The sequence below is a fragment of the Rhea pennata genome, chromosome 15 (assembly GCF_028389875.1).
Source record: "Rhea pennata isolate bPtePen1 chromosome 15, bPtePen1.pri, whole genome shotgun sequence".
NCBI lineage: Eukaryota > Metazoa > Chordata > Aves > Rheiformes > Rheidae > Rhea > Rhea pennata.
The window spans coordinates 12,121,488-12,265,666 of NC_084677.1; the positions used below are offsets into that span (position 1 = coordinate 12,121,488).

At 37.8% G+C, this 144,179-nt stretch overlaps 2 protein-coding genes across 4 annotated transcripts; one reads left to right on the plus strand and one right to left on the minus strand.

The window, feature by feature from the left end:
* Positions 1-3,328: 3,328 nt before the first annotated feature.
* Positions 3,329-15,752, minus strand: TMEM130 (transmembrane protein 130). The gene is made up of 8 exons (XM_062588145.1): positions 15,643-15,752; positions 13,304-13,594; positions 11,204-11,372; positions 9,124-9,293; positions 8,353-8,437; positions 6,020-6,222; positions 5,170-5,282; positions 3,329-4,442 (listed from the first exon to the last, which is right to left on the minus strand). Exons 1-8 carry the CDS (start codon positions 15,728-15,730, stop codon positions 4,266-4,268), a joined length of 1,296 nt encoding a protein of 431 aa, XP_062444129.1. The 5' UTR covers positions 15,731-15,752; the 3' UTR covers positions 3,329-4,265.
* A 237-nt stretch (positions 15,753-15,989) lies between these two features.
* TRRAP (transformation/transcription domain associated protein) lies at positions 15,990-116,496 on the plus strand. 3 transcript variants are annotated; one of them, XM_062587882.1, is made up of 71 exons: positions 15,990-16,115; positions 16,348-16,498; positions 16,803-16,852; positions 20,329-20,439; positions 20,965-21,069; positions 21,847-21,930; positions 22,616-22,672; positions 23,380-23,505; positions 23,835-23,912; positions 24,164-24,252; positions 25,184-25,280; positions 25,657-25,795; positions 28,828-28,906; positions 29,688-29,922; positions 31,335-31,662; positions 31,783-31,880; positions 32,529-32,723; positions 33,298-33,489; positions 35,204-35,369; positions 36,622-36,878; positions 37,751-37,951; positions 39,941-40,119; positions 41,230-41,429; positions 42,175-42,392; positions 42,542-42,739; positions 43,412-43,672; positions 44,655-44,816; positions 46,080-46,176; positions 46,612-46,733; positions 48,071-48,241; positions 49,367-49,435; positions 53,325-53,444; positions 53,791-53,910; positions 54,263-54,427; positions 54,868-55,049; positions 55,311-55,509; positions 55,915-56,043; positions 56,603-56,869; positions 57,514-57,720; positions 59,309-59,467; positions 59,552-59,686; positions 59,889-59,999; positions 61,258-61,404; positions 63,759-63,972; positions 64,693-64,818; positions 66,704-66,850; positions 67,945-68,147; positions 68,871-68,992; positions 69,845-70,058; positions 71,058-71,237; positions 71,623-71,769; positions 72,852-72,971; positions 73,269-73,556; positions 74,152-74,289; positions 74,684-74,796; positions 75,335-75,470; positions 82,221-82,412; positions 87,139-87,367; positions 87,604-87,869; positions 88,603-88,703; positions 91,944-92,145; positions 93,644-93,808; positions 96,290-96,380; positions 98,029-98,228; positions 98,956-99,217; positions 106,444-106,669; positions 107,240-107,457; positions 110,048-110,232; positions 112,392-112,595; positions 113,757-113,951; positions 115,293-116,496. In XM_062587882.1, exons 2-71 carry the CDS (start codon positions 16,399-16,401, stop codon positions 115,575-115,577), a joined length of 11,574 nt encoding a protein of 3,857 aa, XP_062443866.1. In that variant the 5' UTR covers positions 15,990-16,115; positions 16,348-16,398; the 3' UTR covers positions 115,578-116,496. The 3 variants fall into 3 exon arrangements, with proteins under 3 accessions (XP_062443866.1, XP_062443867.1, XP_062443868.1); XM_062587883.1 differs by having other exon boundaries at positions 39,941-40,092; XM_062587884.1 differs by having other exon boundaries at positions 39,941-40,092; positions 87,139-87,334.
* Positions 116,497-144,179: the final 27,683 nt, after the last annotated feature.

Here is a 144,179-nt window from a genome sequence, read left to right on the forward strand (position 1 = left end):
GTACATGTTGTCGATTTGATCGAGAGAGATTTGGTTGCTGTCATCTGTTCTCATTTTGTGTCTAAACTGTGGCTGAAAAGACGACAAAAAGTCCCGATTTACGGGACTCGGAAGGACCAGGGCGGCCGTTCGGGGGAACGGGCCCCATCCTGCCAACGCGCACGGCGCTTGCGCTGCGGACGTCGGGGCCTGCAGCACGGCTGCTCTCGTGGCACGGGCGCCGCACGAGCCCCGGGGCGCTGCCGGGAGCTTGCTGCCCTCCCGCTCGCTCAGGCTGGCCCCACGCGCCGTGGGCGAGCCCGGCTGCGTGCCGTGCCTGCCGCCGACCCGTTTCTCGTCGCCGCTTGGGGCGGCTCCCAGAACGGCAATATTCGCCGGCCGCCGCGGCGCGAGGGACGGGCCCGCGTTGCCGTGCCGTGGGGGACACCTGCTGCGCAGCTCGCTGACTGCAGCTTCGCGCTGCCCGCGCTGGGCCCACGTCCGGGCCGGCGGCCGCAAGAGGCAGTGGGCCGCACGGCGCTACCCTCGCGCCGGCGGCTGTGGGAAGGGCCAGGGTCTGGCAGAAGGCCTGAGCTATTCCCTCGTCTCAAGCCTCGAGTTTTGTGCAGGCATCTGTGTCTGCCTCACTCGCCACTCGGAATCAGGCTCTGTATTTCCCCACGGCTCCGATTTGCCTCCTGTGGAGGGAGATAGTATCGCTTCCCTGGCTCCCAGGACCGCAGTACGTAGACGTGTAAGACGCTGCTTTGGTGGGGTAGTGGTGGGGCCACGGAGCTCCTTCCCCCCATGCTCCAGTACGATTTGCTCTTAGCTGTTACTTGCTGCACAATAGTTTGTGCGCAAAACGCTGTGTATTTGCAATCATCCTGCTTACGCGTGCTGCCGCGGGAATTACAGGCGCTGACAGCGAGCAGCCCCGGGTCTGAAAGACGAGGCCCAAGAAGCTTCTCGAACTTGTGCGTTCCCCACGTCAGCGGCTGCAATTGCAAACTCCGAGTCTCCAGCGCTCGGCGAGCTGTCAGAGCCGAGATCCGCAGGGTTCAAACATTTCAGTGACAGCTGCAGGGTGTCGCTCCTGTTTCCCGGGAAACTGGCTCTCCAAAATCAAGGTAAAGTGTTGGCTGATTATCTAATAATAATGCTGAGCATTTCAATATGAAGTTCTTCACCTTCCTCCGCCTGAGACAGTTTCCATTCCTACAGCATCCAGAAAATGCTATAGAGGCCCTGTTAATTCAATCTGCTGTTGCAGCTTGGGCTGTGCAACCTGCTTGCAGAGGGGAAAGACGGATTTCAGCCCTGACCCTTTCAGTCACTGCATCTTATGCTGTGCTGTTAAGGTAAAGGGCTGATTTATCTTAGCAGCACCCCATATCTCCTGTACAAGCTGGTACCATTGTTTATATGAGAAATTGGAGAATAACAGCAGAGCTTTTTGCTTTACCTTGTCCTTCCAGAACATTTTTGTCCCTAGACTGCTTTCCTTGAAATAATCCTAAGTTGCACAAACTTCTTATCTGCTCCCACTCCTGCTTATCATCTGAATTTAATTGCTCTTTGGCTTTGCACTCCCTGAACTCCTGTTTTGAATCAGTGACTTTCATCGTTCTGCTGAACATTCCTTTTTCCAGGTCGCTGAATTCTGAGGTTAACAAAATGAATCCTCCCGCTGGTCCTCGTTACGTTCCGCTACTCTCCTTGCTATATCCTGAGCCGCTCAATTACCTTTTGACTTCAACTTCAGAGGCATTTATCGAACCCACAGATCAGCCCTTTGTGCAGGAAGCAGTTTCATACTGGATTCAGGAACATGTTTGTGTGATTTTTTCTTGTACTTATCCCTCAATTTGTTAAGGTTGTTTAAATTTTCTTAGATGATTTGCTTCTTGACATGCTTTTTAAGTGAAGTTCTCCTAGTGCCTATTTTTGCAAGAGATGTTTCCCTTTCTAACCTCTGTTCTTGAACAGTGTCTTTCACTATTTGATAGCTTTGCCTTTCTACTTTGCTGCTATTTACCTTTTCTACTCTCCTGAATTATTTGGCTCCTTTGCCATGTCTTGTTCATTTTAGGAAGAGAATGAGGACCAAATTTCTTCTGAAAGGATTTTGCTCTGCTTCCCTCAATATGATTTTCTTAGGCTGGTCTTTCACCCTCTGATATCCCTAATTGCGTGTTCCCCTCTCCTTGACTGGGGGAGGACATCCACTTTCACCAGGTTTGGCACGGTCAGCCTTATCAGCTCAGACATACCAGGGAGGCACCATGCCAAAGGAATAATACTCCTGGCCTAACAGCACGTGGCACCCTTTGAATCCCTTACTATTAAAGAGGGGGCAGAACGTGGACCTTAATCTGCTGATACGATCTTTGCCCAACCCAAATAATCCTTGCTTCAAGGTACCTATAACTTGTTCTCTCACAGTTGTTACTGCCATTGGGAGGACAATGTGGAGAAGGAAGGACATTTTACACCTTCATTAGCATGCCACTGGCCAAAACCAATAATGTCTTTAGGTATATTATCCTGGGAAGGGTCACTTATCTGTATCAAGCTTAAGACTAAGCCCAAATTAAACTTCTGGCTATGGAGAGCCACTGAGTTGTATTTGTAGGGCCACCATCGCTCAGAACTGTGTTTTTCACATTGGAAATCTGGCATTTCCAGTGCCCCAGGATCATGTATAAGCATATACAGAGCATAGGGGCATCCTGGAGCTAGTCACATACCTTTGACAGCTGCTCATGTGGCTGATATCTCAGGAACAAGCAATAAATGTGCAGCTTCTGAGAACAACAGCTTCTTTGCTAGAGTAAGGAGAGGCACATCGTAAACATGACTGAAGATAAGGGCTTGACACCAGGGCAGTGAGAGGGAATATAAAGGACACCACCACTAATCAACAAGCTCACTTATAAGAGCAACATTACTTTATAGACAATCAAAACTGAAAGAATTTCTGCCTCGGAAAGCTGTTTTTGACAAAAGCTTGGATTTACTGGATCATTTGTTACTTTAGGTGATCCTAACGCATTTTGAATGTATCAAATTAATTAAACACAGAACCGAGCCCCTCTGAGGTAATGTCATTTCATTCCCAGGTAGAGGGATGGAGGTTCTGGCCTCTCTAAGGAAGCGTAGCAAGCAAGTACCCTGAAATCCCTATGGTAATTCCTTCACGTGCAGACAAGCATCTCCCATTCAGCGTATCTGTGAAATGGCGTTATACATGAGACACCTCAAACCCCCAATATCCATAGGGTTTACATCAGAGGTGAGGAAGGTGTCAGTGTCAAATTCAAGAAAAGAAATGGCACCCAAAGCAGTCTTGTGTAAAAGCCTTTAAGGTGTTGTGGAAAGCTACATAGCAGGAAGCAAGACTGGCCAAGCAGTGAGCGGACAGTAGAGGACAGTGTGCAAGGGGCAAGGCGTTTCTACAGCCTTGAATACTGAAAGCTGTTTTACTGAGCAGCTTTAAGCTACACAAAGAGAAAGCTTTGGTGACTCAATGGATAGTAATATAGGAAAGAGATAGGAGGAATATATAGCATGGAAAAAATGCTACTCATAGAGTGTGGCTTACTATTGCAAGGAAGTATCGGGGCTGTGCAGGCATCCACAGTGGATGCTGCTACTCCACAAAGCTCCCATGAGCAGCTGGGTTGCCATCAGCAGCTCATCAGCTGTTATACTCTCACAGAATCCCATTAACTTAAAAAATAAGTCTTTTAAGACAAGGGAAAAAACACAACATATTTTGATAGTTTGGTTCATTGGAAGCATGTAGGCTAAAGCTCTTCTCAACCTGGAAAAGTCAAATCCTTTTGGGAAAAAAAATATACATTCAACAGTATTTTGGCTCACTTGTATTTCCAGTAATATTGTTGCAACATAAGAAAGAGAGGTATGTTTGTCTTAAGCATTTTCTTCTTTGAAATAAACAGCAGAAGGACCAAGTAAATTACAAAGGTAGTGAGTTTTGAAAACCTGCGCATAAAATAATCTTTCATAAGAATAAAATGCTGCATTTACAGCTGTAAATGTATACACCCATATAATTTAAAAATATGAAGATACTTTACTGTGTTTCAGGTTCTTTCTTTCTCAGATCACACAATGAAACATTCACGTGCTCGACGTAGTAAAGTGGTTAACCTCATTGCATTGGCAAAAATAAACCATCCATACAGCCCTGAGCTTTTAACTCATCATAAGTGGGAAAGTTAAACTCAGCAGTTAGTGCAACCAAAGTGCAATTGTGTTCTTCACACTGTGTAAGTTTTGACTGGCTTGTAAAATGAAAGTAGAAGTTCATGGCTCTCCATGGCAGTTTCTTGAGGTGATTGAAGACAACATGATCTGCAACATATTTGGCCGTAGCCTGACTCCGAAGGAGAAGACAGGTTTTTGTCAGACAGTGGAGAAAAGTCAAAGTCAGCTACCTGGAAAAGGAACGTCAAAAAGATCAGTTTGAAGTCTAAGCTTAGTCTGGCTTAAGTGAGAGACCAGGTAGATACTTTGGGCCAGAAAGGGAATCTGGTCCTCAACCAGTCCTAGTCAATCACTGACTTCAAATAGACTTCTGATGTGAACCATCTGCACACAGAGCTTACAGGTAGTCTCTCTATATTATTCATACTGTGGTGCAATTTAAAGTGCATTAGGCACTTTTAAAAGATTCAAGAACATCTTTACTTTAGGAGCTCATGATTATTTTAAATATGATAATGCAACAAGTGAAAGCTACACCAGGAAGATAGGAGGGAGCTGTGTAGATAAAATTTGCATGGTAAAGTTGGGTGATAACTTAGTGTCACTTCCTTACTATCCAGCATACCTTCCTACTATCCAGTTTCTTTCTTCCAGGAAAGCGCTCTGAGGTAGAACACCTGGAAGGCACACTTCAATGCAAGCACATGCATGGGAACACTACCTAACTGCCCTGGCAACTTGAATTAGAGATACCTGCCTCCCACGAGGAGCCAGAAGTAGGCATGCTACTTAAAGCACTTACCTCTGCTGTTTAGGTTTTCATGCGGAATAGATCAGTCAGAGAGATACCAGGGGAACACCCCTACCTCCCCCACACATGCCTGAGGATTAGAGACGGGACAAGGCTGAAAGGTATCCAGGCACTAATTCCATCTCCAAGCAAGAGTAAACAGGTACCTCCACGAGATCTTTATGTTGTGTGTTACTTCGGAAGGTCGTGTACAGCACCAGTCCTAGCACCACTGAAACCAGAGCGATGCAGAGCAAGATAAAGAAAGCTGGCTGGATCCCTGAGGAAAAAGCACAAGGGGACACTCCTGAAGCAGTACAATGCACTCAGAAGAGGTAATGCTGAGAATGAAATGATGTTTTAGGAGAATCTTTCACACTTTTTAGAACAAAAGGCCTGTGTGCAATAGGAAACAAAAGTTTTCAGCCCAGACCACTTCAGGTCTTTCTCAATGTACAGAAGTGGGCACATGGGGTTGGGGCACTGGGTGGTTGTAAGATGTTTCAGAGACCCCAGAAGGGCATGTGTGAACATGCATGGAGGAGCCAACAGAGATTGCTGGCTGGAGGGACAAGAAAAGAAACTCAGGCCTAGAAAAATCTACCCTTTACAAAAAAGAAAAAGGGGGGGGGGAGAGAGAGAGAGGTTGCTTGACTGCTTAATTAAGGGAGTGTGAAAGATGCACATGTTTTCCTAGTTATCCACTCTTACTACAAGAGCAAGGGGCTTTTTAAGCTGATAAATATTTATGTTAACTCAGTCTTCCCATGAAACTCACTAGTTCCAAGACACTTTTGAGTGTAAGAGTTCAGCAGTATATAGGAAGCTGAGAGCAATTACAGGAGGTATGTGACAGCCTTTTCTTTCGGTTCACATTTCCTATGTTTTTGAGGATCTATACTTTTTCAAAAACCTTATCTCCAGGCTAGTTATTCTATAACTATCCCTGATATTTTTGACTGTTGGATTCCCAGACCTGGAAGAACCTCTATGCTGCTCAGACTAGCTGCACCTCACCTGTTGGCCACACTTTTATTTCATGGTATGTCTGCAACATGGTCACGCCGTTCTCAACTCTCACGCTGAGACAGTACTGGCCTGCGGCGCGGAAGGTATGGCTCAGATTGTAGCAAGAACCGTTAATCACCACCAGATGGCATTTTTCACCTTCAAGTGGAATACACTCGGCCTTTATAAGCCAGCATAATGCCAGCGGTGGGCTGAAATGGAAAAAACCCCAACCTTTATATACAAACACACGTTATATATATATATAAAATTATGTGAAAACCTTGCAAAAGTTGTAGTTAAGAACTGATGAAGCATTTGGATAAAATAGCGTAATAATTCTGAGAATTGTTGAAGCTAATCCAAGTACAAATAGAGAAGTAATTAACTGCAAAGTCATTTGGTTTCTAGCATCTGATAGTTGAAAAGGACTTCATAATGCTTCTATAAAATAACTCTTTTAGTGGACAGTTGAATACCTGTATGGGTTATAGGCAGGCCATTGTGTGCATGAAAAAACAAAAAACCCTTAGCCTTTCTCTAACAAAGATAAAGGGAATCTTCTACGTTTTTTTCCAAGAGGGCATAGGTTGTTTTTTCTTTGCTGTTTTTGCACCATGGAGGTCAGTGTCTGTGTTGCTGAATTACACCCAACATTTTTCTGATAAAAAAGAACTAGAAGGAGTGCCAGATGAGCTCAGCACAATCATTTGGACTAAAAGCTTAGAAAGGTAAATAGCTTGCAAGAATCACAGGATTCCCCTACACTAATAGAAAGGCCTTTGTTTGCTACCAAGCAATCTAAGTGCAATCCACTTTATGGCCTTATGTCTTCTCACTGTGTTTAGTTGCTGTCTTTTATTTACATTTTCAGATCCTTGCTCCAAATGGTTCTGTGCAGGCTCATCTTCTGCACTACAGATTTTGATTCTGACAACATATAGAGCTTTTCTTTATCCCATCCTTGTAGTATTTTGTTCCTCATCTCCCCTGGATATTTTCAGCTAAAGCACGCAGCATCTTTATGTGTTTAGTTCGTTTTCAGCTTGGTTTTTGATAACAGACCTCTCAAACCTTTGGCATCGTTTTCGTATCATACGAACTCCCATCCCATCCATTCCAGCCTTGCTTCTAACAGTTAGATCTGATAAATGTTGTCCATTCTAAACCAAGCAGGCACTTATGAACCTAGAGTTTGCCTGTAATGGATTCTGGCTATTCATATTTACTTGTATGCCATCTCTGGTGCCCATTCTTACCAATATACCATTCACTCTTTGAATACAAACTGCTGTTCTGTGTATTGGAGTTAGCTATGTCTCAGCAAATGACTCGGTGTTGGGTGCTGCTGCTTTTGCCCTACATCTCTACCAACAGTCCTGAGCTTTTGAGATTCTTTTTGGGAAATCTACCATTAGGCCAAACAGCTTCCAAAAGCAAAATGCAAAGTGTCCCTCTTTTAGAGAACGAATGACTTCCACAGTCGTGAAGAACTGTTATGGTAAAGGTGCTTTTCCAAGTCATTCAATGGCATTTAATGACTTTCACGTGCCTCTGCTATATGAAAAGATCTCCTGTGTTCTTAGTATCGCAGCCTGAGAGGGCTTGTGCTAGGATCAAGGTGCTCATGACTCTTCTACATTCCTGTAACTATATATGAATATTCCCCCTCAAGTGATGCACTGGGCAAAAGCAAACATGAGCACAATAATATTTTCCTTTTCTCCTCATTCCCAGTCTTAGCTCTCTTCAGCAACTTTTTCTCCAGCCTTTTCCTTATCCAGACTACCTTTTAAAATTTCCTCTTCTGCTTAGAGCCTCCCTGCCCTATTCATCTTGTGGCGACCTTTACTTTGCGAAAGTAATTCCCTAAACCTACCTGGCACTCCCTGGTGCCAGTTGAGATGGCTGCTGTTCAGCACGATTCTGAGTACAGTTTAATTTAATGATGGGAAATCCGTCAAGGAAAGAAATCCAAAAGGGAGCTTTAAAATGTCATTTTTCACACTGTCTTTTTCTGGCTAGTTCTCTATTCATCTCTTCTTTATGAAGATACAAAAATAACATTTCCTTTATGTATAACGATTCTCTGAGGAGATATACGTTTGAATATTCTACATTTCCATAAAGATGTGGTCTCTTTCAGCCTGTTAGATTTCAAGGTATTTCTAGCCAATAACAGTTTATAGTCAACTGCATTTTGTTCATAAGAAAACTTCTTTTTTTAAGAAACAGTTCTACAGGGTGCACATGACAATATTTTAGGGAAACAGGGAAAAAACCTAAACCAAGCACATAACTGTCATATATGTCTTATAAAAAAGATTATGTTGGCTACTTACCTGCCATTGATATGAAGAGATAAACTCAAGTTTTCCATTACGTGAGTCTCTCTGGAGCCCACTACATTAATACTCTTAACAGCATCTGAGAGAAGAAAAAAGCGTATCACACTCAACATGTAAACTGAAATTCACTGTTTTTTTCAGTGAAGGTTTATTTTCAGGGACTTTGGTTTTAGCTGTATCACTGACATAAATAATAATACCATCTCCTCCCCAAAAAGAAAGCTATTCACAGAGTTGTTGTAAGATATCCAAATGTTTTATGATTTCTTTTTAATATACAGTTGACCATTTGTTAATCTTGTACATGTTTATGTACGTTTATTTACTCTTGAAACAGATAATGAGACTTTCCTAATGCCTTTTTTAACTGATCAAATTTATTTTTTCTGAGATAGTATAAATTAAATGAACAAAATAAGTTATTATAAACACTTTATTACAGATCTTAGGTCAGATTTTTGCAAAGGATCATCATGTTCTTGATAAATGAAAAATATCGATAACACTTAACAGAAGTTTTACATAAAAATAGACTTTTAATGAAAAGAATAGAGAAATAGAGAATTTTATATTTCCCTCCCTGTTTTTCCTGGACTAGAAAAGTGCAAAGTTCATTTTGCGATGGTAACACTTAACTCAAAAATATTGGACCAGTTCATGCATGTGAATGAATGCCTGAGTTGTATTTCCACGTTAAAGTCCTAGATTGTATTGCTTTGTATAGAGCAAGCTCTGTTTTGAATACGCAGAATGTTTTACGATTACCTAGCAGCTCCAGAGCAGTGGTAAAATCACCGGTTTTCTGCAGAGTTTCTCTTTCGTGTATGATGTTTCCAATCTGCTGCCATTCAGCTATCACTTTCAGATGGACTGTGCGGTTCCCCACGGCAGAATGGTTATAGTAGACAAAGGGCTCCTTGGTAATCTGATACATCCTAGGTACAACATTAAAAGGTTTATAATCAAAATCACCTCTTATCAAGTACTTGTATATTTCTGATGTAAAATTTAAAAAAGGATAAGCTCTAATATTTTTCTTTATAGACAGTGCTATAGTCAGCTGTGATTCTAATTCTACTTTATGTCCGTATCAATCAGGATTGATGATTGCGGCACTACATTGGTATAAAACCAATAAAGCTACAACCAGTATCAGGCCCAGAGAGTGTTTAACTTGATGCATTTTTGCTCAGGAAACAGGATATCGCTACAGTAATTCATGGAATGGAATAGGAAGAGATGGTAAAATATGAAAACTACCTTTATAGCGGGTGGGCTATAAGCTAACTGAAGCACTTGAAAGGGGGAAAAAAAAAGAAAAAAAAGAGAGAGAGAGAGAGAAAGAGAGAGAGAGAGAGAGAGAGAGGGAAGAGTTTAGTATTCAGGAACCTGACATTTCTACTCATGTACACACATTCCTGCTGGGTATATTTTTGCATTCAGAGAAGAAAACTAACTGAATGGCTTTTTCTCCTCTCTACTGCAGAGTTGTGTGAAGGCTAGCTACTACCCACAGTTTTATTTCTGACAGCTCAGAGCTATGTTGGATGGGTTGGTAATTTTTTTCATTTTGTTACTAGGTCAGCATTTGGTGTGTGTTAACCTACAGCTCTGTTATTTGAGAGACCTAGCAATCTTCAAAAGTTCACAGAATCAGTAAGGTTGGAAGGGACCTCTGGAGATCATCTAGTCCAACCTGCCTGCTCAAGCAGGGTCACCTTGAGCATGTTAGACAGGGTTGCGTCCAGGCGGGCCTTGAAGATCTCCACAGAAGGAGACTCCACAACCTCTCTGGGCAACCTGTTCCAGTGCTCGGCCACTCTCACAGTGAAGAAATGCCCCTTCACGTTCAGGCAGAACTTTCTGTGCTTCAGTTTCTGCCCATTGCCTCTTGTCCTGTCACATGGGACAACTGAAAAGAGTTTGTCCCCATCCCCTTGACACCCTCCCTTCAAGTACTTGTAGACATTGATAAGATCCCCCCTCAGTCTTCTCTTCCCCAGGCTGAAGAGGCCCAGCTCTCGCAGCCGTTCCTCATAGGGCAGGTACTCCAGCCCTCTAATTATCTCCGCAGCCCTGCGCTGGACTCTCTCCAGTAGCTCCATGTCTCTCTTGTCCTGGGAAGCCCAGAACTGGACACAGTACTCGAGATGAGGCCTCCCCAGGGTTGAGTAGAGGGGCAGGATCACCTCCCTTGACCTGCTGGCAGCGCTCTTCCCAATGCACCCCAGGAGACCATTGGCCTTCCTGGCCGCAAGGGCACATTGCTGGGTCATGGTCAACCTGTCATCCACCAGCACTCCTAGGTCTTTCTCTGCAGAGCTGCTCTCCAGAGGGTCATCCCTCTGCTTGTACTGGTGCCTAGGGTAAGTTCCTTGCCTAAGATGAGGTCTATTTATCAGCAGCTAACTGTAGTAAAAATTACTTACTGGCCAACCACAGGGAGGAATACTGTTTCCATTTTCCTAAATGGACACATTATGCACAAATTATTCTCACATTCAACAACCTGCTAGATATTCTGCAGGCACGGCGATAGTCTAAAGCAACAATCTACGCTAAGTAACTTTTTCAGTTATTTGTTCAGCTCACAGCACAGATTGTAATACACCTAAGTACCTGTTTGAACAAGAAATTTAGGTCTTTCAAACATCATCCTTCTGTGACTCTGCGGTACCTTCTGCCCCCAAGGTTTCATAATCCACCTGGACATTATGCTAAGAGTGCACTAACTGAAAAAGGCACATGCTTTGTGCTGTGATTTATCGGGATTTCTCCCTGCATGTGCATCTCAATCAGAGGCACCTTGAATATTCATCAAGGGAAAACAACTAACCATACTTACCCTTCCCCAAAGTTCCAGTTGTAGACAAATGATGCTGACTTGAAGTAATCACTTGGGTCATGAAGACAGAAGGAAATCCGGGTCACGGTGTCTGTGGATGAGCTTGAACCCTGCTTGATAAACGTGCTGCCTTCTATCTGGGCAATGGTAAGATTCCCTGTAATAAATTCTGGAGAATGGTAAGGCAGAGAAAGAATGACAGCATATATCACTTTCGTAGTGTGCGCTGCATGAATTTCAAAGCATTATTTAAAATGTACTGCTTAAGTTTTTCTGTGCCCCAGTGCAAGTGGTTAAATGTGTTGTATATTTATTATTCAGTGTTGTTATATATATTATTGAAGCACAGAGATTAAATGATTTACTCAAGGTTATACAATTGGTCATGATAAAGCCACTGATAGAACCAAGAGGGAAAAATCTTGGGCTGATTTAGGTCCATAACAACTTTTACTATTGATTTTAGAATAACTGAGATTTAACCCCAAGAGTATAGATGAAGGGATTCAGGATCAAGCTAGTACATACTCCCTTCATTTTCTTTTTTTAATTTTTAGCTACGTCCATGGAAATGACAAACTGACTACTATGAATAACAGGTGTGCTATACATTGTTAATAACAAAATTGTGAAATGTTGATTTTTCACGTCTGCCAGCAATTCTATGTTCATTTCTTTAGCTTATAAGTAAAAAGGTGTTCTAAGGATTAGCAGAAATTGAGCTTAAAACTTTCTAACCTATGAATAAAGAGGTATCGTGATGATAGGCTGATCAGCTCATTTTAAAATTAATATGATATAAGTTACCAGCAGGACTCTTACCCTGTTAAAAATTCATTAAATCTGGTTAACCGCTATCTTGATGAAGCACAAATAAAAGAATCACAATTGCTGCCGCAGAATAGGGTTGATAATGCAGATCTAACTGGAATTGTAATTCATATTTTTCATTGGCAACTACCTTTGTGCCCCTGTGTATTTTTGTTATTGGCAACTACTTTTGCACCCAGGGTAAGAGTCCTGCTGGCAACTTACATCCTATTAATTTTACAATGAGCTGATCAGTGTATCATCACGACACCTCTTTATTTATAGGTTAGAAAGTTTTTTAGATCACACTCTTGTTTGGGGAAGGCAGAAAGGCACAATGGGATCTTAATTTTCATAGCTATAAAAAGTTTCTATCCCTTTTGCTAGTAACACGAGAATATAAGTCAATGCAAAAAGAAAAAGGAATAAGGAGATATTCAGCAAGGCAGCAATTTTTAAGAGAGAGAAGATCTTATGTACACACTTATAAAGGTTCATCCAGTAAACTTGGTGTTTCTCAAAGAAAAATTGCAATAGCTATTCCCCAAAATGTCAGGTGTGCCCTATGGTTGGCTCTTTTGTCATTGCTCACGTCCTTTGCTGCTGCTGCAGAACGTGGGGTTGGTCTATTTTGGAATGCACAAGGAAAGCAGCTGGGATATGTGGCTGGAGGGACACAGCTGCCTGTCATTGCAGGAAGGGATTGCAGGAAGTCCTCAATGGATGCTTCATGTTGATCCCTGCTGCAGAGCCTAGGCTCACCACACTGCCTCATTGGTCAAGTTGACAAAAAATGCATATTTATGATTATGAATATTCACAGTAAGATGTAATTTTGCAGTGCAATATTTGAAAATGCAGCTGTGACTCCACATCTCATTTCAGGATGATCATTCTGAACTTTAAAAGAAAGCTTACGGCTCTGTTATGTACTTTCTATGTCACGTAAAAGGGAAAATTAGTAGATTGTGACTCCTTCCAGTCATCCTAACAGTAGGACTAGAAATGCCGTTCAGCAATAGAGGCAGCACTGCTTTACAAGTCTGGGTACCACCAAACAACACTGATGGTGAACTAAAGCTACTGGAACATCTAGCTTGGTTTCCCTAAGGATACTGGCAGCACCACGCTTGCTTCCTGGACACAGGGAGGCTGCGTGGTCTGGTTGGCACACTGCCTGCCCAAGATGGCCTTTGCTCATTCAGATGCTAGCAAAGGTAGCAACTGTTCTGATGTATCTTGAATCCCTGAAGAATTCAAGAAGTTGTAAAGAAGCTGTAAAGCTGTTACCTGTGACATGAAGTACAGTGACGTTTCTAGCAACAGGTCGACACAACCAGCAGTTCCTGTGAGTCACCCAGACAGATACAGGAAAAGTGCCAGGAAATTCACCAGTCACATTAATGAGGGAGTGAAACCCCTGCTCCAATTTATTAATGAGAATCAGAGGAGCATAAATCCAGTTAAAATGATACAAGTTTGAGGTGATACTGTTGTTCTTCATGCTTAGACTGGCACGAACAGTAGCTTGTGCTCCAGTTGTGATGGGACCGTTGTTGGTTATTTCTAGATCATATTCCTCTGTAAAAATCAGAAGAAAAAACTCTTTGTACTGCAATGCTTTTTTCCCATATTTTCACTAGTCAGCTGTAGTTCTGTGATTCACAGCGACACTAATGACAACTAAGACTTTACCACCTTCGTTACCATGTAAAAGCCTAGAACTGAAACTGTTATGCATGTATATATTTGAGTTCAAACAGGTAGCATTCAAGAATATGTTAGAATTGGTCCTAAAAATGTTAACAGTAAGGGGCAGCCTAAGCAAAAATGTTAATTAGAACATCCCCAAAGCTTTGATGAAGTTTTACAGCCAGAGCTGGGCTATAATCCAACACTATGATCATTAATGATCTAATACCATACTCACTAAACTTCTAGCCACTTGAAACACCTCAGATCAGATTCCAATCTAATCTGTGTTGTTTCAATTCTCACTTAAAACAGTAAGAAAGAGTCACACGGTAAAATGGATTTGTATGGCAGAGGAAGCTCCTTTGCAAAGAAAAAGGCAGGCCATGCCAGCCTTGCCTTAGCTAGGCTAAGATTCAGTATATGGGCATCTGCAGATGTAGACACATGTTCACTAGTGTTTTCAAAAATATTTTGGCACCTTATACTCATTTCCACTGTTTGGCATTTGGGTCCATTTTGAAAATTGCATTAAGCATGAAAATAACTTAAACACAATAAAATAAAAGCAGTTTGTGCAGTTCCACTTCTGTTTATTGTTATTATTAAAGCCAGAGCTATAGTGAGGAAGTCAAGGTGAGAACAGCAAAATTCCCTGCACTTACTGAAAGGGCAAATTACCAACTCGCCTTACAAAATCTCTCATTGCCTTAGACTAAAAACGATCTTTCAGACCCAGGTAGGATTTCATACAGTGGTTTCCTTTGTCAGCTCTGTTGACCCACAAGTCCCACCTTCTGCCTTAGTACAAAAGCTCAGCACTAGCTTCTTATCTACAATCTACAGTTAACTTCCCTTTCTAGAAAAGAACCAAAGATCTGAGTATAAATTAAACTTGTATGTTTGAAGTTGCAAGTGTTACTACATCCCAATGTTTGATCAGTTCAGTCCACAAGGGCAAAACAAGGGTTCTGGCTGCGTGGCTTTCACAGCTGGGACAGCGAGGAGCGAGCTGGTGCTGAGATCATGACCCTGGAAAACAGCCCTGCTGCTCTGCCTTGCCCCTCCTTATCTCCCCTGCTGCATTCACAGGAGCTAGTTAAGCTCTTACAACTACTAGTACAGGCAGAGTTAGGTGAGGTTTGGTTTTATGGAATGGATACCAAATGCAGCTTTTCCCCAGGTTTCAGTGCTGGGAAAGCACTCCTGTACATCTTCTGTAGGTTAAGGAACAGCAGCGCAAGGTTAAAGGACTTGCGTACACTAGAAAACAAAAATCCCCAATGCAGCAACCACTGAAAGCTGCGAGCTGGGGGAGAGCCGGGAACAGCCCGTTTTCGCCTCCCCCGCAGCGTACACAGCCTCCTCCGCCGGCGCCCGGCTAGCTACCGCCTCGCAGGGGCCCAGCGGGCCAACGCTGAGCGGGGCGCTCCGCTCCCGCCTCGGGGCTCCGCTCCCGCCCGCCCTCCTGCAGCAGCCGCAGAAGGCTGCAGGCCCCCGAGCGCAGCTGCCGAGCTCTCGCCCGCCTGCGGCCGCCGGGGCGGTTCCCGGGCGGGGGGGAGCCCTGGGGCTGGCCAGCCCCCGCGCTGCCCCTCGGCCAGAAAGGGACCCCAAACGTTTCGTTAAGCCCCTAATGTCATCGCACAGACCCCGGGCGCTAGGTAAGGCTGGATGCAGCAGGACAGCGAGGAACAACCGCAGGTTACGACCCGAGCGGGGCCGCCGCTCCCGCTCCTCGGCGCAGGCGGCCCCGCGCGCGGGCCGGGCGGCGAGGGCCGCCGCGGGGGCTGCGGGCCGCGCGGCCTGGCCCCGCAAACCGCGCGCGGGCCGCTCCGCCGGGCGCCGCGGCGAGGCCGGCTCGGGCGGCGGCTGCGGGCCGAGGCCCGGGCCGGGGCCGGGCGCGCGGGGCTGCTCCCGCTCCGGCCGCCGCCGCTTACCTGCCGCCGAGCCGAGCAGCAGCAGCAGCAGCAGCGGGAGCAGCAGCACCGGGCGGGTCGGGCGCAGGGGGCCGGCGGCGGCGGCCATGGGCGGGCTCCGCCGGGCCGCGCCGCTGCGGCTCCTCCGTCCGCGGGCAGCCCGCGCCGGCGGAGCAGCCCCGGCTGAGGCTGCCGGCAGCGCCGCCGCTTCCGAGCAGCGCGGGGCGGCGCCCGCGGCCCGGCCCGGCCCAGCCGCCCGGCCCGCGCCGCGGAGGCGCCGCCCGCCCGCTCCGCGCCCGCCTATTCGGGCGCTCGGCGGCGGCGCGGGCGGAGCCGCCCTCGCGGCGGCGGCGGCGGCGGCGGCCGGAACTGGGCTCGGGCGCTTCCGTTGCGCCCATGCGCCGCCGCCGGGCTCCGCTCCGGGAGCAACAAAGGAGGGAGCCGGGGCCGGGGCGAGGGGCGGCGGCGGGGCCTAGGCCCAGCCCAGGCCTGCGGTGAGGCGGGCGGCGGCGCGGGCCGGGGCCGGGGCGGCGGCGCTGCGGGCTGCGCGCGGGGCCGCCGGGGGCCGGGCCGGGCCTGGCGCGCAGCTCCCGCGGCGGTGGCGGCGCGGCGCGGGGCGGCGCGGGGCGGGGGTGCGCGCTGGCCGATGAGCGCGAACCGCCGCCGGCGCCGCGCCGGTGCTCTCTGCCTGCCGCGCGGCTCACGGGCCCGCCGCGTCCCTCGCAGGTGCGCTGGGCTTGACCTGCTGCGCCGAGAGCCGCCCCGCGCTCCGCCGAGATGGCGTTCGTCTCCGCGCAGGGGCCCACCGTGGTGGACCAGACCACGCTGATGAAGAAATACCTGCAGTTCGTGGCGGCGCTCACGGATGTCAACACGCGTAAGATGCTTTTGCCCTTGCGCTGCGGGCTGCGCCGCGCTGGCGGGGTGAAGGCGTGCTGGAGTCGCTTTGCATCTTGTTTGAGGTCTGGTTTTTGAAGAAGCAACGTGACGAGTTATGTTTGCGTGAGCCGGAGCGAGCGAGCTGCGTGCGTGGGCCGTCGTGTGACAGAGGGGTGTTGGCGAGACCGCCGGGCCGTACGGCTGGGCGGCGAGGTCTGAGTGCTGCTTTGATCGATGGAGCTGGCGATTTCTTACAACGCGGTTTTTCATTTAATTTCTCTTGCTTCAATTTCCATTTTCAGCTGATGAAACCAAATTGAAAATGATGCAAGAAGTCAGTGAGAATTTTGAGGTAATTAAAAAAAAAAAGTTGCTTCCTGGACGACAGCCCCACTTGTGCTTAATGTGTGTCACCTTAATTTCATATGTTACGTGGTTAAAAGCTTAATCTTAGTATCTTATGATTTATCTAGTCGTCAATGCTAGGTGTCTATTTATGTATGAAATCTCTATGTTTCTGTCTTGTTTGGAATTAGCAAGATCATTGAAGAATTATGACTTTTTGACCTAGAGAACTATTTCATTCTCTAATCTTTTCTTGGTAAATGCTTAAATAAAGGTGCTGTAATAGATTTTTTTTTTTTTTCCATTTTACTTGTCAGTCTGAAACCTATGTATTTGGAATTTTATTTAATTCGGTTGTATATTTAGTCCTTATGAAGTAGAGGACTAGATGGGCCTTCCATGATTTTTCTGAATAATTTTGTAGCACAGAAGCAAGGGGGGAGTTGTTTGATGCAGAAACTGACATTAGAAGTGGAGACAGCTCCAGTAACCTTTTTTGCTTTGAAATAAACCATCAAGTTTAGATGAGCAGCAGTGAAGATTGAGGCGCAAGTTAAACCAGCTATGCGTTAATAGAAATAATGTGTTTATTGAATACTGAGTTACTATGTGACTATTTTGAAGTTATGGAGAACTTGTTATTTTGTAGCGTAAGTTTAAGATCTCTGAATCACTGTAATTCTCTGTATCATCTAGTTAGTTACACCGCTTTGAAAATGTACTTGCAATAACAATGCCCTACTGTAATATACGCTGTCCTTATAAGCTTCGTTTGAAGTGATCTCTGTTAGTCTGAGATACTGAGACAGAAATACCTGTTCCAGTGCTGTTTAGTGTCTTCAGGTATTTTTCTGTAAGCTTTGCGTAAAGTTATGTCCAACAAGTTGTTGCATTCTGGCGCTGTTTGTGCAATGTTATACTAATTTTGGTTGTTCCTGTGCTATTAATGGAATTTCCTGTCCAGTGAATTGTTTGATTTAGTTCAGGTTAACCCAGAGGACTACAACTTGAGCTAGTCTAACTGTATGATAAAATTAAAAGGCTGAGTTCTTGCTTAGCTTGTATGAGCAAATAAGCAGTCATCTGTGGTCTGTGTCTGTTAGTGGTCCGAGTGGGCAGAGATTAACATTACCATGACTGTCTAAAATATCCTTTTGGAGTTTCAGTGTGTGTTTGTTTCAAAGATGACAGGCCAGCCTAATTTGATATCTAAGTAAAAGAATAGTTGTAATGGCTTAATCTGCTGATGTGCCTGGAGTCTGAAAGCTGATTCTCTTCGTTCTTGTCATCAGTGGAGAAGAACTTGTTCAGTGTTTGTTTTGATAATATTCAAGATAGAGCACTTTTCTTCTGTTGCTTGATTCTGTAGTGTGGGCCTGCATATAAAGATAATGATGACTTATGCTTGAATACAGTTTTGTTTATATGAAACTAGAAAGGAGCAAGAGGAACCACTGATGTAGTGGTCTTTTGCCCAGAAGTTATTGTTACATGTTGTTCTGCTAGCAATTAGATGGACTCCTTTCATCTTCTGTTTCCATAGCCTCTGTTTTAACTCTCTTCAGTCACCTACTTCAGTTTCTGATAACTATAAACTTTATTAGGTTTCCTTTTTTCTTTTTACTCCTTTAAACAAATATTTTTCACTTCTTAGCTGTTTGTTGGAAGTTAAGAGTGTTTGAAGTCTGTTGGTTGCATAATTGATCTTGATGCGTCTGTAGCCAGGGGTTGAACTGGGTGTGAATTGATGAGTATGGAGGGATTTGAAATGAGGTTTAAAACCGAGGTGCTTCACCGTAATGTTCTCCACTTGACGCTGCCAGTTTCCATGCTAGCTGCATAAGGATGTTCTTCTAGGACTAGTAGAGGATACTACTCTTTCATTCTACTTTCTGGATGGTAACATTTGATAATCTTGAATCTTGTTTCTCAGAAATGATCTAGTTTGGGAGAAGTTTTCCCTTTTCTCCATTTCTTCACAGAGAGTCTGGATTCTAAAAGGGGAGAGAGGAGAATCTTCACTGTATTTCCAGTCCCTGTTTTGGCATTTGCCTTCATTTAAAAGTTTACACAGTCAGCCTCTGTTACTGCTGTTTGGTTTCAGCAGTGTAATTCTGAACTTGATTAGAACAGTGGAACTTTTAGTTTCTTGTATGGCTCAGGACAGCAATTCACAGGTGGCAAAGAGTGGTATTAATTGTCTGCCCTTTGCAGTTTAGCATGGATGTTAGGAAGGTGTTTTCAGAAGTGTAAGCTGGGTTTATGAATGAGTTCACGAACCCCTTTCCAAGTGTGTGGCAGTACCTGTATGATTTCCTGTGTGAATCTTTCCTTCCTTTCTTCCTCCAAATGAGAATACAAGAGCAAAGTGGGATCCTTATGGCATAAAGTTGGGGAGGCTAGGAGGGAGCTGTGAAAATTGAAAGACTGTAGGGGGGATGAAGGAGGAGAAGATACAGACAGACACTCTTTGGAAGATCTTTGAGGTGAAGAGAAGATGAGGATAAATCTGCTGTTGATAATATCCTGTCTTACGTTTAAAATGTTTTTTGTGCCCTTCTTGTGCTATCTTTCTGCTTTCTTGAAAGTTCTTGAGATAAGAAACTGTTTGCACAGTACGTAGTGTAATAAGATTTGTGAATGCATGTTATGAAATCTCACTGCAAAGCAGAGAAAAATAGTAGAAACCTGTCAAAGGAGATGGCTCTGTGTAAATTTTATGTTATACAGACAGGGAATGATGCGAGTAAACCTCTAAAAATACTTATTTATGGCTTCAAAAGAAAACTCTGTTTTTGTCTATACCTTTCCTAAACGTTCCAGTATGCTTCTATATCACAGATACTTCAGGGAACTGCCCAATGGCACTTATGTGAACTATAGTCGAGTTTTCAATTACATCAAAGTGGCCAAGTTAGGTTTTTAAAGCAGATGCAGCATTTGCAGATGGAGGAAGCTTGCTCCTTTAATACTGTTTCTGGCTTCACAACAAGTGGAAAGGAGTGAGATCATTTTCACAAAGGGAAGAAGTACTCAGTTTAGGTGATGTATGTATGTACATATCTCTGCAGAAATAACTAAATTCTCAGTTTAACTGTGTCTGAGAAGTCATGAGTATCCTACTGCAATAAACTGTGAGTGTGTATTTAAGTCTTCTTGTCCAAGAACATATCAGATTTTTTGTATTTGAAATAGCTGTTTATTATTCAAATATGTTTTTTTCCTATGTGAGGTGAAGGTGTTAAAACAACAAAACAATCGTATTACTGTCTGTTGGGGTTGGAGGAAAGATAATTGCCATTCACTTCTGTTCGTTTCAGTAACGTCACTAACTCTGTAGTATGTCAGCAGATGCTTAATCACTAAATCCATTAGAAAACAACTAAAAATTTTTAATGCTGGTTTTGAATGTAGATTGAGGTAATCTGTATAATGCATATTACATTAGTCTCCTTTATTTATTTATTTATTTATTACGATTAGAATGTGACGTCGTCTCCTCAGTATTCTACCTTCCTGGAACACATCATCCCAAGATTCCTCACCTTTTTGCAGGATGGAGAAGTTCAGTTTTTGCAGGAGAAGCCAGCACAGGTAAACTGCACAAAGCATCTGCTACATTTTTGCAATGTGTGTAATAAGCTCTTCATTCATTGAAGTACTTCATTAGCCTAGTGAACTAATTTTTGCATAGACTTTGCAGTTAAAAATTGATCTGTCATTTGGAGTAGAATCAAAAAAGAGCATTTATAAATTATTTATAAACTTTGCAGATTTTTATTTCTGAGAACAATGAGGAAAAACAGACATGATAGTGTTGACTGTTTCACTGTAAAACTGTGAAATACTGACTTCATTGTGGAATGAAAGGCTAAAGTTGAATCTGTATCATTAAATATGACTTTTTTTTGTAGCTATAAATTTGTTAGATTTACCTTATTTTCTTTATTCCTCTCTGTGGGTACTAGGAAGTATTATATTCTCATATAAGTGTACGTCTGAGAAAAGTAAATGTTTTTTTTTCTTGGTGTTGAACTGAAAAAAATTGTTACAGTCAATTGTATTTTACAGGCTTTTAAAAAGTTCTAGCAGTTTTCAATTTTTTTCCTTTGTTTGCAGCAACTCCGAAAGTTAGTGCTTGAAATAATTCACAGAATACCAACAAATGAACATCTTCGTCTTCATACCAAAAATATTCTGTCTGTGATGTTTAGATTTCTAGAGGTACTGTTCTTTTCTTTTCTTTTCTTTTCTTTTTTTTTTTTTTTGTCTTAAAAACTCTTTTAGATTTCCATAAAGATTTTTCTCCTTATCTTCAAAAATTGCTAGGGGTATGATTTTAAATAGCAATGCTGGCTCTGCTTCCAGAGCAGGAGAGGAGGGTCATTCTGTTTAGTCTTCACCAGTATGAAGATAGCATCTTACTATCCACAGAATTTTTTGCAGTCTTCTTGCCCTTTAGAAACTTGGATTTTGTAAGTGCATGAAACTGTTCTGTATTCTAAACAAGATTTCTTTCATGAGTACTTTTCTAGCTTATGATCTGTAAGAACTTGCAGAACATAAGTGCAGATACCTTATTTTAAAAGCTTTTATAATGATTCGTATGTGGAATTGAAAGTGTTGCTATTTGAAGCCTACAGAAAATAATCTGATTTATGTGGAGGCATCTCTGTGCATAAGTAGTTCCATTAATGTCTGTCTATCTATAGGGTGTTGCAAACAGATCTGATGATAGAGAGCAACTGAAGCTTTTGGACTTTGTCCCATTAGGGATGAATTTAATTTTAGCCGTAGTCTGTGGTTGCAAGGTGAAGTTATGTCAAGTGAAAGACATCTTTCTTGCATATGTTTGTATTATCTCAGCAACTTAGAAGTGCTCTATTAAGTAAACCTTTAAAGGGTTTAAAATTAATCTTGGAGTAGTCAAAAAAATGCAGTAGTAGTCTCTCTCTCTCTCTCTCTATATATATATATATTAATATATATATTTTTTTTCAGACAGAGAATGAAGAAAATGTGCTGATTTGCTTAAGGATAATTATTGAATTGCACAAACAGTTCCGACCAGCAATCACTCAGGAAGTAAGTCAATCATTTTATTATGTGGCATAGAACTTGGCTGATATATTGTGGTGACCATATATTTAAAAAAAAGATTACCTTAAAGTAATGTTTGCAGAGGACTATGCAATTCTAGCACTCCTGGGACAAAGCTGTTAAAGCTTGGTTGGGTTTCTGTTAAGTGTCTGCAGGTAGTATTATTTGACTTAGGAGGATCTCCAAGAAGAACAAAATTTCCCAAGAAGGGAAGAGAATTGGTGCCTTTTTAGTTTGAGAAGGAAAAACCTGGAAAAGGGAATGTTATGATTCTTATGGGTTCTCCCACTGTTGTGTTACTCTTGTAACTTACAAAGGAGTATTTGAAAGTACGTGTGTTTGTTTTTTTCCTCCTTTTCTTGATTTTTCTCCTAAAAAGATTTAGTTCTCTTATGATAATCTTTTTTTTTTTAATGACGTCATATTGGAACAATGTTGAGATGATAGTTAAATTGGAGTTTTTCCAACTATGTTCAAGATAGTATTAATAGAACAGAAAGAAAATACTTTTCCAATTCCTTTCAAACATCATGAAAGTTGCACTTTAATGGTGATCGAAGATTTCAGGTGTAAAGATTTCATGTCAAGTTTTCAAGTGTACTTTTAATACAGAGATTCTAAAATAACAATTCTTTTTCTTTATGGCAAACTGACTCTCTTTGTTTCCTAGATCCACCATTTTTTGGATTTTGTGAAACAGATTTACAAGGAACTTCCAAAAGTAGTGGTGAGCTTTTTATTCCCTTAGTTGCCCTTGATATGGTCAGAAAACTCTTTTTTACTTCTTAATTTTACCTCAAAAAGATATGAACATAATTACTTTTACTTGGGCTGTGTGGTATGGAGTAAATACAATTGTAAAGAAAATGTTTAAATAACACAAAACACTTCTAAAAATAGAGAAATTCAGACTTTGAATTAGAAGACCTTCTGTTTGCAGCACAGTGTCACTGGTATCAACAAACTGAAGTACGGTTATGTAATAAAACATAAATATGTTGACCACAGTGCTATCAGTGCAGACAGTGGTGGGGTGGTTTTGTTTGTTTTTTTTTTTTTTTTTTTTTTTTTTTTTTTTTTGATGGAAGGGTTACATGACTTACTTCCCTGTAAACAGAGTTCTTCAAAATGCCTGATAATGTAGTATGCTTTTCTTCCTTATTGCTACAGAATATTTGTGTGACTGTTTTGCTTTAGCAAATAAAAAAAAATATTTGGGGATGCTTTTCTACTTCTTGCTTAGCGGGAGTGAAGTTAGTGATTACAGGATATGTGTGCAGTTGTGGTCCTGTTCTGTAAACATGATATGCAGAGAAGACAAATATCTGCAGTAAGATGTATTCCTAGTATATCTAGGAATTCTGGTGAGATAAATGACCTTGAGACTATTAGTAGCTTTATTATATTCTTTCTTCTGCTCTTTGTCTTCTTTAGAATCGGTATTTTGAGAATCCTCAAGTGATTCCAGAAAACACTGTTCCTTCTCCTGAAATGGTTGGCATGATTACAACAATTGTGGTGAAAGTAAACCCTGAACGAGAAGACAGTGAAACAAGAACAGTGAGTATTCTAACTGCTCTTTAACTACAAGATGGTTCACATCAGAATATCCTGAATTATGAAGGCAATTAAATAAAATAATCTTCCTTTTTGTTTGTTTTGCTTATCAAGATTTATTTGTAGAAGCCAATTCAGACTTTTCAGATATTTGCTATGCAACTCTAATTACAGTATTTTTACTTCATGTGGTACCAAGTGGTTTTGTGCTCCTTAAATATTAACTATGAATATAGTGTAATTAAAATAAGGAATTTATTTTAAAATGAATTTTACATGCCTTTTGAATTAATCATAAAAATATTTTAAAAATGTGTATTCTCTCTTTTCAGCATTCTATAATTCCCAGAGGATCTTTATCCCTGAAGGTCTTGGCTGAGCTACCTATAATTGTTGTTCTTATGTATCAGGTTAGTATAGTACATGTACTATTTTGCATGCAAATACTTTTTGTTACTGAATTACATGTGTCTGATGGCCTAGTATGTTGGTAAAAAAAAAAAAAAAAAAAAAAAGAATATTAACTTTTTTAAAAAAATGGAATAGGGTCTAGTAATAGTCCAGTGAGGTGCCTTTGTTTTTTCTGATAAGCTCTCAAGTAAGTTCGACTGCAAATGTGAGTTGTAAATTTCTTTAATATTTTTTTCTTCTTTTTTTTAAGCTCTACAAACTGAACATTCATAATGTGGTAGCTGAATTTGTGCCCTTGATTATGAACACTATTATAATTCAAGTGTCTGCTCAAGCGAGGTAACAGGATTTTAATAATATTTTCACAATATTTGGAATAAACTACCTAAACCTTATATTCAAGATTGCCTCAAATATTTTTGTCTTGCATTGAGTGCTTTGGCTTCTAGTGCTGTTACTTTTTAATCTCTAAAGTAGCAATGATTATTCGACTTAAAACTGTCCTGCATTAACATTTTTTAAAATTGAAATAATAAAAAATTTGAGTATTTCTATTATTTGTCACTGAGAAATTCATATTGTCCTGTTGATCCTAAGTTATTACTTGATGATGGATTTTGTTATTTTTAATGGAGTTTCTGTCAGAAATCCACATTACTGCAGAGAGTATGTGATGGAGCCCATGTTAGCGAGGACATTAAGGTTATTTAATCTTTATCAGGCCACAGATGATACAATGCTTCACCTAAACTAGAATTTGGAAGTGAAAAAAATGTAATATTGCAGATCTGGGCACTACTTTGCCCTCTTCAAAGAGGGATGTTTCTAACAAGCAGCAAGTGGTACTGAGAAGGGCAGCAGGAGTAAGACTTCTGTCTTTCCTGTTTTGCCAAGAAGACCTGAATGAGATAAGTGGTTAAAACTTGAGAGAGAAGTCTGTGTGAGAAAATGTTGCTTGGAGGGGAGAAATTGCCCAGCTAAGGGAACGGAGCCAGGTGTGTGATGCTGATGCATTGGCTTGGCTTTCTTTAGAAGCCAAAAATTGTATGGCAGCCTCACGTGTGTGTGTTTCTGCTTGGAGCCTGTAATGTTGAGAAACTGAATGGCAGAGAGCTTGATCTGATGCAAGTGAACTCTCCTAAGATGAGTTCATTCCCTTATGAGGCAAGAACCTCTATCTAAGCATGATTTGAACTGATTCTTTTATGAGCTTTCTGAACCAAGAGAAGAGGAGGAAAAATATAGTAACTACTGTACAATTTAATTTCAGGCAACATAAACTTTATAACAAGGAACTGTATGCTGATTTTATTGCTGCTCAAATTAAAACATTGTCATTCTTGGCTTACATTATAAGAATTTACCAGGTAGGTTGTGTTTTTGTTATTTTGTTACTATTCATGCAACAGATCTCTAGTTACTATATGTCAGGCTAGCAAAATGACTGAGGTGGGTCAGGGGGTTGGAGAGAAAAAGAGTATGTATACCAAGTCTGAAGGTACAGCTGTGCTTAGTTGTGGTTTCAAGAGTATTCTGATACGAACTCGCAGTAGATAAGCCCTTTACTTTTCTGTATGTTTTTCCCCAAAACACTTATGGAATAAGTGCGGTATTTTATTTTTACAGGTAGACTTTTTAAAGAGAGATCAGTGAATTTTAATTGGATGTTACTTTACAAATGTAGAGTAAAGCTTTAAAGTAGTCTGTTGTACTAATTGAATTCTTGTAATTTTTATTTTATAGGAGTTAGTGGCTAAATATTCTCAGCAAATGGTGAAAGGAATGTTGCAGCTACTGTCTAATTGTCCAGCAGAAACTGCACACCTCCGGAAAGAGCTTCTCATTGCTGCAAAGCACATCCTAACAACAGACTTGCGGAGCCGTATGTACTACTCTTTTTAAAATATATCTATGAACTCCAAAGATTCCAACTTTGTGTGCAAGAGCTACACCACTCTGTGTTTTGAGCTATATGTACTCCAGATTATTTGATTTTTCTTTTCTTTTAAAAAGCAAAAAGAGAACAAAACTCTCCCTTCCTTGATGGCTTCCTTTTGTCCCAGACTGGGAATCTTGTCCTGGATTACAGAATAAGAGAGTGAATTGAACAAATGGCTTTTCCAGCTTTCCAGATCTCTGTTATTCTAATTACTAGGCGATGATGCATGTTTGTGTTGGTTTGTAATTGTGCCTGCAGTTGCATGGGTACTAAAAAATATTAATCTGATAACCTGAGTGGAAGTAGCTCTGTGAAAACTGGTATTGTATGTTTGATTCAGCTACTAAAATTGTCTTTAGCAGAGGAAGGCTATTTTTGATCTGCCTGATTTAACTTTGACTTGGTGGTTATGATTTGTTTTGGCAGAATTGCAAATTTTGTGAAGTACGCTCCTCAAATATTAACTTCTGTCTTTTCATCTTTACTGTGTGGTCATTACCCTTCTTCCTTCTCCTATAAGAGTTATGGGGGTGAAAGGTATATATCTTACAGGTTTTACTAGCTCACCAAAGATGTTAGCATAAGTTTACTATTGCTTGATTTTAGTATTGTAATCACGTGGAAAGCTGGTTTTGGACAGGCGGATTTTTTTGCCTCATCTTCTAAGGAGATTAGCTTTAATTCCTCTATATTTCTCAACCTCTCCATAATAACTTCTGAACTTGACCAGTTTCAACAAAGATCAACAGAGGAAATTGATCTTAAAGAAACATTGTTGTGCATCCTTTGGGATCCTTGGCCTTTCGGTAGTGGAGAAAACCCAAGTTAGTTGTCCCCACTGGAGCAAAAAACCAGCAACGTGAGTTCAGCAGTTCGTTGACCTGGTAGCTGGCTGATGTTTTAGCATCCCTGTTGGCAGCACATCCCTCTAGTCCTGCACGTGGTACCTGATAACCCCAAAGGGAGCATAGAAATTTTGAGGGAAAACGAGAGCCTGGCACCGTAGCTGTGATAAGGAGTCTGAGGAGAAGCTGAGGCAGAAAATGTGTACGTCAGTTTATAGAAAACCAGGCTTCATTCATCCCACTTTTTCGGAGGAACTTATATGGAAAGATATTGTGATGGATTGTTTCATGTTTGTGGGGCGTAACATTGGTATCACAATACTTCTTAGTGGAAGACTTTCCAATTGAGTCTTTTGTTGATTGAGAGTTGACGAATAACAGCAGATGTCTTACTGTGGAGTATTTTGTCGTTGTGGAACTTTGTTTCTGGCCCTCAAAAGAGAGGGCGAGGGGGAAGTAGAGTCACGTTCTCCACTGTAATCACTGGAAAGATGGTCTCTGTCTAAGAATGCTTCATATCAGCAAAATGTGGTAGACACATGAATATTAGATATAGGTGTTCTAAAACCTGAACTAGAAGATAAACATTCAAAGGGAATTTAGAAACTTAACTTTTTTTCATCCCTATTAAGGGATGTCCATTTCAGAAGACTGTCCTGGTTTGGATGTTGCTTCTGAAATTGTCGCATTGTGAGTGTTTTGTAATTTCACCCTAAACTCTTATGTTTTGGAGAGAAAGCAGTAACAAGAGAGTCCCGTTAGTTGCTCAGTGTGAACAATATATAACTGTTTACTTTGTTTTAACTTCTGTTATTAGTTCCTATTAAGAATAATAGCATAATACTAGGATACTCATATTAAACATGTTTCATGCAAACTGAAAGACAGAAGCTTTTGTGCATTTCTTTACTTGCCTTCATTGTCAGATTTTGTGTCTTAATCTCTTTGCCCTGCTAACACTAGCACATCTAAGACAAGTGCATTTTCTGAGCCAGAGTGAGCTGAATGTTGTTCCAACCCTCTTTTTGAGTCAGATTTTCTCCTTGCAGTGTTGCCTGTCAACACTGACTGAGCTTTTTCTTGCACCCTGTCTGCTATAGTGGTTGCCTGTAAAATAATGAATTGTCTTTGCATCTGAAATCTTTATTCCTATTGTTTATTTGATTTCTTGTAGTCTTCTGGACTTCCAGAAACCCCCACTCCTCTCCAAAACAATGCTGATGCTCCTCTTTTCTTTTCCTACGTATTTCTGCAAGATATAACATTCTCTTATAAGCAAACACAGCCTACGTCATTGTCCCTTTTACTTAAGTAGACCTCACTGATTCCTTATCCAGTTCTGATTTTGTTCAAAAATGCTGATCTTATTCCAGAATATCATTTGGAAATTGATGAAGACCAAAGGTTGCTAGGTGCTCATTTTCCTCTTTACCTTTTGCTTATTTGTTAATACATTTTAACTTGTTGTGTTAGCTTATTTGTTAGTATGTTTTAACTTGTGGCAGTATTTGGAGGTAGGAACAATCAACTCTTTCTGCTGTTTCCATCTGTTGCCTTTAAGGTAGAGATGGCTAATCAATTCTGTGAACTTGTTGTATTCTGTATGTAAAAGGAAAAAGGAAATGCTTTGTTCTTGCTTCTTTGTTTGAATTTTTGCTAATAACTTCCCTTTATTACTTGGATCTCAACTTGTGTGTATTCTTCCTCATCTTCTCAGACAGATATTGTAAGATAGGTGTTAGGCAAAATTGTGTTGGACAGTGTTGTCCAAACTCATCCTTGCCAATAACTCATTAGTTATACAGCAAAGATCAAAATAATATTATAAGCATATTTTCCTTCCAGTTGTGACTGTTTCCAGTGTTGTGGTTTTGACTGTGTACTGTAGTGTTACTCAAGGGACAAGTGCCTGTAGAGTTCATAGTTACCAGAGATTAGTTGAAACTTTCCTTAGAAATGACACTGCCTTTTATAAGCTTCAGGAATGAATTTACAATAAACCCACTTTCTGACTGTGGTTAAAATACCTATGTCAGATGTTTTAATGCCTAACTGTTTTTTATTTCTCTTACCAACCATTATGTATAGCTTTTTCTTTTTCTTTTCTTTTTATTTATTTTTTTATTATAGAATTTATTCCGTGCATGGACAAGCTGTTTGATGAATCTATACTAATTGGCTCTGGATATACTGCTCGAGAGACCCTGAGGTATGAGAGAAAGGTTGAGATATCTGAGTGCTGGCCAGGGCTAGCTTCTTTCAAGGCCTACAGCTATTTACAGTAATATCTGTAGAGATTCACTGTCACGTTTCTAATATTTCTTGAGACTACCAAACTCTTAAATCCTACGTTCAGTGTAAAATCTGAATCAAATGTAAATTGTTTGGTCAGTGGTAGCTTAAAAGTTATTCACTTGCAATTGAAAAAATTAGGCAGAGTACTAACTAGCTGGATTTGACTTTGATACTTTATTAGGTTTTAGGTGCTTTTGCTAACCAAGTTAGCAAAGTTTCCCAAGGAGGAATTGTTTCTTCTCACTTACTTATCAGGAGTTCCTTATGTGAAGATAATTACTAGATACAGAAGTGTTCACTCTACTAGATTCTTAAACCTAGTATTTGAAAGAAATGAATTTTGAGGTTTATCAGTTTTCATAAAGACTTTAGAAATCATAAATCATCAAGGATTAATCATGAAAGAGCTTACTAGCTCTTTAAAAACATGTTTTAAACCTGCTAATTTGCTTCTAAATGTATGTAGATGAAGATGCATAGGGATGTTTAACAGTGGGAAGAAAATTGAAGAGGAAGTATTAGTTTTACTGGCGTGATTAATGTGTTTTTGGTGAAGTCAATAATAATTCCCTTGTGTAATTGAAAAAGTATTATGAATCTGCATTACTCTAGCCAGTAATTACGGGTTAAGTATAATTAACAACAATTATAATTGTCCTCAAAGTGCTTTCTTCATTTCTTGTTTTTACTGATAGACCACTTGCATATAGTACACTGGCAGACCTGGTGCATCATGTCCGTCAGCATTTGCCACTCAATGATCTCTCCCTTGCTGTCCAATTATTTGCCAAGAACATTGATGATGAGTCGTTGCCTAGCAGTATCCAGACCATGTCTTGCAAGCTTCTGCTAAATTTGGTAGACTGTATCCGGTCTAAAAGTGAACAGGAAAATGGAAATGGTAGAGATATTCTTATGAGAATGCTGGAGGTACCGATTTGTTTAAAATGTTTGATAATAAGTTAAATATTTTTTTTCTTTATACTGTATTGGTAGTCACATTTTGCTTTCTCATTTTTTCAGAAGCTGGAATATACAGAAACAGTGTGCTTACTGTGGTTCATTTTAGTACTTCAGAGAAGCATTTTTTTTAAAATGCTCTGGGATGATATCTTGAGTATAGAGGAGATGCTTGGCCAACTCAGCTTATTCACTCAGTGATTTGTTCCAAAGCAGGAAACGGAATGTCTGTGCTGCTAGGGGTAGCTTAACTCCTTTTTTTTCTTGAATTTTAGTTACAATCTACTTTTTCTTCCAATAGAGGAAACAAGAATGATACCTACTATTTTTTTTCCCCTTCTCTGAATGGTAAAATCTTGAAAGAGGATTATCTTGTAGGTCCTTGGCATAGATCAATGCAATCTGTAAGATGTGAAATATCCACACTTTCAAAAACTAAGGCTTCTTTACATGGAGGTGCTTTTGTTATTTTTAAAAATTGGACAAGCATGCTGAAAGCTCTCTGTCACTGTAATGCCAATTGAAGTGGGTCTTCTATTCCAGTTTTCTCAAACTGAAGTTGTTTTCTAATAGTTTGAAGATAGAGTTAATCTTAAAAATAAACTTTTACTTTTTATCTATTCCTGTTTGTTTTTACAACTGAAAAGTTATGTAGCACAAGTGTTTAGTCATCTGTTTGCTTATTAAATGAAAAATTATAATAATGTGCAAATCCAATGTCCAAAGGAGATGCATCTAGGGAAGAGAGGAACACACAGAACTGTATTAAGAGGATAAAAATTTCTGTGCCTCTCAGATTTTCAAGTCTAGATCTACTTGGCTTGATCAGATAATTTTAAACTAAGACCGTGTACAGCATGAGTCTTGTTTAGTATCAACCAAGGGACAGAAATATTGGGGACCACTATTCTACAGAATTATTACTTTCTAAATCTGATCTAATTTATAGATTATCAGTTTAAATTCTGTTTTTATGCATGTTTTTAAATGACAAATTCTAGACTTCTAAAACTAGTAATAAATATTTATAGCGTGAAATATTAAGTCTTTTTTTTAATATATGAGTTCAAATGCCAGGCAGCACTTTTCATTTTAAATTAAATAATCATAGAGAGATCTGTTTTTAGCTGATGATTTATTAGTTTTTAGCAAATATTTTACTTTTGGAATACGTTTAAAATAAACAGAATAGTTGGTTGATATATATATATCAAAGTTTGTGGTCATTTGAATGATTCCAGAAATACTTAGCTGCAATTTTTTTGATCTGAATGTTGACTTGAAGTATTAGTATTTTAAAATTTAGAATCATCTTTGAAAGAAGAAATTTATTTTTCTCCCCCCTCCCACTCTTCCATTTGCCTTTTCTCCTTGTGCCTTAGGTTTTTGTTCTGAAATTTCACACTATAGCACGATACCAGCTTTCTGTCATTTTTAAAAAATGCAAGCCACAGTCTGAACTTGGGGCCGCTGAAGCAGCGTTACCTGGAGTACCAACAGCAGCAAATGCAGCGCCTGTGCCTGTTCCATCTCCTGCCCCAGCTGCTCCCGTGGCCCCTGCACCAGTGCCGGTGTTTGAGAAACAAGGAGAGAAAGAAAAAGAAGATAAACAGACATTTCAGGTCACAGATTGCCGAAGCTTAGTAAAAACTTTGGTCTGTGGTGTCAAGACAATCACGTGGGGCATAACATCATGCAAAGCTCCTGGTGGTAAAACTGCATAATATTTAATTACATTGCTCTTTTGCAATTCTACTGTTAAAATTGTAGCATAAAAGCAAATGGTATTTTTAACAAGTAACTACTGTCCTGTTCTTTGTCGTCTTTCAGAAGCACAATTCATTCCTAATAAACAGTTGCAACCTAAAGAGACTCAAATCTATATAAAGCTGGTAAAATATGCAATGCAAGCCTTGGATATTTATCAGGTATGTAACTTGATCACATAACACTTCTCTTTATATAGTGTCTGTGTATTTCAGATCTTTTAATTGGGATTTCTTTATCAACTACAAAAACAATTTCAGGAGCAGTGTATTTTCATGAAGTTTTTAATGTCATGACCCCATCTAGCATGAAACTTTATCAGTTTAAAAGTATTTAAGGAGTTGCAAGAAACATTGTTTTCCTAACAACTATTATTGTTTGTGTTTATGTAAGTGGATCAGACCTTAAAAATCTACCTTTTTTCTTTCATTTAGTGACTTAAATAATTTCTTCCAAGAGTGTTTTTTAGCTTAGTAATTAATTGAAGCATTCACTTGGAATGTGTTTATCTTCTTTAGTTATAAAGTAATAGTGAAATGTGAATGTCACCATTTGGAATTGACTTAAGAAATACACTATGATATCTCCTTGTTGTGTTTTTCTACTCCTGACTTCATGGGTTTAAAGTCTGCACTGACCACACACTATTTTAATGCTTTCTGTTGCTGTTGGCTCTTCTACTTGTGCAGGGCTTGCACCAGAAACTTGCAAAATGTCATTTTTTTGTAAAAGGTACTTTAAGAATATTGTTATTCTGGGAAGATATTCAAGTTGTATAATGAATATGTGCATTTTCTAAACTGTTGTAGGTCCAAATAGCAGGAAATGGACAAACATATGTTCGAGTAGCAAATTGTCAGACAGTCAGAATGAAAGAGGAGAAGGAAGTTCTGGAACATTTTGCTGGTGTATTCACTATGATGAACCCTTTAACTTTTAAAGAAATCTTTCAAACTACTGTTCCATATATGGTGGAGAGAATCTCAAAAAACTATGCTCTTCAGGTATTATGATCCCCCCCCCCCCCAATTTATAATATTCAGCCTGTAGAAAATAACCTATGCCTTAAAGTACATCAGGCTAAAGAGGACTTGTAAATAGTAATGTTGAAATTAGCATGCAGGATTTGTAATCATTTAAAAAATACTTTGTAAAAATAGATTTTCAAAAACTTTTCAAACTTAATGCTGCAATACAAACATGAACATTTCAGACTAATAATTATGATGTATTTGGACTTTATTCTTGAAAAGTATTGAACGTTGTGGAGTTCCCATTTTGTTCAGAAGGTTGTCCTGTTACTGTTCTAATCTACTGTTTTAGAGAACACAATTCTAGTAAGTGTTTAAATTTAATTTTAAATATCATCAGGTTATATTCTCGGGCAGTTAAGGAAAAACTCTGATTTTTGTTGCCCAGCATGATTTGTTTCCCGTTGAGGATAACCTGAATCATTTGCCCAACAGTGGAGATAGAGGAAGAAATTGCTTCCTGTTTTTGTTTTAAATGGCTAGTGTGTTTGTACCTCTGGTCCTTTCCTTACAGAAAGAGTAATTCCCTTGTGGTTTCTTTTTATAGATTGTTGCCAATTCCTTCTTGGCAAACCCTACTACCTCTGCACTCTTTGCAACAATTTTGGTGGAGTACCTTCTAGATCGGCTGCCAGAAATGGGCTCTAATGTGGAACTCTCCAATCTGTATCTCAAGCTGTTCAAGTTAGTCTTTGGCTCAGTTTCACTATTTGCAGCTGAAAATGAACAAATGCTGAAGGTAAAGATCATCTTGTTCAAAAATAAAAAAAGTCTAGCTTTTAAAGTGTTCTTCAGGAGTTTGAGAAAACATACTGTTTTACTCTCTCTAACAGTTGATAATGTGTCCGTGTTAGAACTGCTACTAATACATCTCCATTATTCAAGCACTGAATACATTGCCTTACTTACAGGAGGTGGTTTCTGTGACTATGCACTTCGTATTTGGAACTGTGAAGTAGTGAGGAAGTCCTGAGTTTAAGTGACTGATTTGTGTTTGTGATCTGGTTAGGATTGCTATAAACCTAGTTACCTTCTTGCGTATTTCTTTTCTTTGTTGTGCTATTAACTTACCATATTTTTACCTCAACTGGAATCAGTATTTTTTATGTGATGAATCTTTTTTATTAATATTCAATTATATGAACCTCTTTGTTAGATGTATATTTTTGTCCTGTTAAGGACTAGATTGAGAAATGGTAGTTTTCTGTATTGACAACATATTATGTAATTATTCAAAGGAGCTATTTTTTTATGTTGTCAAGAGACCATCTCATTATTCAATGAGTTGAAAAATATGGTGTTCTGGACTTGAAGCAGGACAATACTTTTATGAAAAAGTAACAGCGTCCTCTGTATAGAGAAACTTGAAATATTAATGCAATACTGGTCCTTGTCTCACCATTTCTTTCCGTTCTTCATCTCCCCTACCTTGGAATAAATAAAATATCTAATACAGGTAACTGCATGTTAATGGTTTCTGTGCTTAAGTATTTGTTATAGCAGAGTTAGTTCAGTACTTGTTTCTGGGTAGAACAGAGTTGGAACTACTAATTTTCCTGATTCTTTGAAAGATGAAAGTAATGTAAAACAATGGTTAAATTCTTTTATCATCAAAATCAAGGTCATTTGTATTTTATAAACTGGAGATCCAATTCAAAGAGTGATTTACTACCTTAACAGTTTCATGCTTCTGTTATGGTTCTGTTTCAACAGGATTGATGATATGGGCCTTGGGTAGACAATTTAACTGAATGATGAAGGCCATCTGCAGCATTTGCATGGCAACATAGAGCGCTCTCAAATGTTAATAAAATCCAGAATTGTGTCACTGTTTGTACCTGATCTGGGAGAATCCTTGTATTTATCCGCTATTTTTAACGATTCCTGCAAACTGTGAATTCCTGCTTCTCTAAAAATGCCTCTGACAGTCTTAAATCTTTTAGTTCCGTAATTAGTTTTTCAGTTGTAAAAGTGGACTTTTAAGATGAATATTTAGTACTCTAAGATTGAATGATAAAGTTAGGTCTAGAGCAAATGAATGTTGTGAAGTGTCTTCTCTTTTCATTTACTTCTGACATTTCTACTACCCATCCTTAGGCGCTTTGGAGCAAATGCTTTTCATTATGTCAAATTTGCATTTTTTTTTTTTTTAATACAGTGACTGCTTGGAGTAGTGAGCTGACTCATTTGTCTAAGATGAAAGCTGTGTTTAATTTAAGAATGCTCTGGGCTATTGGTGCTTTTGGATAAATATTTGCTTTTTAACATTTCCTCAACAGCAGTGTTAAATTAGCATGGTGTCAATTATAGTAATTTGAATAGGTTGAAGTACTTAAAGGTTTTGATCTGAAAAACTTGTCTCATGCTGAACTCTTGTACGATGATGGTAATATTGATGTATTATTAATCATAAAGCTTTTTTTTCTTTCTTTTTTTTTTTTTTTTTTTAATAGCCACATTTACACAAGATTGTGAACAGCTCTATGGAACTTGCACAGACTGCCAAAGAGCCCTATAACTATTTCCTGCTGCTCAGAGCGCTGTTCAGATCTATTGGAGGAGGCAGTCACGATTTGTTGTATCAAGAATTCTTGCCACTGTTACCAAACTTACTGCAAGGTAGATAATACCTTCCTTCACCCTACCAGTTTCTGATTTAAATAAAAATAGCAATAAAGTTATGCTGTATAATTAAAAAAAAAATCCTAACTTTGATAAGTAGCTGCTGATTTTAAGTTTGGCAGTTATTTAATAACACGAATACGGCTTGCTTTTCATTTACTGTTTCAGGCTCTGTAGTTTTGGCTGCTTCACAATTTCTGTTCTTTGTGTTCTGCTTTTCATTTTTTTTATTAGTTGTTTGGATTTTATTTATTTATTTAGCTATTTGCTATGGATAGCTTTATTGGCATAAAGCACTGAGGTGTAAGAATAGTAGAAGCAGCAAAATTGCCAGGCAGTCACAGGTTTTGTGGGGAGAACTTCACAAAGAAGCTGTGGTGGCTCTGTGCCCTGCAACTGTGTGTACACCAGCCAATGCATGATGAATACAAATGCAAAGAGCATCAGTTCCCCCCTGCCCCGAATAGAAGAAGAGGGAGAGAAGTAATGAAATTAGTTTGATTAAATGAACATACATACTTGCAGGGACTATCTTGCAGAGATAATGAGGATGAGCAAGTGAATGTGGAGAACTACTTAAACCTATGAAAAAGCTAATCAGAGAAAAATCAGGAAAGTGAAATCCAGTTGTACCCTTCTTCAGCTGTAGGTGTAATTTTTACCGTAGTTAGCAAATATATACGTTATATATAAATCATTATGTAAAATACATGTCCATGTAGAGCTGCTAGCTAGGTTTATGGAATACATGAAATCTTGCTGGTGAAGAAAGTAAGTTAGGGATTATGTTTAGTCTGTACGGGACAGTGAATGTATTTGAACACGTTTGGGTTTTTTCTTCAGGAGACTAGCTATGTTAAAAACAACTTGCTCTGTGTATATTTGTTTTTACTGATATAAGATTGAGGTTTGGGACAAACTGTCTTTTCCTAGTTTTTATCCACTGAACTAAAGTGCTGTTTTTTTGTGTCTACTATTGAATTTTAGTGTATGCGTTTTCTTTTCATATATGCATGTACATGCATAAATAATCACTGCATAAAATACTTAAATGCACAATTTGAAATTATAAAAAGACCTAATGTAAATTATTTATAAATACATTATAATTTTAATCATCTTATTAATAGAGATACAGGCTTTACAGATTTTTAAAATCTGGTGTTATTCTGAATTTAGGAAATAGTTCTTAAGCATAAATTATTAATTGTTTTTCCTTCAAATGTATAACTTACCAATGATTTTTCAGGACTTAATATGCTGCAAAGTGGCCTTCATAAACAACACATGAAAGATCTGTTTGTAGAGCTGTGTCTCACTGTGCCGGTTCGTTTGAGCTCGTTGCTCCCTTATCTTCCAATGCTGATGGATCCATTGGTATCGGCTCTCAATGGATCCCAGACCCTGGTTAGCCAAGGCTTACGAACTCTTGAATTATGTGTGGATAACCTGCAACCAGACTTTTTGTATGATCATATTCAGCCAGTTCGAGCTGAGCTTATGCAGGTAAATACGTTTTTTCCTCTTAGACCACTAGAGGTCATTCATTCTCTAAATATTATTAGAGCTTAGTGTGCCACTTGGGATGTAAAAATGTGAAAAATCTGTCATGAGCCATTGCTGTCTAATTTGCATGCAGAAGGCTAGTGGTGTCTTGCTTTAAATTGAAAACTCTGAAAAATTAAAAATTGAATTAATCTTTTCTTCTTCCACTTGGAAAGTGAAGATGAGAGTCAGGAGCAGTGCTATTGCTGTTTAAGATGAGTTGATTCAGAAAATGATTAAATTTTGGTAACTGGGTGAAAACAAAGAGAAGGAAAACTAACTGCCTTCAGCATATCGTGATTGGGAGTATATAGACTATTGTATGTACAATGAAGATAATTTGAATGAAATTCTGCACAAAACTTATTAAATATAGCAATTCCTTCTAACGTAGTGCTTGCATATACCTTACCTATTACATTTAGCATTTACCTTTTTTTTTTTTTTTAATGTAGAAACTAACTTTTGAGGTGAATTTACTTCAGCATTAACTGGTCCAAATATGTTCTTTTTTGTCCCATCCTCTCCCCCCAATGCACAGTGTTGTATAGCCGTAACTATGAAGATGCATTTCTCTAGGCAAGGATTTTGTTACTGATCAAATTAATCTAAAACTGCGCTTAGGAAAAGCTTGTTACAGATCAGTTGAACTGCTAGGAAAAGAATTTGTTTTTATTCCAGCCAGGAGTGTATTTTCTGGAAGTTACACTGGGTCACATACCCAAATAGAAGAATAAGTGTTTACCTTGACCTTTTTTTTTTTTTTCCTTTAATAACTTGAACAAGTGTGAAATGAGAAAGCTCTGACCATCTCACATTTAAAATACCTCTAGGCTTTGTGGCGTACATTGCGCAATCCTGCAGACAGCATTTCTCATGTAGCTTATCGCGTACTTGGTAAATTTGGTGGAAGTAACAGGAAAATGTTAAAGGAATCACAGAAACTACAATATATAGTCACAGAAATTCAAGGACCCAGTATTACAATAGAATTTTCAGACTGTAAAGCATCTATTCAGCTCCCAATGGAAAAGGTAAGGGCTTAAGTTTTCTATTGCTTTTTTAAACTATGTAATATCAAATGAGAATCTCCTTATAAGACATGCTGACCTAATGAACTTCTTATTTAGTTTTGTCATGCAAAATTAGCTGAAGCTCATCAGCCTGTTTTTTTTTTTTTCCCTTCAAAAGCTAAATTGTCACAAGTAAATTTTCTCTGTTGCTGCTATTTTTTTTCCTCCTAACTTTTGCTGTGCTGGTTGTGTTGGGAGCTCTACTCTAAAACCTCCCTGCTTTCTTTGAAGTGTACCTGTAATTTGTTCTTTGATTATAGACATTCTCTAGTGGTTATTTGAGTGGTTATTCTAATCACTCAAACAGTTCGGCTTTATTTGTTATCTCTGGGCTGGGTATAGTACTTTCAATGCTTGTGAAAGCACTATATACTTGTGATACATTGAAATTGTTGTATGAAGTTGCAAGCGTTTAGTTCACACTAATTGCAGCAACCTGATCTGTGTTTATCTCTTGGGATCTGAGAGTCGAGCTGGATTCTGGGTAAATTTGACCTAAAGAGTTTTAATCTTTTCAATTACACTTCCATAGGTATGTGTGATCTGAATTAGTAACAATTTTCTTTACAGGCAGCTGACTCTCTTTGGCTCTATACAGCCAACAGGATTGAAAATAGCTTGGAAAAATGTTTCTTAAAATGCAGATAGCTTTACTTCTCTATACTAAAACTGATGTGAGTTGAATGTGTATAAATACTATAATTGCTGACATTTTTCTGTCCCACTGGGTTTAATTTGAACCAAGTTTTCTAAAGTATTTATGCAACTAACCTGTTTGTTTAATGACATGGAAGAATGTTCAGCTTTTTGGGTGTTGACCAAGAAACAATATTGTTCACTGCACACTTTATATTTGTAAAATAGAAATGTCAAATTAAAAAGAAAAAAAAGTAGAATAAATTGAAAATGAGAAATTCATCTTTTCTTTTTAGTACTTTTGTGGCATCTCTGGAACTCTCATTGTTCTTTTCATTGAGATATTAATAAGGTTATTCAAAAGATGATGTGAGGGCAGCTGGTTAAGTCAGATAGATGGGTCTCCTTTCAGAAAGGAAAACTACCCACTTCTTGGTAGCAGAGGCCTTGGAAGGTCACAGTTTCTGCTCAATCCTGTGTTAACTGTTAAATATGGATGATTAGATTTCATTTTACAATTGATCAGGCATTAAAATTGTTTATTTCATGCACCCATAATTAATTTTTACATGGGTTTTTATTTGATGTCTCTCTCTCTCACTTGGTTATAATTTGGGCCACCTAATTCAGTTAAATTTGGGGGAAGGATAGAGGGTAACTTTGTTATATATGTGTGAAAGTGAAAATTCTCCCCCCTAAAAAAAAAAAAAATCATCAACCTCAAGTCTTATGAGAAGATTGGAATGAACCTTAAATATATTAAAACTAATCTTCTCTTCCTTTGTGAGAAGACTTCTTTCCATTAAGCAATTGACATTTAGAAGTTGCTTACAAAGACATTTAATTCTTATTATGTAACTCTTGATTTATACAGAAAATATGAAAAAACAAATTTTAAGGTAGAGCATTTTTGTACTTGTATACACATACATACATGTATAAGTGCATTTATATATCCACAATATATAGGAATTGTGAACAGCAATTACTGCTGGAAGGAAGATGGAAGAAAATTTTCATGGGGGGAGAGAATGAAGGAATACATCATTCGTGATGCCAAATGCTTTCTGGCTATGGAAATAAATGTACCTGCCATGAAACTTTCCATTTATATTAAAGCAGAGCAAGTGCAATAAGAGTTTGAGCTCCACTCATTCTCTGTATTTCTTAACTCGAGCTGTACAAACTGCAAATGCTGTTTAAGTGATTTTAGAATACATTGAAGATATATTGTTCTCTTGATTAATTGCCTTAATAAAAATATTAAGAATAAGAAGTGTTCTGTTACTGTTTGTCATCTTCTTTTCATTGTAGGCAATTGAGACTGCCCTGGACTGTTTGAAGAGTGCTAACACCGAACCATATTATCGGAGGCAGGCTTGGGAAGTAATCAAGTGTTTCTTAGTAGCTATGATGAACCTTGATGATAATAAACATGCATTATACCAACTTCTTGCGCATCCCAAGTATGACAATTCTTTAAACATAAATGTGTATGTAACATTTATAGTGTCTTTAGCCTAAATTAGAGGCAATGGTTAGTCTGGGCAATGTATGGAATTTTTACCTGGTTTATCCTGCTTCTCTTTAAATTGATGTTGAACTTTCCTATTATTTGGAGAAAATTTTGGTATTTTCTCAGCATAGTATTCAGTACAAATGATATATTTTAATGTTTCGTACCTTAATTTTCTTCCTCTACTTGTAGTCCAATGGATGATCTGTTGTATGTGAAGAGATCAAATTTTAAATTATAATTATAGTTTAATATATTTAAATAGTTGGTGTATTCTGGTACTTAACTACATGTGAAAATTTACATTAGGCTGTGGTAAAAAGAAATTACAACAACACAAAGAAAATCAAAGTGAAAGAGACATAAAATTCAGTTTCATCTGATGACCAACCTGGAGAATTGTCACACATGTAGCCTATGTTTATACAGTGATCAGTTTAATATATGACTTGATGTTTATTTTAGAGTATGTGGGTTTTAAAAATTTTTATAGACATTTTAAAACTTTAGCCACTTATGCATTATATGTTTATTGCTTTTTGATAGCTTTTGACATCTTTACTCACTAAGTGTATGCTGACTTCTTGAGTCTTGCAGTGTTGTAAGTGTAGCTAAAAAATAAAGAAGCTTTTATAATTTGGATTTCTTAGACTTGACATAAATATAGCTTTGGAATGAATATGTTTTGTTGGGCAGAGGTTTGATAAATAATGTTTCAATCTTGAAAGATTAAAATCAAATGTCATTTTAAAATAGGGAAAAATGTCAAAATACTGAAAATTACATTCTGTAATTGAGTTGCAGTGTGATGCCCGTATACCTATTATTTATAATATATGTGGCTTCTTTTGAACCACTGGCTTCAAATGTTCGTGATGAAATTGAACTATCCATCATATTTGAGACCAGTGATTGCCAAAATTAATGTGGACTAAGTGAACTGGTCTAGGTCTATCAAAATGAGGGGAAAAGTGGAAAGAAGAGGAGTTAGAGAGAGCAAACTGTAAATTAAGTCCTTGATGATGTTCATGGTTGAGCTGCCAGTACTGCAGTTTAGGATTATAATGAATTTAATTTTGTCTTTCAGCTTTACTGAGAAATCTATACCCAGTGTAATTATTTCACATCGGTACAAAGCACAGGATACTCCAGCTCGTAAGACATTTGAACAGGCACTGACAGGGGCGTTCATGTCGGCAGTCATCAAAGACCTGAGACCTAGTGCTCTGCCTTTTGTAGCTAGCTTAATCCGCCATTACACCATGGTGGCAGTAGCTCAGCAGTGCGGTGAGTAGTGTGGATCATGGGAGGGGTGGAGAAGTTCATACTTTATGTAGTAGTCATTTGTTTTAAAAAAGTCACGATATTGCAATGGCTAATATGGGTATGGCTGATTTATGTTTCAATTCTTTAGAGCAGAGAAAAATTAAGCACACTTTCAAAAACATGAACTAACGATCGTTCTAAAATACCAAAAGCAGGTGGAAATAATGTTTGGAACAGTGTCTACTTTCAGAGCATTTGTATAATTTGATACACGTTTATTTTTATGTATAGTTTTTAATTGGGTTGTTTCCACTTACACTTTTGAAAGACAATCAGAGGAACTAAGTAAACATTGTAGAGCACTATGATGCCTTGTATCTATGAAGTAAATTGTTTGGAGTTGGACTGTATGACAAGTAATTTCGGAAAAGAAAAATACTATAAACATTTCACTCCTCATTGTTGCTTTAATGTAACTTGACTTTCACAGGATTCTTAGTTTAATTAAATCTCCTTAGCAGACCTCTGCAGTGCATAGTCACTGAGTGAGAGAGAGAGAAAAAAAAAAAACTCAAGTAGATGTAATCATTTTTCTTCTAAGACTGAAAAATGCCTTACAACTCATTTATATGCAAATAGGCACAGTGCTTACTGGGTTTGCCATCAGCTTATCAGAGGAGTAGTAAGAACTAATTGAAAGACTATTCATACTGAAATATCTATTGTTTTGTCTTTTTCCTTCCCCCTCCCCCAATATAAATTATAGGTCCTTTCTTGCTGCAGTGCTATCAGGTTGGAAGCCAGCCTAGCACGGCCATGTTTCATAGTGAAGAAAATGGGTCGAAAGGCATGGATCCCTTGGTGCTTATTGATGCCATCGCAATCTGTATGGCATATGAGGAGAAGGAACTCTGCAAAATAGGAGAGGTGGCTCTAGCGGTGATATTTGATGTCGCAAGCATTATCTTGGGTTCAAAGGAAAGGGTAATGTAGCTTCTTTTTTTTTTTTTTTTTTTTTTTAATTCATCCTGTTTCAGCCTCTTTAATTCTGCCTCCTTAATTCTGCTTCTGAACTTCTGAAGGCTGTCAATGGGTTGGAAAACTAAACCACTGATACAATTCTTTTTTTCCAGGCTTGTCAGCTTCCTTTGTTCTCATACATTGTGGAACGTTTATGTGCTTGCTGCTATGAACAAGCTTGGTATGCTAAGCTAGGAGGTGTGGTGTCAATTAAATTTCTCATGGAACGGTTGCCCCTAATTTGGGTCCTCCAGAACCAGCAGACTTTCCTGAAGGCACTTCTCTTTGTTATGATGGATCTAACTGGAGAGGTATTTAATTAATGGATTATGTTGACTAGTGTGGAGGAATTGTAACTTTTGTTTTTAAATTCACACAAATTGAACTCTTGCTAATTTTGATTTTACTTAACTAAAAAATGTATCACATCTGTAACAATTGTGAGTGAATTTTAGTTATTTTAACTCAAACCAAGTCCTGAGATAAGGGATTTGATCTGTTTTTTCCAAGTAACTTTGATAAAGTTGTTGGAATTACATTTTTTTTTTATTTCAGAGTAGGAAGTTCCATTCAGATCAGTGAAAGAACATAAGATTCACTTTAACTTGCACAAAAAATACTATTTTTGCTTCCTTCTGTGTTTGTTTAAAAGATGTTCATCTTATCAGAAAGCTGCTTATAGCTTTACTTGTAGGTACATACAGAATTGGCAGCTTGACCTCTTCTCAATTGTAAGTCATATAGTGACAGCATTGCTTAGATGTTCCAGCTCTTAAGAGTTCATTTATAAAGTTTTGTTCCATTGCAGCTCATAATTTTTGAATGATTCATGGGAATACTAGTTGGATATGCTAAACTTTACATATTTTTAGTCTTTTGCAGAGGATTCATCAAAATTGAATGCAGAGTTTATTGTTGAGTAGTACGTAGACTTGTGATCTTTGTATTCTGTATTTGAAAATAAAAATTCCATGATACCTTAGGTTTCCAATGGAGCAGTTGCTATGGCAAAGACAACATTAGAACAGCTTTTGATAAGATGTGCCACTCCCTTGAAAGATGAAGAAAAAGCAGAAGAAATTCTAGCAGCACAGGAAAAGTCTTTCCATCATGTGACACACGACCTGGTTCGAGAAGTAACATCTCCAAACTCTACTGTGAGAAAACAGGCCATGCATTCACTGCAGGTGCTTGCACAGGTCACTGGAAAAAGTGTCACTGTGATTATGGAGCCACATAAAGAGGTGAGAAGAAATAATTACTGAGACTCCAAGTGAATTTGAGATTGTTTACCAGTTGTGTTTGCTAAATGCTTTTCTGGTTGTATTTTTCCATATTAGTGAATCAAGTTCTTAGTGCTTTGATAGCATCTCTTTGTCATTTGCTAGGTTTCATTGTTCTAAATATAACTGTAGCTGGAATACTGTAGAGATTCATACAAATTGTGCCTGATTTTTTTTTTTTTTTTTTTAAGCCAGTATTGATAGTATCTTCTGTTCAAATTGATTTACTTCCTGAAATTATGGACTGCACATCCTCCCACCAGTCAGACATAGGCTAGTCCAGCTGGCTGCTGTATTTTGCACCATCATTTTGTGTCTCAAGAGTCCCTGCTGTGCCCTTCCCTATTAGTTTTTCCTAATCAGATTTTGTTGCGTACTCCTCAAATCTAATATAGCATCTATTCTCTTTAATATCTAGTGAAAATAAATAAGTCCTAGGGCTGCCACAGCATACAAAACTGTAGATGTTATTATTGTAATTTGCGCATTTACAGAGATGGCCTCTAGTTAAGATCTTTTGATTAGAGTGTTTATGGAGGAGAGTGAGAAATTGTTATAATGGAAAAACCTTACATGAATGTTTTCATTTTTCTGGTATTTTAGGAGCTTAGAATATGCTTGATTTCTGACTTCGATGTTCTTAAAGCTTAAGTGTACATTTTTTTTCTAATGCTATTTATACCATTATGTAAGGTTATTAAGTATCATATATCTGCTCACAGAGAATCTGTAATAATTACAGATACTGAGCTGATTCACTAACTAACTGTGCATTAAATTAGTTCAATGAAGTACTTTTCTTGCGTAGTGATTTCTGAAGAGACACTTCTGCAGCCACAGTGGCAGATGAATGAAAATACAGGGCTGTGGCTGATGTTGTTGCTAGGTCTGTGGGGTCATTTGAATAGGCCACTAATTCAGTAATTTAAATGGTATTGTGTAGGTCCTCCAAGACATGGTTCCTCCTAAAAAGCACTTACTTAGGCATCAACCTGCAAATGCCCAGATTGGGCTAATGGAAGGGAATACATTTTGCACAACCTTGCAACCTCGATTGTTTACCATGGATCTGAATGTTGTGGAACATAAGGTTTTCTACACAGAGGTATGTTCTTTCTCTAGTCTCATGTTTGAATGCAGATATTTAAGTAGTGCTTGTGTTAGAATTGTCGATGTTAAAAATACATATTTTTTTATGCATTTTAAACTTGCACTGCAATGTAAGAATTTACCTTTTGAAACATCAGCTGATAAAACTGTCTGCCTTTACCTGCAATTAAATACCTCTGGGCTGAGCAAAATGTTCTAATGCCTGTGAAACATGTTAAATGAACCTTGATGTGATAGTCTAATAGCCACAGCTTTCTTATTTAGGCCTTACTTTATGCACAGTATAAATATATTAAATCGTTGTGTCAAAACATAAATATTGCTTGCTAAGGTTTTTGAGTCTCTTACAGTTCACATAAAATCATATATAAAACTGGTGTGTAGTTTTAACTTAAGCTGTCTAGTTCCTTCATCTCCTGACTGTATGCCCCACATATAAGTTCAGAAGGACTTTGATACCAACAGTAATTGCAATTAAGGAGTAACTGCAGGTAGGGAGAGTGATTGTTAAGACAAAGGACCCTGTATTTTTTCCTCAAGACAAAGCCAAAGTGCTGTAGATCAAAGAAAAAGTCTGTAAAACTGAGAGTGATATATTGGTATTGTGAAGATCTGAACCTTAATAGGATTCTTTGATATAGATGCAATCTGGAAAGTGTTAGCTTGCATGATTTCTAACAAAAACATTCATGTATATTGAAAATACTCTGTCGCAAAGAAGAGAGCTCTGTAGGAAAAAATTGACCCTCTCAGCAGTGGCCCAGACCAAGAGAATTACTGAAGTCATTCTGAGCAGATTTTTCTCTTATTAATCTTCTACTCTTTTACCTCTTTCTTCTAAATCTTCAGTGTTGTCATTGCCATTTGGGAGCAATCTTTGCTGTAGTCCTATTCTTTCACAACCTGCATTGCATAAGCTGGGTGTTTGCGAATTGACCAGCTGGATGTTGGCAAACAAAATGCAAAATGGCTAATTTTTGCCTGACTTTCCTTCAGTGGCAGTGTTAATTGATTCTCTTGCCTCTGGCTTACCACCACATTTCATGGAAACTTGTACTTTTATTTCTAGTAAGGATTTTGCCCCTCTGTCAAATTTGGGATCAACTAGTGTAAGTGAACCCAGCTCTTTAGGGAAATCAGGCTAAAAGGGTAAAACTGTTTCTGATGAGACTGTTTCAAACATCATTCACAATGCTAGGCTAAAATGTTTTTGTTGTTGTTGTTGTTTTTGTGTCCTTTCCCCTCTGTCCCCCCTCAGTTGTTGAATTTGTGTGAGGCTGAAGATGCTGCCTTAATGAAGCTACCGTGTTACAAAAGTCTGCCATCGCTCGTACCTCTTCGTATTGCAGCCTTAAGTAAGTTCCTAAACAAAACTTGATGTAGGTAAGTGTTCTTGTGAGCAACAGGTAGTCTTCCTTCCTGGATCAGCTGAAAACTCAAGAGCATGAAAACTGGTGACTGTTCTCTAGAGGTCATAGTTTAATGGGAAAGTGTCCCTTATGTCTTAATGGATAGAACTTGATTCCTGAATTCTATAAGTATTTTTAGAATACTTATATAATATTGCACTAGGAAAACTTTAAAACGCTGTTATAATAGAATTTCTTTTTTTTTAAAAAAAATATTTTATGATGTCTATTGCTTTTGGCAAAGCATGTTGAACTGTAGCTGTTAGTAATTTAAGATGAAATAAGTTTAAGTTTGAAGAGAATAAATATAGAGTCAGGATTTTTTTTTTCTCTTTTGAAAATGAATTAACAAAGTGAACAAATTTACTTTGATTTTTGCAGATGCTCTAGCTGCCTGCAATTACTTGCCTCAGTCCAGAGAGAAGATCATTGCTGCACTCTTCAAGGCGCTTAACTCAACAAATAATGAACTGCAGGAGGCAGGAGAAGCATGCATGAGAAAGGTTGGTACATTTAAAACACTGCCTCGTAGAGGCTGTTGTTCTTTCTGCTTTACTTCCTTGTTACAAAGCTTCTTGGGAAATGTCTCTGTAGTTTCATTAGTGGCACCACTGTAATTAAGTTTGTCAGACGTGTTTTTTGAGGGATTTGAACTTGGACATAACAATTTAGTTCTGGTTGAAATTAACCTTATAAGCTCTTGCCTAAGTCTTTTTTTTTTTTTTAATGACAAATACATTTTCTCAATAAAAGTGTCAGTCTTTCCCAGCAGTCTGAAAAATATGCATATATGGCTTTATTTTAAAAGGTTTTGTTGTGCTTCTGTTCTTAAAAGAAGTGTGGTTTAGAGATGCTGTGGCTGGTTTTGGAGGTGGCAGCAGTGCAGCAGAGGCTCTGCCTTGCTGGAGGGCTGGTACCTTAGAGCACAAGGCTGCAGCTCTGCTTCTTGGGGTCCTCAACTGTGTCTATCCTGTGGGTGCAAGCTTATAGTGTAAAGCAGTTGGAGGGGCAGAGAAAAAGATGTACCCTCATCATGATCTGTTGTCTGATGGATATGCCCAATTCTAATTTGGCAAAATTTTAATACCTTTAGACAAAAAAAAATACTAATAACCTTTTTGTAAGGAGGTGTAGGTGAGGTGGCAAGACACAGGGAGTGTAATTATAGTAGTGCTGATGGTTTACATTTGTTTACACCACTGAGTGGTTTAGAAGTTGGGTATCTTTTCACTCTGGCTGTGAGAGGGAATGTGCTCACTGATTGTGGTTTGCTGACAGTACAGTCTGGGAGAGTACAAGAGAGCAACTAAGGACTGCTCTGATCTATGCCTGTGGTATAGATTGTTCTTGATTGTTCCCATCACCTTTTCCGGTGATAAATCTGTACTCACACAGCATTTGATTATAACAGCAAATATCGTGTCTGGTTGTTTGCAGCCAGATTCTCCTGACCTTTTGTGTTACTCGGGATGGATGCAGATTTTAACGGAGAAATTTGCTGTGTTGCCTTGAGCTAGATGCACAGCCAAATCTTAGTGAAGCGGTTTTGAAGTATTTTATACATAGTTTTATATTTTATTTATAATTATGGCAGTTTAAAAAATCCTTTTAATCCTTCAGTTCTGCTTAATTGTTTTACAGAATATCCTACTATGCATCAGGAATACTTAGGTACTTCCTGAATCCATCCTGTCGCCATATATGTTTCACAGTAATAAATGGCATTTTAGCTGTTGCATTCTGAAAGTACAAAATAAACCAGCGAAATTAGTTTTAGGTAATGTACTGACACAAAAATAGCCAGCATGTTCACCTCTATTTTAATTCTACTCTCTTGCAGTTTTTGGAAGGAGCTACAATAGAAGTCGATCAAATTCATACACACATGAGACCATTGCTTATGATGTTGGGGGACTATCGAAGCCTGACACTAAATGTTGTGAATCGTCTGACATCTGTCACTAGACTTTTTCCAAACTCTTTCAATGATAAATTCTGTGATCAGATGATGGTAAGCCTATTCATGTTCAAGAGGTTATTTTAGGTTTTATTTTTGTCGTTGTTTTTAATCTCTCCTAGAAAAATTTTTCTCTTAACTAATATTTGTACTATTGAAAAGTGATTTAATGTATATATTAAAATAGAAGTTTTTGTTTCATGATTAATAGGAAAAAACCCCAAATATCTTTAAATATTTGCATGGTTAAAATTTGAGGTAATTTCTGAAAACATATGAAAGCAAGAAGTTAGGAGATGTTTTCTTCAAGTGAAGCCATACCTAATTATGCTAAGGTCTGCTTTGACCAAACTGGTCTTTCAGCAATGTGCCAGCAGGATTGTATACGAAGGAAACCCTTGAAAACATATTTTTTTTTCTAGTAGGCTAAGTCTATTTTGGTGGGGTTTTTTGATGGAAGGTATTGCCTTTCTTACTTTATCTGGAATTTATAAAATAGGAGGAATTCTCTGTCCATTTGCACATTTTTTTAAATATGCAAATGAATACGTACCATGCAAAATGTTAAACAGGTATGAACCCATCACCATTACATATCAAACTTCAGTGTTTGTTATGCGTTCCGATCTGTGTATGTAGTTGCATATCCCTTGCTTTCTTGAATTGGGAAAGAACTCTTAGCTTCATCTGTTGACCTCTACAGTGTGCTTCAGTTGCAAGTAATAAAATTAGTTCAGTAGATGAAGGCTTCTTAAATCATGAAATGTCATTGTTGCTTGTTCTGTATAATGTCGTAGTTGCTTGTCCTGTTACAACCCCACATAAGAGTCTGATAATGCCTTGATCCTGGAATGATTCAGATAGATTTCACATCCAAAATAAAAGTTGTGATCTTCTAATAGATTAATGACAGCTTTCTTAGGTGGTGTTGCTACATCTTCAGTTTGTAAAGTGTTTAATGCCTTTCACGTTAGAACAATATTGTTTCAAAGAGTAAACGAACTTCTTTAGCTGAGGGAGGAAAGATAACTCTTGATGATATTTTTTCGTTCTTTCCCTCAGACAATCATTCCTGCCTCTATTTTTTCTTTTCTTGAAGTATTTACTGTTACTTGCTAAAATAGAACAGTAAAAGAATAATGGAAATTAGTTTAATATATCTTTTCAATATTTTAATAGCAACATCTGCGTAAATGGATGGAAGTGGTAGTTATTACACACAAAGGAGGACAGCGGAGTGATGGAAATGTAAGTTAATGAATGCTTTTATGAGAGAAGACAATGTGGAAATTAACTGTATAAATGTTTAGGAAATACAGAACTCATTCAGTTTTAAATGGTAGCATAACTCGTTACACGCTGATGTTTTGTTACAAGTAAATGAAATTATTTATTGAATATTTGTAACAAATCTTAGAGAAGTTTCTTATGCTTGGGGTGCATTTACTTAGAGCCTACTCTACATAGGTTTGTGTAGGGAAAGTTTAGTGATTTTTGCAGGGGTTTTTGCTTGGAAGTCTGTTCTTCATTGGAATGGAATCATCAGACTTCAGTAGCATAATCTCTCTTTCTTCATTAATATGTTTGATGTTCATACCATATTCTTGTGAAAATTATATAAAATAACAACATCATCCCGGTTCATTTAAAAACTGATTTGTGAAAGCCAATTCCAAATATACTAGTTGAGATTGCATAAAAATCTCCCTGCCCTAGTCAAACTAGTGGTCTGAATGTTGAATTGTGGGAACCTGAATAATTTTTTGGTAAAGGGGAAGTTGCGCACCTTAATGACAACTGTGTGTTCTTCAATGATACTGCACTTAAGGGAATTCCTGCTTCAGTGCTGTACACATGGCTTGCTGGAAGTTTTATAATTCTGTTAAATGTCACTAATAATTTATATTAAGTGTTGAGATTTATTATTGCATGAACTAGGAAGGAATTGGAGGGGAATTGCATTAATTTATTTGTTTTTCAAATTAAAATGAAATTAGATTGGCTTTTTATTTCCCTCATAACAGAAGCTGTTTAATGGCTTTTCATTACTCTTTCCTGTCCTTACAAAGAGCTTTTTACATCTGAATTCAGTCATTTCTTTGTATTTGACCTAGATATTCTCTAATGGAGTAGAGTTTGTTTCTTATATTTAAACTTAGAAATGGTTACTGTCTGCACATTTTTCAGTTAAACACTAGTGTTTTATTCAAGTCAGCATAGTTCTAAGGCCTTCATATTCTTTTGGGATTCACTTTTTCTCAAATATGAAAATTACAGTTATTGTACAGATCTTTATATAGCAGTATTCTTTCAAACCACAGTGGGGCACCACTATAGCAGTTTTAGTTGTCCTTGGATCCTAGACATGAATCACATTTAATTTTGAATTCTTTTGCTTTTAATGTCTTCTGTCATAGTTAATGTTTTCTATGTACTTCTATGTTTAGTCTCCCAAACGTGATTTTTTTTATTAATTGTTGGGTTAAAGTCTGTGTTGGGGGGAGATATACATCAGAAATATAAGAATAAATCTACTGACAAGGCTTGAGGAAGGAGAGAAGTCTGTGGAAACATTTTCGAACAGAATTGTGTGACTACACACAATTTGTGTGTTGTGTTCATTAAAATGTTACTTTTTTTTCCTGTTGTTCCTTTAAAGTTTCCTTAAAAATAAATTTCCTAAAAAATAAAGGAAACTAAAGGAGGGCGCAGACAGTATGATTTAGATACACTGGTCGTGGCAGTCTGTGTTCATAGGCGCATACTGGTGATGTGCTGTAATTGTAATTACATCTTCTAACTGTGGAAAAGACTACGATAGTGAAACTGGTGGTTAGAGTTAGTTGTAGTTGGCCTTTCACTTATCTGGGTTCTTCTTGACCGTAGGAAGATTCCAAAATCTCATGTGTTCACATAAAAGCAAAGTTGGGGAGTGCTTCTCAAGTGGGTTGCATCATTCAGACTGAATGGTTTGATCTAGGAGCTGGTAAACTCAGTGGAGAATAGAGGTGGTCAGGAAACCCTTATATTTTGTAGGTGAACTGATATAGAATAGTATTACTGTAAGCTTTTTGGCCTAAACAATTTTCATCTCCCTTTTTCAGCTGCACATTTTGAACGTGCCGTTTTTGAGCACTCATGCTTTGGTGGTAGCGTTGTCATGCAGTTCTTCGGCATCCTGCACATCGTGGCTAGTTGGCAGGCCTCTTAATGAAGCACGCTGTGCTCCAAGTGTCTAAAGAATGACTTTCTAATGTAGAGAAATGGTAGTTCTAAAAGAGTAAATACTGCAGACATCTCGATTAAAACTGATGCGTAACAATTACCAAGTTTTGTAAAGATCCACACTCATTTTACGGTAGCCCTAGTGTGTTCTTGAATTGACTTGCTTGTTTAAGTAAATGAGCAAATAAATAATATTTTAGGTAGAAGTGAAGATTTAATTAATTGGCACAATAATTGAAATCTTTGATTTAAATCTCTTCTCTTCCCTACCTCCGCAATGAAAGGCCTGTTTTTAGGTTATGTTCAGTAGTAGATAAAAAAGTTTTGAGCAGACATATGCCATGAACTCTCTCTCTAATGAGCTGTGGTGCCTCAGTGGAAAATCTCCACTAGCATGTATAAGAAGCACTTTTGTACCTTGGTAGTTTAAATATTGGAAGTAGTTTTGTAATCAGTATTGGACAGCTTTGTCTTTGAAGATAATGTAAGATTGTTGTCCCTGTTTTAATTACTTCTAATGTCTTTATATTCTGTACAAATATTTGGGAAGCTATGTGTAAGCAACATACAGGTCGAAAAAAGACTGCTTTTTGACCTCATTCTTAGAAGAGCAGTTCCGAGCGTGGGAGACGGTTGTGTCTCCGTTCATTCAGCCTGAGCTGAAAATCCAACCCTACTGAGGTCCGTTCTGGCCACAGCCTGAAGAACAGCGTGTGCTGATGTGTTCATTTATTTCATGTTTTTGTGGGGTTTTTCTTGTCACGCTCTGACTTCTGTTTTGGTTCAGCCTGCTGCGGAAGGGGTAGAGGTGAGAAACTCAGTGGGGGCACCAGGAAGTTCTCCGTTGTCGTGTTTTGGTTCTTCGCTGTGGGTTGTTAGTTGTGCTGCTGTGTTCTGGGCAGAGCGCGTGGTGCCTCTGAGTGCAGTGCTGTCGACTGTCCCATGTTCGTCTGTGGCAGAGGTGTTTTGATAACGTTGCTGTTAAGGATGTTAAGCATGTTTGTACTAGGAAGAGTAGGATTTTTTTTTTCTTTTTCTTTTTCTTTTCTTTTTTTCTTTCTTTTTTTTTTTGAAGCACTTCTGTCTTGATGGATTTTGTGTGTGTTGTTCTCAGTCCTACGCTTCAATCCGACAGAGAAGTCCTTGGGATCTCTCTAGGCAGATCGCATTAAATAAGTGAGGCTTAGTAATTATTGTCTAAATTCAGTTGAAGAAGCCTGATCCATCTGAAAATACTCTTTTGTATCCTGTATTTTAGAAACGAATTTTAGAGAGATGTTGAGGGTGTTGTGGGTTAATTTGTTTGTTTTCCTCCCTCTTTCTATTAAAGAAAAGCCATAGTTTGGTTAACTGAAATGTAGTTCACCTTTAGAATTACACAGTGAAAGAAAAAATATTGTTTGGAAGAATTTAATATCTGGAGGGAGAACAGAGCTGACTTTTCTTTCACGTAGGCAGCTGTTTGCAGGGGCTCTAGAGCCGTGCTGGGAGAGCGCTGCGTGCCTGGCGCCTTGCGAGCTTCTGCTCGTGGGGTATTTGCAGGAGGTGGCTTAGAAAGGTCGATGCACCAGGTCCGCCCCGTAGGGCAGCGGGGAGCATCCCATGACTCCCCTCGGCCCCCTTACCAGGGCACTGAGCCCACCTCTAACTGTAAAACACTGCTATCCTGACACAGTAAATAAAATTAAAGCATGACATTGCAAGCAGGGGAGAGGGGAGACAAATGCCACCAGACAAATTGACTCCATACATCATGGTAAGTAGATGTTAACCCCTTGCTCTTGGTTGCTGGTTAAGCCAATACAGAGAGAGAGAGATAGAGAGGAAGAAAAGAAAAGGGTAGGAGAGGTGATACTATGTTTATATATTTCCCTGGCCATTTTGAATTGCTCATGTTTCTTTTTACTGATAGGAAATGAAGATTTGTTCAGCAATCATAAACTTATTTCATCTGATCCCAGCTGCTCCGCAGACTTTGGTTAAACCCCTGTTAGAAGTTGTGATGAAAACGGAACGAGCAATGTTGATTGAGGTGAAAGAGGAAGTTAATACTGATAACTTTTTTGTTTTCTAATATTTTTAAGTATATTTTGAATTTTTGGCATATTGATATGGGAGTGTTTAATACAGAATTTTGTTCTATTTTTTTTTTTAAAAAAACAACCCTCTCTTCAAGCCTCTTAGGTGAAATTAAGGCTTTATTAGGCTTCTAAACGCAATTGTTAAAATTGTCAATAAATTCTCAGTGTGGAAGTTCTAAACATTTAGTATCTGCATAAACGCCAAATTAAGTGCTTTTCTGAGTGGTAGTAAATTAGTAGACAAATAAAAGCACTCAGTGCTCTGCATTTTTCATTTAAGCATTATGAATCTTTCAGGCTGGCAGTCCGTTCAGGGAACCACTGATAAAATTTCTGACACGTCATCCATCCCAGACTGTTGAGCTGTTCATGATGGAAGCCACTTTAAATGATCCACAATGGAGCAGAATGTTTATGGTAAGCTGTATGGGAAAGGGAAGAAGTAAAAACCTAAACCTTTACAAGTCTGATGAACCAGAAATTTTTGATTTTTGTTTTTAATGCTTTTCTTTTTTTTGCTTTTCTTCCCATATGACCTTACACTCCTTAATCATAGCCTTATTTTGACTGTTTTTCCTGAACAGACTTTATGCCTTTTCAGATCATGTAGGAGTATCACTGTAGTTGTATAGGCTATTTTTATATATAAATAAATAAAATATAACCTATACAACTACAGTGATGAATATAAAAACTACAGGATGTAACAGCTTTGTGGTATGATTTGCTTTTAAAAGTTATTATTAAAATTATTTTTCCCCTTCTTCAGAGTTTCTTAAAACATAAAGATGCCAAACCTCTACGAGATGTACTGGCAGCTAATCCAAACCGATTTATTACTCTACTATTACCTGTTGGTACACAAGCAGCTGTTAGACCTGGTTCTCCAAGCACTACCACAATGCGTCTTGATCTTCAGTTTCAGGCTATCAAGGTATTTTTATTTTTTGTCTTTGCACCGGATAGTTAAAATTTCTTTAGAATTGGTCAGATGTATGTGCTTTCAGGTATATCCATATTTTTTGTATTATAGTTCATAGAAAAATCTTTGTAAAATATACATAAAAATATATGTAAAATGTTTATAGTCACAGTTTTAGGCTAGGAAAGGAAAAGAGAATCCAATGAACTTTTTTTTTTTTTTTTTTTTTTTTTTTTTAAATCAACTAAGATTCAAGAAGTAAACTGATGGCAAGGAAAACTATCTTTTAAAAAGCTCCCTTTAAAGTCATTTTAAGCTAGTTTTTGTTTGACTTTTCTTTGGATGATTTTAGAACTCTGAATCTACTTGAAACAGTTGCTTTTTTATCATTGTTGTTACTGGCAGATTTATTTCATGTTGACAGTGCATTTGTCTTGTTTTGCTTTTGACAGATCATAAGTATTATTGTTAAGAATGATGAATGTTGGTTAGCAAATCAGCATTCCTTGGTGAATCAGCTGAAACGTGTATGGGTGAGTGAAGCTTTTCAGGAGAGACATCGTAAGGAGAATATGGCTGCAATAAATTGGAAAGAACCTAAGCTATTGGCATACTGCTTACTGAATTACTGCAAGTATGTGGAACCATTCATTTCCTATAGATTATGTACTTTTTTTTAAAGTTATTTTGAAAGTATTTAAAGATGTACTTAAAAGGGACTGCAGTTATTGAAGAAAAGATTTAATCTAAGGTATTTTGTTAGCTCTAAAACTGTATCTTTTGCACTGCCTCCTGTTGACTGACTGCTGTTTAAGCCAATATTAGTTTTTTCATCAAATTACAGGCATAGTAGTTTGGTATATGTTTTTTCACAGGTTTTTATGTGTTTTTACAGAAGGAATTATGGCGATATAGAGTTGCTCTTCCAGTTGCTTCGGGCTTTTACGGGTCGTTTTCTCTGCAATATGACTTTCTTGAAGGAATACATGGAAGAAGAGATCCCCAAAAACTACAGTATATCCCAAAAACGAGCTTTGTTCTTCCGTTTTGTAGACTTCAATGACCCAAACTTTGGAGATGAGCTCAAAGCCAAGGTAACTAAAGCAATTAAATCAAAGTAGTCTGGTATTTAAGTTTAATTTTCTTCTTGGGAACTAGGGCAACAGAACTCGCTTACTTAAATGTCAACGAGTTCGATAATTGGCAGAGCCATTTAAGTGAAAATATCATACCTGAGGAAGAGCAATAATAAACAGAGACAGCAATTCATCTTGCTTTCAACACTGACTCTTTTAGTTTATGCTTTCTAAGAATCTTTGCCCTTGGAAGGGGAGAAAAGTCTTTGTATATCTGTTTCTTAAGATTCTACGTGTAGCTTATTTTTAGAATCAAATAAATATGTCTAACATGAAGGTTTGCGTGCAAAATGACTTGAGTGATGACTGTCATTTACAGAATGCGGTAGTCTAGTATTACTGTCTTGTATTTCTGTTCTGTAGGTATTGCAGCATATCCTAAATCCTGCTTTCTTGCACAGTTTTGAAAAGGGAGAAGGTGAACAGCTTCTGGGACCCCCAAACCCAGAAGGAGATAATCCAGAAAGCATCACTAGTGTTTTTATAACAAAGGTAACAATCTTTGTTTATGTTAAAACATTTTAAAAAAAAGTTGAAATTGAAAATTGTTCCTCTTATTTGACTTTTCAGTCCTGATTTGAGTTACTTTTGCAATTTCACTATATTATGATCAGTATTATGAAATCATATCATAAAACTTTGAATTGTTGTGAGATCCATCAGTCATCGGTAAGGTTAGACTACAACACTCAATTTACTTGTGATATTCCTAGGATTTGAATTTCTTCCTTTAGAATTGGAGCTTATATGATTGCTTTTCAATAAGCAAAGTTTTTCATGATTGAACATGATTATCTTTGTAACTTATTTCAGTTTCCTTGAGCAGTCAGCAGTTATGAAATGGATGTTGTGGCAGATGAGGTTTTTTATAGACTGGCTCTTTGGAAGCTCCTGGATGTGTTGGTTATTGAATGTTCTCGCCTTATGAGGTGGTTTTATGGCTCTTGACCTGAATTGAGAAAGTATTAAACAAAAAACCCCGCAGACTGCAGACTGTTCTTATAGATGATAATTTTTTTTTTCTTTTCCCCTTTCATCCTCCCTGGCATAGGTACTTGATCCAGAAAAACAGGCAGAAATGCTGGATTCTCTCAGGATATATCTCTTACAGTTTGCCACGCTTCTGGTTGAGCATGCACCACATCACATTCATGATAATAACAAAAACCGCAACAGCAAACTCCGACGCCTGATGACTTTTGCTTGGCCATGCCTCCTGTCGAAGGCATGTGTGGACCCAGCCTGTAAATACAGTGGCCATTTGCTTTTAGCACACATCATTGCAAAATTTGCCATACATAAGAAGATAGTGCTGCAGGTATTGACTGTGTGCTTGTATTCATACATCTAAGCAATGCTGATAAGTTATGTAGTTTCTTTTATTTTATGATGCAGAGTAGGGGATGTAGAGTAGTTTTGAATACTTGTAACATAAGTAATAAGTAAACTCGTACTCAACAAGCAAGTGCAGAAGCAACAAGCCTAAAATTAATGTGTATTTCTTTGGGGACAGGAGAATATAGAGAGATGTTTGAGGCCAGGTGAATAAAGGAGAGGAAGGGGACAATAAAAAGTAGTCTTTGTTGAATTAACAGAATTGGCAATGTCTGCTCCTTTGAGAGGGACAGATATTTCACCTGAGACAGGGAGTAGGGAGCAAAGGAAAACTTCAGGGTGGTCAGAGAAGAATAACAAAGAAAAAGGGCGGTAAAGGAGATGGAAACATAGGTTCAACAAAATATCATTGTATGCATACCAAACTATAGGTCTTTAGAAAAAAATCTGTGTTGTTTAGAAGACATATGGTATAGTTTCTTCTTTTTATAAATGCTTTATTTGTGTAAATACACATACATACATATATATATACACACACACACACATACATATATATATATATATATATATACACACACATATATATCAATATATATAGGATTGATAAGAAACATTCCCTCTTAGGTTTTTCACAGTCTTCTAAAAGCACATGCCATGGAGGCTCGAGCTATCGTCAGGCAAGCAATGGCTATTCTGACTCCAGCTGTGCCTGCTCGAATGGAGGATGGACATCAGATGCTGACTCACTGGACACGAAAAATCATTGTAGAAGAGGGTCACACAGTTCCACAATTAGTACACATTTTGCACTTGATAGTACAACATTTCAAGGTACTTGTACCATTTATTCCGATAGTCATTGTATCGCAAGTATTAAGGAGGTAAACTGTAGTTTGATTAAAAAAAAAAAAAAATGTAATCCTGATTATATGACTTAGTTTCAAAAGGTATCAGCTGTCTGCAAATGCGTTTGATTAAAACTGAAAATGCCTATTAAGAACAATGTTTATGACAAATTTTAAAGTATTCTTTTTTTTCTCAGTTTTGATTACGTTGTTTGGTCCTATTTTTGCTCAAATGTCTTCTATATCACTTTGGTATTTGTACAAGCTTCCTTGGTGTGGCTTTGCAAGCTGCCAAATAAGCTCCCTAAAGAGTACATGTTTTTGAAATGTCAGTTCAATTTAAGTGAAAGATCAACCTGGCCTTACCCCAAATAAGCCTAAAAATGAGCTTGCATGTGGAACACAATTGTGTAATGGGGAGCTGTCTGGGTCCTGGTGGAACAGTGTGAAGTTAAGGACTGAAGCTGAGGGTGGCTTGTTCCAATACAGAAGAGTTGATAGGTATGTTTCTTTGGATTGACTCTGTGTCAAGCAAGTAATATATACCTTGTTTCCCTTGTTTCTTGAAAATTGGAATGCTTAATTTAGTTTAGAAAAATCTTATTTTACTTGTTTAAACTTAGACACAAGACTTTTCTTTAAGCAGTGGAAGAATGAACTTTATTCTGATTGCCAAAAGTCTCCAGCAGAATACTGTCTTGCTGCAATATAACTTCCCTAAGTATGTGCCGTTCATTTTTCCACTAGTCACAGTTGTGACTGTGAGTTTGCCATTTCATTGCATTTCTGCTTGTTTAGTTTTATAGGGACTGAAGTTGAAACTCAAGAGGTCAGATGAAACTCTGCAAGACCAGTTCAGTGCATGCTCAGTAACAGCAGCTCATTAACAGAACCATGAAGGTTCTTTAAAAATAAGTTATTTTTTTTTAAAAAACCTCTATTTGTCCTCAACCTTCAGTGACCTCTTCCAGTAGTTCTTGAGGTGTTTGTTTGACTTTGTACATTTTGTGGAGTTAACTGCAGATTTTTTTTAATCTCCAGCTGATGTAAGTTGGGAAACATTAAACAGATTAAGGAATACTGAAAAAAATTCAAAATAGGAACATTTTAGAAAATACAAATTAAAACCATTAGCAAAATATGCCTCAAAATCATAGGTAGCATTCTTTCATATGATTTTTTTTAATAGAAGTATTAACATATTTTAAAGTCATCTTTTAAGAAAAAAATACTGAAAAATGTTTGGGTGTTTTCAAGTGTGAGTTGTAGCACTCTAAGAGGATTAGCACAAAATGGGAATGACTGGTCCTTGGAAAAAAAATGTCTCTGCAAAAAAATTCTCATCTGGTTACATGAAACTAGTGGTTACTATACAGAAAATTGTAGCCCAAATTTTATTTTTAAAGCACCAGCTATTTTTCATAATTGCAAAATAGTGAACATGGTGCAGATTTAGCACACTTTAGGATTAAAGACTGTTGTACTACTTTGTTTTAACTTTATTTCAATAATGTATTTCTTTTACAGAGTGTTATTGGCTTTTGGCTAACACAGTTGTGAAACTATCTTTTCAGGTTTATTATCCAGTGAGACATCACTTGGTTCAGCATATGGTTAGTGCCATGCAGAGACTGGGCTTCACTCCCAGTGTTACAATTGAGCAAAGAAAATTAGCTGTGGATCTTGCTGAAGTAGTTATTAAATGGGAATTGCAAAGAATTAAAGACCAGCAGGTAGGTAGTCTAAACAAACTGGTAAAGAATGAACTGTTTTACTGTTAAATGTTTTTTTTAACATGCACATTACTGATATTTTAGCCAGATTCAGATATGGATCCAAGTGCAAGTGGGGAAGGAGGAAGTTCTACGTCATCGGCTGTTAAAAGAGGATTGTCAGTTGATTCTGGCCAAGAAGTGAAACGATTCAGGACAGCTACTGGAGCAATAAGTGCTGTAAGAAAAGTTCAGACTTTTTTCAGAGACTCTGAAGTTATAGCCTGCATTGACTAAACAATTTAGTTTACTTCTTTTTCCATGTTGCTTATAACTCCCTGAATTCAAATTTGCACTCTTAGAAAATACTTTAATTCAATTCTGCTTGTTGTTGTCCTCCTTACAATGTTGGTTATGAGTTTTGTGTTTTGTATGTGTGCAGGTGTTTGGACGAAGCCAGTCATTGCCAGGAGCTGATGCACTTCTTTCCAAGCCAATTGACAAGCAGCATACGGATACAGTGGTCAACTTCCTGATTAGGATTGCTTGCCAGGTAGTGTGCTTATTCTGATATGCAAATAATGATATAGCATTAGTAGCTAAAACTATGAAAAACTCTTTTCATAGGAATACTTTCATGCTGGAATTACTCTACTGTTTATATTCTTGCTTTCTTCTGCTGTTCTGTGGCAGGAGGAACAGAGCAGTAATATGAAATTGCAAAAAAGTAAAATATTTTTATTTTAATCAAGGAAAAATTTGAATTTCATGACCAATTTCTGCAAATTTTTCGTTTCACAAATGATGGCTAATATTCATGTGAGAAGTATGACATTGTGTTTGTGGCTTGATGCAAGGAACTTGAACTTTGAAAATCAACCTTTAAATGCGAATGATTGTAATACAGATTTTGAATACAGTCTTTTACTGTACTGTTGATCACTCACCTAGGCTTTTGTTCATTCTTTACTTTTGGGGTTGGGGGAGGTACTATGTACTGTGAAGTATTACAAAGTGCTATGTGAGGAGTGACGTGATTGAAATAAACTTGACTAGTAGAATTTGACTGGAACCAAGCAGAGTTTAAGAAGTTTCCACAAATATTCTTTTTAATTCATAGATACATTTGCTTGACGCTACAATATAGATTTGTTCTATTGTACCCAAGAACTGAAGAACATTTTGTGAGAATAATAGAAAAACACTATATCATTATATATTTAAGGATAATCATCATAATTGTAGTTTCAACATCAAATATATGTAATTGCTTTCTTTCATGTGATCTGTAAATCTTAAGCTTTTTGCCAATATTTTAAGAATTACCTTTTCCAAAGTGGAGGAAGTTAGCAGGATGTAGCTCAAAGGTGACAAAGTCTGTGGCTTATATTTCTGCAGCAGGCTCTCCTGGCAAGTAACATAGGGTTTCACACATCAGTCCTTTGCATGGAATAGACATGCCCTCAAAGAGTAAATATGGATTGAGTAAAGAACTACATCTGTTTGTGGATACTTTGCAGACAGGAAAGATTAGTCCTTAGTTGTAGTAATGATGTATGAGATTAAACTTTTTTTTTTTGTATCTCTGAGTGATTTCAAGTATTTAACAGTTTAGACACAAGTTTTTGTATTTATCATTAGTTGTCATCTTTTTATGCAGTAAAGTACTGTGTGACTATACTGATAAAATTATTTAAGCTTATCCATTTCAGAAATAAGAAATTATACACTTGCTTGGAATGCATAAAAAATTAATGAGTTGGTTACAAAAAAAAAAAAAATGTCATTTTATTACTCTGTATAATTGCTAGGTAAATGACAACTCAAACACAGCTGGATCTCCTGGGGAATTGTTGTCTCGCCGCTGTGTCAACCTCCTGAAAACAGCTTTACGACCAGACATGTGGCCGAAATCAGAACTCAAACTGCAGTGGTTTGATAAGTTGCTGATGACTGTGGTAGGTAACTTTCTAGTCTTGTAGGGCTTCAGGGTTCCTTAGCACAAATGTTGAATACTTTTGAAATGTTTAGGGTGTCTTTCACAATTAATATTTCCTGACTAGTGTATGTAATAAGCATTCTTTTTCCTCCCTCCCCCCATTGTGTGGATTTCAACTTTGATTTGTAGATTGAATTTATAACATAGCATAATTTTGAATTTGAAATAAAATGTCAAGCCATTTAATTACTAATTAATTTAATTCACTTCCATTTCTTGGAAAATCTTGGAACTAAATTGATAGAATGTGTTTTACTGATCGTTTATGGCTTTGTACTTCCAAGAGGAGTAGGATAAAGCCAGTGACAAAGAATAGACATCTGACCATGAATGTTAAGAGTTTTGAAACTGAATGTCTGTAATCATTCTATTATCTGGTATCTATAAAGTAAATTTTAATTTCTTAGGCTGCACTTTATAGTTGCAAATAAAAAAGCAAATTCTGAAAATCTGGTGTGTTTGCTGAGCGAGGGCACTAGTTTACCAACTGATTTCTCTGAAGATGCCGTTTGTCCTGTCTGTGGCTGTGTGGCTGGAGCAAAAAATGTTTCTTGTGACATCTGGAACTTCAGAAGTTTGAGGCCAGAGGCTGTAAATCTTTGCTCTTATGCTGATTTTGCTGAAGCCCAGGCAGCGCAGTGGAAGATCAGCAGGCTGCTTCTCTGCCAAGGAGAGAAATGAGGAGGCAGGACTGGGGCTTTGAGCATGGTAATTACGGATCCTTGGGCAGAGATGTGAGAAGGCAGGGCTGGACCTGGAGAGGAGGCAAGGCTATAGAGTGTGGAAGGCAAGATAGGAGACAAGTCATGAAAAAGGGTCAGAGAGGTGGGATTTCATTTCTTTGTGTTTACTACCATTACAATATGTTTACCTTATATTTTCAATTAAAATCTAAGATTTCTCAGTCTCTGCATTTTTGTGAGTTTCATAAAAATTGCTGTTAGAACTATGGAGGAGTGAATTGTTTTCCTGTGGAAAAGCTTCCTCCTTTTGCAGAATTTGGCACAAAAGATTCTTACAATACAGTCCCTATCCTTTCCTCTCCCTGCCTTCCCTCGGGGAGAATTTGTATGAAAAACCACAGGCTAGCTTCAGAGGGAGGGTGCCAGCCATGGACACTGCCTGCTGGTGCCATAACCTGTGTTGGGCTCCCTGGGGACAAAACTAGTTTGACAAAATTTTAATTTGGGTATTAATTTTTACCATTGCAAATATTAAAGTGAGGTTAGGAGCAGGTGGATTAACTTCCAGTATTACTCTGATTTTTGACATGAGTTGTAGTTTGCTTGTTTGGATGGCCTGCTGCTTTTTGAAAGTACTGTAAAACTTTCTGCAAACATAAATAGATTTTTTTTTTCTTTAGTGGTTGCTAGTTTTGTGATTACATTATGGTAATTTTGAAGATCAGTCAAAGGCTAGCTTCCTGCATTTGATGATACAACCTATTTTGTTTTAGTTGTATAGCACCTGTATCCTATCTGTATGCTTTCTGCCATATAATATGATGTTTTTCTATACCTACTTTATTGCATTTTGCTATTTAATAAAGTAGTAATTCTTATTGTGTTAAATTTTTAGGAGTTCTCTTAAAGTCACTTTTTTTCCCTCTTCTTTGAATAAAACAGTAATATACATTACTTCTGGGAGCTTTAAAATATGTCCAAGATTACAAGAACATTCACTGGCCCATTTTTTTCTAAATGTTGATCTACTTTTGCTATATTTTAGTGAAGCTATCATCTTTATGGAGATAATCCATAAAAGAACAACTATCTACTTTCATCCTTTTCTCCTTCTTTTGGAAGAATTTTTGATGTAGCTCTATTTTAAAGGTAGTTACTGTGATTATTTTTATATATAAAAAAAAATACATTTGGTTCTGTTTTGGGGTGTACAAGTGTTGCTAGTGCTCCAGGAAGTTCATACTCATTGCCTTGCTCATGTTTTCCCACATAGTGGGAAATGTCTCTGAAAGATGCTGACAAGTAAATAAAACATAAACTTCTGTTAAAAGCATTGCTAACCAACAACGTTTTAGGCAAGTTTCTGAACTGAAAACCACAAAAAGCATCAGAAAAAACATACCTGTAAATGCTAAAGTAAGAGTTTTATGACTGAAGACTTTGCAAAGCTGTGCATTTTACAGTTTTAGATTGCATGACTTATTTAAAAAGATCAATGTGAAACATCACTAATATAGAAACTTCAGCCTTGTTACAGGGTTTCAACAGACTTGATGTGGACTTGCTGAACTGTTTAATAGTTGGCAGAAAAAAATACAACTCACTGCCTCATTGTGTGTGTTCTCTTTAGGAACAGCCCAACCAGGCCAACTTTGCTAACATTTGCACTGGCTTAGAGGTCCTGAGTTTCCTGTTAACCATACTGCAGCCCCCTGCAATCCTCAGTAGCTTCAAACCCCTGCAACGAGGAGTAGCAGCTTGCATGACTTGTGGAAACACAAAGGTTTTGAGAGCAGTCCATAGTTTGCTTTCTCGCTTAATGGGTATTTTTCCTACAGAACCAAGTATGTGGTATTTTCTTCCTCTTTTTACCCTTTATTGCTGCATACCTTAATCACTTAAGGGCAGAGTGATGAAATTTTTTGGAATGTGCTAATATTCTGTTTTATGGTTTCTGTATTTAATGATCCAGTCTAGCTTGCACTTTCAACCTCTGTTTAAAAAAAGGAAAGCTGAAATAAGCAATCATTTGGAATATATCATTATTCAATGACATAAAAACTTAATAACCTGTGGCTGACATAATTTTGGTTCAAGAAATGTGTGCTATAAATTTAACGTATTTTGCAATTGTAATTTTTCTGCTTTAGAAATGCAGCTTTTTAGTTGTTAAGCTTTGCTGTTTTGTTAAAACAAGGAAGGGAGGTTGGATATTTTTTAAAAAAGACAGTAGGTAATATGGAACAGCTGACAGTTATTCTGCTGTGTTTTGATACAAACTAATTTAAATAAATTCTTATTTTTTTCTTAGAAAAACCTCAGTGATCTATGAATTCTCATCAAAATAAGTTATTAAGAGATAGTGGTACCCTAATATAGAAGACACACTGATTGTATAATAAATAGGTTATGTAAGTGAGGGATCTACCTGTGCTACCCTTTTATGTTTATTACCAAGATAAAGTTCCACTGATGGAGTGGGTGTCTGAATGTGCACAGTGAAATTGTTCTTGCTGTTCTGTGGCCACTGTTACCAAAAATAAATATAACTACCAACTCTGCAGGTACCTCAAGTGTAGCTTCAAAGTATGAAGAACTGGAATGCCTTTATGCTGCAGTTGGAAAGGTTATTTATGAAGGACTTACTAATTATGAAAAAGCCACTAACGCTAACCCTTCCCAGCTCTTTGGTAAGTTTCCCCCATCCCTGTCGTTAATTAGTATAATTGTGGCCATTAGCTTTGTTTTCAATAAGGAAGTTGAAATCTGATAATCATGGGGAAGAAGCTGTGGGAAGCGTTTGGAGCTCAGCTCTAGATGTGAATTTGGGCTGACGTCTGTCTGCTGTGAAGAACAGGACGGTGGTTCGTTGCGTTCTGTCCTCTCGCAGCAGCTGCCTTGGAAGCGCTTCTTGGAAGTGGAAACCTGCTGCTTTGCTAGAGAGAAGCCTTCTGTATTCAGAGTGCTTAGGAAAAAATGCAGCATTCAGATAAACCAAAATACAAAGTGAAAATTGCTGGAACCTTGTTATATTGAACAGCCAAAATTCTGTGGTTACTGTTCTGAGAGATAATAGACTATTTTGAGGGATTTATGTAAACATTCTTACTTGCTATTGCCTCATAATTTCTTTTTCAGTTGTTTTTAAAGCCTCATTTATCAGCTGGTTTAAATTGCGTTGGATGATTTATTTATTCATTTATAGATTCTGAATTCTCACTAAATGAGGAAACACAAGAATACTACATTTTTCTGTTGAATGAGCAAATCTGAATTTCTAGTATGTACCATTCTGAAGAGCTGAAATGTTTTTCTTGTGTTAGTCATACTTATTTAACTGCTAGGGAGCTCGAACTACACATGACAGTGACAGAGATACATTGGAATAATACAAAGTCTGATCCAGAACTTGTTGTGTTGGTAAAGCAGACCTGAAATTGCACAATTTTGGGAAGTTTGCTGACTTAAATGGCAAGTGTCCTTCACTATTCTATCCTGCGATCTGTGTGGGTAGTTGTAATTTCACTTTGGGAATTACGTATTTGTCAGGTGTCAGGATGTGCTGTACAACAAACTAACCAAGAGGGATGCTTCTTGCCTTTTCCCCAGAGTTCACTTGAAGGTTAGACTATGTTGTTTCTTTTAGGTGGGGCAAATCTTACTGATTTTGCGTTTAAGAGGCTGAACTTCGTGTGCTGAATTTCATACATGTCTGAGCAGGAAAAGAAATCAATAGTTTCAAAGCAATCATTCAATGGGCGAAGCGTAATCCTATAAATATTTTTGTAGGCTCTTGTTGAATTATGGAGTTGCAGTAAGGAAAAAAAAGTAGTTGTGGGGTTTTAGAGGGTATATTTTGACAAGAATGTACTTCTGAAGAACAAGTATTTTAAAGGCTAGGTAATGTTAAAACTCATTGATTCGCCCAAATATGAGTAAGTTCATACTAGATAGGCACTGGTGACAGCAATGTAATTTGGACTGTGATCTTGTAGGCATTACACATGCATAAGCTGGCTGTTTCAATAGTGTTGCTATTCTCAATCTACAATAACTGTTTGATGAATCTCTCTAGAAAGTATCTAGATTAGAAATCAAGATTGTGTAGTATTTTTATTTTACATGAATAGGTCTGGTTTTAGTAATGTAAAAAGTTCACTTTTTAACTACTAAAATATCTATGAAAAATTAACAGTAGTTTAATTTTACCTAGTTAAATATATTTGTATTCTTTTTTTAATATCTTGGAGAAGTATCTGCTCTCAATCCATCTCTTTCTTGCCTCCTTCCTCTTCAAATCATACATTTATATGCAGAATTTCCAAAAGTCTCAACTAATATATATAGAAAAATACAACACGATTTTAGTTTTATAGTCTTTTTTTCAGATCTATCTATATTTCAAGTCTTTAACTCAGGTAGTCCCATGCTTCTTTCATGGCAGGACAAAATCCTCTGTACGGCTACAATAGTTTCCCGTGTTCTTTCACAGAAGAACAACATCTGCATGGAAATCCTCTACCTTCTTATGCTCAATAAAAGTTTTGCTATGTTAAGTATTGTTTTTGTCTACAGGTACTTTAATGATTCTAAAGTCTGCGTGCAGTAACAACCCCAGCTATATTGACAGGTTGATTTCAGTTTTTATGCGATCCCTGCAGAAGATGGTCAGGGAACACTTGAATCCCCAGGCTACAGCAGGAACAGCAGAAGCAAATACAGGTATTATATTATATAGCCTAACGATGTTAATGATTAAAAGTCTTGTAGTTGTGTATTAAATTCCCTTCATTCCAAAGCTATTAAAATGATTTCATAGAGTTCTGTGGACATTACTAAATACTGAAAATTAGTTCAGTATTAGTGAGAAATATTACTGAAGTGTTGAAGGATTAAAATGCACTTTGAGTTCCTAATACTTACTTAATATATGAATTTCGGTATTAACCCAAGAATTTTAGTGAATGGTTAGTGAATACTTGCTGAACTACGGTGTATATGTAGAAATATTGAAATCCTTCAAGAGTTTATAGTTTTGGGGGAAGAGAGTTGACTTTTTTAACTTGTCTTGTGCTTTCACTTTTTTTTTACTCCTTCATGTATGATAATAGAAGAGCAACTGCTTGTGCAATTAACTTGTTGGGCCTGATGCATTTGTTTTTGTCTTAAAATAGCATCTTTTTTTCAGTCGGTAGAATTCTGTCATCAAATGAATTAGGTCATGAGTCACTGAAAAATTCAGATATTTTCCTAGAAGAAAATACAGTGCTACTAAAGAGCACTGTATTTTATTGGTGAGTAAGCTACTGAAGAAAATGTTTTTAAGAAATGCTACTGATCTTAGATTTCCAGCCCATATTTCAATTAGGTAGATTATAACCTAGCAAATTTTACTAATGCTTAGAAACCAATGGAAAGTTGTTCAACTTGACAGATAAGCAAGTCAGGAAATGAACACAATTGAATAGGCAGCATCATAAAATATTTCTTCTTTCACAAGTTGAGTTGCAATTTATTAGTATTGGTGTTCTGTAATGACCAAAGCTTTAGAATAAAGGAAACCTCAAAAGCTTCCTTGTAGGATTCTGAACTTTGTTTTTTGTTTTAGAGTTTTTTCTGGAAGGTCTCTGTCCCAATGGTTTAAGACTGAAAGGCAGTTACTCTGAAAGTATTTTTTTTCTATAGGGATTTTTTTTCATGTGACGTTTCTTACTACTGCTGCTTTTAAAATTTCAGTATTTTATCTTGAAAATTATTCTACTAGACATTTCATAGGTTTTTATAAAATCTGTTTTTTGTTTTGTTTTTAACTGTAGCAGGTACAAGTGAACTGGTAATGCTAAGCTTGGATCTTGTGAAAACTCGCCTGGCTGTGATGAGCATGGAAATGAGAAAAAATTTTATACAAGCTATTCTAACGTCTCTCATTGAAAAATCTACTGATGCCAAAATTCTTCGTGCAGTAGTAAAAATAGTGGAGGAGTGGGTGAAAAACAATTCCCCAATGGCAGCTAATCAGGTAAATTGCGAAGATAAATAAAATTATTATTGCATTCAAATGTTAAATAAATACAGGTCAAGCCGCTATTATAACTTATCAGCTTTTGATAATGAGTTTTTCAGGGATCTAGTGTATAAGTTTAGATGCCATGTGTAAGGCTCTGAATTCTGAATATTTCACATCCCCTGTGGAAGTAACGAGTTCAAGAAGCTTAGCAATTTATAGATTTATATTATTTGTTTGATCACAAAGGCTGTTTTGCCTAGTGCTTCCTTTAAAATAAACGTTATAAAATATATTTCCCACTGTATATGTTAACCTGGATAGAGAATTTCTTCAGGGGGAGAGTGACAAATGCTGGTTTAAATCATATTATTCCTGTAACATTGTACAGCCTCCTTAATTTACAGTTTTACAATTTCTTGTATCAGAGTTGAGTACTTTACAGTCTAGTGCTATACAAGAGGACCTACTTTTTTTTTTTAAATATACATGAGACTTTTGTAATCATTAAGCAGTTTAAACTTAGTCATTTTAAAAAATTTTTGTAGTTGTATACTAGAAGTATAAATGCTTGAGTTATTTTTCTTCTTAAGAACTGTGACCTTCCACCAAGCTATTTTTCAATACTTCAGGAGTGAAAAAGTGATATAAAGGATGGCTGAGCCATACTTTGAGTGTGCCAGTTTTCTGTGCTTTAAGATGAATTGACAAAATTAATCATGTCTTCTTTTAACATAGACACCTACTCTCCGAGAGAAGTCCATTTTACTAGTGAAAATGATGACTTACATTGAAAAGCGTTTTCCAGAAGACCTTGAATTAAATGCCCAGTTCTTAGACCTTGTTAACTATGTCTATAGGTAATTATAGCAATTAATCATTTATTGCGGCTTGTTGGTTCATAATTTGTACTATATATGACCTTTATAACATGCCATCAGTCTTTTTAGTTCTGAATTAAATATTTTTTCTTCTAAAACGAAGAATCTATTCATTTCACTGAAACCACAGTATATATTTACTATATCTCGAGACACAATGTGAAAATAAAGTCCCTTAAAAAGGATTTTCTTTTTGGCTCTGCAAAAATATCCCTCCTCCTTAATCTCCTGCTCTCCCAAGGTACCAGGGCATCTTATAGTTGATCATATTTTAGATACAGTGATGGTGGCTAAAATGGCTCTCTCCTTTCATCTGTAAGGTATAAAGATTGTTTCTTGAAAATCTTTTGTAAAATAAAATTTGAGGACAGTTACTTTTGTTAGCTCAACTGACAGGTTTTGTAACGTGATAAAATAACTAAAATAGTTTCTTTATCAAAAGTGTCATATGTTTTATTTAGTGCAAATGAATCACATTATTTTCAGCTACTGCTGCCATTCTGTTTGCTGGTTAGCTGTGCAAAGCCCTGGAACGGACATGGCACTCAGTGGTTTTCGTCAACGAAGGTTGCTGTTGCGTTTCAAACAGGGATACAGTTGTCACTAAAATAATTTTGTTTCACAACTGGGATGAGATTTGGTCCTAATTTAACAAATTTGTGAGAGCTTTAAGGCAGTTTTCTACCAAGCAGTAATATTTTATTTGCTGCTTCTCTCAGTGATGCGCATTGATGTACTAGAGCTCCCTTAAAATATCACCTTCCTTGATTTCATCACACAAAGATTAGATGGCTTCTAATATCTATGTCATTATTTCTCTACTTATTTTAGGGATGAGAATCTTTCTGGTAGTGAACTTACTGCAAAACTTGAGCCTGCATTTCTTTCGGGTCTTCGTTGTGCTCAGCCACTCATACGAGCCAAATTTTTTGAGGTCTTTGACAACTCTATGAAACGTCGTGTTTATGAGCGCCTGCTTTATGTGACCTGTTCTCAAAACTGGGAAGCAATGGGAAATCACTTTTGGATCAAACAGTGCATTGAGGTAGGGTAATTACTGTTATCAGAAATGCAGTTATAATTCTAGAAATGCGATTTATTCCTTATTCTTCTTGGCTGTGTGCAAATGTTATGCAATGTGTGTTTTTGAGTGTGTATTTCTATATCACAACTAAAAATATCAAATCTGCTGCTTCAGATACTTCCCATGGCATTTAAAAATAAATGCAGAGCGTTTAAACCACGAGAAGCTGATACTTGGAAAATAAATCTTTATGGATTTGATATAAATCTTTATAATCTATTTGGAATCCAAGAAAAGCCTAATGTGAACATGTTAGTATGTCTTAGAGAAACCTATTTCTTATAAATGATCGTGATTAGAAAAATATACAAGAATTGTTAGAGTAAGTGAATTCAAAAAACCTTTAAGAATTGTGTGTCTGCACTGATGGCATGATAAGTGTTAGGTGGGATGGCACTGAAGTGAAATCTCATTTTTGGTTGGCTTATTTAAGAAAAGATAGATCTACCTTTTTATTTCTTTTTTTTAAAAAAAATCACAAATTAAAAACATGAATTTAAAGTAAGGAAGGTGATAGCTTTGTGCTCTTGAAAGTATTAGAGCTCCTTGCAGAGAGATAAGGAAGAGCATTAATTCTTCCCATCCTGTTTTGGTAGGACTTTCATTTTAATGGGGAGATTTTGTATATTCAACTGATTGAGGACGCTAAATATATGTATTGAAAAGTGTGAAATACAGAGTATAGGCATAGAAGATCCCTGTTCCTTGTGCGTTTTCAGGAGAGGCTTGAAAAGCAATCTTGAAAGTATAGTCACATACTTCAAGATGATGACAAAATGTGATCAGGTTAAGATGAAAATTTATTAACATCTATTGAATAAAGGTGACAAGTGTTTGTTAGCCATGTTAGTTTCATTTTTTTCCCCCTCCAATTGATAAACTTACACTATGGGCATGTCTTTTTAGAAATACTCCAGTAAAATATATGTTGAAAAATTCTCCTTGTTTTTTAATTTCTAGCTGCTGCTTGCAGTGTGTGAGAGAAATACTACCATTGGGACGAGTTGTCAGGGTGCTATGCTGCCTTCTATCACTAACGTTATCAACCTTGCTGACAGTCATGATAGAGCGGCGTTTGCTATGGTAACCCATGTCAAACAGGAGCCTCGAGAAAGGGAAAATAGTGAATCCAAAGAAGAGGTAACTTTCAGAAAGTATTCTAGAAAAAGAAACCTTTTGGGTGAAAATGTCTCCTATTTTTCATCAAATGAGTTCGGAGGATATGCCTTGAAAACGATGTGCAGAGGTGGTTCAGCATACCTTGTGTTTGCTTATTAAAAGGATTTGTATCACTGTTAATAACATTGCATTTTAACCATGTGTTGGATTCTCCAGAACTTGCATTTGTTCCGTATTTAGCCCTTTCTGTATGATAGTGCTCTATAAATTCTATTTCTGAACCTGAAGAACTAACAGAAAGAAATACTGAGACTGAAATATTTTTTTAATTGTTTATTTGTATAGAAATAAAATGAGTGTATTTAAAAAAAAATCTACATTCTTGAAGTTGTTTGCTGTTGTTTAGGATGTTGAAATTGACATTGAACTGGCTCCAGGGGACCAGACGAGTACCCCAAAAACGAAGGAGCTCTCCGAGAAGGACATTGGCAATCAGCTGCACATGCTGACCAACCGGCATGACAAATTTCTTGATTCTCTTCGGGAAGTGAAGGTTGGTACGAACACTAGTTTCCTGGCAATTTGTTTTAATACCGAAATCTTCAAACTGACGCTTTCTTTTTTCCTGTTTCTTCTTTTTCTTTTTACTGGAGTGCTCTCTCGCATTTTCGTCCTCTACTTGAGTACCTCCACCTCTCCATTACTTAGTGGGACAAATATTCTCCCAAACTTTCCAAAGTGTTTGTGAACAGTGGAGGGTAAAAATTGATGAGTTTTTTTTTTGGGGGGGGGATCTGTTTTGCTTGGAGCATATCTGCCTTCTAATTGTAGTTGGTCTTATGGTAGTCACTGTTGCTGCAGTTGCTGGCTACCTTGGCTTCTGAATAGTCTTAAACTGAAATAAGCAGTAGTTAAATTCTAAATAACAAGCTAAGCCAAGTTAGAGCCGACTGAGTACACTTTATTTCAGCATTTAAAATGAATGCTGTGCTATGAATTGTTTTATGTAGGCATTTGAAAACTACTGTGGATTTCTGTGTGTTTTTGCATGTGGAAACTTCTGTCATTCTTGCTGGCATTAATTTTTGTGTGGAGCAGTATAGTTGTAATCATAACATCAATAATTTTTTAATTTACGTTTTGACAGATATTTACTATTCTAAAAGTTTATTTAAAGAAACTGTTTAAGGAAATGGAGATGGTAAAAACAGGGCATGGAATCAATAGCATATCAGCATCTTGTGTTTAAATAATTTCTAAGAAGATAATGTTAACTGCAAGCTATTTTGAAAATAATTCTAAAAATATCAACAGTTCTGTCTAATTAACTTGATTGTTCAGTCTTATTACCAAGTAGTCATCAACTTCCTTCCTTTATTTCTTTCTCTTTCCCTCTCTCTCTTGCTTTTTTTTTCTTTTAACAGTTACAGTAGTGAATCAGTCTTGATCAACATGGAAATAGGATTAAATTCATTTCACAGTAGTTTTCATTGCTAAAAGAAATGTATTTTTGATAAGCCAGTTGGAAAAGACATTAACATTACTGCTAAAACAGCTGTGTAACTGATGAGCTGTTCTTCCATACTATAAATGATACCTTTCCCATTTATATACATCTCTCCTTTTTGTTTCTAGACTGGAGCATTGCTGAGTGCCTTTGTTCAATTATGTCATATTTCTACACCATTAGCAGAGAAGACTTGGATTCAGCTTTTTTCACGATTATGGAAAATCTTATCTGACAGACAACAACATGTGAGAATTTCTCTCTCTTAGTAATTTCTCTTTGTTAATGACTGTTTTTTTGTATGTTGTAACTGTGTGTAAACAATTTGTTCACTTTAAGAAGTTTGCCATTTTTTCACTGTTGAATGATGTGTATGTCCATGCATGCATCTTTTGAAAGAAATAGTGCCCTTCAATTTATTTAGAGAATTACCCTTATCAAATGATTGTGCTGTGATATGTACTATATTAACAAGATTTTGAATCTGAAATCAGTAATAGAAGAATTTGAGTGAACAAATAACTATCCTTATGCTTTTCTTCCAGGCTTTAGCTGGTGAAATAAGCCCTTTCTTGTGCAGTGGTAGCCATCAAGTCCAACGAGACTGCCAGCCGAGTGCCCTGAATTGCTTTGTGGAAGCAATGTCGCAGTGTGTTCCTCCCATTCCCATCAGACCTTGTGTCCTGAAATACTTGGGTAAAACTCACAATCTCTGGTTCCGTTCTACACTGATGCTGGAACATCAAGCCTTTGAAAAAGGACTGAGCCTACAAATCAAGCCTAAACAGACAACAGAATTTTACGAGCAGGAAAGCATAACTCCTCCTCAACAGGTACGGTGTAACATTCAGTGAAATACCTTATGAAATGGGGAGAGGAAAACACAGTAGCAGTGTAGTACTATAGTACTGCTTCTTGTTAGGGACTTGTTAAAGTTGAGCTCGTTTTGAATTCACTGAAGAAATTCCTGTCCTTGCGTGCTTGTGAATACAGACACTTTGAACATTGCTTTCTGTCTTACCTACTTCTCACGCCTTTCCTTCACCTGTCACTGATACTTTCATGTTTTTCTCTTTCTTCAATCTGTTTTTGACACCAGTTCTCTGCAGCACTGTAAAACCAAATCAAGCTGTTTCTTCTGCTAATTTTAAACTACAAATAGAAGTCTCTGCTGCCTCTGCTTCTCTCAAAGGAAGTATGCTTTCTGTAACAAATCAAGTTTGTTGGTATATGATCTTGAAGAATTGTTGGCTAACCAAAACAGAGTTAAGCAGGTGCTGTTTAAATCTTTAAAAAGAGCTTATAGAACACACGTGTATTTTCCTGTCTTTCTGGACTTGCCTCAGTGCAGAGGATGTGATTTTGCTCTCTGCTGTGCTTTATAATAACAGTTTGACTGCAGAGGAATATGTGTGGTTACCATTCTAGGAAATACTGGATTCCCTTGCTGAGCTCTACTCCTTGTTGCAAGAGGAGGATATGTGGGCTGGACTATGGCAGAAACGCTGCAAATTCCCAGAGACAGCAACAGCTATTGCGTATGAACAGCATGGCTTTTTTGAACAGGTACAGACTTGATATTAGAAATAATCTGAGTAGTTCTACTGCCAGGATGAATATTCAGGTCAGTAAAAATATTCTGCAGAAAATATTACTGATAATTGACTTCAATCTTCTAAAGCAGAAAATGCCACAGTTTCTCTTCTGACTGAAGTAATAGTTTAAGGCTGTGTGAAACCTAGATAAGATTTTTTTGAGCAGTTCTTCTGGCAATCAGAAGTCTCTCAGTTCTTTATCACATTTGTAAAGTTGCCAAGTAACGTCACTTCACAGAATTTCTTTTTAACATAAAATTATAAGTCACATTTTATCACTTTTTTAATCACTTTTTTAAAGAATAGAATGTTGAGTTTTGTATATGTAGCAGATGTAAGAATAACATTATTTGAACTTTATTTAGGCACAAGAAACTTATGAAAAAGCAATGGAAAAGGCTAAAAAAGAACATGAACGGAACAATGCTTCCCCTTCCATCTTTCCTGAGTATCAGCTCTGGGAAGACCATTGGATTCGGTAAGACTTTATAGGTGTTGTAGAATAAGTATTGATACCTTGCAATAGAGGTAAAATACCCTGCTAGTTTAAAACATCGGTTACTAGAATAAACTGAGCTCAACACTTTTAATATAGAGGAGAAACTTAAGGAATTAAAATGCTATATTGTCACTCCCTTAACAGACCCTCAGAACTGATATAGCTGAAGCATTGTGAAAATGTAATTTGCTATTGGTTGAGACAGACTGAGCTAGAATTTGTTTTTCCTATTTATAATGGGTGTTCTGGGAAACACCAAATGCAGCTCTTCCCTTTTCATAGATATCTATGTTATAGCTGGTAATAAATTAAAAAAAAAAGAAAAAAAAAAGGAAAAAAAAAGTTCTCCTGTCTCGGTGAGGAGACTTTTCAGTCTTTCAAACTTCTGCAGTGTTTGAAAGATGCTTCAGACAAACGCAGATGCCTATAGTATCCTGATAAAAATCGTTGATAGTCATGTTTATTGATACCTTCTTTTTTTTGATAACCAAATTGACACTAGTTTTGGGTTTCTCAGTTGCTCAAAAGAACTGAACCAATGGGAACCTTTGACAGAGTATGGCCAATCCAAAGGACATATAAATCCCTACCTAGTACTGGAATGTGCATGGAGGGTCTCAAACTGGACTGCTATGAAGGAAGCTCTAGTGCAGGTGAGTGAGGGGTTTTTATAATTCTGGAAATGGGCTCTGCTAGTGTTTAGTTTCCTTGTTCATTTTACTGATTATATTTCTAGCAAGTCAGCATTACAGTTCATTTCACAGAAACAGTAAACTGCTCTTTGAAAGTTTTCTTTGATGTCCCAGCATGCAGCTGGGTGTCTTGGTAACTAAAGCATATTATTTCAACAGACAAACTTGGTTCTCTTTTCGGTTTCTTTATAAAGCTGTGCTATGTAAGAAATTTACATTTCTTTCTAGTTAAGACTAGCTAGCAGTTTTATAGTCAGGGCAGGTAAAAGATCTGGTGCATGGAATAGAGTCATTAAAAGCAACAAATGCTTGCCCCACAAGTGTGTGCCAGAAGTGGTATCTGGAGGAACTTATGATGGACCCTTGCAGATATACAGTATTAGATAAACTAAACTTGCAGGTATGCAATTTAGAGAAGGGTGGAGAGAACATTTTTGTATTTTAAGCCTTTGCAGGAACAAAAGTTCCTTTTATGAACTGGGGTAAGGTATGACAATACCTCTATTACAGTCTCTGTGGACAACATAACTAAGCTTTCAGCTCTAAAACGAAAAAGCCTATTGCCTCTGGTATGTTTGTGTTTGTTTCAGCACCTGGAAGGCAAAGCCAAAGTGTTCCCAGCTTTTACTATTCAAAGTTAAAACAATTAAACACAATTTATTCTGTTCATCTCCACTGTCCTAGAGGGAGGAATAAGACAAACGTATAAAAATGTGAAGGTCAGGGAAATGTCAACTAAATTTAGTTTACATTAATTGCCTTTTTGTATCTGAAGACTATTTATCCCTGGCTAATCCAGTGTTTCAGAATCCTTGTTAAGAGATTTCAGGTTATTCAGGGATTGCTTTTGCCTGTCTTTTGTTATTATGTTGTGCCTTCCTGAACGTCTCAAATTGGTTTTCAGAGATCCAGCTGTGGCATTTTTTCTTTGAACATGCACATACTAGGTTGCATCATTCTGTGTGGTACAATCAGGATCGTGTTCATCTGAAATGTTTTCCAGGTTGTGAAAAGGCAAATAGCATTGCAAAGAGCAGCTCTTTTGCCTCTGTTGCCTGAACTGTTCTATCTTTTTCGGTCATAGAGTTCTAAGTCTGTGGATTTATGGCAAGGGCATTGGTGAAATGCCATAGAGTTGTGTGAGTGGTTTTTCTTTTTGTTGTTTTTTTTCCTCCCCCTTCTTTCTTTGCATTGGTAGAACTTGCACTTTGCATTTGTAGAACTTGAAGGCAGCTTCCAGGCATCAGACAAAAAATTTTCAGGTATCAGACAAAAAATTGAAATTGCTTTAAAACTTAAAGCAATTGTAATTTCAAATGAAGCTTTACATTCATGTGTAACTAAATAGAAGCAGTCTACTCTGTATACATCATTAATATGCAGACTTTCAGGGCTGGCAAAATGTTGCTAGGCAGTTAAAAGAGCAACCCGCCCCTCCACCCCTAAGCCCTGAAAAAGCAGCATATGAAATCTCTTGAGTTTCAGTGTTGATTCATTGGAGAGGCTGATATATATTGCAAATTATGCCAGTGGTTATTATTTGAATGAAGAAAATGACAAATTTGAGATTGTTTATATATGATGGAAAATGTATTGGGGTTATATACCTAGCCCTGGGATTACATACTTAGCCCAAGTCATTTTTCTTATTTTCTTACATTTATAGCTTTGCCTAGCAGAGGTGTAATGGAAGGTTTGCTGTTCTGTAAGTAACAGAGTTTTTCTGTGGTAGGCCCTGGACAGTATATCCAGGGATTGCTTCTTATATCCATTTCCTTTTATTTCTGTTTAAGTATTCAGTAAAGTAACTGCTAGATTTCTGATTTTATTGTCATTTTGAGTCTCCTTTAGCTCCATTCAAAATGAGACTCATTTGATTTTATAGCGTATCCATTACACATAATTTTTAAGTAACTTGGAGGTACCAGGGTATTTCCAGCATGTGTGGTTAAGGCTGGAGTGTGGCGATGTAATTAGAGCTTGAGCGGTGAGGGACAATGAGACCAGCAAAGGACTTCAGGCCATGAACCTGATACTGGGAAGCAAATGAGAAGAAAATCAGATAAAGATGAAGGAGGTTGGAGGAAAACGAATTGATAAGGAGTGGCAGGGTAACTGGGCAAATACTCTGAAACAAGAAGTTGAAGAAGATGATTTCCTGTGTAAGATACAAGAATTTTGTGAAACTAGCAGAGAGGAAAGAGGCGTTGAATGAAACATTGCAGGGGACATAGTGAGACTGGCCGTGCAGGAGAAGGGGCTTGCACTGATTGGCAGTGAGAAAGGTGGGGACTGGACTTGAATAAAATGATGAGGATTACTAGGAAGGGATACATGACTTCTGGGAGAAAATATACTTTGATTCTGCGTAAATAAGATAATAAAGTAAATTGAATCATAATGCATAAGCACAAGGGCATGTTTAACTTTGAGGTGATTGGCTTTAAAATGTATTCCCTGAAATTTCTTTGTGTGTGTAATCTATATACTAGAAAGCATACAAGTAAAAGTACCTAAACCACTTTTAAGGAAGAGCAAGCTTTTATGAAGTGAAGCTGTTTGAATCTACAGCCTTTACCAAAGAAAGATAAGAAAACAACAAATATTATTCTCTCACCACAATTTGCCATGATTTGAGAGAAGTTCTGTCCTGGAAGTGTTTATCAGAGTAATTGTACAGACTTCTAGAGGTACAAGTTTATGGTGGAGAGTGCTGACATCCTGATTAAGTATTGCTAGTAGGAATTGTCCCCTGTAAGTTGCTTATTTTATATGCTATGGAATCAGAAAACTTAGAGTATGGAAATTTCCATCATTACAAAGTTTCCTCAAAGTTTAATATGTTGGTGATAATACTTATAGTATTTAATATAAGTCTTATAGAATCACAGCATAATTAGGGCTGGAAGGGACTTGTGCAAGTCCTCTAGCCCAATGCTACACTCGGAGCCGGGCCATGTAGGTCAGGTTTCTTGTCCAGCAGTAGTTTGAATATTTCCAGGGTTGGAGATGCCACAGCATTTCTGGGCTTATCTTAGATATGTAACTTTCAGAAACCTGAAATAATGGACAAGACATATCTCTACTCTCTGTGGTTTTAGAAAGCAGCACAGTATCCTGTTCCTTTCCTTAGGAACTAAGGGACTTGTGTACTGCAGGTGAGGTGGCTGTCATCTTCATTTGCTAGCAGGTGAAATGTACTGTTTGCCCCTCCCTCCTGTTGACCTTCCTGGTTCAATATGGAGTTTGTTGTCGTGTTCTGCTTTTAATCCATATTGCTGAACAACATGTAAAAGCATTTGTAAAACTTCTAACCTTACTTTTGTCCTTTCCTGGAATTCATTTGTGACAGTGCATTCTGTGCTGTCAGTGTGCTTGGTGGATGTACGTGCCACAAAGTTTTGACCTTTATTAAATAATTTAAAGTCAAAAATAACATCTTGTAAGATAAAATCTAGGTCTTTTTTTTTTTTTTCCAGGTGTTCAGGAAGGGCTTTTTTGTCTTTTGGTTGTTTGTTATTTTTTTGAATAAAGTTTAAATGGCTATAAAGACATCCTTAAAGTTTCTCTCCATTTTTTGAGAAAATATAACAGAAAATACGTAGGTGAACACTTTTACCTCAGAGCAAAATTTGAAGAAGCCTTTACCATGCAAAAGATTGCCATATTTAGATAACTTCCTCCTTATCTTCTCTTAAGCATCTTCTCCAATTATAAGAATTATAAGAATTCTTCCCCAATTAAAGAAGGCTCTCATGTGAATCAGCAATGATTATTGCACTTGTGAGGTTGCTATAAAAGTCTCGATCCATACAGCTGTTTTGGACTTCCGGGGACAAATGACAGATTCTTGTGTTGGAATTGCCAGTAGGTTTTAGGGGGAGATATTTGTATATGTTGTGTTGGTAGAAGTTCTAGAATGAATAGTGGAGGGCCTTTTTCTTTTTCTTTCCTTTTTCTTGTAGATTGGTGGAAGCTTTTTTAAATTATTATTATTAATTTAAGAAAAGACACTCTCTTATCATAGTAAATGGAGTTTTTATCTGTAATTAGTCAATGTAGAATTATAAACCAGATATAGAACTGGCATCCTTAAAGGTAAGAATATTGTGTTAAATCCCAATTTACTCTGCTAAAAGTTATAAGGGAGTGAACTGCATGTTTAAAATACAATTTTACTGATAAAGCTCTGAGCAGAACCTTTCGCAGCGTTGTTGTTATGCTGCAGAGATTTAGCCAGAAGAATTAGTCCCTCACATAGCTGGGTTTATTGTTTCATTGCTACTGTTTTGAATCAAGTTTTGAACCAGTGTTTGTCAGTTAAAAATATTACATATCAAATTAAGAGTTGACTGTCTGGTTTCATAATATTTGCAAAAGATAAACATAGTTATAAAAGATGCTGATCATCCTTTAATTCCAGTATCTTGCAGGATTAAGTTTCTGCAAACAAAATATCCTAACACTGTGTTTCATTGTGACAACTTATTCTTGCATGATAAATATGCTGAATTGTATGTCTCTCTCAATTTCTTCAAGATCAGGCTGAATATTACTTTTTAATGTAGTGTATTTGTTCATCTGTAACAATTTTTTTTTGTCAGAAAGCAAAATAGGTAGGTGCAATCGATATGCTTTACTTTAAGGGCAAAGCTATGAAAACAGTAGAAGTAGTTAAAATTAATTAAGACAGTATTGTCTTTTGATAGAACCTAAATTAAGGGTGTCCAACCACTACAATATTGAATTTTTCCATGTTTGTAGTACTGATGGTTCACGTTAAATAGTTGTCTCTAAAGATGGATTTTATTATCTATCAGTCATTGTGAAAGCAAATCTGTAAGTGGTAAGCTGTATGTGCTACAGAAATTAATACATGACATGTTTTAGTTAATATTTTGCTGCTTTAAAAATCACTATTTTGTGCGCTATTTAAGTATCCATCTTTATTGGCTAGTTATAGAAATTACACTCCTGAGAAAGCTTTAAAGCCAAAAATAAGAACTATTTTGTACAGTATATTTTAAGCTTAGAGTTATAACGGAATGAAGTTTATCATGTTTGACAGGTTCTGGTTTTGGTGGCTTGCAAGTACAGTAGAACTAACAACCACGAGTAAGTGATGATGCACTTTAGCTGCAGTTATAGTAAAAGAGATTTTCAGTAATGAGGCATTTACTAATGGTCTAAGGAGAAGATACTGAAGCTATGAATGGAGCTTCTGTAGCTCTACTCACATTCTTGTAAAAGTGTCAGGACATGGGCTTGCATAAATACTAGGATGAGAAAGAATAATTACTTCTATGATGCTATACTTGCTACGCCAATTTTATTGATATTCTTTCATACTGCTTTTTTAAAAAATTGACTTTCAAAAGCTTCTATTAAATGTGTTATTTTATGAAGTTCCATGGTCGATCCACAGGAGAGATCAGAAAAGGTGGCAACTATACATCAGTTTCCTAAATCCTTGTGAAACATTTTTAATAATCTACCTGTTAAAGTAAAGCCATTAAAATACCAAGTGGCCTTTGATAGGACCCAAGACTCATTTCCATTTGCTCACATTGCCATTGTATTTAATGATCCAGTAGATAATGTAGTAAAAAAAAGAGACTATTTTTACTGTGTAAGTGTAGGGTTGCTACCTGGCAGTTTCTCTTTGCTGGCTCGGATATAAAATCAGTTGAAGACAGGCAAAAATAACACTTGAAATGGTTAAGGTACAGTAAGTATGTCAACAAGAAGATAATGCAGAGGAATTTCTGTGTTGCAGATCAAGACAAAAAGGGTTTGTTGTGGAGGAGAAAAAGCAGGTCTGAAATCCATACTTCCGGATTTCAGGCCTGCATTGTCAGCTAGTGTATGATTAAGTGTTTGGGGGTAATTTCAAATTTATGCACTTGTTTTGAAAAATCTGGTTTTGTAACTCTTTCACTCTAAAACACTTGCACGCGTTTGGTTATGCAATTCATGTGAATTGCACGCTGCTATTTTTAACTAGCTTATTTCTACAGTTCCCAAATTAAAAAAAATGGTTTTAAATTTTTTTTTAAATGATTTTTAGCACTTTAATATAATTTAGCACCTGTACTCAGATTATTTTGACCCAAATAGGGAGGGTTTAGATGAATTTAAAATCACCAGCTATTTATTCTCATAAACTTAGTAATGGCCTGGAGCGGGCAATTAGGAAGTATAATGTTGGCACAAGGTGTCTGCATATATGGAGGAGATTCTTGTAAGTGAGAATTTGACATTACTTGTTTATAGGGCCCTGAAGCATTTCGAAAGGTAATAATGCTTCATCTGCTGAGAAGCATCTTTTTTATTTTATTTTTTTTTCTGTACAGCGTGAATTGGTATACAGTGAGCTTCATGCTCCTGTCACAAGACAACTGTAGTACAGTTCAGAGAGAGCTGATCAGGCTGAAAGTTGTCAGTGCAAAAATACCCTACCAGCATGTTGTGTGCAGGCACATTTATGCTAAATTTGCAATTTATTTGCTAGCCCACCCTTACCAGAAACTTAGAGAGCAGAAACTCCTCTAATGTCAGATTCTGATATTTTAGTCTGATATTTTTAGATATAGAGTTGTTTTTTATTTTGTTTTAAAATGAGTATTTGTTTAGGAGTCTTTTATTGTTAAAAAAAATTCTGTATTTAAGGATGAATGGTCTTTATGAGAACTTTTTCCATTTCATTACCAGGTGGAGCTGAGTTGTCCAAAAGAGATGGCTTGGAAAGTGAACATGTACAGAGGATATTTAGCAATTTGCCATCCAGAAGAGCAGCAGCTTAACTTCATTGAGCGTCTGGTAGAGATGGCGAGCAGCTTAGCAATTCGAGAATGGCGAAGGCTTCCCCACGTAGTGTCACATGTTCATACTCCGCTTCTCCAGGTAAGAATAAAAGTTTTCGGTTATTTTCCAGTAGCAGGCTTCAAGATTTTTAATGATATAAGAGTAAAATATGTTTACTGTGCAACACACACACACGCACACACACACACTATATAATGTTTAATTTGCCATTCTTTAAGCACAGTTTGACACTGGTAGGGCTGTAAGTGCTTCCCTATGGCAGGCTGGATGGGCTGGGCTGGTGCAAGCTGCTTCATGGGCATTCAGGCTGGACTGGGCAGCTGCGTGCGTGCCCTTATGGTTCACCATCTTGTTCTGGGAACATATTTGGGCTAAACATAGTGGCAACAAGAAAGCTTTTATTGTAAATAAAATGTCCTGTTTGGTGCATATCTTATAGGATTGCTCTTAGGTTTATTTTTCTTTTTAGTTGGGCTTGGGAGCATCGCAGAAGTCATCAAGAGCATCAGGGAAAGAATGTAGGGAACAGTCTAGTCTTTTAAGTATATGATATTTCTAATGGAAGGGAGTTACTCCCACAAGTTCTCGTTGTTGGGAAACATTTCGTAATTGCCATAAAGGAGTCTGGATTGTGTTAGATAAACTAATATGTGCACCTTTTAAAGCTTAGTGCCTTGGCCTTCAGTTTTATTAGTTGTCCTACTAGGTTATTTGGATCAACGTTACATTATATTCTTGCAGTACTGCTATAAAAAAGAAGTCTCATGCTGAACCACACTATTTCACAGGTGGAGGGGTCTCACAGGTTGGAAAAGAGCTATCTCTGCTTCCCTCCTGTAATTTGATGCCAGCTACAGGAAAGAAAATCTCTTTGCTGTGCGTGGGAAACCATATTTCAGTAATGCTTCTTGTTCACATGTGGATGCACATCCTCTAAATTTCGCCGTGCTGGTGGGAAATGTTACTGCTTCCAACTAATTGCCTCATTTTGATGGTGATAGCTTATGGAGTGCTCGTATGAGTAGGTCAGCTGGAAAATTTGAGAACACGGTAACCTCTATCAGGGGTGTTTGCTGAACTGGGAACGGATGGATGGCTTGAATTGGAAGAGGATGGATCCCTCTGGCCTAACTGCTTTGGCATCTGCCAGAGATCTGTGTGCTTCCTGCAGAAAAACAGACAAAGCAAACACAGTTCTGAGAGGAGCTTGCTCCTAAAATAGTACTGGCAGTGAAGCAGGGTGCTGGCTTGTCCAGAATTAAATAAGGGGCAGCTAATTAACCTAATTAATTTTAGGTTACAAGAACGTAAAAAAAAAAAAAAAAAAAAAAAAAAAAAAAAAAGCTGGATATCATCTAAACTTAAGCGACTAAATTGAATTCTTTGTAGAGATCTTTTAAAATGGGGGAAGAAGTTTGTAACTTAAATTCATACTATAAAATTAGTGTAGCATATTGCTTGTGGTCATAAAAAGAGACAGCTGGATGTTCAGATAAATCCTTGCATGTATGCTTAAATCTTTGACTTAAAAAGGATGAGAGGCTTCCCGGCTGGATAACTTAAGTGCATACAGAGAGGATGGCCCAAGCTAACATTTTCATGCCACTTTTCTATTTACTTACTTCTGTCTTAACTCTGTTGTGCATTTATGGGAGATGATAGAGCTCATTGGCTGCCTCTGAATCATTAACAAGCATTTTGATCTCAGAATGGGGCCTGCTGCTTTCTGTGTTTCTCTAGGGGAATATTGCTTAGAATAATGAAAGGAAAAGATTGCTTTTCTTTCATCCTTATTAAACAGGTCCTTGGTGCTTATTTCAATACGCAGTATTTTAGCCCTCAAATCATTCCACATTATAGTGTAAGGAAGTTACTATTTTCTTGTATTTATTTAAAAGTAAACTGTTTTTAAGGTGCTATGCCGCAGGTACATCTTTATTTTTATAGCTTATGAAACATTTTATTTAGTTCAGTCTAGAGTGGCATTTTGATTTAAAGAACTGCGTTTGAATCCTGTGCCTTCAGTCTTTCTCTTTGGCATATGTGTTACTCGGAAAAACGATGCACACACACAAAGAACAGAGGAGGGGACTAGCGTCGTGTCTGTTCATGAAGAGCTTGTGAGAACTTGCTGAGATCATTTTTTGTTTTTTAGATCTCCAGAAATATTTTGGTGAAGCACCAGGCACAACTTTAATCGTACAGACTATGCAGTTTAATTAAGCGAGGGGAAGTAAGTTTAACAGGAGGAAACCTGCCTGGCCAGTGTTGCTTGTGCTTTCACGTGTGCTTCACTCAGTAGGGACTCCTGCTTCCTTTCTGAACGTGTAAAATGTCAGCACTTATTCTTTTGCTTGGTTTTGGATTTGATTATGTAAAAATCTCATTTTGCAATGGCAAGGCAGGGATTTTAAAGAGTTGCTGTTATTGCTGGGTGTAATTGACTGGAGCTAAGTGCCTAAACCGTTCTCCAGAAGATGGGATTTGGCCTCGAGTCGGTTCCAGAAGCTCCTGGAAGGCATCCGCTGCCCGTCGTCGTCGCTGCAGGGTCGTGCCTGGAGGGCAGCCGGGCAGGGGGAGGCTTGCTGGAGCCCGGCTCCTTATTGACACGGAGCCGATCGTCTCCAGGAGGAGACTCGGGACTATCTCTGCACGATGTGACCTGGGCGCGGGTAGTGGGAGTGCGTTCCTGGGTGGCCGGTGCTCAGAAACCTTACCGGAACGGTGGGAGATCCCGCTTTTACCAAGTTCCACTCAATCTAGAGGTTTCCGCGCCGCCGCACGAGATCGGCGCTTTCACCGCGCGCGGCGCCGCTCGGAGGCACCTGGATGCGCGCGCGCGCTGCCCGCGGCATCGCTGCCGGAGGGATGGCGCCCGGGCGAGCTCGCGCCGCGGCCCGCCGTGCCGGGGAGGCCGGAGCGCCGGGCAGGGCCGGCGAGCGGCGTTCCGGGCGACGGCGGGCAGCGGCCGCGGGGGCGGCTCGGCCGCCAGCGCTCCCTCGGAGCGGCTTCCTCGGAGCTGCTCGCTCGCAGCCAGCGCATCTCGCGTTGGAATTAATTCCTTCCTGCCGAGTTTTCGTTGGTATTTTAAGTTTTTTCTCCCCGAAGACTGGCAGGATCTTTAGCATGGGAGGATTAATGTTGCTGTATGAAGTATTTAAATGCTTTCAAATATCAATTAAAGCAGTTTTTAAAAAATAATCTTGTATGTATATATCACCCTTGAAGAAATGATAAAATAGGCAGTGAATGACAGAGGTACAAATGCAGCAGTGAATTTGCACTGCAGTAATTACTTTTTTTTTAATATCAGATAGTGTGTGATTAAATACCTGTGAGAAAATTAAATTTACGTGATGAATGGGTGTAGGACGAAGGTTAAGTTATTGTGAGAGCTGATACTGAGATGACTGTAGGAAAATACTACTTTCCTTAATTTATTTTGTTTCAAGAGATTTGACTCCATTAAAAAAAATCACTCCAAATTTAAATAACTTATCTTATTTGGTTGATTAACAGCGAATACAGCTGTTATCTGCCGAGAGGTAGCTCAGAGAATACTATGTTGGTTTTATTGTACTACAGGTAATTAAATTCGCTGAAAGTTTGTGGGCCTTTTCTACAGGCTGTGTCTGCTCCTGTTAGTAAATGTGAGAGTGCTGCCATCTTCTGTTTGTTCCTTTCAGTAATTTGGGAATATCAGATGTCTGTGAAAAGCCATTCTCAGCCCAAGTAAATTCTCAAATCTAAGGCCACTGCAGAATATTTTAAGGTAATAGCTTCAGGAAGGCATAAGGTAGTGTTTTGGTATGCTTAGGTTTCTATTAAGAAGGAGCAGGGAATTTATGCTATTAAAAGTTTTGTTTTAATCAAGAGAATATTTGAAATCAGTCTTTCTACTTCAGCAGATTGTGTGTGCCCTCACTTGTGCTTTTCTGTGAGTGGAACTGGTGTAGGAAATTCCAGCTGCAGGCTAGGTTTTAATTGGAACCTAAATGCTTATATTTCTAGCTGTTAATAGTTTGCTATTTTTTTTTTATCATGTGTTTTGAGATCTTCCCCATGACTGTGGCGTTGTAACGTCCAACGCAGCAAACGGGGGTCTCCTGTGTTGTATTTAGATGTGGAAGCAAAGGGACAGAGGTGAGGAGAGAGTGCCAGTGCCAGCAAGCTGTTTCCTTTGATTTCTGTGGGAAAAAAAAAATGCTTTTTATAAATAAGACACTGCCATTTGTGGAATAACTTGTGAAAGCATGTGTGGTTCAGAATAGAAGAAATTATTAGGGATTTTTTTACCTTCATTCTATCAAGGAAGGACATGTTGTAGATGGCTAAAGTTAAACCTTTCAGTCAAACACGTTGTATTACAGGAAAACGACTAACTACAGATCAGGAGTGTCTGTTCCCAAATGGATAATGTTAAGTTCCCTGAGAAAGGGTTGTGCATGGAGAGGACATCTGAAGTTACACAGTGACTTTTGCAAGTAGATAGGAAGGTGCCTTATGGCCCTGATATTTTATTCTGTTATTTTTTTTATTTTTTATTTTAATTTATTTTTTTAAGGCTTGCCACTGTTGATAGAAATCCTATGCCGGTAACTCAGTGGCTGAATTTCACATTTCATCAGTGACTAAAGTGTTGAATCAATCTCCTGGAGTAGTTCTGCTGTTTTTCCTTAATGACTAAATTGGTTAATGATGATTTAAAGGTGAAATCATTAGTTGAGATCTTTTTCTAGCAAAGGAATCAGCCAGCAGATTGCACTAGCCTTAATGATGATTTATATTGTTTAATGTTTTCTAGGCAGCACAACAAATAATTGAACTTCAAGAAGCAGCACAAATAAATGCAGGATTACAGCCAACTAATCTAGGGAGAAACAACAGCCTCCATGATATGAAGACTGTTGTAAAGACTTGGAGGAACAGGTTACCTATTGTGTCAGATGACTTATCCCATTGGAGCAGCATTTTCATGTGGAGACAACATCATTACCAGGGTAAAACTGCCTGGTCCAGCATGCATTCATCATGTAATTTTCAAGACAACACATTGTTTGAAATAAGTTCTTTGTATTCTTTTTATTTAAATATACAGGAATTTTGGTGTTTTTTTTTTTTTTTTTGACAGAGGGTTATTTTTGTTGAATTTCTGTTTATAAGTTCTGTTTTCTTAAATCATCATTTCATGTATATTTATTGTTATGTAAGATTTTGCTGCATACACAGTTTCATTTATAATGACAAATGTTTCATGTTTCATCTCTAGCCATTGTGACTGCATATGAGAATAGTTCTCAGCATGATCCTAGTTCCAATAACGCTATGTTGGGAGTTCATGCTTCTGCATCAGCAATTATCCAGTATGGAAAGATAGCGCGAAAACAAGGGCTGGTCAACGTAGCTCTGGATATACTGAGTCGCATTCATACCATTCCAACTGTGCCCATCGTGGACTGCTTTCAGAAAATCCGCCAGCAAGTTAAGTGTTACCTTCAACTGGCAGGAGTCATGGGCAAAAATGAATGCATGCAGGTACGTTAGCTTTATCTTTGAAGTTGTTGTAACTCGAGGGGGTTTCTAGGACCACCAGTGCAATTTGCGATTATTTGAATAGGTGACCCGTATATGGAACACAGTCTGAATTTGGTTGGTCATGTTGTAGGTAAATGCATAAAGTTGCCTTAAGTAATGCTGTTAGAGTTAAAAGTGAACTGTCCTGTTTGAGCTGAATACATGATTAGTTTAAAAAATTAACCAAATAAATGTAGAGGACAAACAATTAAAAAAAATTTTTTTTAGGAGAGAAATGGAACAGACTTCGTAAGTATGACTTGCAAAAGAAACAATACTATCACAAGACTAAGTGAAGATCTAAATAAAGGTTTTGAGTGACTTACCCTGTATGAGTGAGGAATATTGAAGTACTGAAGTGAAACTGAGTGAGTTAAATGGATAGGAAAAAAAGAACAGTGACTAGGCAAAAAACCCTGACATAAGGTCAACCAACTTTAAGATAGAAATGATAATCCTTCATCTGGTGAGGTTTAGCTATAACATCTGATAGCTTTGCATAGGCCAGTGGGAACTTAAAATTGGTTTCAATCCATGTTTTTTTAAAGGATAATTAAATAGAAAATAAATAAAAACAGTAAAAATTCATGTTGTTTAAATTTCAGGAGGATATTTTGGCTGTTTTTTATGGCACTTTCATTTTTATAGAAACTTCCATTTTAGAAGGTATTTTTCATTAAGGCTTATTTAACAGGGTCTTGAAGTTATTGAATCAACTAATCTGAAGTACTTCACCAAGGAGATGACTGCTGAGTTCTATGCATTGAAAGGAATGTTCTTGGCACAGATTAACAAGTAAGTGTGTTGGCTGGAAGAGGCACTAGCACACATTTAAGAAAAATGCAGCTGACGTACTTAATCACAATATTTAAGCAAGAAAGTAATTCCGTGTGTTTATACAGACTAAAATTTGGCACAGCTGTTAAAGAAAGTAAAAGTACAGGTGACACTTGGTTGCTGTGCAGTTTAAAGATGTAATGCCTGGTAATATTTCTAAGTGTTATAGGGAGACTAGCTAAAGCAAACATTTCATCAGCTCTTTTTTTAAAAAAAATCTTATTTTGGGAGAAGAGGCTGGGGTAAAGGGGAGGGGCAGGGAGAAAAGATCTACCCAAAGCTTAACAGCTTAATATGCTTTTTTCCTTGGTTCCATGGCTACTTTGTTAGTCAAACTGATGAAGACTTGAGTAATTTCCTAGAGTAGCTGACAAAAGGAGGTGGCTTTAGCTATTTTTAATGTAAACATCATATACAAAACTAAGGAGAAAATGCTCTTCAATCTATAAGCTTAAAGTTGTCTAGTCAAAACTAGCAAACCTCTGTGTTTTTTGTTTCCGTTTGTTTCATTGCACATTGTATATGTCCCTCTTATAAGCTATAGCTGTTAAAGGCATAAGAAGATGTTGTGGCATAATTCAGAGTGCTTAGACAAGTCTGCTGTGTCATCCAACATGGAAATGTGACACAAACTCATTTCGGATAATTGAATTGGAGAGATTAATGTGGTATGTGTTCGAGACATCTTGCATTGTAGCAATTAAAAACACCTAAGTGCAAACATTGATTTCAGACAACTACCTTTCTAATGTTTTTGCTTTATGCTGACAAGCATCTTATTACTTTGAGGAAGAGCTCTCTTTAATCCAGTAAACAAGTATCTCAGTAGTCAGATTTTGCCTGGTGAGACCTTAAAACACCTTCAGATTTCAATGACTTTTGGTATGCATGATTTTTAATAGCAGTATTAATGCATGCTACATATAGGTGGAATCACTCCTTTACTGCTCACATGGTATACACTTACTGATTTAAATCCATCAGCTTTTAAGCTGTACACTTCAGCTCTACATAGCAATTTAAGTCAGGAAGTGATGAATATCATCTTCTTGGATACAAGAGAGAATTTTAAATAGGCAAAATGTAATTACTTTAATGAAAAGTGCAGTGAGCTTTTTTATGACGACAAATGAGCTTAGTTGTAGTTGAGGTGTAAAGAGAAGAAAATCTACTCTTTCCCCCTCCCTGCTTTTTTTTATTTTCTTTCTTTTTCTTTTCCTTTTTTAAGAGCAGGAGGAAAAAGTAAATAGTAAAAAAAGTAAAACTGTTCATTCCTTCAGGATAGGTAATGAGTTTTATTTAGAACACAGTTTTGATTTATTTGCAGTTTCTAAATCTTGCCAAAAATAAATACAGGCATTTTTTAACACTACAGTTGCATACAGTTAGGAGGAACGGCCAAGGGTTGGGGTGCAGCCCTGGGTGCCAGTGAAACCGAGAAAGGTCACCTGTGGTGTTGCAGCTGCGTGAGCTGCCCCTGCTCTGAGCAAGGTGATAGAAACCATATTGAAAAAGTCATCTCAGGTGTCAGGAATGATAAATAGTAGAAAGGGAGAAAAGAAAATCTAGTGGAACGTCCTGTTGTTGTAGAAGGGAAATAGTGATACCAAGTCATTTATCAGGCTGCTCCTGTGGTAGCATGCTTCTGGACCTCGAAGGAGGGTACAGAACGCCACTGAAAGCCAGTAACATGGGTAACATAGAAATTAATATGCACTGTAACAGATAAAATTATTTCCCTTTTTATCATTTTAACCCAATAGGCAGTCATTTAAATTTGTTTATCATTGCAGACTATGATCCTTCAAGCTAATAATATTTTTATGTTTTTAAGAATGAGATAAACAAGCAGTACTTACTCTTGTGCTGTTTATCTAAATGCTTATTCTATAAGAGAAAAGTGGAGCACTTCTGTATTAAAGGATTCCAGAGTGGTTTAAAAGCTCCTTCAATTCAGTAATGTATATGTGAGTTTTCTCATCCTTTATTTTTGTGCCTGAAATGTTAATGCGTATTCCACAGGATTATGGATTCAAGGGCTGTATTTATATTGAGATGTATCATGCTAAACTTTAAACTAGGTGCTTTTGAGGAAACCTAGAGAAGACTTTAGAATTATCAAACTACTAATCTTTTGATTACCAAAACATTTTTTTTCTGAATTCAAGATCTGTATGATTCGCCTTCATATTTCTTCAGTTTTTGCTGTTGGAAAATAAACATTTTAGCAATGGAGGTCAGAAACTGGCTGTTTTTTAGATAACTTTGATTTTAAATTTTTCATGATTGGTGTGAGTAAACAGTTAAGTAAGATGTAGTCCGCCAAAGAATAGCTAATACATCTTCACAATTTTGCTTTTTTCTCACCTCCAGTTTTGCTCAGCAGAGAACTATTTTTGATGCATTTGCTTTTGCTCGTCTTGTGTTATCATTCATTCTTTCTCTCCCAGGATCTTATTCTCTTGTTTGGGTTGCAATTGCAATTCAGTCCTAGGCAGTTTTTGCCAATCAGTGCCAGGATATGGAAAATGGCCCTATTGTAGCTGACCTTTTTTTTTTTTTATTATTTGTCTTTGACCTACTTAATTGATTCAGACTCAGGTTGAGTCAGTGTTAATAGTATAGATAATAGGTATAAGCTGTAATATAGCTGCTGTTAAATGAAAGAACTTCTCAGGTAAGTGAAAGGGAAAGGCAACATTTCTTGGATACTATCACACTATCTGCGTTCTTTCCTGTGACTAATTCAAATGTGCAGGATATCGCTATGATATACTTAGGCTAGAGTATACTAAATGCTCATTGGGATGAAGAAATAAAAGGATAAGTGGCAGGATAAGATTCATTACTAAGTTTGGATATCATGTTTATTTTTGATTGGTAGTAGCTGAGCACTTGATTAAAAAATAAATATAGTTTATTTCTAAACAATGGAAAATTTTTAATTTTTTAGGGAGCATGTGAGTATCTTAAATATTTATGTAATTGTTCCTGCTATGAAACATTTACTTTCATAGGTTCTAAATGCTAAAAGGATTAGGAAAGCTAAGAGAAAGCTTAAGAGCTTGCTAGAGAACTTAGTGGAAAGATATCATTCAGTATTAAAAAAGTGGTTGAATTACCCTATCAGATTTCTGCCTCTTAGTGTAATAATTTTGTATTGATACAAAATGAATATTCACATTTGTCACAATGCAGGTCTGAAGAAGCGAATAAAGCTTTTTCTGCAGCTGTGCAGATGCATGATGTGCTAGTGAAAGCATGGGCCATGTGGGGTGATTACTTGGAGAATATCTTTGTGAAAGAACGTCAGCTCCACCTGGGTGTGTCTGCTATTACTTGCTACCTGCATGCATGTCGTCATCAGAATGAGAGCAAATCAAGAAAATACTTAGCAAAGGTAAGATCTAGATTTTTTTTTTTTTTTTTAAATGAGTTCTGCCTCTTCAGAAGAGGCTGGAATTGTGTTGAAGTGCCCAAAATTGTGCAATTAGAGGAAGCTCAATTATTAACTGAAAGCTTTAATTTAGGCTGCAAGCTTACATATGGTAACAGTAGATGATGAGTAGCTTATCCTGCATTTTTCTACTTCACCAAGATATCTGAGCTTTAGATGTGGAACCTTTTTCTGTGTGGGAGATATGGGGAAAATTTATCATGTTCAGCATTTCTACTCTATGATGCAGTGAGAAATCTGAAAAAAGGCATCATGCCTTTTTAAAAATCATCATGCAGTGTTTTAAAAAGTATCATGAGTTGGTGTCTGTTTATTGCTGGAATGGATGATCATATTAACTCTTACCTTGCTATTGCATTTTACTCAAAGCAGGCTTTTTCTGTAAGTTTTTATTCTATTTTCACAAATTTCAGTGAAAGATCTTTGCATTATATATATCTCAGTTTGAGTATATTTAATATTCCTCATGAATAAAATTTAAAAATTTTTGATAGACTGTGGAAGTCATTCTGTTTTGAACATGAAACAAATAGAAGATAGTTTTAGTGCCTACTTAGCACTCTGACATTTATTACTCTCTTTGGTTACGTGGTTTTAAGTGATTTTTAACTTCGTACAAGCCTTCTTGTGTTCTTTGCTTCAGCTTTTGAATTTAGTCAAATATTTAGCAAAGTCAAAACCATAGAATTAACAGCACTTTCTTGTTCCACTTTTGCATTTCAGCTCGGTATAGACACCTCTTCCAGCTACTTACCTGGCATCAACTTAAAGGGTGTCCCTTCTGTCTCCGTCAGTGATGGGAATCATGGATTGTTATAGCTGCAGTGTCAGCTGTAATTAATTTAATCTCCTGACAAAATGAATGCTTAATTTTCTGAAATTTCCTCTCCTATTTATGTTTTAGTACATTAGACAAACACAGTTACTACATTCATGTTCTCCTGTTAACTATTTGTGTTGTATTGTCAAATCCCCCAATTTTACTTCAGTTATTTTTGGATGCTTAAGACAAATAGTCAGTGTGTAATATGTTTGAATTTAAACTCACATGTGAAAAACTTTCATTAGACTTGCCCAGTTAAAATAATAGTAATAAAAAAACCCAAACAAATATTCAAGCTTTTGCATCAAAGTTAACTTTACCCCCAAGAATTTATGAATGCACTCAGCTTCACTGGCTTTTTTCTTTCTTGTTCCTTAGCTTTCCAGTGCATCTGCATATATTTTTAATATCCTTTAATATTTTTTTCTAGGAGAAAAAATAACATTGGCAAGGTATAATGAGTGCAACTTCTTGTGTCCAAGTAAACTTTGACACTTGCAAGGATTCCAGATAAAATAGTATCATGTTAATAAAATGTCATTTTTTTCTGCATAATCCAAATGCTACATTCTTAATTTGTTCAAGCCCTGAGATTGTCCGCTTGAAACTGTCTTTTAGGTTCTTTGGCTCCTGAGCTTCGACGATGATAAGAACACATTAGCAGATGCAGTAGACAAGTACTGTATCGGTGTCCCACCTATTCAGTGGCTCGCCTGGATTCCCCAGCTGTTGACGTGCCTGGTTGGCTCTGAGGGCAAACTCCTCCTCAACCTCATTAGTCAGGTAGGTACAAAAGATCATCATTAGTTCTATGTTTTCAAGGTGAGATATAAATGTTCTTAGGAGCGAATTAAGAGAATGCTAAGCTTTAAAAGTGCTATTATTTGTAACTGTTGTTGAATGAACAAGTGTATGTGTTTATTTCTCTCTGTAAGCAGAATATTGTTACTTTCAAAGTGAGTGTTGCTTAATGAGGTTGAATCCAGTGAAACACTATGCCATATCTGCATGTTATGATATTATGTGAATACTATGGTACACACATGCATTTGGAAGTGTATAGTAAATGCTTGTAACATAGAAGTAGGAATAAAGAATTTTTCGATTTAATGACTGCATGGAGAAACTGTTTTGTTAGTGCTTTTTTTTTATTAGACATAATTTTTAAAAAAGTATTCTGGGTGTCACCATCAGGAAGCTTTATAGAGGCTCTGTACATTTTCATGCTGAGTGTAACACATATAGAAATTGGAAGAATAAGGATGAGGTTTATGGAGGTAGATGAAGAATTGGACTTCCTGGATTTGTACCTTCAAACAACAGATGAGCTTTGATTATTCTTGCTTTGGTTTTAAGATTTTGCTGCCTTCTCCTGTCTGCTCTAAAGCAGAATCAGTGGAACAGAAAGTGTACCTGTATTTCTATATAAAGTTGCTATATAGGACTTACTGCAGCTGATGGAAAATCTGTGACATTTTTCTGTTGATGTGTTTTCCAGATGGTTTTGTTACTGCTTGGTGTGAACAGGGTTCAATACCATGTTTTTAGAGGTGTTACCTGTTCACTCACTAGCTTAAGCCCTGTTTTAGCTTGCACAAACCCTGGAGGCATTTTGATATGTTTGTTCACTCAGGTTAATCTAAAATAGTTGTGAAGTCCTATTAACATGCAAGTGAACACATGTAGCTCTCCTGCTGACACGCAGGTGGATATATGAAGTTCTCCCGACAGCCTTTAACCTGGGCCACTTCTGTCTACAGCACTCCACAGTTCCCTGAAAACTGGCAGAGGAAAACTGTTGTTCTGAATTTCTCACCTAGTATTATCCGTTCTTTCCTTCACGCTGGATTTTTGAGATGTTCAGCTCCCTTCATACTTCTCCCTTAGCCCATCCTCTGTGCAGAGCTCCAAAAAGAGAATGTGTATTCTCATAAAGAGAGAATATGCCCCATGTGCTTGCATGTGCATTGATGCTTGTGTATATAACATAGGGGTGCGTGTGTGTGTGTGCGTGCACATTTTCTTTTTCCTGCTGTCTCTGTAAAATCAAAGTGAAATTTTGAAGAGGCCACAGAGGCCGTGCACCCGAGCAGCTTGAGAAAGCAAAGTAATTAGAGCAAGATACCTGATTGATGTAACTTGATACTGTCTTGCAACACCAGTGTGCTCAAATGTTTCGTGACAGCAGACAGATTAAACCTATTTCAAGTGAATTGTAGAGACCTTGTTTATTGTTAAGCACTTCTGTGTGAAATTTTCAGAAGTAAGTGCCTATGCAGAAGTCCTACTGGTAGAGCTTAGGCTCATAAATATCACAGATAGTTTTAATAATCTTGCCTTTAATCTTTGGGTTCACAGAAGAGATATACGATTAAAAAAATACAGGTTTTGTGATTTACCAGTGTGGAACAGTGTTTTACTGGTTTGAAACCATAAGTTTGCAGAATAGAACCAGGCCTTTACAATTCTCCTTAATTTATTCTTGATTGACAGCATGAACCATACGTATGTCATGTTAGTAGTCTGTCATCAATAGTATGTTACTGAACAGTGAATTGCCATTAGAAAACTTCTACCACTTACCATACGCATTTGGATGCAAGTACAATACGTAGTTTAATAAAATTGTGGCTGGGGAAGCCTCTTGTCATATCTTGAGATGTACTCTCATCAGTAGTACTTAGTTACATTGTTTCTTTCCTTTGATAGATACTGAGGTTTGTAGATTTTAAAAGGGATGCTGAGGGTTTAGCTTTTTTTACTTTTTTAATAGCTTTTTTTTTTTTTTTTTTTTTTTAAGATAAATTGGTATCCCCTTACATTAAGTGCTGCAATTAGGTAGAGTATAGTTACTTTTTAATGGGCCTTCTTGTCATATAGTATTGGGTACTGGGAATTGTGGCCTAATCTAAAGACAAGACGGTGTCATTGTATCTGTTTTTTTTCTATTATGTGTGTAAGATCCTTGAGCTGGCCTCGGTACTCATCTTTATGTTGTTTCCAGATTTATTAGACAACGTGATATGAAAGCCCTAATTAGGTGCGTTCTAATGTGTGTGGAGAGTCACCATTTAATTCTCTTCGGATTTCTGTTACTGAAATGGTCTTTAATTTCCTAGTTTTCCATAAGCTGTTATGTAAAATGAAGAAATAATTATTACTGATGTGCACTTATTTACAAGGAGAATCTGTACCTATTGACTTGATCTATAGTCAGTTTTCATTAACTGAGAAAATAGCAAATGTATCTATACCTTCATATAGGTGGGAAGAGTATATCCCCAAGCTGTCTATTTCCCTATCAGGACCCTTTATTTGACCTTGAAGATAGAACAACGAGAGCGCTACAAAAGCGGTGAGATTGATAACAATAAAATTGTTTGGACTCTTTTGGAGCTGCCATTTTATAATTTGGTCACTACTGTGTGTTATACTTGACTTTACTGGGAAAATAACCTTGATTAAGTTGATATGTTTTGTAGAGAATCTAAGGAAAAAAAATCTTGATAAACTTTGGGTTCTGTTTGTTCTTTTGAGGTTTAACCTACAGATGGCTTGAGCTGTCTTGAAATTTCTTGAATAAAATATTCACCAAGAAGAGTTCCATCTTCTTAAGTCTCATCTCACCTTAACTATGGAGAATCACACATTCTTTACAGAATCAGAGATTTGCTTTTTCTACCAGTAGAGGTAGAAAATTCTTAGATTACAAATACAGGAGAGAGTCGTTGTTTTCTAAGCAAGCTGTGTAATTTTGATCTGGAACATGAATCACATGGCATTCTGTTTCCTTTTGAATAACTCAAATATCTAAAATAATTTAACTAAAAACTAGTTTATGTAGCTCAAAGGAGATAAACTGCTTTCTGTGAATGAACTGTATTTTAACATTTGTAAAATTGCTTCTTATGGGGAACTTTCAAGTAAAATGAGCATCTAAGTTAACAAAAAATAAAAGCAATTTCTGTTTTGAGCAAATGTGTGGGAAGTGGGGACAACATTGAAGGATTTGTGAACCACTTTGTCAAGAATAAATTCTATTTAGAATCACTGTGTCAAGCGATTCCACAAACTTGCTTCTTTTGTCCTGTATAATCTCTTAGGAATCTCAGAAAAGACAATTGAAGAACTTTCCTTTCTGCTCTGTATTCATTATTACAAAGTGCATTGTTTAGTTAATTGCCCATTTTTCTTGTGAATTGGTCCATTAAATTTCTGCATAAAAATTTAAATGGCACAATTTAAAGAATGTCTTATTTTTCTTTGGGTGCTCCAGTAGAAGAGGAAGAGATGCTCACATACTGTAAGACTAAGATAAGATATTTTCATTAAAAATATTTTCTCTTTAATTCCTTAACTACGTTCATATCCAGCAACAGTGTCTTCTGTGCCAAATTCTTCCAATTGCTAGGTGTACAGTGATAGCTGATAAAATATTTTTCTCGTAATTGTCCCACAGACTATTGCTGTGTTGGTGGGTTAGCTGAGATCTTTGATCGTAGAAATTGGATGTTGTTTGAAGTAGTGGGTCATAATCTGGTCAATCAAAACTCTGTGTGTAATCATTGTATGATATAGTTATGCAAGCAATCAGTTCTACTAGAAGATGCACTCTAAGATAATTGGCATGTTGTTGGCATCAGCATGTTTATTCCTCCAGTTACATGTGAGAACCCGCCAAAAAAAGGTGGGGGGATGTCAATTACTTCAAGAGCTCAGTTCAGTAGTGTAAAAGCTGAAGCTAGATGTCTTGTGTTTTTGAAGAGTGCTTATTTTGCTCTAACTTCAGGAACCCTGTACCACTGAACACCATTTGAAGCAGAGTTTTCTTTCAAAAAAGCTAAATTTTCTGTGACTCATTAGATAACATATGATTAACACTTAGTGTAAATATAAAGCAAATTTTTGGAACAATTTATTTTATTCCTTGCAGATATGTATCACGTTTAAATTTTTTTTTATTATTTATTTTTTTGTTTTGATTTTTCTTTTACATTTTCCAGATTCTGGGCAACAACAGCCAAGTTCAGTTGGAAATCAGTCCCATTCTGCCTCAGATCCTGGGCCAATCAGAGCCACTGCACCAATGTGGCGGTGCAGCAGAATTATGCATATGCAGCGAGAATTGCATCCAACACTTTTGTCTTCTCTGGAAGGCATTGTAGATCAGATGGTCTGGTTCAGAGAAAATTGGCATGAGGAGGTATTTGGCTTTGATGTGACTTCATATTTATGTATTAGCTAAGGAGAAGTTAGCTGTGACATTATTCTCTAGAATTACGTTTAAACATTAATCAAAACAAATAGATTTTTTTTTTAATAAACTGATGTATTCCTATAACTGACAGTTCTTATTGGAGTTTTAAGGAGCTTAATTATTTCTGGAATCAATACAGAAGCTTCCCAAAATTATTAGTATGATAAATGCCTCTAATTTTAGATTTTCAGCTGTTGCTTACATTAACCAAAAATTTTTATTCTTATGCTAAGTTTTGGAGATACTGTTTTTCTTCTTGATCTGGTGGTCTGTGACAGGTGGCGATTATTATTTTGATATGTTTGAAATGCTTGAATGATATCAAAAAGCAGATGGACATCCTACTCAATTTTTATTATTTGCCTCTCAGAGTGGTAGGCTGTTCAGTTCTGTCTGCCTAACACAGACTTCATAGCACTTGTTTGAAGAATGTTTCCTTGTACCACTTTGTTTTCTAATTTATCACAAAACATAAAAGCTAGCTGCTGTTAGAAGAGCAAATCTCACTATATGATGCAGTATTTCTGCTGTTCAGTATGTTAATTTGCAGTGCTAATAAGAATCAGTGCTGACATTCTGATTGATACTCTGATCCAATTTAATAATACAGCTTTAAGTAAATACATTCTTTGCTATATATATTTACATATATGTATTTTTTTTTTATCTGTAGGTTCTTAGACAACTGCAGCAGGGCTTGGCGAAGTGCTATTCAGTTGCCTTTGAGAAAAGTGGAGCAGTTTCAGATGCCAAAATCACTCCTCATACGCTTAATTTTGTCAAGAAGTTAGTCAGCACTTTTGGAGTAGGTCTTGAGAATGTGTCTAATGTGTCCACCATGTTTTCCAGTGCAGCCTCAGAGTCACTAGCCAGGAGAGCACAGGCAACAGCTCAAGATCCTGTGTTTCAGAAGTTAAAAGGACAATTTACAACAGGTACATTTTTAAAACATATTCTTAAATTTTTACTTTCTATTTCCAGAGAAATTTTCCCCTTTCTTCCCCTGCCCAAAGTTTACCTGTGAAAGCATTCAGTTTTTTTTTCACTCTGCCTCCAAACTTTTTTCCCTTGAGAGAGAGTACAGAAAAGAGCAGCTCTCTGCCATTCAACAAAACCTGGAATATTTTATCTATTACTTTCTTCTGTGGAGTAACCAATGAAAAACAGACCACAATATAGAGAATAAGTTTAAACTTTAGTGCTATTTTGTTGTATCTTCATTACCCTAGCTGTGATCAAATCCCATATGTGTTTAAAGATGAATTAGAATAGCTCATTATAACATTTCTGCAGTTTGCATAGAATTACCTGCCACAGATGAGGACAATAATGGTCTCTACTTTATGATGGATAACAGAATTTAATGCTGTTTTTACCCCAGAACTCCACACTAACAGTATTGTGTGAAGTCTTTTAAAAAAGGCTACTTCTGACGAGAAAGATTACTTTAGTGTTTTGGATAGCTGGATTATAAAGATCACATTACACAAATTCACATAATTGTTAGGTAAATTGAATAAATAACTTTAATCAATTGTAATAAAAAAGACACTTTAGGGAAGTAGCTTGTTTGCTTCCTTCAGCTTCTATTTATCAGTGGAGTTAAATATTTGATATATATCTGATGTTGATTTAATATAACAAAAGCCTCTGTGCAGTACCATGTGGTTTTGGTGCACTTGCTGAAAAGTATTAAGACCATGTCAGCTGTATATGACAGAAGCTGACATGTACTAGCATTAGTGGATTGCCAGCTCTGTGGGGTTCTGTACAAATTCCTATCTGCACTCATCAGTTTTTCCTTAAAGATGACTGTAAAATTAGATAAAAAGGAATAGTTTAATTTTTCTAAATGGAAGAATTCAAGCTAATTAGTTGTTCATAACTGGAAAGAGAGAATTTCAGTGAAGACCTGGGTTTTCATCATCTTCTGAATCCACTTTTCTCTTTACCCTCCTGGGAGTCTCACTTGGATGATCCTGGCAAGAGTTAAACTCCCTCATCTTAGCTTTCACAGCTGATGCAAAACATACCCTTTTCATATCAAGGTGATTCCTTTGCAAAAGTGAATCTTGCATTGAAAAGTTACTCTTTTTAGAATTCTAAGTTAATTTTAACTTAAGGCAATGTTAAATATTTGAGGTTAACAGAGCATTCACGGAGTCTGAGAAGTAGACTTTCAGTGTGTGGTAATTGTGTTGTGTGTTTTGTTTGTTTTCCCCCTTCAAGCATTTTACTGATAACTTGAAAAAAAGTGAACTGATGGGGATCTTGTGAAAGTAACTCGGTTGTAGATATGACCTACATATCTTGTGCACATTATCTATTGCATGATGTCCTTTTGAGGCACAACAGTTGCATGACAGTGGATAATGAAAGTCCTGGACCATATGATTAAATTTAATGGATGAAGGCTACTAGGGAAGGAGATGGTAGTTGAAACATTTTGTGAGCCTTTGACTGAAGATTGTAGGGAAACAAAATACATCTGGGCTTGTTTTCCATTTGTACTAATGGCTTACATGTCCGTACATTCCAGTAACAATCTGGGCACTTTTCATTGCTATCCATGTTGATGTGCTGGGTTTTTGGTTGGTTTTGAGTTATTTTGCCCTGTTATGGTTTCTGTCAGTTTTTTTCCTTAAGATACGAGTGTTAGGGAGATCCAGGGTTTCAAGACTTGTAAAGGAAAACTAAATAAAATACTAGGCTCAAGTCTGCAAAATTTAAAATAATATTTCAAAACATTTTTAGAGAACCAATTTAAACTTTATTACCAGTCAATTCTATTTTTAGTAAAAATTTAAAAAAAAAAATGGTACTGATAGGTTTTTCAGTTTCTACTTGCTTGTTGTGTACTCCTCTGCATGTCTTTATAAATGGCATTTAAAATTTCCAGGTTTGGTATCTAATCACAACATTTATAAAGGATTATGTGGATCAGCATGTAAAATAACAAAGACAAATAATGTAAAGTCATTGCAAAGCATTTCCTAGTAAACTTCAATATAATAATACGTAATTATTCTCTGCTTCTTTCGCTGAAGATGTCAGATTTTATTTTTTCAATTATGATGAAACATGAATAGCTACCAGATTAAAATAATTATTTTACTTAGTACTAGATTAGATTTTATTTTAATCTATTAAACTTAATGTTTAATTCACAAATAAGGTTTGGGAAAACAGATGAAATTAAGCTGATCATCTTATTGTGCAGTTTTATAATTCATTATGCAGAAAATAAACAAGTTTTTGAATAATTTTACAATAACAGTACATAACTAAATAAATAAAACTAATTACCTTTCTGAACATAAAAAAGAATGCGTTAATATTATGTGAAACAATTTTTAAATCATACGCTGCCCTTTTGTCGCACTAGAACTTTCATATTTGTTTGTGCTCTGATTCTCAGTATGTTATATTGAGATGATGGACAGAGAATTGCAGTGGTTGCCTTCTGCTGCAAGAATATCCAAGCTGAGAGTTGTTTTAGAGTAAAATGTCTTCTTCAGTTATTTCCAGATTAATGTTGTCAGCAATGTTTTATAGACACTTTCAGCTATGTTTAGTTTGATAAGCTCTTCCATCAACATCTGAGATGCATCTTGGTTCCTGCAAATCACAGGTAGGAAAGGTTGGGGCCATTAGGGACTGTCACACTATTACTTAGTTTCTAAAGTCTTTGACTGCAGCACACTGGACCACCAGAGCTTTGCTCAGACATCTTTTTCCATCCTAACATTATATGTTTTTAAAAGCAAATTTTACTTTGAAAAGAATGTTCTTCTGGAACTTTAGATACATATTTCTTTGTTCCTTCTCTCCTTTGCTGTTAAACCTTTGACATCAAAGAACAGGCAAATACTGAAAAATGCTCCCTTTTAGAGAAATCTCTCAGCAGTGAACAGAGGAGAAAAACTGCCTCAATTGTTCTTTTTTGGGCAGGGATAGAGTTTAGAGTTTGGATCAGTGCTTCTTTCTGACCTCCTCTCCACCCAGATTTAATTCTAGTGGAACCTTCCACAATATACTTTTGAAATGGCAAGGTAAGTGTCTTGAATGTTTTGCCACCCAGTACAGTGAATTCTCTTCTATGAATAGCAGCTTTTTAATCAGAAAGAAGTTAAGTATCTTCTTGAAGTCTTTCTCTCCCCCTAAAGTTGGGGGAGAGGGCAGGAGAAAGAGCTGTTATTCGTTTGCAGCTTTTCAAAGGAACTTTTTTTCCCTCAAGTGAAAAGCATAGCATTACTTGGGTAGGTCTTTTTGTACTTCTGTTGTAATTTTTAGATAACAAGATGTCATCCAGAAAATCCAGTTCAAGAGGCTGGAATTATTGTCATGATAATTGAACTTGGTCTGGTCTTTGTAGTCTTGGGTTTCTAGAATTGACTGATAAACCAGAAGTCTTGGCTTGTATTTCTCTGACCTATTTTCTTAACTGTCACTGAGATTTTTTTCTTATTTTTCTAATGCTTTCTAAGCACTGTTCCTGTTACATTAAAAAGAACTTTGGGAAGGTGCAGTGTAGGACAGCTTGGAAAATGCTTGGTTCTTCCTCAGTATTGTGTGTATCAGAGATTTGAACTGCTCTGCAGAGCTAAACTTACTTTTCAGTCCTACATGGCATCTTGCATGATAGATGTCCTTTAGTTGGAGATCCCTGGGTCTTGAGTGTGGATTTTTTTTTCTCCCCCAATACTCTGTTCCTGTTCTGTAGGTCAAGGGTTTTGCAGGAGACAGAAGGGTTTCTTTTCCAATCTTGCTAAGAAAAGTCGTTCCTTTTTTGTAGTGCTTCATGAGAGGTGATGCTACAGCACTTACTCAAAAAGAATTAGGCTTGTACAGAAAAGTTGTAGTTTTATCTAGTTATTTAAAGAATCATCAAGATTTCTTCAGGTCAGGTCTGTCTTGCTGGCAGGAAGATGGTGCTCCCTGTTTGTCATTTCATTGAAACTGATGAGAACTTAAGGTTTTTAAATTGTGTTTGGCTGGATAGATTCAGGTAGTCATTTATCAGGCATTCAAGGCTTCAAATAAACGTGTTCATTCAAAGTACACACACAACACTAAAATCTGTAGCAGCACTGGGGGTCAGAGAAAGCAAGCTTCCTTGGTTGAAATGCAGTCTGAAAAATATCATGGTCTTCTGTGACCATCACCATTAAAATGAACTAGTAAGGTATTTTAGACTACTCTGTTATCTTGTGAAGGTATTCTCCCTTAGGAACTAGTGAAAAACTTGATTTGTTTGAAACAAAGCTGTTATTTATCTGTCTGCCAACCAGAGAAGCTTTGTGAAATGGGGAATATCTGGTATCGCATTTCTTTTCTCATAGCTGTTTTTTGTTTGTTTTTATTTTTTCTCTCCTCATATGGACCCTGTGTGACATGAACAAAAAGACTAATTGAACTCTCTCTGTTATTCCAGTCTGCCACTAGGAAACAAAACAACAAAAATCCTAAAATAGATATGTCAACAAACTGGAGATATTCCCACGGTGAACTAAATGACTCTTTTTGAAAAAATACATAATATTGATGCATACTTTTACTATTTTGGTGACTCACATATTAGCATAAAAACTAGTTGCAATTTGAGGGTACTTTTATACACTTCAGGGAGTCAGGAGATGAATGATTCAATAATTTTGTCACTTTCATGAAGTGATTTACTCTCACTGCTCACTAGAGGGTAGGCTTGGAATTATAATAAATGTTTTACAGTGATATTGCAGTAGATGTGCGGCCCATACCCATGTAGAAAAAGAAAAGAGAATATTGCTGAGTGATAATAATTTCTAATATCCGTAAAAAGGAACTGGATTTTCTATTAAAGACTTTTTTTTCCATATACAAGTGGAAAGGTTTTTGTGTGTGTTGGCTTTTTTGATCAGTTTTTGGTTGATAGATTTAAGATTTTCACTGAAAGCATCTAACATGTGAGTATTGTGGATACTAGTACTGTTCCAGATATATTAGGTTACGTGTTCTCTGACTTTTTGTTTAAGTAACAGAATAGCAAAATAAAAGGAATCTTGCATCACATTATTTTCTTTAGTAATAGCATCCTGAACATGCAAAATCTGAGAGAAAGAGAGGAAGAATGAGGAGGCGTATTAATTCTTATGGCTAAAAGGACAAAAGTATTTGTTTGTAAAAGTAAGTCTCGTGGATGATCAGTTTTGTGTGGTTTTAGTTGTAGCTGAAAAAATATTTTATATCTGGTAATTGCTGTGTGCATGTACTTAGTTAATTACTAGCACATGTGCAGACGGATGTCATAGCATATTTGTGTGGTCAAATCTGTTTCACCTCTGAGCAGCACTCAGAATTGTTTTATTTCAGTCAACTTAGCAAAATACTGTATGTATGTGACATACTGAACAGCAGCTTCTGTAATAAGGTTCAAGTTCATCTCCGTTAATTTTCTATTGTACCGAACTATAACGAAGGTAGTGATTGTTCTGCTTGAGCTGTAAAACTTGGAAATACTGAGTGAGTGTTCTCTGTCTCTTTCTTGCTCTTGCTTTTTCACTCATAACATGATGTACCTAAAATGGCATCATTTTAGGCTCTTTGACAGAAATGTATTTTAAGAAATCAAGTCTGTTAGTTAACTTGCAGAATTTTGGATGCCATAACTAATGGGGTTTACTCAGACAGCATTTTATCTTCTTGCAGATTGTATTTCATCTCTCACAGTTGTGGTATTGAAGTGCTGAACCATAATTTCGTTTGTTTATGTGGCTTATTCATTTTTGCTCTTTTGGGAAAGATCTGTGGGAAATTTAATTATTTAGTTGCTGTGTTCTGAAGCTGTAATGGGAGCAATGTTGAGAAGATTGCACTGATGTTTGATCAGAAAATGGTGGATGTTGCAGGGTTTATTTTTACAAATTTATTTACATAGTGTATAAGACCGACCTTGAGAAAGTTCTTGCTCACTGGCGTGTGTGCTGGAGTAGAGTGCCACGCTGGAATGCTGTTATGTCGCAGAGGAAAGAGCAGGCTGTTTGCATAATGTTGTCATTTTTGCTTAGGCTGTCATATCTGTTCTCCCTGTGGTGGCATGCAATTGTTATCTGAGCGAGGAAAGAAGAAAGCGAATATTCTTGCAACTCAGAATAGAAGAATAATAGTAACAGCGATTTTACTGCTTGTCCTGGAGTTGCTCACAGATTGCACATTATATCCTCCGTTGAGGTTCTTTCATCTCTTAGAAGTAAAAAGCCTCTGCTGGATTTAAATAAATACATCACTTTTAATGAAACAGGCAAAAAATTGTAGTGCCAGACTGTAAAATAAGCTTACTTTTCTCTTTCACTAAATGATATGATCTAACCTAATCCATTGGTTTATTACTGCATTTTTTCTATGCTGCCTGGTTGCACTATCTGGCAGTTAAATACAATAATAGTATTCAGAATTTTCACAGCATATTTTTTGAATGTTCATGGGACTGTGAAGTAGAAAACCCTTTGGAAATTCCATGAGTTACCAGTAAATAGAGAATAATTTAGAGTTATGTTTAGAAAAGAGGTGGCATATTCTGATAGGTTTAAGTTGTATATAATTTTAGGATATTACTAAAAGATATTTTTAATAGAAATGAAATATCTAACAGTCTGATTAATAAAGGTAGTACAACTCTGTGTATATGTTTGGTTCGCACCACTGAATTGTATGACTTGTTCTACTGCAGCACCTACAGTCCTAGCATTATTGTTGTTGTATGATCTTATATCAATTATGCTCTGATTCTTGTTCTGTGATTGTTTTATCTCTTCTGTATTCGTCTGAACCAACTACCTTTTGCGTCCAGGATTCATAGATAGATATGTTCCTGTAATGGACTTGCTTGGTAGTATACTGCTTTTTTGCCTTTTTTTTTCTTTTTTTCTTTTTCCATGCTAAGCTGATGATTGTAGTAGCTAGGTTTCCACTTCACAATAGGATTCAAGACCAGTGTGATACTTTAAAAAATACTTAATTGTATGTGAAGCTCCTTTAAAGCCTTTTGCTTAAGGGCATGTGGCTGAAAGAACCTCTTCTAAAGTGCCAACTTCAAACAGCTGATAGTTAAATATCCCATATGGAATTTGACATGCTAAGGATATATATATTTTATTTTATTTTATTTTTTCTTTTCTTTCAGACTTTGACTTCAGTGTACCAGGTTCTATGAAACTTCATAATCTTATCTCTAAGCTGAAGAAGTGGATCAAAATTCTAGAGGCAAAAACTAAACAGCTTCCAAAATTCTTCCTCATAGAGGAAAAGTGTCGTTTTCTAAGTAATTTTTCAGCTCAAACTGCAGAAGTAGAGATACCTGGAGAATTCCTTATGCCAAAGCCAACACATTATTACATCAAAATCGCAAGGTAAACTATGACTGGGGAAAGGATAATTGTAATTCTGAAAATTGAGAAGAAAATCGAAGCCTCTCCCATCTACTCTGTGCAAAAGTAGATATACTAAATATTTCATTTTATTTAAATTACATATCTAAACTCATATTTCATTGTGACATTTTGGTATAGTACCTTTAGTTTTTACTTAATTCTGTTCTGGTAATTTTATGTTGTCTCACTAGGCAACTGTACTGTTTCTTACATGAAAATTATAGTTGGATTTCTTTTATGTTGTAAATTGACAGTATTTCCTTTATTGTAGCCCGCAGAATAGCCAACTGTTCTTCAGAATAGTGATCAAGATCTGACGTAATGATTAATTTTGTTCAAGAACCATGCTTAAAAAAAAAGAGAGAGAGGACACAGGCTTTTTGACTACAAAAAAGAAACCTTGGGTTATTTGGATAATAGAGTTGTGCATTGTAAATCAGTTACACTGCTTTATATAGTTGTGGGATTTTTTTGGTTTTTTTAATATGTCCTAATTAAATGTCACAAGGGATCAGCTCAGGTGCTTTAATTCCTCTTTCTTCCTAATAGGTTTATGCCCAGAGTGGAGATAGTTCAGAAGCACAACACTGCAGCCAGAAGACTCTACATCCGAGGCCATAATGGAAAGATTTACCCATATCTGGTAATGAATGATGCTTGCCTGACAGAGTCTCGTAGAGAAGAGCGGGTGTTACAACTCCTTCGCCTTTTGAACCCCTGTTTAGAGAAAAGGAAGGAAACCACAAAAAGACATTTATTTTTCACAGGTACTGCCAAGAGATTCATGGTATTTTAAAATATATGTTATACTCAAAGATTATAATTGCCAAATTTGTTTGAGGGCCACCAATCACTAATACTGAAATTTTTGATTCAAAATTCACATTAAATTCACATGTCTAGGTGATATGGGCTTTTCTGGCTCCACTCTAAAGAAGGAAAGTAGATGTATGTGATTTAGGGTGTTTTAAGAAGAGGTTACAAACGTCAATTATGGTTCAGTCATGGAAATGACAGTGTATAAAGTGGGGCATGCCCACTGGATCTTCTGCTATTGAGGGGGATGCATATGCTTTAGAATAAACGCTTCAAGACAACTGGGGAGGGGAGAACAAAACATACTGGGATTTCCCCTAGTATGTGAATATTTGATTTCTTTTACCTTTTCCATATAACCTTGAAGAAGAAGAAAGATTTTTCTTTTTTTTCCTAAAGCTTTAAATTTGATAGATGGTTTCTGAATTACCCAAGTGAGAACATACTTTATATAGAAATCTGTGGTGACGTTTACTTTCAGGAATATATACTGACTAGTTAGTTGTTGCCAAATAATATCCATTCATAGTCTAGATATTGGACACGAGCCTTTTGTTGAATATACTTTTATGATCCCGTATAAGGTTGCTTGGTTTGGAGAGTGCACTTTGCCAACAGCACCACCTGGCAGTGCTTGGACAAAACAGAATTAACAAACATAGTGTTAGAGAGGCTTTAGCAAGGAGAGGTAAGATTAGTTCCAATACGGTTTTTGTGTATAAATTGCCAAAATATTAATGCACTTAAAAGGTCACATATTTAAACATTTCAAAACAGAAATGGTGAATTAACTGAACCTACAGTCTTAATTCTTTCTCTTTGCTTGTACATCATGACTGTTTCATGTGTGGATTGCAAATAATTCACTCATGAAATTAACTTCTGAGAAATACAGAGAATACCAGTCTTCATTTGGCAACATACTTGGTCTGCTTATGATTCAAATACTAATGTAAATTCAGTGACTTTGAACAGTTAATTTCTGTTGTTTTCCAGACACTTAAGTAGTTGGTAAGTTCCAGCTTATGGCTTATAACTTCATATTAATATATAAATACTGTTCATTTCAGAAGGTCATTGAATCACTTATTAACTTCCAATAAACAAGTTTTGTACATTGAGCTAGTCACTTCTAATAAGCCTTGGCTGGTGAGTGGGGTAAGGGAAGCCTTAAGTTAAGACACTAAGACAAAGCTGCTGCTTTTCTGTTGTCCTTTTAAAAAGTGCTGAGCTCTCATTAAAAAAATAGTTTTATCAGTTTCTCCTTTTTGTGCTCATAGTATCTATTGACATGAAGTCGCTGTCATGAGCTTAGGTGGCTAGGTGGTACAGGCTGCACTTAGCTAGAAATGCAAAATTGAGATCAAATTTTAAGAAGACAAACATACAATCCAAAGTATTGGTTATAACAGAAAGCAAATGTAGTATCTCTATACGCGTGAAAACCATTTCATGTCATTCTCATTCCAAAATAACAGAAATACAGTAGACAAAGCCTTGAAAGATACAATAGAAAAAGCCACTGCACTTAAATATATCATCTATAACATGATCAATCAAGTAACGTGTTGTCCTTCAAAGAGCTGTTTTCAAACTACAGTTTTTTTGGAAAAGATTCTGTACCTTGTTACACGGTAAAATTTAAAACAACTTGCAGATCACTACTGCCGAAGGTTAATGGAAGAAGTCCAGAAGAACTAGCTCATTAAGACCACTTCTTTCTTAGAATGCATTTTCTTTTTTAAGACTGAAGAAATTACAACAAACTATTTAAATGCATTTCAACAACTTATCACTGTATTCTAAGAGACTGAGACTAATTTTTACAACTTCTGAAGGAAATGATGAGAGAACAGGTTTGCTGGTAACCAGAGATCAATGTTGAGCAGTGCAAGTAGTGGCACTGGAAAAGCTGGCTATGGAAAGAACTGTGTTCTTTCTTGACATTGGGGAGATGCAAATATCTGTTGAGTGTCACTGAAAGTATAAATTGGGTTTTTGCAAGATAACTTACAGCACCTCAAGTGAAAACTCAGTGGCTCTAAATTTTCTTCCTTTTGAACATTTTGCTGCATCTTCCTTCTGTTATTTTTAGTGTCATTTAAACACCTGTCCTTCAAGTATCTTCAAGTTTCTCTCAGTATTTGTGGATCACTTCAGATATCCTGACCTCAGTAGTTTTGTTCTTCAGGGTCATTTTTACTGAAATGACACCAATGTTATGTAATCAGATGCTACAAACCCCTGTGGGAACAATAATGAATGCTCAATTTTTTGCTGAGATAGTTGAGATGTTTCTATCCAGTTAAAATAAAAATTCTCCTCTCATTTTCTTTTTAACTGAGCTTGTGAATTTGTTGTGAGTATAGTAATAACAATTTTCACTCAGTATGCTTCAGCTGATTATCACAGAAGTGTTTTAAGGGCTGATACTTGCATGATGATTCTTCTCTTAGTGTTTGGATGATGGATTAACTGTTTTGTTTTGTTCTCTCTCCCCCTCCCCCTGGTCCTCCCTTCACCTTCTGAAATTATCCCTAGTCCCTCGTGTTGTGGCAGTTTCTCCACAGATGCGTTTGGTTGAAGACAATCCCTCTTCTCTTTCCCTGGTGGAGATCTACAAGCAACGCTGTGCCAAGAAAGGCATTGAGCATGACAACCCTATTTCTCGTTACTATGACAGGCTGGCAACGGTCCAAGCACGAGGGACTCAAGCTAGCCATCAGGTATCAGAATATATAATGAATTTTATTCAGACTTTCTTCTTAAGAGTTCTACTATATTGTCCCCCTGCCGGCTCCATCAGATACGAGACACACATATTTTACAGAGGTGGTGTTTTGATTTTTTGTTTGTTTGTTTTTTGCTTCATAGATTCCTGGGAACTTTTCTCTCATTGTTATTTTAGATAATCTTGGAAAACTTCAAAAAGGTGCATCTGTTCTACTTAGGTTGTTAGGGGTAACTGCAACTGAAAAAAGACCAGGGTTTGATTGCTTTTTGGCCCTTTATTTTTACGTGAATAGGTACAGCTGGGTATGCGATGGAGGCCTCCTCATGTTCCTGTAACGTATCTCTGAAAACTGGCAGTGCATTCATTTCACCCAAGTCAAGTAGAAGCAGTCTACTAATCTCATGCTAGTAAATGATACTTGTGGGAAAGTACAAAATTCCTTCTCACTGTAATCTCCATGAAATATCCAATTCTGATAAATTTATTTTACATTTTTTTTCTTAAGGTTAATGCAAATTCTCACACAAAATGCCAATCCTATTAAAAATACACCTATTAGAAATAAACGATATATCATTTAGATATACATTAGATTTAGGCATTATTTGGAGAAGCAATCTTTTCAGGCTTTCACTGTTTCAAAATAAACCAAAGTGTTACATAACACCTGTTTCTATTTCGAGAATGTTTCCTTCAGGTTATGAAACTGTCTTTAACAGACATTTAATTGAAGTCAGTATGACTGTCATTCTTTTTGGTACCACAGAACCGATCCTAACTTTATTTCTTTTTCTAATTAATTAGGCCGGTATATGCTACAGTAGTTAAATATCATAGATTGCAGATGTTTAAAGCCAGGGAAAAACTGTTGCACAATATCCGTTTACGTAAGCAGACAAAGGTATCTCTCAGCTTTTGTCTGTCTGTTTTTTGAGGTAACTTTGCTGTAATAAGGTAGTAAATGAATTGTTTTACCCAGAGTGTTTCTCATCTCCTCTAAGAAAAATATCTGCCACCTTCTTCCGTTAAACTAGCCGGTATACAAAGAAACCACAAAAAATGCATCTTTAGGGTCCTGTCTGTGTAGATCACATTTCAAAACTTGCCATGATTTTTTTTTTTTAATGAAACACCTTCCAATAAAATCTGTCAAATCGTTGCTGTATCTGTCTGCATATTTTCTTATGTCTCTTGTTTCCTTGTGCTACTTACAGACTGCTTACATCTGATAATGATTAGTAAACTGAGGCTGCTATTAATCTTTTTTTCTAGGAATGGGGGAGGGAGATGCAGCTATGAAAACAACTTATATCACTGTTGTATCTGTATTTTCCTCACTAACCTGTTAGTATGAGGAACCTTTTTGATTTCTTCTTAAGGGCTTAATCCAAAGCCCTTTGAAACAAGTAGGAGTTAAGCTGGCCCCCAAAACAACCTTTCAGCTTTGGATTTGTGAGTGATGTTTACATTATTCAATAAGGAAAGGAGATTTTTCAATGAGGAGACATTATGTACTTTAAAGTGGAAAAATGCAAATTGGGTTGCTCATAACCTCACGTACAATGTTCAGTATATTGATGCTGTGACATACAATGGGGTTGGTGGAAATAAGTTTTATAAGTAACCTGTATAAATATTAGGACTTAAAATAGAAGATTTTAATTTATTGCTGTGGAATGTGTATCTAGGTGGATTGAAGCTAGAAAACAGTGAAGTTTGTTGCATTAGTTTGCCATGAGGAAGTGCAGCAGTGTTGAATGTCACTTTAGTACACTTATTTTCTTGGAAGATTTGAGTAGAAGATACTTCAGTCAGGCTATATAACATTTCAGGCTCAGGTTTTATCTCATGCTTGTTTGCAGATCTCTTATGCCCTTACGAAAACAGCTAATTTGATTTTATTAAAATAGTCTTTTGAGATAAATTTTCAAATACTTTGTAGCTATGCAAAGAATAGACTTACAAAATATTTGAGTTTATATTGGCAAATAGGTCAGAAAACAGTGTTGGACTGAATGTGCCCAAGTTCAGAATCGTGATGTATACAGCATTTGAAGAGAAATTTGGTAGTTGGATTTTGTCATATTTGCCTATTGCTGAACAATGTGTTATTAAAAATAATCTCTTTTAACTGATATTTTTCTTATGCAGGTTCTTCGAGATATACTTAAAGAAGTTCAGAGTAACATGGTGCCTCGCAGTATGCTTAAAGAGTGGGCTTTACATACATTCCCAAATGCTACAGATTACTGGACATTTCGAAAGATGTTTACTATTCAGTTAGCCCTAATTGGCTTTGCAGAATTCATCTTTCACTTAAATAGACTCAACCCTGAAATGCTGCAGATTGCCCAGGTATGCTTTAGTTTGTTCTAGATGCATGCTGTCTTCTTTTGATCAAATGGAAATTTAGACTTTTGAAATGAGTCAAAATGTACAGTAATTTGACATTTATAATTAACAATGCATTTCAGTAGGTTTTTCAGTTAATTATATGATTGCACATCATGTAGATAGTAATTTAAATTGCCATCAGTGGATGTCAACTCTAACTTCTCTGGTAAAAATACGAGAATTTAGAACTTTGTAAAATCATTTTTAGATACTGGAACTGTTCATGTAAATATCTGAAAAGCCTCTGTTTAGTCTTTCTTGAAATATATTACTTTGGATATATCTGACTGTCAGACAGTTACATTTAAAATATATTTCTGAGTTTCATTTTCCAAGAGGGGAGTTTTCATTTTCAATTGCCTTTTTTTTTTATTTTTTTTTTTTTATTTTTTTTCCTCTCTCTCTCTCCTTTTCTCCTTGTCCTGTCCTGTTTTGGGCATTGGCATCCTGTTAAGCTGCAACTCCTATTAGCAGTGTTTTTCTTTCCTTTTTTTTTTTTTTTTCCTTCCTCCTGTTTTAACAAACATTTAAAATGAGGCTTGTCACCTTAGTAGAGGGCTATGCAGAAAGGACTATACCATATATAGCAATTAAGACTCTTTAATACCCATTCTGCAGCGACGGCTTTTGGATGCTTACCCAGAGTGAACAATGCACTGCTTTGTTGGGATGCATACAGAATGAAGATTTGTGTTTCTTTGTGACTGCTTATAGACCATTGCTACAAAACAATCTGTTCCTTAAGGTTGATACTATGATAGCCTGTATTTAGTAAGGTTTTTGGACACACATTTTGAGAGAAGTATATACCTGACCTTCTACATGTGTTTAGTTTTTCTCTTTTTTGCTCAAAGGCTGTTTGAGAAACGAGTAAAAAGCTATTGCAGTAAATTAGGTTTCAAAAAGAATCATTTTTCTGTCTTAGATAGCTTCTATATTTTTTTTCAAAGACGATATAAGCAAAATGGAAATAATAGGTTACTCATTCATTCATCTTAAAGAATGACTTGTAACCATTTGTGCTCTAAGTATTAACAGTAAACAAAAATTCATTCTCCTTTGGCTTCATTAATGAAAATCTGTTCCTTTAATTTCTTTTGTGTGTCTTGCTTTTAAATCCAGGATACTGGCAAGCTAAACGTAGCTTACTTTCGCTTTGACATTAACGATGCTACTGGTGATTTGGATGCCAATCGTCCAGTTCCATTCCGGCTCACACCAAACATTTCCGAATTTCTTACCACCATTGGGGTATCTGGTCCGCTGACTGCATCAATGATTGCAGTAGCTCGCTGCTTTGCACAGCCAAACTTCAAGGTCTGTATTCTTTTTGAAAGGTAGTTTGCATGCATGTTATGTTCAGCAGTTCATGAAACTAAATAGCATTTTATTGGTTAAACTAGAAACTGAACAATCCATATTTTAAGTTTTTTAAATCTTCCCTCAAGATCATTAAAAAGGCCAACTGAAATGTCTGTAATTTGCCTCTATTTGGAAAGGAGGAAAATAGGTATAATTCTATTCTTAATTTAATTTTTTGTCCAAGCATATTAACTCTGGCTGATTGTTTCAATGCTGATTCAATGCCTTATAAATCCTTACAAATTCTGGCAGTGGTAAATGGTAATATGGCAAATGCAACATCATTTAGAATCCTTATAATATACTGTGACTAGGAATGTGTCTTGGCCCTTTGTTAAGAGCAGAATGCTAAAGATATATTGTTACTTTGATGTATTCTAGCTCTTAGCAGGGTGTAGTTTTCTAAAGAAATTGTCTAACTTCCTTTTAAATTCTAATGCTTTCCAGAAATGAGGCATCTTGCACTCAGGCAGCAATTTGAACCAGAAAGACATTACACAGAACATACTGTAGCTATAGTGTGAGTTACTTTTTTAAAAAAGGAAATTTTTCTTTATCCATAATACAGAATGCTGTGTTAGATTTTTTTCATAATACATCAGCCTACCTTTCTAAGCCACATCTCTACATGCAAACGAGTTTTCAGATGTAGCATGTAAATTCGACATCTGAATGTTCCACATCACCCGATCAAATTTGCCATATTGATTTATTGCAGATCGGAGCACAGATGTCCCATTTATTCTTTTTGGAATTATGAGTGCCCAGCACTCAATTCAGACGTATGGACATTATTGCTTTAGATGATTCTGGACTTATATTTAACTTTTTCTTCATAAATCTTTTTTTTGCAGATGCCTGTAAACATATTTAATAAGTGTATGCATATGTTGGCCTAATCTCTGTGTATGTTGTAAAATGTTTCTTTATGTGCAAACAATAAATTTAACTCAGGGTCGGGAGGAGTCACAGATTTAATGGAATCACTTAAAAAATAGAATATATATGACTTCATTCGTCTATGAAGATCTTAATATACTTTATAGTTCATGTGATACTTCATTTCTGTAGGGGATATTGTGTTGTGTTTTCATAATGAGAACTTCTTATATAAAAAAAAAAAAAAACCCTTGAGAGGAAATAATAAACAGTTGGAAGCTACAGTCATCTTGAAAAGGCTGAGATTGCAGAGAAGGACCAAAAGTGTCAAAATGCTGTTGATTACAATTTAGTTAAATCTGTAATTCCTCATGGTTCTTTGGATTAAACATAATTGTCTGATTTTTTTCCGTATAGGTTGATGGCATCCTAAAAACGGTGCTACGGGATGAAATAATTGCTTGGCACAAAAAAACACAAGAGGATACTTCCTCTCCACTCTCAGCAGCTGGGCAACCCGAAAATATGGACAGCCAGCAGCTGGTTTCACTAGTTCAGAAAGCTGTTACTGCTATCATGACTCGACTTCATAATCTTGCTCAGTTTGAAGGAGGAGAAAGCAAAGTCAACACTCTCGTAGCAGCTGCAAATAGCTTGGATAATCTCTGTCGTATGGATCCTGCCTGGCACCCCTGGCTGTAACTTGAAATTTTCAATAGCTTTTTTTTGCTGCTGTTTGTGCTATGAGCTGTATATTCTGTTAAGAAAATGTGAAGAAATCTTTTCAAACCATGGCTTACCTGTCACACTGCATTTTGTCAGTCTTCATTTTAATCGTGTTTACAGGAATATAACAGTTTTACTGTTTTTAATTAATCTCATGAGGTGATACCTCATGTTTCAGAAAAGGTTGTTTAATATACAACAGCTTCACAAATAGCTTAAAATGAAGGGAGGAGACTTAAATAATGTACAGAAAAATCCTATTTTATGATGAGGACTATAAAACTAACACTGATTTAGGATTTGCCATTCCTAGTAATCTACAGTATATAAAGTTTTTATACAATGATAATTATATAGAAAAAAAACAGTATTCCCTGTTACTGAATTTTACTTCGTGAAATTTTACTTAATCACTGTCCCTTCATTATACCAAATTGAAGGCACAAATAAGTACTCTATGTTTGCTTTCAGAAATTTACATGAGCAAAGTTGGCTTGTACAGAGAATTTTGTACCAAATGTATAGAGGTAACTTTGTTAGGCACTGAGAAAATGATGATCAAATTGTGCTAGCTTTTCTTGGAGCACAAGCTGTGTACAGTGAAAGCGTAAGCCATGTAGGGTATTTGGTTTAGCTGTGGACAGTGTTGGGGGAAGTTTATAAAAAGGATGGAAGAAGTCATCCATTGATACATGTATTTGAGTGTAACAGATACAAAAGCAAACACAAAGTTATCTCTGATTTTTTTTTTTTATGTTTAGAATCTGTTATTACAATAGCTTCTCAGAATGAATTGTATCTTTGTAATTTAAGAAAAGACCAGTTTATTGTTTCACTTGAGTCTTTTGGTTGTGTTAGCATTTTTATAAAACTTCAGTGTTGAGAATGTTAAATTTGTACAGAGTGATTTTTTCAAAATAAATATTTTGTAAAACTCTCCATAGTGGTCATTTTATTTAGAAAAATTGTATATAATACTACATCAATAAAATATAGAAGACCCAGAAGTAGGTGTACTCCTTGATAAATGAAAGCGGCCTGAATACAGTCATTACCTTCTAGTATTAATAGACATGCATTTTTTTCTCTGATTTATGCTGTTGAACTTTTTGCTTCTAAGAAGACTTGCAAATAGGAACTATGTTGAAAGAATTTCTTATCATACACAATGTACAGTCTTTCCTGCTGGCCAGTCAATTAACATGTTAACCATCTGTCTCTAAAAGTCGCTCTTTAGTCGGAACGGTCTGTTTCATGTCTGCTAGAAACACAATTTTCAAGTAATTGTTCAGGAGTCAAGACTATAGCTGGAGGTGAACTGTGCTGAGGAACTTCTGCCGCTATTCCTGCAGAAACAAAGAGCTTGTTTGGGGGAGCTTTGGTTTCTCTCTCTTTCTCTCTCTCTCTTTTTTCTTTTTTTTTCTTTTTAGCATCATCAATGAGTTCTTTAGAGACTTTGAAATAACATGAGGCCTAATCTGAGTTAATCATCACCGTTCAGGCAGCAGGAACGTCTAAGAGCGGCTTTCCAAGATCTGCACGACCAGGGCTTGCAGTACGTATGAATGTAGCCAAGCCGTGACTAAAAGCAAAGCAACGTGCGCCTTCCTTAGGTACCTCTCCGAGCGTCACAGAAAGATCTGTTCCTTTCAGCTCTGCAGCCGTTAGCAGAACCAGCCAAGTGACCCGGACTGGAGGGTGAGCATGCTGCCGCTAACGCGTCTCCCTCTGTTACCCACCTTACAAAACCGTGCTGCGCTCGCTGCCTCCCTGCACGCCTACGTGCGCATCACGCGCGCACACGCGTGCGCGGACACACGCAGGTGTAATTTGCAGCCATGAATATAAATACGAACTTGCAGTTGTTTAGCTGAGGTGATGGCTTTAAACCCTGAAGGCTGTGTTTGAACGCTCCCGCTCTACGTCTGGCTGGGCGAGTTCGCTCTGTCCCGTCAGGCAGTGACCTGGTATCGCTCGCTCAGTCTCCATTGCTGTAGTGGGCACGAAACCTTTGATACACAGTACACAGTACTTTGCTGTATGTTAGTTGTACATAAGTATCACAATATATGTCAACTAAACATAATACATAAGAATCATGTATAGTTTTGCCAGGTTGATTTCTGATTTTACTAAATCGTAACAAATATAGATAGTATTAGAAATGAAGCTACACTGCACTCCAACTTCAATGCACTTTTTTTTTTTTTTTTTTTTTTTTTTTTTTTTTTTTGCCGCGGGATATAACTATAATATAGGAGGAAAAATAAAATGTCATTTTGAAAATGGAAATTCAAATATTACTGACTTGTAAATGAAAAGGAAGGCTTTACCCTTAACTCTCAGAAATGACAAGTAGGAAAAATGTCATTTTTTTTTAAGAGGAAAAGCCTGGAAAAAAAATGAACATTCCATTTTTTTCTACAAAATACAGTACAACACAATATTAAGGAACAACAACAAATGTAGCTTATTCAATGCAGAATTGTAATAATTTAATCCTTGAAGTTTTGGAATCAAAAACTAATTGGAAATAATTGTTCTCTAGCTTAAACCGCACCAGTAGTAATATGTGCTGCATTTTCTCTACAGTTATTTCATTTGGAGGGTATTTCTCATCCAAGTTTATTTTCGGTTCTTTCCCAGGTGAGAGAGATGGACCACATCTTTTCCCGGCTGAGCCACTACTGCCTTTCCTGTGAGTTGAACTGAGGGCCCTGGCAAGGGCAGCGGGACTCTTGCCGAGTGAGTCCCGACTTTCCCAGCCGTTCACCTGCTCGCTCCCTAGATGCGGAAGCAGCGGGTAAGGTCCAGCAGATGCTTACCGAGTGGTGAGCAGCCGGCCCTCTAAGGTTAAAAAAAAGAGTGGTAGCCAACTTGTTTGCCTTGAGCCACAGGCAGGCGATAACAGATAGGCTGGTCGCTTTATGGACTTGCGATGCAGGCGTTGATATCAAGAGGATCAAGTCTTTCTGTTTAACATAGTTCTCATGTATATAAAAAGATCTACTGTGGACCGAGCTAGGGGGGATTTTGGCTAGGATGGCATGTCTATTCTGTCTCACCAGATGTTTTTTATTCTAGATTATGGCTCCATTTGCTTTTATGATGAATAAAGCTGTGGCCCAATTATTCCCACGCTTGGTTTGTGTGCACTTTGTTATGTATCTCGGACAGAAGCAATAGATTGAGTCATGCTATATGTCATTATTTACAAGTGAAAGCCCAAATACTGGAGTGATAAGGACTGTATAAAAATCTGGAAAACAAACGTATCCTTTTTGGCAAAGACTCGCCTCCTCATCAGAATCATGTTGGCGAGAAGAATCTGACCTTTCTTCTTATAAAACATAAGACTTCCTGCATGTGCCACAATGTACTCTGTGTGCAGTCATTCACAACTAAGCTTAGTGCTTTTATGACTTGAAGGGAATTGTTGGCTGCTTCGTATTCAAGATTTTAATGATCGTAGCTGTGAAATTTAGCATGTGCTACGTCAGAGGAGAGGAAGTATTTTTCTTAATTGTTTGCATGTCTTAGATATGTGTGAGAAAGAAGACTACAGTCCCTGAAAGATCATCAGATAATTCAGCCATCAAATAACTCAGCCTCTTTTCTGTTCATGATAGAACTTATGATGGAAAAATGAGAATAGAAATTACATGGACAGCAACATTTGTTCCCTTTGTGTGACTTACCTTCTGCTTATGCAAATGTACTTCTAAAAGAAAACATGAGGTGCAAGGAAATAGGACTAATATGGAAAAGACAGTTATTCCAGTGAGGTCTGCGATAGTGTTAACATGCAAGCACTTGAATTTTTTTCATAAATGTTTGTTATAGGTTTGCCTTATTTTGTGAGAAGGCTTATACAGCTTTCACCCAGAATTTTATCACTGGCTTGAAACAAGTAACCCATGAAAGCTTTTAGTTACATGTGAATATTCTTCAGATTTCAGAGGACATTTTCTGACATACCTTATATGATCAGCAATTGTCCACTATTCGGTAACCTGTTTGACACATAGCACAGTAAACTGAGTTTCTGGTTATGTTTAAGAACAAGTTACATGTCTGTATTCAATTTTTCATGGTTATAGATAGGGATTCCCTTTGGCCCTGTATCTCAGATATATGCTCAACATAGATCTTGCTGAGCAAATACTTAAAAGTGAAATACATTGTCAGTTCACTCTAAATATTCCCTTCAAGGTTTCTTCTCTCACATTAGACATTGTACAAAAACCTATGTTGGAAAAGAATTACTACTCTTCAAAATCGAGAACTTCAGAATTAAGAGCGATGAAGATTAAAATAGTCTCTGAAACTGTGGGCATGGATGTGGAGTATTCTTTAAATTCATCCTATTCCCTCCCCCCCCCTCCCCCCCCGTAGATTCCTGGACAGGGTATATTTGATCTTCATGACAGTAACTAATGACAAGTCCTTCACACCCAAACTCTGCCAACCCTATTTCAAGTATATGTATGTGAAACACATAGGGAAATACATGTTTTTTTCCAAATAAAAGGTCCTGACTTTTTTAAACATATATGAAATGGCCCATTTTAGCAGGCCTGTGTGTATTCTGCTGAACTGCCATCTAACAAAAGAAACGAAACAAAAATAACAGTATCAGAAAATCTGTTTCATGCAGTCACTTAGTGTAAGAAAAGCTGTGTCAAATAGTTTGAAGTTTAGCAAAGTCCAAGCAATTTTAATTAGATTCTGACAAGGGAAGGAATCAGGCAGTCTTACTACTACCAGATCCCTCTGTAATATATATGGGAAATATATATATATATCCCATTTTGTGGTAGAGATGAATAATTGGTTTGTTTTGCTGCTGCTTTGTAGATGCTGCTAAGTGCAAATCCAAGCCTGCTAAAGACAGAGCTCAGTTATCCTCTATTTTCATGACTTTCAGGTTTTGCGGGGTGACATCTTTGCCCCTGAACTCGCGGGATTAGAGACCTCCTGCCGTACAGCTCCCGGAGAGCCAGGAGCCCCAGCCGTGGAGGACGGGAAGCACGTCAGCAGCGCAGGAGCGCCGCGAGTTGGGGTGAAGTGGGCTTCATGGTACGTCGCTCTAGTGTCGGAAATACTAGGAAATAACAGAATTTTTTATCATGAAATGCCTTAAAAAAAAAAAAGTGACCTAAGGAATTTACATAGTCAATGAACAGCTGTCACGTTTGTCAAATTATACTGTATTTTTTCGGTCTCCTGTTCTTCGTAACCACGTTTGGCTCTGTATTAGGCAACGACTGTGCAGCTTAACCGTTTACTGTCAACCCTCGAGTAGAGGATCGGAATCACTTTGCGTACATAACCTGCAGTCCAAACCAAAATCGGTTGGCACTGGTTGGGTGTTTGAGTCCGCCCTGCGAAACCGGTGAGTCGCTTTACTCTCCTGTGACCGGGCTGTCCGGGAGCTGTCAGAAAGCGAGATTCGTTGCTGCTGGCAGAGGATGACTCAAAGCGTTTCAGCAGCAGACAAAGAAAACTCTGTTTCGTGGTGGCAGTAGAATAAAGTTGCCTTTCAGGCTCCGATCTGTTTCAAATATGATGCGTGAAATGTTCTTTTGCGGTGTAGAAACATTTTCAGACAGACACTTGCAGAAGCTTTTAATCAGCTCAGTGTGGGTGCGTTTCACATTCAAAAGGTTCAAGCGAGCACATGTAAAACAACTGGTTTATTATATGCGATTTGTTGTTATTCATCCAATATGCCAGTGTCCTGCGTGTAAACACGCGCAGTGACTTTAGCAAACAGTGTTAACGCGACCTTGTGACACGGGAATTTCTTTCGAGGGAGGAGTCAAGGTGGTGAAATCTTGGTGAAAAAAAAAAATCGCCTGTGAACCTCCTAGCTTAGACTCTCCTGCCTTGACTGCGGCCTTTTCGTTCGCTGTAAAACAGCGCTGCCTCTCCCCGAGAGCGCAGGGAAAGACGAGCTGGAGGAGACGCTGCGCCTGGCTCAACCGCGCTGCGCAGACCCCTCTGGGGGCAGCACCCCCACCCCATAGCGGAGCCGGGGGGCAGCAGGAGGCAAAAAAAAAATCACGGAGAAAAAAGAGGGAGAAGCCAGGAGCGGCTGGGAAGACGCGCTGAGGTGGCGGCCCCGGCCCTGGGCTGCGCGGCGAGGCACTGAGCCCTGCTCGGCGGGGCCGGGGAGCCCAGTTAGGGAGCGGGCAGCAGCGGCCTCAGGCTGGAGCGGAGCTCGCGAGAGGGCAGAAGAGCTGCTTTGCGTTTTTTTTCTGTCAATACCCAAATCAGTAATTAAAAGTTTATGTTAACTGGCGATAAGTTAAGTGAAGTTCCCCGAGCTGAGACTGTTTTGCCTGCCAGGCATTCTGGCGAACGTCTTTAGCCGCCGTGGTCGACTCCCCGTGACTCCGCGGCCGGATCCTGCGCAGCCCCGACGTTGGAGACGCTGTCGTGGAGGCTCTGCAAGGGAGATTTTGCTTCTGCAAAACAGTACCGATTTTTTTCCCCTTAGGTGATTTCCCCCCCACCCTGACCCTATTGTAGCATATAGTTACCCTGCTCTCAGAAAGTTTTTTTTTCTTTTCTGTAAGCAGTAAAGCTTGTCCCGACCTCGTGCAGTGCTGAAGGATCTCCTCATGCTTCTCACGAGGAGCGAGGCGCCAACCCCGCTGTCAGGTGGCGTTTCGGCTGGCTCACGACGGTCTGCCGCGGCTGCGGTTCCGCGAGAGGAGCAGTAACCCGGGGCACGCTCTCGTCCCTGCCCGGTAGTCCAGCCGCGTAGCCCTGGGTTTACGAGACCCTTTGGGCAGAAGCTGTTAACTTCTCGTCATATTGAACGCCGTGAACATCTTTAGCACTTTGTGCAAACACGTAACTTGCTGTTTTATCAGCAGCAGTTGGGTTTCTCAGAGGAATGCTTTTAACCGTCCAGGAAAGTTGACCAGTGTATTGAAGTGCCGGTAAGAGCCCCTTTCCAATCCACCTGACTCTTTGTGTTTCTGAATGTGGCACAAATACATATTATTTTTTGATAAGATACTGGCTTTGGCCTTTAAAATTTGGTGTGCCTGAGGCTCTGATGACCAGCTCACCCTTGCTGTCTGCTGTCTAATTATATATTTTTGTAAGGAAAGGATATTTGACCAGTCTCTATGATGCTGTCAATTGTACCTTAATCAACCACTGCTTGTCCTCAGTCCAACCTCCATGAGCCTTTACTTTGCCAGCTATATTAAAGAAGCTTTTTCAGTCTGTTATCTGAGAAAGGACAGAGACCTTTGCAGGCTCTTTGTATCTCTTGGTACCAATGCATTAATTATTGTCTCCCTCTACTCCTTGCTGCTGTTTGTTAGGAACCGGCATTAAAGAATCTATTCTGCTCATTCAGCAGGAATTCTCCTCAGTAGCAATTCACAAACCACTTTAGAAAGGGTCAGCATTGCTTAACCGTCACTTGAAGCAATACAAATGGCACAGAACTTTTAATTGAGGTCCAATGGTGTCACTGAAATTGTGTTTCGTTGTGTAATAGCTGTCCCCATCCCTTTCTTTAAAAAAATAGCAATCATTGCAAAAAGAAAGATGCTATATTAAGAGGCTTTAAATTAAATGCATGCATTAATTTAAAGGCTGTATTTTTTTAACTTCTCATGAAGTCAGCATTGTATTTTCCTTCCTTTTTTTTAGCTCGAAAATGTGGGGGACCACTCTTCATCTTTTGAGGTTCTGCAGAGGACTGGTGGTTAGAGCTTCTGGATTCCTCATTCAGCTCCTCAGCGGTACGCTCTCCTGGTACGAAGTAAGTGAAGAAAATTGGTCAGATAATTAAAGAACACAGGGCATGTGAAATATGTTTACGTTGTAGCCCGTAGGTGAAAGGCTTTGTTTTTAGTTAAAATATTTTCTTATTCAGGTACTACAGTCTGGATGGCCCGATCTCAATTTTGCTGTAGTTAAATAAGTTTTGAGACACCTTTGTGGAACTGTATCTAATATCCTGTGATCTCTCCCAGCCCCTTGCTGCCTCGCTCCCTTTTCCTACGCATACTCAGCAACAGTTGGCAGATCCTAAATATATGCATGTGCACAGGTATATGGGGGATGACAAGATCTTGCTAAAAAGAAAGTGGGATATATTAAGTTGCTTTGCAGGCTACATCTGCTTTCTGGATGTGTAGCTAGATGCATACTGTGTGAGATACATTGCTCTTGCATTTTAGATGTTTTTGGAGAGACTAAACTTTTTCTGGTACTGGGTCTAAGCTCCAGGTGGAAGTGCTGGGTGGAGACGTGGAGCTCTCGCAGTCCAGAAGCAATACGCAGTTACTGCATGTTGCCGATATTGTGGTTTGTAACTGTGACTGTGTTATCTGTAGACAGATATGCCTAGAGGAAAGAGAAGTGTATGAGTTAGATCTTAGTAAAAGACTTATATGTTGCTCTGTGCAAATAGTTTGTTATTTTCTTCACTTGAATTTAAGTGTTTCCCAGATTCAAATTTCTCCTTGAAGGAAACATGCTGTTCTCGTGCAGAGGCACTTTGGATTCAAGCTGGTTAACTCTAAGTGTCATTGGCACAGGGCTTCACCCACACACGGAATCTCACCGTCCTGCTTCAGGATTACATTGCAGTTACCTGAACTGTGCTAGTTTTAGAGGAGCTAATTTGACAACAGGTAACTTCAACCAGCCCTGCTGTGAAGATGTAGTTTTAGCTTCTGAGTGTAGTTACAGATCCTAAATGAATGATCTTTGAAACATGTACTACTCATGAGACGTACTTAATTGACTGCAACGTGGCAATAATTTAATCCTTAATCATGAATAAAATACAGTATAGCACAAGAATTTCTGTGCAAACTGACCCAGTCTTCCACAACTCTGACTGTTCAGAGCTTTCAGCTAAACATCTTAATAGACATGTCAAAATATGAACCATGCTCTTTTGTGCTCAGAAGGCTCATTAAACAGAGCCACTAGGGGAGTGTCAAATCGTGGGGATCCCCCTTCTGACTCCCAGCTGCCTGGTTTTGTTCTGGTGATTTTGGAATAGGAAATCATTCCTCTACCGGTCTCCTGAGCCTTTCACCCCTTTGCGAGAATATAAGCTTTAGTTCGGGTAAAATGATGCCTCATTTGCCTCTACTTTGGCTGCTTGACCAAGCAAGTAGGTTGTGGATGATTTAACTATCGAAAACTATGCAGAAGTGCTTGTTTCATTCTTTTTATGGCAGATACGTTACTGTAGAGGCTCTGGGCTCGTTCAGCCCAGATACGAATTCAGTGTCCAGCTCTCAGAGCCAGCTATTACTCATCTAGGGAAAGCTATCAGTAGGTCCAGTTTATCCTTCAGCCAGACCTACTTTTTAGGGGTTACATGTGCTATGTGGTTCACCACTGTTCTTTTCTCAATTAGGTCCTTAATACAGTGATTTGCTGAATTACTGTTCACACGCAGCTAAGCTCAGTATGTCATGCTCTTGAAAACCCACCCAGAACATGATCTCAGCTTTGGTAACTGTGCTTTTACCTCCAGCTTTTACCTCTGCTTCTTAGAGGAGGCACATTCATAGACTGAGGCAATAGTTGTCCTTTTATTGGGGCTTAAGAAAATCAATTTAATGTCTAAAAACTCAGTACGTGACTGAAGGCTTTATTCTAGAAATCCATTTGTAAATTCTTAAGAATGTTGCTCAATAAGAGCGGATGCTTGGTTGAGAATGTGTTTGTTTGTGCAGCTCTTTGTATTTATCGCAGCAGGATGAAGCAATGCTGCAGAAGGAGGTTCACACTGATTTTTAGACCTGCTCTGTATAAAATAACAGAGAACTACAGATTCCAGTCTTTTAGTTAAAAGCAATACACATACCTTAATGGCACAACCCTTCATTCCAGATCCCAATTAGACACAGATCTGGCATGTTTCCTCTGTGATGAGAAATACTACCTTCAACTTGTCAGTGTTTTGCTCGCTTTTAAATGTCATTTAAGGAAAGAAGGTCATGAATTTGCTGAAGAACAAAGTAGCTTTGTCAGCTCTTGGCCTTAAAATCTCCTTTTTATTGATGGAGAGTTAAGTGTAGATTTAATTAAGACTTGCGTAAGGTATTATCCATCAATTGCTGGTCACCCTTAGAGGAATGCAGCTGAAGGAATTGGAACATGGCTTACGGTGCCTACATCTAAGAAGAAACTCTGATGTCCAAGAGTTAGGACACAGACTGTGAAATTTGAAGATCTGGCTTCTACTCTGCCATTGATGTGCTTTATTATCTTGGTGAAGTTGCTTCCCCCACCACCGCCTCAACGGCTTTGTTTTCCCTGATGCTCTTTTGCGTTTTCCATAAAGGAAAAAGCTGGAACAGTGCTGGGCGCAACAGGAAACCCAAGTCAAGATCAGGTCATTAGACATCCTCGCTATGAGAATAATATGTTGCTGTTCAGTTACGGTTCCAGTTTCATCAACCCGGAACTAGACAGATGTAGAAGAAAAACATGGCACTTTGTATCTTTAACAGAATTCTTTCTGTTTAATTTATAGATGTTATTTTAGTGCTTTTGAAGTAGCATAATTTTCCCTGGATAGAAAATCATACAAACACAGAAGTTAATTGCCTTTGTTACAAAATTTTTCTCTCTGTGTTTGTAGATTTGTATAACAATTATCTTCCTGAGATAGTGGTAGGAACTGCATATTTAGAGTGCTATGATTCACCTCCATACATGCTTTAAATATTATTCAGAAGTGATGGGGATAAATGCTGGCAGTTAAAGGAGTAGATTACAGAACATGAATCAGTGATAAAAATGTGCAAATGGACCTGAGATCGGTGGTGTAGCTGAAACATTATTTCACGATTGCTCATGGGGATTTGCAGTATCTGTCCTCGCCATCTATAATAGGTAGCTGTTCATGAATCAAATACAATTTCAGTCAAGAAGTAGCATGCCAGTGGGAGGAAGTGAATGAACATAAATTACGTAATTATTATTCCACTTGCTTTTGTGAATTTAATCACAAAAAAGCAGAAGCCTGAAGTCACAAAATAAACCTTAAAGGCATCATAATCCTAAACAACAACACACCAATGTGTGCCCTGTAAAATATAAAAGGATGATTAAAACAAATAGGGTCTTCTATTAATTTATTTTCCTCATTCATGATCATCAGGCAATAATGATAAATTAGCTTACTATGTTTGCTAATACTAAGTCAACATTTCCTGAAGCAAGAGCTGCAGAGAACTGGAAGCTAACTTAGTGGGAAAAGGAGATAGGTGGAGCTGTCCTTCTCTATTAGGAAAAATCAGTTTTTATTTATTTATTTTTTTTTCAGATGTCAATATTGTGAGCTGTGTCACTGTTTATGGAAGAGGAGGAATCCAGTAGTGAAATTCTGCCATCCCTGGACAGGTTATCCATGTTGTAGATTAAGTTTCTCATGGACAGAGATACACAGATGCGTATTTAGGGGTAGCAAATGTAGTAATAACTGGGAGCAGGTACTATTAGATCTAAGCAGCATTTTCAACAAGTAGGGTATGTCCAAAGGCCTGTTATTGGAGATAAGGCACAAGAAGCATCTAAATTAATAAAAATACATACATACATACAATGTGATGGAAGAATTTATTTTGTGGTCGGTGAAGAATCGTAACTTGCTTATGGATGGATCTCCTTATTCTTTTTGTCTTTCTAGGTGTATTTCTAAAACTTGGCATCCTTTGAAGCAAGATAAGGAAAACAGAATAGATGTTTAACTGTGGGAGCTCAGAGATTTAGTGTGTCAATAGGCACTGCAGAGAAGCGAGTCTTTTGCAGGAGGTTAGAAGCAGCATATCTTAACCTGTAGCTGCTGGCCTACGTAAGGAGACACTCTGGGTTTTATTGTGACATGATTTGTTTACTTGCAGCTTTCTGCTTTCTCAGCAGGAGTTTGACTGTTGACCCGTTTCTCCCTGGGCTTCTATATAACTGTCACTCATGCTTACATGGACCATCCTGGTGTCTATAAAGCACAGCATGCCTGTTTTGCCTAGAGCACAGTATGAGATTGCTGAGCCACCCAGACCCAGAAGCAATGTAATATTGTCAGTTAAGTGATTTGCCCTGGTTAATTCAACCTGCTGAGGGATAGGGCTATCAGCTTAGGCGAAGTACCGGGCTGGTTTGGCCATAGTGCTTTCAGAGCTCAGGCTAGGATTACTGCTTGGCCTTGTTTGGAGATGGGTGGGTGTATTAGCATGTCGTTTCTAGCAAAGGAATCACTTCCCCGTGGTGCGTGCGTGCAGCTAGGGTGGAGGTGTTCCACTGTGCGTTACAAGCATCCATTGCTCTCACTGGATGTCTCAGAAGGGCAGAGGAAGAGCATACAGAAAGTTAACTTAACCACAAGTTGCTGCTCAAAATGTTAACTGCTCTACATTTCACTGTACTGGTAGCTGGGAGCATGCACAGCCCTCGCTCTTCCTTTTTGTGTGATGTCCTACAAGTGTGCTGCAGCTTACTAATTCAATAGCAAAAGGCTTCCTGTTATCCTCTTGGGAAGAATTCTTGGGCATAAGATACATGGCATGTTCATAAAGCAGACTGAGGAATTAAGCTAATTGGAAGAAAAAAAAATCAAAAGACCTGAGGATCTTAATTTTGTAACTTTAATTCTGTATATATCACAAAACAAACAAACGAGCTATAATGGGAAAACGAGCTTATCTGTGTGCTGTGTCAGTGATATGCAGATTAAGGGCAGCTGAATTCTAGCAGAAGCACAGTGTGTTGGACAAAGCACTCCTATACAATTTAATCCTTTAATCCATGTAGTAAATAAAACAAATGTTTTTGATGGGAAACACAATTACTTTGATTATAGCAACAGAGGGGCATACTTTTTTTTTTCCCTGCTGCATTATGCAGGATAAATAGGAAAAAGACTGATGGAGTTTGACAGAATAAGCTTTACAAATATACTCTCTTTCTGTCCTTTAGACAGTAATCTGTGGATAAAGACTCTGTTATTAGCAGAATATACCATAGCTAAAGCTCTTATCTCTGATATCTTGAGTATGAGAAGCACCCTTCCAGGAGAGTTTTGTTATTGACATGGGACTTTTCTGAAGTTCTGCTCCTTAAAGTGGTCCTTGGATGTCCACTTGATGACTTTAAGGTGAGGATCCTACACATTTCATCACTTCTCTGCAGATAATCAGATGTCAGATGTGCCATCATAACAGCACTGTCTTCTGTAAGAAGTCAGAGTTTACCCAATCCGTGTATTTGTGGTAAATCTTAAAATATTTGGGGATAAAATTCAACAACAAAAGGTAAAATGGAAACTTTTCAAAATGGCAGGCAAATAGAAAAGTTCCCCCCTCCCCTCAATCTAGTGATAGCTTACATTTGCAGTTATGATGGTTTAAGGAACCTCAAGCTGTGTCTCTAGGCTACGTGATGCTTTGGGCCAGCATCGCCTTGAGGCTTCCCAGTGAAATGTGGCATTTTATCATAAATCTACTGCAGTGACAGAGGAACGGAATCACTATGATGTTAAAATTAAAGCTAGTAAAGGAGTTATTCTGAGAGAATGGGTTTGCTGTGTCATTTCTGTGTGGCACACGTGCGTGCAGCGAGACAGGGAATCGTGGTGTTGATGCTGAGCTTCGCAGTCCTGGTTAACGCTTGTCAGCTAGAGCACTGAGTAGAGGTCCTCCAACAGCGGCAGGTACCGCCTTTGAAAAGTCTAGGGACAGGAATGAAGGTTTAAAAGTGGAGGAGAACTTGCAGCAGAATGGATTATAATCATCTAGTTACATTAGTCGAGATCTAAATGGGCAGGCCTTTGAATATCTTCCAAGTAAATATTGGCAAGATTTAGGGAGTTGCTGAGTTTAGTTTGTGTTTCAGATTTACCTTTTGGCATCTATGTTCTTGCTTTGAAGTTTGGCTTCTGGAGAATTTCTGCTTGTCGGTTGCCCCTTACTAACTACCGCAGCGAGCGCGTTTCTGAAGGTTCGTATTATTCTTGCTCTGTAGCAGTCTATCTTATTAGAAATGCTGGTGGCCCCCCCAAAACAGGTCTTACTGCCCGATGGCTCTGCCTGATTTCTTTCTTTCTTGTTTTTGCACCCTTTCTCATCTGTTGAGCTTTTCCAAGGTTTGGTAGCCATTTATTTCTCTGGCCATGAATGGATCACACCTTGGTGCCTGTGGGAAGCTTATTTAAATATTAAGTTGCTTGTACTTTCCTTTTCTATAACATGTGGTGGAGCAGATTATTTCCATTTATTTTCATTTGAAGACAAAAAGTAAACACTTATTTTATATATAATAGTATATAATTTATATATAATTTATTTTAAATTTAATGTATGTAATTTATATATAATTGTTAAGTAATTACACTTTTTTGCATTATTGTCTCCTTGGGATACCTCAAATAGATATTTAAGTGTAAAGCGTAAGCTCTTCCTGGAAGACCTGCCTTTTTCTCTGTATTTACATAGTGCCCACCACAATGAGATTCTTGGTCATTGCTCTGTGCTGTCCCAATACAAATAGTAAAATGATGCATTTTCTTTAGAAATCTAGAGGGGCTTTTTTTTTTTAGTACACTTTTTGGCTAAAATGTAGTATTTTCAAGCCTCAATTTTCCATCCTATAAGCTATAAATCATACCTGTTTACAGCTATGTACGGAAACCTGTGGACTAATGATTTGAAAGTGCTATCACATGAAAACAACAGTGTTGCACAACAGTTGACTCCCTTAGGAAATTACACAGCTATCTCAGTACTCAGGAGTTTTAAAACTGTCAGTGCCTAGTAAAGATGAGTAATAGCAAGCCTAGGTGTTCTCAGCCTTGAGTTTTAAAATTGTTTTCAACTCTCAATGCAAATGTCCCTTTCAAGGTGAGAAATGTCACACTAGAAAGGCTGAAAAGTTTCCAGGCTGGTGAAAAAATTTGTATGGATTCTTGATTCGTTCTAAATAAGCTCTTTTTTAATAAATAGTAATAATAAAGAAGACAAGAACCTTTCATAATTCATCTACAAGTTGACTGCACTGGAGAAAATAAGTTATTGAATAAATCTGTAAAGCTGTTTACTGATTGTCGAAATCTATAATTGATTTATTGAACAGTGTTCAGCTAAGGTTGCCAATACAGAACCAGTTCTACAAAAGCTGTAAGATATTATGGAATGACTTAATCTAATCTCAGTCAGGGACACGCAAAGTCCTTAATCTGGTTTTAAAGTGCAAACCAATGTAATAGGCAGTACACTAGCCACTATCTTTTGTTAATTTGAGAAAATATACAAGTGACAAACACAGTTTCACTTTCATAAATCTCATCTGTGGCTCTCTCTGCTACAGATGCCATAAAGTTTTATTTAGACACTTTTTCGTGTTTAGAAGTGGCAGGAGTTTGGCTATATCTCTTCAACTGATGCAAAACATTAGACCTGCCTTTGACCTCGCAGTTTTAAGAGACTGAAAGCTAGAAAGAGAATTGTTATGATTGTGGTTACTATTGAACAAAGCGATAGTACTATTTCAGAGGAGAAAGAGGGATGTGTTTTATGTATGTTAAGATTTTCATTCTTTCCTTTAGACATATGATGGATATTTGTTGGACATTCAAATTACAAGACGTCCAAGTTGAGCACAGCCAGAACTTAACGCTCCTGCTCCTCCTGTAACATGCCCCCGGCATTAGCACTTGCAAGCAGGAAAAATTTGAGGCAGAGATGTTACATGATATGTCCTTGGTTAAATGGTTGGTTGCAATGAGATATGTGGTTAGAACTGTTAACAGCCTGGGGAGCATCAGAGCGTTGTTTTGGGTTGCAAACAGACCACCTGTTCAAATCCTGGCTCTACTGTTGAATCACTTCGCGGTGTTGGGCACATCTCTGTGGTTATTCCCACCCAGTCTTTCTGCTCTTCCGTTCTTGTTCTTTGCTGCATCATGTGAGAAGGCAGGGTAGATTTGCTGCTAGGATAGCTCAGCTTCTCTCCAGTTCTCACATCTGATGCACTGCAACCAATTCAGCTGCTAAGAATGTGCAAATTGCCAGGAATGTGTCAGTGGAGTGTGCAGAGAAGGCCACTAAAGCCTCCGCATCCTCCCCAGTAACTTTGTGTCTCCACGACCATGGATTAGAGCACATACTGGAAGGTGTGCTAATCGAATGAGCTGGCTTAACAGTAGAACTGTGTTAAGTTGGACTTGCACTTTTAATAGTGGACGTGCCTAACTGCAGTGTGCCAAGGCTGTTTCCTGTCTTGGACATGGTATCTGTGGCCCAGTGCTCTGCTTGGCTGCACAGCTTGCTTAGAGCTGCTTTGGGGATCTTTGAGGTAAGCTGTAGATGAATCTGCTGAATGAGAAGACGACAGATCTGTCTGTCTTCTCAGGTGAAGACAAGTTTTCCAAAAACATACTCTTAAGATTTCAGTGTGAGAAAGCAAGAGTTACACATATGAGAAAATAAACATACTTCCTTGAAACTATTGTTTGTAGTCACTTGAGAAATGACCTAGTAAATCCCTGTTTAGCAAATTCCCTTATGCAAAGGCTAATCCAACTATTATTATTATTTAATGTGAATTTGAATTTTAATAACCCTTTTCCAAATAAATATGTAAACTTGATTGCAATTCTTTTGCCTGTCGCTGTCCTTTAGGGAAATAGTGCATAGTGTGTCTAGAGAAACCAGATGGTCCTCTTCTTAGCAAACTACTAGTTATTCCACAGAATGGATGTATTTAAATCCTATATAAATGGCAGAAATAAATCTGGTGCCATGCAGCACCAGGCTTAGGTTTGTAGGCTAAATGGAAAGAGTAAATATTTTTGACATTGTAACCTTCTGAAGCGTAACAAGCAAAAGAGCTGAAAATACAAATTTAAAGCATCTTATCTTTAGGCAAAGAAGACATGAAGAAGGATTAAAGCAAGTAAAGGAAGTACGTAAATGGATAAATGGAGGAAAATAATTCCCTGAATCATCTAGTACAGGCAACTATCAGAGATATGAACCTCTACAACTATTTTTATCTAGTGCTTTACTATGATACAGAAAAATACGTAGGCACAGGTATGACTTTAAACATGGAAGTAATTCCATTGTTTTCAGTGGGTTAGAAACAAACGGGGCAGCCATATGTGAGTGCATTTTCAAGCCTAGATCTATCAGGTTCTCATTCTTTGTGCCTGTTCAGAACGTCCACCAAAGTCATTGGGAATTGGAGGAGTCAGAGATTTCATCTGGAGTTCATTTGGGGCAGACTCATGGCAGAGCTTCTATTTCCTTTCAGGATGAAAGTCATAAAAGAAAAGAAATTAGACAGCTATTTCCCCCCACTGCGTGGCCTCTTGAACGCGATATGTATTCTAAGCACCACTCTTGGAGGCTAACATCAAGCAGACTTTTGCTTAGCCTACAGACATTTATCCTACCAGCCTTGTAGACTTAAGCATGGCAGCAGATGAGGGCTTCAGGTGATTTCAGGGTCTTCTAAGAAAAAGCTGTGAAAATACAGTCAGGTAAGTGCTGTGCTAATGACAGCAATGTTTACTGAGGGCAGGCTGAAGGTCTCTGAAGTTTAAACCTGGGGTTCCTGACCACATGTTGAATATCATCAGTGTATTTAATCTAACTGTTAATTTCACAGCAGCTTGGAAAATTGGTTACCTATAGCTACGCTGCTTGGGTAAGCACATTTTCCCTTTCTTGTTTTAATAGCTGACTACCTTCCACTTTGTCCCAAATGTGGCTTGAAACGGAAAAGCTCTGGATAAGCTTGGCATGGCAGAGTGGTTTGAGATAATGGGCTAAACTTGGTCACTTGCTGAATTATTAGTAATACAGTTGAAAAGACTTAATATGTTGATGTCTGAGTGGCTCTAGGTTTTTTTGATCTAGTCCTGAACATCCTAATTATAACTTTAGTTACAACTTTTACCTTTAAGTATCAATGACCTATATATCTCTGCAAGCTTTTTCCATTATCTAATATCAACAGAGTAAGTTTCAAGCTTCTTCCATTATGTAGTATCAACAGAATAAGATTTGTCCTGCTCTTGTAAGCGTCTCCCTTTTGACTGTAAGAAAGAAAACAGTTAAAAAATATTTTTTCCCAGAGGAATAGTCTTTCATTACATATTGATATGCACTTGAAAAGCAGTACTTACGGTACAAACATCATTCCTTACCCAGCAGATACCTACCGTACCGCACTGAGGTGAAAGCCCATTACATGCTCCTGCAGTGAATAGATCAACACGATGCATCTAAGAAACAGTCCGTTGATATGGATGTAATTAGATTTTTATCAGTTTCACTAAAGTGTAACCATTTCATTATAATTGACCTGGATTAGTTGCTACATGTCTCTCTCATTAAAACATAGAGCACCTGTGCTAATGGGTTTTGTTTCTATCAAGATATAATGAGGACTGGCATATCTGCATATTCTCTGTGCGAACCAAGAACAGAGACAAGTACTCCATTTTATTACCTTCTGACAGAGACATAATGATTGCTGAGAAACTCATTACCATCATATTATGCAATGATTTAACTTGAAATCCTTGCCGTGCTGCAGCCTGGCAGTGGTAGAGCTCTTGGAAATGCATGTTTTTTTTCTTCGGATAGTGTGAGCTGAGCTGATTCCCTTCTCCCCATGTGCTGTAAACAGTCTATTTGCTTCGCAGATTTTTGACTGATTTTGAGAGTATTTCATTACTGTCTTGTGTAATTAAGGAATATCACCGAAAGATGGTTAGAAAAACACGCGATGAAACATTGCAGGCAGTGTAGGAAGCTTGTGTAAAAGGTAGAGCATTTTTTTTCCTCCTCTCTCAGTACTCCCTTACTTGCACCCCCATAGCCCTGCGGTTCACGGCTGTTGCCTGCTGATGTACCCTCCTTTGAAGCAGCCAGGGGAAGAGTTCTTACTGCTCTTGGTCAACTTCTTTGCAGCTTTGCAGGCATAGACTGGTATTTACCGACAAAAGCTTTTCAGCTCTAATTTATGCCCTTGCTCTCTGCGCAAGTTATCCTTCTTCCAAAGGCTACCTCAGAGCTGATTTCTTCAGAGCTCAGTTTGGTGCAAAAGACCATGACAGCAAATGTCACAGAGCACAGTTTATCGTTTGAACACAAACCCTGTTGGTAACGCAAAAATTACACGTTTTTTCTGGCAAACGCTGGCTGCAGTCCCTCTGCCTTCGTGCGTAGCAGGGGGAGGGAATTACTGTTTATTCCTCTCTCTCACCTGAGGGAGAAGGTCCCTAAGCATCCTCAATAGCAATATAGGAGTCAGGAATGCCACTTCTAATCCCTTCCAGACAGTCTGTTAAACCCGCCTCAGGTTGGATTTACCAGTGTAGACGAAGGGGTGGGTGTTTTAGGGAGAGGTCCCACTGCCCTTCCTCCCACCGAGTAGAAATACTCACACAAATAGCCAAAATTACTGTAATCTTGACAACTGCTCATTAGTTTAAACGTTTTATCTTCTCCACGCAGTTTCTGGAGAGAAACATCCATATTACGAATTACTCACCGATTAACAATCTCAGCAACAGTATTAGTACAGAGAGGGAGACAAAACTTGCTTCTTGTCCCAGCCCTAAACGCTATTTCCAGGCCAGGGATCAGGGCAGTAGTGGCCAGAAAGCGGCAGACACGTGAGTTACTCTGGGAGCAATATTTCCATTTCTTATTTTGATGTGTAGGATTCACTAGGTGAAATTTGTTAAAAGGTACATTCTTTCATAAATACATATGTATATATATGTACACACATGTTCTCACACACATGCATACTTATGTATATGCCAACACACACACACACACTAATGGGTGAGGGGAAGAGATTTTTTTGTGATTTTGTAATCACAAAATGAACAAAAAGTTCAGAAATTGTATTAGTGTTTTGAACTCCAAACACTGAGCAGCTCTAGCCAGCAAGCGGTGATAGATTTATGTTTGGGGTGGCGTTGCTGTTTTAGCTCACTGGATAGCTTCTTCAATATTTTTGATCTCTATGAATATTATTTGTTGCTTTAAATTAAATTTAATCATTAAAGAACATACAGAAAGTGTTCACACAGGTGTAATTTATTAGGTAAGAGAGAAGAAAAACAGGTATCTATCTAACTTTAGCCAATTAATTTCAGTACTGGATAGCCAACGGATAGAGATAGGCAGCAAAGGTAGGCATTGCAGGCTGTCCCCTACTAGAAGCAGCCTGTCTCCTGTGCTGATAGAGGGCAGCTAAGTTTGGATGCCTAAAATGAGACAGTGTGAGTGAGGCACCTTGCATCACCAAGAAAAAATACAGGGAAATTTTGTAAACCTGATGTTTCCATCTAACGAGAAATGAGAACATTGCAATACTTTCAAAACTTAACTCAATCCTGAGCTTATTTACTCATATTTAGTATTTAGAAAGGAATAGCATTGGGAAACTTACTATTTGATATGTTTATGAACACTGGTGAGCAGGTTAACAGATTTAAACGCTTGTTGACATTTTTACAGGTGGAAAAAGATAAAGTGGAATTGATAAAATGGGCTGTGTGTACCAGAAAATAGATGGAAAGCTTTCTCAGTATTCAGGGTTGGATTATGTAAGTAATTTAACTATGTTATGTCATAGAATTGTAAACACAATATTTCACCTGGGAGAACTGCTATCGGTTTATAGAGCAGTTTCGCAGCTGGAAAATGTACCATATGGTGCAAGTGTCAAACGGAGGGAAGGAGATAAGCCTCTCAATATGTAGAGTTAACAGACTGACTCTTAATTAAGATCAGATGGTGCCTACCATTAATCAGATACCCAGAAAGCCTATTTATATTTGCCTTGATCTTGGATGTAAAGTTGTTATATGAACAATTTTCTCTGCTTACCCCAAATCAAAGGGGTTTCACTCATATGAGTGCATGTTGAGCATGACCCTTACTTAGACTGCACTGGGGGAATTCATGTGAGAGGAGATGAGTACCTGTCTGGACATGCCACCTGTCTGCTGCTCATGTGGCTGTGAAGCTGGTCAGACTCATCAGCCGCAGGGTGTCATCGTGATAACTTTTGTGCCATGATGTCACTCCAGCAATGTTTCACTGGCATTAAGAAAACCACCAGGTGCACCAGGCTGCCGTTCTTGGAGGAAAAGCAAGTAGTGTGTACAAATTGAAGAGATCTCTAAGTCCTCGGTGGTCTCCAGATGCCATCAGCTCAGGCAGTAAGAAAAGACTTGCCAAGACTTGTTATCTTATAAGCAGTCCTTTATAATTCAACTTTAGCAGTCTTGTGCAGTTTAACATTGCACCTCTTGATGATTATTACTTCTAATAATTTTAGTGTTACCGATGCCTTCTTCATGCAGTCCTGCCCTGCATTGATTGTGCTCCAAGCCAAGCAGAGAATTAAGACATTTCAGAGAAAAAGGATACAAATATAATCAATAGTTTGAATTTCATTTTAAATAACATTTCAATTAGTGCCAACTAACTCTTCTTTTAAGTGACACAAAAGCATTGGAAGATAATGTGTCAGCCCAGAGCTGCCCTATTCTTCTCACCTAGCATGGAGCATCAGGCTGGTATTTCATTATCAGTTAATGCCATCAAAGTAATTATTTTCACAGTCAAGCCAAATTTTTTGTGTAATTCAAACAACGAGGGGAAAGGAAGAAGGTATTCTTTCAGAGAACCCAGTGGATTACAGAGGCACCAGTCGTGTTGGTACTGGAGCTATGGAAAGACTTTCTGCAGATCAAAGCAATTTCTGTAGTTTTCTCTGCGCTTTTGTGAAGGCAACCATTCTGCCTGTGTTGTATATCCATATGTATAGAGTACAAGAAAGCACTGTAGCAGTTTTTGAATAGAGAAGTGGAATATGCAGTTGTACCAACTTTTCTCCCACAAGCTGCAGACTTGCTGTCTCAACACGCAGGCCTGCAGCTCAAGTGTTGCACTTGTACTGGGATTGAATTCTCCTCATCCGACATTGTTCTCACACGTAGAACGTTGTATGTTGATTGTATTGACTAGGAAAAAATAAGGTCAATGCTCAGAGAGGCTTTGAGCTCATTACCAATATTGTAAAGGACTGTTTTTCTTAAATAAGCACGAGGGTATTGATAGCTACCCTACTCCAAGCGTGTGTTTCAGGTGAACTTTTGCTGTTATTCAATTTATGAAGGGGATCTTTCTATTAAATGCGTTGGACAGGTCTGCATACTAATAAGAGATTCTGCTCTTTACTCTTAAATCTTGGACTGATTGAAAATGGGCCATTTAATTGCAGCAGGAGTTTATTTTCTCTATAATTATGAAAAGCAAAGGATACAGCCCAAAACTGCAACCATGGTGCTGACTTTGGAACATTTTCTCTTTGGAAACATGAGTTGGGTTCATTTTTATGTTTCTTGGGAGGAAGGGCTAGCGTGTTTCGATGTTGTAAAAAGGAAAAGAGAGGACTCCACATGGTAGAGAAGAACGGTGAAGATTACTACAGGTGTGCAGACCTTAGAAGCGGGAAAATTGCTGTTTCCTCAGCACAAGTTTGGTTTTGCAGTGTACCAAAAGGAATCTGTTTTAGTTTTGTCTCAAACTGTAAGTAAAGGAGAAGGTTACTGTGCAGGGAGCAACAGTTGATGTTGTGGTGGGATATGGAAGAAGCTAATCTGCGGTAATCTGTGAAGACACGTTCTGGGAGAAATTTTCGTACATCAGTAAGCATTCAATCCATATTCTTCCAGAGTGTGATTGGTCTGATCTTTCTTTGCGATGAGCAGACACAGTTCTCTTCCCTATCTAAGAGGTGTTCTCAACACTATTAACTCTTGTCTCAGCGTATCTGCGCTGCAAAGGGGAGCCCTGGCACCGAGCCCTGGTGCTTCACGCCCCGAGTCTGCAAGCGCGACCGCCAGCGTGGCGAGCGTGGACGTCTGAGCCGGTGGTGCGCTTGAGCTGGGACGTACGCTGCGATAACGCTCGAACCGCCCGGAGCGCAGCTCTGCTGCCGGCCGGCCCGCGGGCGACGGCAGCAGGCTGCTAGCGCCGAGCCTCTGCCTAGCTTCTCCCGGGGGATGTAGGCAGAGCTGGAGATCGGCTCCGCAGCGGGGATTTCCCCTGGTGACTGGCCTTTTATTTGCTGAATTTTCCTTGTCTTCTAATTTAGGGGACTCTTTGGGCTAGAGGAGCGTTTTGCAACTCGATCAGAACCCGAATTTAGGAATCTCTGATGAAGTGAAGACCTACGCGCTCTGTGAAATACGAGCCAGGTTCAAAGCCCTCTCAGATTCCTGCTTGCACTGATTGCAGCAGGCTTGATTCAGCTCTTATTTCTGTGAAAATTCTGTTAGAAATGTAGTGGCTTCAGGTCATTCAGAACGAGGGACAGCAGCTGCAGGTGAAGTGTTATTACCGCGGGGCCAATAATCTCCAGCTGTATTGGGGCTGTTATAAGGTGCCCATGGGAACACCAGGCTTCTCCCTGATGGGGAGAGGGGGATTTTGCAGCTCTGTAAGTATCGTTTGGTTTTTCTCTGCTGCTCTGTGCTGGTTTCTCTTGGGTTTCTAACACTGCTCCTGCCTGGGAGCTTCAGGAAGCCTGTAGCTCACCAGATACCTTGCTGGATTGCCAAGTTTAGCTGCTATGATAATTTAAAGAAGAAGTCAGTCTCATAAAAGAGACTATATCTTGTAGTAGTCTCTGACTTGGTTAGTCTCTTATATAAGTGACTGTGTGTAGTGTTCTGTAAAATACTGTGCTCTGTACCATGTTGCTAGCATGTACTTGCAGCTTTCTGCTTAGCTATGAAATGCTTTTCATACATTCAAAGTTAAGCATTTCTCCTAGTGTATTTTTGCACTTTGGGAAGCAGCTTCTTCAGATTTCTAAGTGAGCTTAAAACTTAAAACCTACATGACATTTTTTTTGCCCAGTCTCTTGTTTTATGTTAGTAGAAATAACATAACAGCTCAGAAATGCTTTATAGTTAATTGCTGCTGCAGAACCCTTAAAGGGCAAAAGAGCACACAGTGTTGTGATACAAAATACAGAAATGCTGGCAGTTAGCAAGCTTTTTACCCAGATTTCCAGAGACGCATGATTTGAAAAATCACTTTTTCCCTGTCTGTCTGCTCCCTTTTCTCCTGCATGTAGGAGTTATTAGGAGCTGATGAGAAATTATGTTCCTTGCCAGCTAACCGCAGGATGTGGTGGAGCCAGTACTGGTGCTGGTGGTACTGCCCATGCACCTCAGCTCTGAGGCAGTAAAATCTACTCAAAAGGGCAGCGAGAGCTGCTGCATCTTGGGCATCTTCAGTCCTCATCTTCTCTATTGAGGCATGTGCCAACTGACGTCAAAGACAGTAGATGGCCTTGATGAAGTGGGGTCTTCTAAACTAGGAACTGGAAAAAGACCAGTAGCTTGTTATACTGAGGTCACTACGTGCATATTCAAGTGCCCATTTGTCATTTTTACTCTCTGGGATTTGAGTGAGAGATTCAGAAATGAAAATCTGCACATGTTCTTTGTAGTCTTCTTACAGATTTGGTCATCAAAATAAGTATTTTAATCTCTAATTGTAAGAAATACCAGCAAAATCAGATACTGGATATCAGTCTAAGCTATAAAATGTCTTCTTGAAACAGAGCCGATATCTCTGTTTGTATTTAAATGCAAACAATGCCAGGCATTGCACAGCTACATGTTAGTATTATTTTTTTTAATAACAGTCAAAAAGAAAAAAAGTTAAGGTTCCAGTTGTTTAGCTGCGTTTTTAGATGTAAGATGTATTCAGGTTATATTTTTCTCTCTCTTTCCTTGTGTTTATTATAGGCCTTCGACAATATCCCAAGTATTGTTAGATGAACTAGGAACAGTATGAACTACCATGAGTGTTTTAAGGTTATCTAAGTTTTAAGGTTACCTGGTTATCACCAGAGTATTTTACTTTCATTAAAATGTTTACTTTATTACTCATTTGAATATTATAACAATATAGTAGATTAAATGGTCAGGTATATTTGCATATTTGTAGAGCCCCTTTTTGACAATAAAAATCTTTGAAATGAAAACAAGCAAACAATTACGTTTTCCTCAGAGTGATCCAGAAGATAAACTAGGCTGAATTAACTAAGCCATTTACTCTGATCGATTTGCAGGTGAATCTATTATTTATATGTTAAGAATTTCTAAAGCAACTAACTTGAGAACAAAACAAAGTGTTCTGCCTTGATATGTTGTATTATATTACTCAACTTCCCAGGGCATCATGGGCAGGTCAAAAGTAGCATTAAAGTAAATCCTGCTAAGATGAGAGAATCACTTATGGGCAGTGTACCACTGATGCTCATGAAATTCAAACATGATACTTAAGTCATTTTCCTCTCCCCTATCGAATGTCCCCCATCCATTTTGGCTGCTGCCTTATATTTGATTGACTTGCACATAGCCCAGCAAAGCTCTGGCCTGTGATTCCTTTTCTTTTGTCTTTGAAGGCTAATTTTCACACTCGTGGATACAGTGGTTCAAAAAAAACCTATATTCTAGATTGTTTAACTTTAACATGGATGGAACCCAAGCTCTTGTAGCTGTTGTCTGTGGGGAAAGTTTGGCTGCTCTCGTGCATAACAGACCTTGGGCTTGGTTGGAGCATTTTTGCATGAATCCAGCTGTAGGATCAAAGCCCTCGTTAACTCCACTCAGGCTTTTGTTGTGGGCTGATCATTTGCACAGACCTCTGCTCTACTACTGCTGAAGTGTGTTGCTAGATCACACGAATTTGCAAATAGACTGAGCAGAGGCTGTAACCGCCCCATTACTTCGCTCTCTCGTGTCACAGTAGGAAGTTTGCAGCCCACTCAGCCGCGCGTATTGCACCCACCTCTACACGAACACGCAGAAACAAAGCTGGTCTCTCTCTAGCTAAGAGCTTTGTACTAGCACTAATCAAAGAATTATCCTTATTATGCAGTGCTCTTGTTCTTGCCTTTGCTTTCTGCTCCTGACTTGCACCATTCAAGAACCTGTGTTTCAAAACAGCTTTCAGTGAGTAACTGTCACTCCAACTCTATGAGGGAGCAGTCAGGACAGGGGGTTTTTGCCCAGGAGCTGACATTTCTGTAACAGTGCCATTAATAGTCTAAATGATATAAAGTGTATTTTCACACGCACTTTGAGCCAGCATAAACATGCATTACTGCCAAAAGAAGCAGTTCAAACCTCCCTATGTCCCTGGCTGCTTCTTCCCATGCAGAATTGCTCCCCTTGGTGAACTTGTATTGTTTTAATCCAGATAAGTTCCCTGATCTCCCCACATGGCCACACAGATGCTTGTCAGCACAGTTGAGAGAGTGGAGCTGGGCACGAACAACTGGAACCTGAGGGCAGGGTAGGACTGCCTCTTCTGGTGGACATCCTAGCTTATGCCAATTTAAAAGTGTATGTGAAATTGTTATCTTGCATAAAGTAGTGTTATTTTACATCCTGCTCATTTAGCTTTCCCGGGGTTCCTACTGCCTGTGCTGTGGCATCTGATGAGAAGAGCTGCTGTGGGAGAACTTCAGTTCTCCATCTGGAGATGTGAATTCTCCTGGACTGTTTTTATTTCCCTAGCAGGCTTGTTGTCCAGTCAACCCTCTGTCTTCATAGCAGAAAGTGCAAGATTAAGTAGATCATGAGCTGCTTTAAGTTATACAAGGCTGTTTCTTCTCAGGCTTTGGGTTTGGGAGAAAGAAGGAAGAAACTGTCAAGCCACCTCTGCTTCCTGCCCTAGCTGAATGTGCATATGCTATATTTGCTTCCAGCACTAGGATCCCTGCTGGCTGGAGAAATGTGGGGAGTCTTGACAGGCTAAGGGCCTAGCCTAGCCCCAGGAGCTGGGATTACATGTTGATTCTCTTTGGTTTGCTCCTTTCTGTGCTTTCTGCATAGTTAAATCCATGAAGGGACTTGCTTGTTCTTGTGCAAGGCCATCTTTACTTAGTTTCACCAGTAATGCCGCTGCAGCTCAGATTTAAGTAGCCAATTTCTTGAATGCTGCTACACTCTTTAGGCTCCTAATGACTCCTAAAGCATGAGATGAATTCCTATTTACTGAGATCGAAACAAAAATAAGAGAGCTCAATGCTTTCACTGCTGGCTGTTTTTCTTGCCTTATCATGGGTGAATTATTATAAAGGAAACTATGTATCCATGGAGACATGCATTATTATAATGATAACTGGAAGGAGCTTCCTGTTGAGGAGATAATAAGTATATCCTGCATTGAATAAACTCCAAGAGTGAAAACTCTCTCCTTCTGCCTGTCCCAGCATGGCGCCCCTCCATGGGAACACTGATGACTTCTGCGTAGAGCACGAGGGAGAAGCTCCTTCCCACTGCACCCATTTCTGGCAGTGCTGGAGTCTCCAAATGGGAATCCACATGGGAAATAATAGAGCTGGGAGATGCATTTACCTCCCTCTAGGTCCCATCTGCTCCCATCTCTCAGGCAGAAACCCTGCCAATGCCAAAGTGGGAATGGTACCACAGTGGTGGGGGAGGTCTCAAGAGATGTCATTCATCAGCTGCAGGAAGGCTCCTGGCTGCCAGGGGAGAAGAGTGCACTCTGAAGGGAGATCTCTGTAATGAGTTTAAGAGAAGCAGAGCTCCTAAAATAGCCTCAGTGCTTTTTATTTTTTTTTTTATTTATTATTATTATTTTTTTCCTTCCTGCAGAGGTCTGTTGTAGAAGAAAGAAAGGAACCTTAGGGGGCTCCTCTTTTCCTTGACAACTTCTGCAGCAGCAGGCAGCCTGACTCTCAGTCCTCTCGGGTAGCTGCCTAAGGGCTGTAGATGGGGAAGGCTAGTAGGCAAGGCAAGGGGTATGACCATGAAGGATTGTTCAGCTAAGACTTCCTCTCATCTGTGCCCCTTTTCTTGTGCATCTTTTGGACAGCTTGGGGTATTTGCTGAGGGTTGTAAAGGTTTCTTTAGATTTTTCCTTTTGGGAAGTTGAGAAAAATGTATCTATTGCTACTGTTTTCTGCATGGAGGATACAGTCATGATAAAGGATATGTTCCAGCTGGGAAGAGCAGAGAACCCTGCAGAATGTATGGCTGATGAACCCCCCCCCCCCCCAAAAAAAAAAAAATTTGAAGGAAATCATTGACCTTGGATTAAATATTGCTGTCAGCTGCTCGGAGCATGGAGCTTTGCATAACTGTGGGGTGATTATGCATATCAAATGCACAACGAACCGGAAAATAGGAATTCTGTTTTGTGGAGGGGAAAAAAAAAAACAGAGGAATTGTGCAGTACCAGGATGGCATCTCTGCACCCCTGCTGGCTGGGGGCAGGACTCCTTAAGTCTGTCTCAGTAAGCCACACACAGGCCAATGAGAATGCTGCTTCATTCAACATCCTTTTATTCTAGATAAAAAATTTCATGGTTAATCATTATCATCTTGTTCCCATGCTAGGTAATTAGTATTGCATTGTTACTTTGTGCCTTTCCCTATGTTCCCTTCATGTTAGAGAAGTTTAATTGACATTAAAAGAAGAGGAAATTAAAGGGATT

What these genes read in the sequence shown, in the direction of transcription:
- TMEM130 (XM_062588145.1), bottom strand. Translation starts at nt 15,730, where the DNA reads ATGGCCGCCGCCGCCGGCCCCCTGCGCCCGACCCGCCCGGTGCTGCTG. An exon ending in CACTGTACTTCATGTCACAG is followed by an intron (nt 11,373 to 13,303) that starts GTAACAGCTTTA and finishes ACCATTCTCCAG; the next exon opens with AATTTATTACAGGGAATCTT. An exon ending in TCTCTTCATATCAATGGCAG is followed by an intron (nt 6,223 to 8,352) that starts GTAAGTAGCCAA and finishes TTTCCATTTCAG; the next exon opens with CCCACCGCTGGCATTATGCT.
- TRRAP (XM_062587882.1), top strand. Translation starts at nt 16,399, where the DNA reads ATGGCGTTCGTCTCCGCGCAGGGGCCCACCGTGGTGGACCAGACCACG. An exon ending in GGATCAAACAGTGCATTGAG is followed by an intron (nt 70,059 to 71,057) that starts GTAGGGTAATTA and finishes TTTAATTTCTAG; the next exon opens with CTGCTGCTTGCAGTGTGTGA. An exon ending in GCAAAAATGAATGCATGCAG is followed by an intron (nt 87,870 to 88,602) that starts GTACGTTAGCTT and finishes CTTATTTAACAG; the next exon opens with GGTCTTGAAGTTATTGAATC.